Source organism: Chrysemys picta, chromosome 1, assembly GCF_011386835.1.
Source record: "Chrysemys picta bellii isolate R12L10 chromosome 1, ASM1138683v2, whole genome shotgun sequence".
Taxonomy (NCBI): Eukaryota; Metazoa; Chordata; order Testudines; family Emydidae; genus Chrysemys; species Chrysemys picta.
The window spans coordinates 212,949,340-213,054,328 of NC_088791.1; the positions used below are offsets into that span (position 1 = coordinate 212,949,340).

General features: G+C 44.9%; 1 protein-coding gene and 1 pseudogene across 3 annotated transcripts; both read right to left on the reverse strand.

The window, feature by feature from the left end:
• Positions 1 to 3,451: 3,451 nt before the first annotated feature.
• Positions 3,452 to 3,606, reverse strand: LOC112059835 (U1 spliceosomal RNA; annotated as a pseudogene).
• Positions 3,607 to 5,554: 1,948 nt separating this feature from the next.
• LOC101947155 (organic solute transporter subunit alpha-like) lies at positions 5,555 to 62,997 on the reverse strand. Of its 3 annotated transcripts, XM_065579399.1 has the most exons (10): positions 62,770 to 62,995; positions 60,239 to 60,317; positions 59,696 to 59,982; positions 39,404 to 39,555; positions 39,206 to 39,279; positions 20,601 to 20,759; positions 18,557 to 18,668; positions 17,638 to 17,784; positions 13,362 to 13,467; positions 5,555 to 9,118 (listed from the first exon to the last, which is right to left on the reverse strand). In XM_065579399.1, exons 3-10 carry the CDS (start codon positions 59,760 to 59,762, stop codon positions 8,931 to 8,933), a joined length of 1,005 nt encoding a protein of 334 aa, XP_065435471.1. In that variant the 5' UTR covers positions 59,763 to 59,982; positions 60,239 to 60,317; positions 62,770 to 62,995; the 3' UTR covers positions 5,555 to 8,930. The 3 variants fall into 3 exon arrangements, with proteins under 3 accessions (XP_065435471.1, XP_065435481.1, XP_065435477.1); XM_065579409.1 differs by lacking the exon at positions 59,696 to 59,982 and having other exon boundaries at positions 62,770 to 62,997; XM_065579405.1 differs by lacking the exons at positions 59,696 to 59,982; positions 62,770 to 62,995 and having other exon boundaries at positions 60,239 to 60,415.
• Positions 62,998 to 104,989: the final 41,992 nt, after the last annotated feature.

A 104,989-nucleotide genomic window follows, 5' to 3' on the forward strand; every position in this document is an offset into this window, starting at 1 on the left:
GAGTAGAGGAGGAGGAGGCAGCACCATGGCAGAGCAGGTCAGGAAGGGCATTCCTGGTAGAAGGGGATACATAGATTATGCTCAAAGATAAGAAGAGGAGAGGGAAATGAAATATTTTTGTGAGGCTAAGTTTAAAAACAACCACCTACTCTATCTAGGATGGGAAAGTAGACAGGACCCAATATAACAGATACATTAACAAGGGGCCCAATTCTGCCTTCATTCAGACAGGCAAAATTCCCATCAACTTTCAAGAGCACTGCATCACTGAAAGAAAATAATTTAGCCTTAAGTTGCCAATTTTAGTTTTGCTAGTATGGAGACCTGTTCAGTCAAAACTGGCCTGAGTGCACTAATTTATTTCTCATGGAGTACTAAGTTGGCATTAGATGATAGCTCAGTTCAGACCCAGTCCACTTCTTTGAAGTAAAAGAAAGTATAGAAATTCTCCAGACAGGGGACCTGAACTGTACCCAATTCTCCCATCAAGTCTACACATGATTGCAATGTGATCTGTAGCTGGTGAGGGTGGGCTCAGGAGGGTGGATGTTCCACATAAAGAAGAGAAAATGTTTACCTAGGTGTTACACACAAAAACCCAACCCACAAGACATGAAACCTTACTTATGACTCTTAGAATCTTACATTCAGCAAGCTGCCTGTAACCAACGCAACCAAATCAAATGTGCAAGATCCATATTATATGTAGCACACAGGTAGCAGCTGCTGATGGCATTGACAAAAGCACAGACACACAGTGACAGTGCAACAGATGAATGGATAATGGACTGCAGTCCAGAAGCCAAGCAGAAAAATAATCCATACGTAATGAGGTACCCTAAAGCAGATGTGCATGAGAAGAGAATTCACAGATGACGCAAATAGGAATGTGAACAGCTCCCACTGTTAACATCCTATCCAATGCCACTGCCCACACAGCATTAATGTTGCTGGGCAGCCATGCACATGTATGATTGGGAATAGCATTTTCATGGAGAGTGGAACTTTAGTCTCTGTTTACATTAATTTAGAAATACAGTAAAAAAAGACCAAGGCCCAAACCTATAACAGCTATCTGACCTATTCAGAACACATTGGTTAAATGAAACATTAATTCAATAGTGAAGTGCCCCCACACTGGTTACATACCCCTGAATGATGAACAGTACACATCCCTACACAGACGGCTTCCAATATAGGCCTAGTCTGTAGGACAGTAATGTGACCAGCATATAAATAATTGACTCTTTACTATCTTAGTCACTGATCCACCCCACGTCCTCCCAGGGATTAGTAACCCTACCTGGGCACCAATTTCTACTGAGGATCCAGTACATTCAGAGCGAATGAGGTGCAAGTTAAAGCTACCTTCAGCAGTTTTCAGTTGCCTTAAAAAAAAAAAATGCTGTTTCTCAAGGGGAACATAGTGAATGAAGACTTGGATGTTGCCCACCTGCTGCCATTATCTATGAACAGCCTACATACACCACTTCCTGAGCCCCCTTGCTCGCGACAAGAACATGATTAGTCCTCTCATGAGCTGAGCTAGCACCTTTTTGTCAAAAGCCTACACTGTACTACACAGGACAATGAACCCCCTGGAGTAGTGCAGATTTAGTAATCTAGAGATCAAATCCTGTTCTCTGCTAATCTCTTAAACCAGCCAATACTGCTACACAGACAGCAATCCAAAAGAAGAGTTACTATACATTTGTATATTCATATTTAGAAAGGTGATTCTGCAACAGGACATAAATTCCATAAGAATTGTCCTGTTGCAATCTAGAGGCTTCAAACCAAGGCCCTGGTCTAACAATAAAGTTCACCTAAACAGATCTTATTACAGGATTGGGCCAGTAATTCAAGGGGGGGGGGGGGGGTAGAAAAAACAGATTAGCAAGTGAGAGTGAGGAAATAGAGATATCTTCATTCAAAATTAGCAGCCTGTAGCAAACAAAGTCCAAGTCTGAGGCCCATGTTGCTTATCCACACTAATGCTAAGAGATACAAGTAAATACACTATCAAGTTCACTACATAATAAACATCAGCCATTATGCATTCTAGACCTCTAAAAGTATGGCAACAAACAAAGCTCTTGGGGAACATCGATCACACCCTCTCTCAGTCTAAAGAAACTAATCCTTTACCTATCCGCCTTCACATAGGTTTAGATGTTATACCATGTGGTAATTATTTCCAAATCGCAAGTGCAAACACTCACCCTGATTGGAAAATTAGCAGATTTCAAACTCAGGTAATTTGCCCCTAATGAGGAACTTGTTGAACTGAATTTAACAATTAGCTCATACCCTTTCCTGGCTGTATGTGACAGGGCTACCAAATGGCTCAGAAACTCACCTATTCAAAGATTTTCAGTGAAATATTATCCTACTTCTCTACATAGCCCTTAGACTGGTAGTTCAAGGATTGTGGTCCTTGAAGAGCTGGCTGATCACATGATCCTGGCTCTCCTCGTTTCCAGTTGCTAAACTGCATTAAAATATACTAAAAAAAAACCCCACATTACTTCCCTAATGTTACTTTTCTATATGAGTAGCTGCTGTAGTTGCCAGATGGGTGCCCTGCAATCAGGTATCAGAGAAGAGGAAGTCCATATGCAGTTGTGAATGACAGAACACAACAGTCAATGCAAGGGAAAATGTCCACAAGATAATCTCACCGTTAAGTTGTGATCTACACTAGAACTGGTTGAAAACCTTTGAAATCTCACCAGTTCTTTGTTTTTTTTTCCCCCAAAACTTTGTCAACATTTTGGGAAAGCTTTTTGCTGTTTTCAAACCAGCGTTTTACAGCGGTTAATATTTTACAGCAATTGGGAACGCCAATGAAAAAGTTTTCAATTAGCTCTGGCCACTCTAGGAAAATTCCTGTCCTAGAGTGGTGCAGCCCTGGCATACCAAGAGCTTTATCATTTATCACTGTAACTGGCATCAGAATATTCCCAGAGAACACGTCGCCAAGTTAAAAAAAGGACAACATGCAGCGGAGAAAGGGTAAAGAGAATCTTTTGCAACAAAAAAGGACACTTGAGAGATACACCTGTACATGGTGCCTCTTTGACTGCCTTTGTGCTAAAGCAGTAGGTATTTTAATAGAAGCTGAGATTCTCAGGAGTGAAGAATGCTATGTTTATGCAAGGAGACAGTAGAGCTTGTCTACCTATGAGGTTGCACTTTGACCTCTCAGAAACTGCATTAAGGTGTGCCTTAAAGAGAAAAGAGCACAGGAGTATCCTGCATATTTTCTCTTATGAATCAACTGTACAAAGGTCCACTCCTCACACCTATTCTACAGGCTGGAAAAATTGATCTAGGTGACCTCTCACCCAAAGATTATGCAGGCTGGAGATTTGAACATAGCAAACAGCAAATCATTTTATTGTTCTGCCTAGTAAAGGCTTAACTGCCAGTAAGATGATTTTTTTTCCCCCAGGGGAAAGCGCGAACACAGTCCCCCACTACCACAAATTATGCAGTCGAGTTTCCCGCATTTGGGGAAATCAGCACACCCGCAGTGCAATGGATGAACCTCACCCTGGGAAAACCATCTTTGTGATCATGGTATCTCCCCTGCCAGGTAAGTATGATAGGTTAATTCACTATCCTACTGCATTTAGGAGAGTGTGTTTCCTAGTAGACAGTGCACAGAAGCAGGAGCCAATAACTTCTGGCTTTGGTGCTGATTCCCCCCTGTAGCTTTGAGCAACTCACTTAACTTTTCTGCCTCAGTTTCCCCCTCTGTACAATAATGATAATAATACTCACCAAGTTCACAGAGGTGGTGGTGGTGGTAGGATTAGCTAGTTAACATTTTTAAAGGACTTTCAAAATATGCAATATAACGGTGCATATATTCCGCTTTTCACCCATCAGTCTTAAATTGCTTTATAAAAATGTGTGTATTTTACATTGGGGATGCAGAGACACAAGCAGATTAAACAACTTGCCTGGGGCCAGAAAGCAAATCAGTGGTAGGGTCAGGAAGAGAATCGGGGTCCAAAATAGTTAAGAGACTGTAAAAAAGAGTAAAGATGATAAATGGCAATGTATCAGTTTGGGGGAAAGAGAGCATAGGGATCTGTGGTCTTTATTTACCAGTCATGATCTGCTGGAGATGATAAACATCACAGTAATGATGTTTCCAAATGATATTCTTTGACTTAGTCTCCCTTTACATCACGCCACCTGCCCTCTCCACACTACCAATGACACCAGCCTCAGTACTCCTGTTGTGTCCTTCTCTCACAGACAGCCGCATCTCTGAGGCCTCTTCCATGCTACCCTTATGCTCAGCATGCCCTTCCATTCCCTGTTCCAGCACTGCCAATGCTTGTGAGTTCATTGCAATATTTGGTGGTTTTTCTAAAGCCCCAGCCCTTGGATTCATGGGATTACCAGGGAATCTCAGCTTTCATTTTTTAAAAAGTAAGTTTCCACGCCTTATAACTGTGGAGAAAAGCCTGAAAGCATGAACCCTAAAGGCTCAGAAGGCATTTTCAAAAATCTCATGATTTTAAAGTCATGACAGAACAAGAAGTAATAGTCTCAAGTTACAGCGGGGGAGGTTTAGGTTGGATATTAGGAAAAACTTTTTCACTAGGAGGGTGGTGAAGCACTGGAATGGGTTACCTAAGGAGGTGGTGGAATCTCCTTCCTTAGAGGTTTTTAAGGTCAGGCTTGACAAAGCCTTGGCTGGGATGATTTAGTTGGGGATTGGTCCTGCTTTGAGCAGGGGGTTGGACTAGATGACCTCCTGAGGTCCCTTCCAACCCTGATATTCTATGATTCTATGATTTTGGGGGCCCGACTTGTGGTGTTTGAAAATATGGGGTTGGCAATGGTGCTGGGCCCTAGAGCCTTGATCTTGCAGCAGCATCTGTGAAGGTGCAATTGTAGGGTCAGCGCCTGAGCTGCCCCCTCACCACATCCAAACCATTCTAAAAAGGCACTTCTGCCATCTCACCTACTAGCAGTGAGGGGGAAGAAAAGTAAACATAAAAAGCTCAACCCTTGAAGAGAATTGTCCACACATGGACACACCTTGCTATATAACCACACAAAAATTGTACTGTCACTCTTGTCCTTTTCAGTTTATTATTCTCCTCAGTCTCACTAGTTTTCCAAATGCTTACAACATTTTAACCTTTGATTGCAATTCCCCCGCACTTCTCTCTCCAGTTCTTTGTTTAATATGGATGGTGCTTTTTATCATCACAAAAGGCACGATAAAAATATCTTTTTCCTATCTTATATGACAATCTGAAGTAGGCTTGGCATCAAGGCTATGAAGTTAACCCCGAGGTATCTCATTTTATGGCAGCTGTTTGAAATTTGACTCATGGAACCTGAAGATCAGTCACTCTCTGGCCGAGAGAGCCTTGACTTTATAGTATTTGTAAACCTTTAATGTCACAAATACACACCATTGGAAACAAAATGTTCTTACTCTTTGAGAAGTGATTGTTACCAGAATGAGGAGAAAGCACCTCAGAATGCCAGAGGTCGAGCTAGGAGGAAAGACACATTACAAAAATAAAGTAAAAAACATTGTCATGTTTTATTTTTGGATAATTAAAATAAAACATTAAGAACAACAAAATTGATACATTCTACCACTTTCATGATCATTTTGGCTCTGATTCAGGAAAGCATTCCTATTCAGGAAAATAATTAAACACATGCTTAAAATTACGCAAGTCCTGTTCTGACCTAATTAGGGTTATACATAAGCATATGCATAAATGCTTTTCTGAATTGGGGCCTTGGGCCCAGATCCTCAACGGTATTTAGGTTCCTAACTTCAACTGATTTCAGTGGAAATCTGTCTTCTTAGCTGACAGCGCAAAAGTCCACTTAATCCACTTGCTAATCAATACCTAAACTGTAAATTTCATTGCTCAAATATGCAATGTAGTTGTAGTTGTGTCAGTCCTACCTTGAATGGTCCCTTAGAGTATATGCTAACTACTGATGCTCAAGAGTCTGTTCCACCTTGCATTTAGCTGTGACGCTGGAGTACCTTTCCCAAACCTAAAGAAGAGCTCCGTGTGGATCGAAAGCTTGTCTCTCTCACCAACAGAAGTTGGTCCAATAAAAGATATTAGCTTATCCACTTCGTCTTTCTATTGCTCAAATATGACACATGAATAATAGTAGAAGTATTAAAAATCTATTCTAAAAGCATAATAGCTAAAGAGACTCTCATGGTTAAACTAAGCTCACATTGATTTTAAAATATAAATCTATTTTAATGAGCATTTCAGATATGTGATTGTGACAAATGCTTGGTTGACAGTGATGGAAAATGAAGCCTTCTCTCCACAGAATAGGTTAATCAGAGGCAGTATCAGAAGAGGCTTCTTGCTTTGCCCAGATGACACACCTTTAACTGTGTGTGGGAAGATCCAAGTAATTCAGTCTCCATGCCTGTTCCCAACACTTGATTTGCGTTCTAAATCCCCATATATACTAGGAAATTGATCAGTTATTAGCAACAGGTCCCAGTGAAGCAATGTTGAAAGCCATTTAATTTAATGTATGGAACAAAACAATTTTCAACCTCATTAGAGAAAAAGCATGACTTTTGAAAATGATTTTGTCCCATTTGCACTAGCAATTAAACTGTTTCCAACCCCAATTCATGAGAAGACTTGTTGGCTCTAAATAATCTATTTTCCCCATGTGGGGTCCCATGAAGTCACAGCCAGCCATTACAAAACACTAGCAAATGCCATTTTATGTGGATAGGTATTAGATTACAACTATGGGAGTAACTATGCTAATTGCTGTGGTTAAGTATCTATGGCCTTGTCTACACTTGGAAAATACATCATGTTAGAAAACATGTTAAATAACAAGATATTAAACATGCTTTGGTACATAGCATGGACAAGTACAACCGTGTTTAAAAGGTGTAAGCTGGTCATGATTAACCTTAGAGGGAGAATCTAGAAGCTAAGTCATATCTGATATCATGTATTTAAAACAGACACATTTTCCTAATGTACATATGGCCAAAGCATCAATGCCCAGTGTGAACTAGAGAAGCCAGAACACACTCAACACACTCAACTCCTGACAGCTTACTAAACATTACATCGAAGTTATATCGAACCAAAATGGAGCAATTAGCCTCCTCCAAGAACACTGGATTTCCAGGGACCCCTTAAAATAGATGGAAATTCATTGAAATGAGGCTAACCAATGGGTGTCAATGATGGCAGTATTTGTACCAACAAGTCTAAAAACAGTCTAAGTCTTAGTGCTGTGTTTCTTAAACTGGGGGTCCCGACCCAAAAGGGGGTCACAAGACTATTGTGGTCGGTCATGAGGGTGGCATCTGAAGGCAAGGTGCCTTGCTCTGAAGTAAGCAGCAGTGCAGAAATAAGGGTGGCATGGTATGGGGGGGAGGGACATCAGAGCTTGAAATATTTTCAAAGGGGGGCCCAGCAAAACAAGTTTGAGAACCCCTGTCCCTAGTGGGCTTCAGGATGGCTCAGGATTGGGGGGCGAGAGGGGAGCAATTCTTTGAAAATGATTCCTTTTAATAAAAATACTTAGCCTTATAGAAAAAAATTGTATACATTATCTCAAAGCGCTTCACAAAGATAGTTAAGTATCATTATCCCCATTTTACAGATGGGGACACTAAGGCACAGCAGGTCAGTGGCAGAGCACAGAACATAACCCACCTCTCCTGCCTCCCAGTCCCATGCCTGATCCATTGGATCACACTGCCTCCCATGGGGAGGACTATTGGTAGCTATTATTAAATAGTCATGAATGGTTACTGTGTGCTTACTGGTATAAAACAGTGGTTCTCAACCAGGGACACGCTGACCCCTGAGGGTACACAGAGGTTTTGCAAGGGGTACATCAAATCATCCAGGTATTTGCCTAGTTTTACAACTGGCTACATAAAAAGCAATAGCAAGGTCAGTCCAAACTTAAATTTTATACAGACAAATGAGAAAGTAAGCAATTTTTCAGTAATAGTGTGCTGTGACACTTCTGTATTTGTATGTCTAGTATCGCAAGCAAATAATTTTAAGTGAGATGAAACTTGGGATATGCAAGACAAATCAGACTCCTGAAAGGGGTACAGTAGTCTGGAAAGATTGAAGTATCAGAGGGGTAGCCGTGTTAGTCTGAATCTGTAAAAAGCAACAGAGGGTCCTGTGGCACCTTTAAGACTAACAGACCCTCTGTTGCTTTTTTGGAAAGATTGAGGATCACTGGTATAAAAAAAAGACAGGAAAAAGTGACAGCCCTCACCCAAAGAGCTTATCATCTGTTGAGGTGGATATTGCATGCAGGATGTGGTGGGGTTTGAGAGGATATATTTACTGAGGTATGTTAGCTGTTTCGGGCTTGGTGAGAAGAGTGAGAGTTTTGAAGAGGGATTTGAATAAAGAGAGGGTGGGCACCTGAGGTGTTGGACCAGGGAGCGAGCTCCAAACACAGAGGTGGCTACATGAACTGAGGAAAAAACAAAAAAGAGAGTGAGTCTCCAGTGTTGCTGCATTGTATAAACACTGTAATGTGTGCAATACAGTATTATATCACTTCACATTTACACTGCAGGGTTCAAACAAGCTGATGGGACCCAAACTGTCTGACAACTGCATGAAATTATATGGACACTGAAATCTCTCACTCTGTGTATATCTCTCTGAAAATAAGGAGGTTTATCCTCCCACTTTTTGGACCTTTCTGTCCAGGTCACATGAATTTATACCAGAAGCTGTTCCTGTTTGAATATCTGCTGTTTGCAGTATAAGGATATAAAAGTTGCAATGGACGTCTCCTCAAGTAAAGCATATACATTAGTCAGGATCTTGCCATGGGCAAGCTGAGTTGGGCTACAAGTATTGTCCCAGCTCTCACAAGACAGCACATCCATCCATCTTCTAAACATTGTGGGTTCCATCTTCAATAACTTTGCCATTTAGATTGATCTTGGTGTTCTGTTTGTTGTCGCTAGTTTCCTGGTCAGTGCACCCTGGAAGTTCCAGATCATCATATCTTTTCCTATACACCACCCTTGAGATCAGTGTTATCAGAAACATTTCCATTATGAGAAGCTGTTGGTTCATATCTGGCAAAAAAAGAAATCATGTCAGAATTGGGGAAGAACAGTAGGTTTAACTCATCCCCATTTGCCCAAAGGGCATAGGCACTGACTTTTATTTTTCCCTGGGGGTGCTCCACCCCTATTCTGCCCCGAGGCCCTGCCCCCCCTTCACCCCTTCCCCTGAGACCCCACCCTTGCTCTGCCTCTTCCTGCCCCCGCTTCAACCCCTCCACTGGGGGTCCCTGCCCGCCTGCTGCTGTCTGCCCTCCCCTGAGAGCCTCCCCACAGCTGCCAAACAGCTGATCAGCAACGCCACCAAACAGCTGTGGCTGGTGGGTGCAGAGCACCCACTATTTTTTTCCCCAAGGATGCTTTAGCCCTGGAGCACTCATGGAGTCAGCACCTATGCAAGGGAAGCAGCTTCCTCCTAAGCCAGCAAGTGGCTGTTGTAGCCCAGGTGGGTACACTCCTGCAGAGGGTAGCCAGGACTTGCAGTCTAAGCTGCCAAAGATCCACAGAAGCTCTGTAGGCAAAAATTGCCTTGGGATGTGTTGAATCAGCACACCTCCTGGATGCCCAGGCCTCCCCGCTCCCTAGCAAGTGTTGGCTTGGAGAGGGTGGGGGGAAGGTTCCTTGTTTCTGGCTCCTTCCAAGGATGAGACTGGTGCTACTGCCTCCCATTTCTGGGTGGAGTTGCAGCTGGGAGCCTTGGTTCAGGGTTTACACTGCTGGGAGATGGGAGTGAAGAAGGTCTAAAGCCTGGTTTACACTTAGCTATGGAGCTCAGGGATGTGAAAAATCTACAGCCCCGAGCGCCCTAGCTATGCCAACTTAGCCCCTGAAGTAGATGCAGTCTTGTTATTGGAACAATTCTTCCATCGATCTAGCTATCACCATTGAGGCAGGTAGATGACCGACAGCAATAGAAAATCCTTTTCCATCATTGTAGGAAGCATCTACACCAGTGGACGCTATGGGGCACGCTGTGACATTTTGTACTCCAAAATACCACCTTGGTGCCCCCATATTCACCAGTGTTATATAATTGCAACAAATCTTGTACAAAATATGTCATGTAAGGTGTCAATGGAAAAGGTATGGTTTGCTGATTATGATTACCCTATTTGTATGCATGTATCATTTTCGTATCTGAAGTTATGAATATTGACTATGGGCTAGTATTTCAAATGTGGTTACTCCTAGGTAACACCCATAAAGTAGTTTACATCCAATCTAGCCAATACATTGTGAATGGACTATTCAAGCTAAGGGCCCATCAATAAACACAATGGGCCATGGGAAAAGCTTTCCCGATGGACTTCCCTGTGAACATTCTAGCCAGAATATGGGTAATGGCCCCTGCTATGACTCATCCACACATGCAAGGGCATATGACTATATCATGTGACACTGGACTCCATCTTGTGCCTGTACTTTACTGTACAAACTGTGCTGGGATTTTGCTTGGAACAAAGAATTTCCCTCCACATGGAAGAAGCTATACAAGGGGGAAGTGACATCATCACTGGGCCTCACTCCTCCTACAACAAACACATGGAAACACCTTAGGAACAAAGACTGAACTGGGGATGTGGTCCCAGTCTGAAGGGATTTCTAGCCTGTGTATGGAAGATTAGTGGACAGTTTGTACCATCAGGGTGAGACACTGATTGATTCAAATCCAGTCTAGTGTATAGAACTTAGCCTGCAATTTTGTTTTTTTTCCCCTTAGGTAACCAATTTTGATTTGTACGTTATCACTTACAAGCACTTCCAATCTCTCTTTCTGTAGTTAATAAATCTGTTTTATATTTTTTACCTAAAACAGTGCGTTGTTTGAAGTGCAAAAGGGAAATCCGCTCAGGAACAGGGGTTGGTACATTGTCCTCTCCACATTGATAGAGGGGTGGACTGGGAAATAAACTTACACTGGTCAGGCTTTTGACCAGAGCAAGATGGTACAGCTCTTGGGTCCTAGGCTGGGGAGCTAGTGGAGGGACTGGCTGGAGCCACTGTATTGTCAGTCCATGAGTGGCTAGGAGAAGCATTCATGTAACAGCAGATGGGGGTGTCTCTGTCTGTGAATGTCTGTGACAGTGCAGGATCTGGAGGGGTCTGCAGCTTGTCCCAGCATCACAGTGAGTGAGGAAGCCCAGGCTGATGATACAGAAGGCTCAGTGATACTCCAGTTCCAGGTTGCACCCTGGGAAAGTCCGTCACACTGGCCCCCCTAGGGGGGCACAGAGGAACGTTTAGAGGGGTGAGTGGCAGGCCCAAGCCAGCCCCTGTGGGGGGGCAGGGAGGGAGAGCCACCCAGTCCTGCTCCACCCCCAGGCCATCTCCAGTGCCAGCCGCAGCTCCACTCCACCCCATGCTCTAGCCCCAGCCCAGCTCTGCCATCATTCGTTCTCTGCCCTGAGGCCACATCCACCTCTAACCCAGCTCTTCCCCCCATCCCCAGTTCTGCCCCCAGCTCCACCTTCAGCCCCAGCTCCTTTGCTGAACCAATTGTGCAGTAATGGAGTGGGGAGGGGTGTGGACAGATTCCATTACCGGGGTGGGGTGGGAGATGGATGACAGGAAAAGTTTGGGCACCACTGGTCTACACTATGAGGCTGCAGCACCATAGCGGTGCTGCTGTAGCGCCCATAGTGTAGACATGGCCTAACACTCAACTGAGTGGTATTTGTCTGTACTATGGTAACTTTTGAACACCACATCTGATCAATTCCAAAATTTCAGGAATATTCTAGGCATCAAAGAGCAGAAAATGGTAAAAAAAACAAAAGGGGGAAAATGGGGGACACACCACGCCCCTGGCATCTGGTTAGCAGAGTCACAGCTTCAAGTGCCTCGGTAATTGTCTATAGATCAAAGAACCCGCTGATGGCAACCATTAACACTTTCCAGACTAACGATGCCCATCTCATCTCTTTCCAGCCTCCCAGCCGAGTTTAACATGCTGACAGCCTAAATGATTTATCTCCCCACAGAAAGAAAAGAAATGAGAATTGTGGGGGGAAGATGGGAGTGGGGGGGGCACGATGGCACACACAATACCTTGTAAAAAGAAGAACAGGAGTACTTGTGGCACCTTAGAGACTAACAAATTTATTAGAGCATAAGCTTTCGTGGACTACAGCCCACTTCTTCGGATGCATATAGAATGGAACATATATTGAGGAGATATATATACACACATACAGAGAGCATAAACAGGTGGGAGTTGTCTTACCAACTCTGAGAGGCCAATTAATTAAGACACAAACTAGACACAATCAACTCCGGTTTGAATAAGGACTGGGAATGGCTGAGCCATTACAAACATTGACTCTATCTCCCCTTGTAAGTACTCTCACACTTATTATCAAACTGTCTGTACTGGGCTAGCTTGATTATCACTTCAAAAGTTTTTTTTCTCTTAATTAATTGGCCTCTCAGAGTTGGTAAGACAACTCCCACCTGTTTATGCTCTCTGTATGTGTGTATATATATCTCCTCAATATATGTTCCATTCTATATGCATCCGAAGAAGTGGGCTGTAGTCCACGAAAGCTTATGCTCTAATAAATTTGTTAGTCTCTAAGGTGCCACAAGTACTCCTGTTCTTCTTTTTGCGGATACAGACTAACACGGCTGTTACTCTGAAACAATACCTTGTAGGCTCAGCTCCTTAATTCTCACTGTTTTGGAGTTCATATCTCTGTAAAGCGCTTTGTTGCTCATGAAAGCACTTTAGTAAATACATACTTTACCTCCCAATAGATTTGTGGGTGTCCAACTTCAGAAACCTTTGAAGGGGCCTAATTTTCAAAGTCTTGATGTTTAGTACTTTATGAGATCAGACGCTTTAACACATCTCAAGTTAGGCACTCAAAATCACTAGTCATTTTTCAAAACGTACAGTATTGCCAACCTCAAGCATTCAAAAATCAGAAGATGGGCCCCAAAAAAACATGAGAAAGTTTTTTTTTTTAATCTCATGATTTTTAATCCTGATATGTGTTGGATTTTTTTTTTCTTTGACATCTGGTTTCTGAGTCATTATCACTTATCTCTGTAACCAGGAGAGATAGAAAATTTTTTCTGGGAAAGTTGAAATGCTCATGTAACTGCAAGATGCCAGGAAACAGATATTTAAGGGAAATGCCAAAATGTCACAAGACACACATTAAAATCGAAAGCGTTGGCAACACTGATTTCCAGGCCTTTATACATTTAAAAAAAATAACCCTCCCCCACTCTACAGCCCTCCAAAAGAACCTACACGCTCCTCTTGCGAAAGAAGCCAGAGGTGGTGCACAGGGAATAATTCCTTGCAGAGCCAGGATATTGATGATGGCTCCCTGGAGTTGGCTCAGAATGAGGACAAACTGTGAAAAGAAACAAAGAAAAGGAGATTGATACTTCAGTACTACAGAAGGGCTGTATCTCAGCACAGTGATCTTGCTTTCATGAAGAATATAAAAATCCTCTTCCACCTTGTCTCTCTCCTCATCTCCTACCCTAAGCCTGCCTCCCCTGCAGAATAAATCTTTTGGTGAAGGCAATATGGCTCACAGCTTGAAAATTAAATCAAACTTCCTAGCTGTAAAAAAGGCTTGACCCCAGCTCTTCGGTCCAAAGATGCAATGGCTGTGAGGCTTCCATTTGGGGTAACAATCAATATTTACTGCTTCATATCAGAATAAAACATAAGAAAAATGGAGTCTTACCAGCCCTGTAATTATTAATTTGTACCCACCTGTAACAAGGGGGCAAGATTCTTCTGTTGCCCTACTCTGGTATGAGGTGTTGGAAAACACAGACGCAGACGCAGACACACACACACACAGAGAGAGAGAGAGCAGAGAGACGCTGACTGATTCCTGCTAACTCACTGTGGCAGGGGTGACTCTTAAACTGTCCCCTAGTTATAAGGGAAGTGGCTTTTGGTGCAGAAGAAACTAGATTCTAGGACAGAGATGTCTTTGCAGTGGAACCCTAGGAAAGCCAAGCTGGGGAAGAAAGGGCAGGGTGATGTGTGTGCATTGTTGTAGTTTGAGTAACCAGTAAAGCCAATACGTCGGGAAGGGAGTAAGTTTGGACTAAATTCTGTGGACCAGCTTTATAAAGTTGTATACGTGCATAAAGATGCAGATAGGTGCCCGGTGGGATTCACAGACATGCCTAAACAGATTAGGGCCCAGATTTTTAAAGGTATTTAGGCACTGCTGTGCTCAATGTTGCAAAATCTAATTGATTTAGGAGCCTAGCTCTCATTTTCAAAAGGGATTTAGACACACACAAGTCTAAATCCCATTGACAGTCAATGGACAACACATTTAAAATCTGGGCCTAGGTGCCTAACTCCCATTGAAGCTATTGTAGGCACCTGGCCTGCTTAGGTGCTTTTGAAAACCCCATTAGGTGCCTATCTGCATCTTTATGCACCTAAATACCCTTGTAAATCTGGCCTTTTGTGTATAAATTCTTCTTAAAGCAGGGTAGAAACACGGCCTGCTCTCTTGAACTTTTCTTGCCCTGTTCCTGACCTGAGAACTTTCCCCCTGTGCTAGTCAGCGTCTCACTCGGGAGTTTGTTCGGAGCCCATGTCTCTAGTTGGTGTGTGACCAGAGCATTTTTGAAATCGGTCAGGAAAACTGAGCTCTGCATACATTTAGTGCAGAGTGTTCGCTGTCTTAGCATGTTCCCAGCCCTGCCCACAAAGTAATCAGTAAACAGATGTAAAAATTAAGAAATTCTTTAAGGCCAGTGAGGACAGAATAGCATTCAACTACTTTCTCGGAAACTGATAAGTGTGGAGGAGGGAAAGAAAATCTGTGGTTCAATATAAGATTATAAAATCCATTGCACAGGTTAAAATGATCTGAACTCCCTCATGAATACATTTCCCATAAAAATTCAAAGACAAAAATGTTCTCATTCACCTCAATTATTATTGTCTTTACTAGTTTAGTGCTGATAGTGTACAGGACACAGAGAAAGACATAGTTCCTGTCCTAAGAATTTTATAATCTAAGGGCCTAAAGAACTTCATACGAGGTGTAATATTCACTTCTGTGAATAGTGCCTTGAGTTTAATGGGACTACTTGTGGTAGTAAGTCTAACTACTGAAAGTAAGTGTTGTAGGATCAGATGCGAAGGTCAGCTGTGATCATGCAGAACAGATTTCAGATCCAGATCATCAGGATGAATCACCCAATGAAGTAATTTTTAAAAACAAACAAATGCATGTGATCTCAGAATAGAGAGAGTGCTCTAGAGTGTGACACCTCTTAGTCTGTGCTGTTCTTAGCCATATATCTTGGTGGGCATCCAAAATATTTACGGGACACATATGGAGTATCAGTGACTCACTAGCTTGAAATCGTGCTTAATTCCATGTTGAAGTAAATGTACAGGCTGACTTCAATTAAATAGGGTTGGGAGAACTAGCCTAAAAACTATCATATATAGATCTATACCTGAGAGCAAGAGCCAGTAAAAACTACATGCTGCTTTTGTACTGTGTTAGATGGTGCAAATCCCCAAAACCAGAGTGAATTTAAAGCTGTACTGGTCCCAGATCCAAAAAAACTTTGCCATCTCCATCCTGCCAGACAAACAGCAATATCTGACATGTGTTGCTGGATGGCATCCAGCTGCTGCCTGCCTCCTACCTGTTCCTTCAGGGCATGTACTGACATGTACTGACTACTTGTGAGTGCCTCATGGACACAGGCTGCACCTCCTCATTGACAGCATGTGGCCAGAGAGACTACGCAGCCTGCTGTACACTGGCCTAAGCCTTCTCTATACTGAGTGTATACCCCTAGTGTAGACACTGTACCAGTGCGTAACCCCTTTGCGGTTTAGAGAGAATGGCCCTTTTAAATCTTTGTTCTGAGGGGAGGAAGTGTTGATTTTTCCAGGAAGAGGAAGTTCTGTTTTGAGGGGGTGGGCATGGAGAGAGGGGAAACGACAGGGTGCATGTGTGTCTGTAGCTCCAGATAGAAGGGCTGCAGCAAGTGGGCCCTCACACAGTGAAGCAGCCAAGAACCTGCCTGAAGCCTGGGAGGGACAGAGCAGCTGATCAGGGACACCCCAGGACAGGAGCCAGGAGGAGCACCATGCCAGGGTGGAATCTGAGAAACAGGAGCTGGACTGAGGATCACTGTTGCCCAGAGCTGTATGGGGCTGTGAGTACTGGGTCTTGTGACTTTGCATTGGGAATAAGGGGAGAGGCGGTAGCTAGCTAAGTGGGGAGGTTGCCGCTCTGTCTGGGTTTGCAGAGAGTGGCAGAAGAGGGCACTGGAAGGGTTTGTTGGGGAAAGTTTACTGGTGCCCAAGATGACCAGGAGCACCCAAGACTCACTGCCAGACTGGAACTCTGCCCGGGACTCCTGATCTCTGAGTGCAGACGTAGTGCTCAGTGTCTGCCCTTTCAGACTGTGGTACTGCTGGGCCTGTGGGGCCTCGTGGTAGATGTAACTCTGTTTTACCACTGCCCCATCTTCCCTTCTGTTGTTGTTCTCCATTCATCCCTCTGTAAATAAATATTTCCTCTCCTGTATTCATTGTACTATTCCGGTGTGCATGTGTTCACATCGGGGGGTGTGGAACAACGTACCCCTGGGGCGGAAGGGACTTTCCCTGCTGCGTTCCTGTGTGCGCCTTTTCTTAGCCAGAGCTGCCTACAGACCAGACTCCATTTTGGCCATGAGGGCACTAAAGTTACAACTTAGTTTGACTTGCACTAGGGCAACTTAGTGAGGTAAACTGCCCAGGTGTGAGTCATGGTTTACAGTTCTGGCCACTGCATTTACACTAAGGTTTTTCACTGATGACTAAAACGTAACACAAACAAGGCCTTACAGCACCACCTCCTAGGGATGCCCACCGATGGCAGGATACAAATAAGAGGATACTGCCTCAGTCCTTGAGGATGGAGGTATCTTTCACGGGTTTCTTTAATATTGAAAATGGATAGAACTAAATCTGGCCCATATCTGTCCCCACTCTATTATTCAGTGGTTTCCTACCAATGTTTTTATTATTGTCTTATTCTCATTTGTAGACTGGCCAAGAAAAATAACTAACATCACAGAAACAGCAGCATGTTGCAACAATTGAAACAAGAAGAACCCCCCACCCCAGTTCCAGAACCCTTCCCATCTTTTAAAGTACACACTAGAATTTTAACATTGTATTACAGGATACACCATCTACATGAGGCGTCCTTTATGCTGAGAAAAGAGAGCTCAGCTATGTGCTATTTTTTCCCCACAGCCCAAGGAAGAATGGATTATAAATATTTCTCAATTCTCCAGCATTATACAAACACCAGATGCAAGTTAATACAAGTTGAGCATGAACAAGAACAACGCTTCAAAGAGAAACTACATCTTTAACCAATCAAAGGGTGTGTCTTTGTACAGTAAGTTTTAAATTACAGTCTTTGAACTGAGAAGCAATAAGCCGTACCAAATTCTGCCCAGGACTTGGGTTATTCTATATCAATAGCAATGCAAATTCTGAACTGAAATGTGAAGATTCTTACCTCATAAAGTGCAAACTTAGGGATGATCTTCTTACAGTTAAGAAGAACTCGAACTTGTTGAAACATGATTCCAATTGGCCACAGAGCAATGATTGTAAGGACACCAACAAAGCAGTTAATCCATATTGCAGCTCCATTAGGGGTTAACTAAAAAGCAAGTTAAACAGGCATATGGATAAGACTCGGCAGCTGTGAAAACATGCAAAAAATAAAACGCTTGTTTCTATTTTTATGAAAGTTGAAATCAATAGCAGAGGCTCCTGGGATTTGCACTGGAAACTGCTCTGAGGACACTGCCAACAGAAGGGATAATATGGAATGCAGTTCTTGCTCACCAAGCAGCCAGTGGCTTGCAAAACTGGTAAGACCTGGGAAGGTGATAAAGAGCTAGATTCTTCCAGGACCTGAGCACCGTCCCCCTCCCATCAACACCAATGGGAATTGCGGTGCTCAGCATCTTGCAGGATCAAACCCAGAATGACCCACCAAAGGCTTCTTCTGAAAGACAAATTGTCTCCCCCAGCAGCCTCAATGATATTTTACAAAAACAACAAGGAGTCCGGTGGCACCTTAAAGTCTAACAGATTTATTTGGGCATAAGCTTTCGTGGGTAAAAAACCCACTTCTCCAGATGCATGGAGTGAAAATTACAGATGCAGGCATTATTATACTGACACATGATGTTGTGAGCGTTATCTTGTTGCATGACAACCGGCAGCCGTGCAAGGTGAATGTACAATGCTACTTTACACTGAGTTCGCACAAGTATAAATGACAGCACAATATGCAGCGGAATGGTGAATTGGGTCTACTGTTTATAGGATGTTGGTTGGTACATGAACCTGGCCTTTTAGATACTAATTGTCAAGCCAAAGTGTAAAAGCTTGGTGAGCAATGGCTGATTAGAATATTTACTTACATCATAAACGCTGTAGTTTCCATTGGTCCAAAGCACTATTGACAGAAACATTAGCACAGGTCGAAGGAAAGCAAGCTGAAAGGTCCCCAACTTCAGCAGAAACAGGGTTCGTCTGACAAGTCAAAAAACCACCACTGCTCAATACCTTGTTAATAAGCTTAACAACACTTCACTAGTTATTGTTTAATAGTAGAGGCCCCACATTTTCCATATGTACTGTACATGGCTGAAATCTGGCAAGGAACATCTTCTAGAACCTAAATAGCTTGTCTAGAATTCTCTACTTTTTCACAGCATATTGAAAGATGTAGACACGAACTTAGCAGAACAGGCACAACATAATGTTTTTTGCTCCATTGCTGGTTCTGCAGCAGCAGTTAAATAACTAATGGAGCTGTGCAAAAGGCGATATATTAGAGTCTACTGGGGAGCCAATGGCAAAATAGCTAGCACCTGAAATATGCCATTAGCTCCTCCACTGCAGCCATACTATCCCAACCTTCTGCTACAGTGGGCAAGTTGGTGCTTCACTACCAGCATTAAACTTAATGGCAAGTTACCATAGATCTTTAATCCTTGTCTAGAAAAACCATGTCAGATATGGTGGCTTCTTCCTGATTCCACCCTTCCTGATTAGCGAACCCCCAATCTTGTGGTAGTCCAGGAAAGCAGGGGGTTTGCAGGATCAGGAGAGAGGATCAGCATTTTCCGGAGTATTCCTCCATGAACACTGTTCAACAGCCATCCACTTTTCCTCCTAGGTGGGAGGAAATCATCCACCTTCGACCACTACACTTCCTAGCCCCAGCAGGACAGCTGGTGCACGCTTCCCTCTCTTCAGTGAGTCATAATCACAGACCCAAAAAACATCCTTCAGATTTTAATGCTGTTTTAAAAATACCATAAGGAAAGGGGGGGGGGGAGGGAAGGGGAAGACACTTGTCACTCAGATACATGAAAGCTGATATAGCTGAACTATCTAAGTGCACACTGGGCAAGGTCCAGCTCCTGCTCCCCTTTTCTTTGTCAACTTTATTATTCCTCATCTATTTCCCAGCTCTCGTTCTCTGGTTATTTCGGTCTTCGCTGTTGTGCCCTTGGCCCCTCAGACACTCTACCTAATGAAGGCTCAGCAGCCAGCCAGCTGCCATTTAATGTGTAATGTGATATATTAATGAACCTTGATTTATTATAATTGCTCAATTAATACAGCCATAATTACATCATTACAGTGGTAATTTTACTCCCGCAAATAATTATAGAACTATAAACGGTACAAACAAGTGTGAAATAGGCTGAGACAGGTCACCCGATTAGTGCATTTGCCCTTTCAAGCATTTGGAGAATTGTGTGACAACAGAGCAATTGTTGCTGATAGAAACCTGTTACTGTACCTTCCCCTGTTCCTGACCCTTATCACTCTTATCTGCACTAGCCTGTCCTATCTACCATCCTTATTTCTTATAAAAAAATTTAAAAAAGCTAAGTTCAACCAAACAAGAGACACCTGCAGGAGGGGCCAGAGGAGGATGAAATTTTCAAGAAGTCATCCTCTGTCCTGGAAGAAGCTTAGAGAGCTCAAGAGTAGGTAGAAGGCAAGGCCTCCCAACCCTAGGTACCGATGAGAAGGAGCCCAACACAGGTCTACAGAGGTAGGAGCCATCCTACGAAGACAGCCATCCTTCCATCCACTGGCAGCATGACTCCAGCAACAGCCTCATTTTCACTGAAAGGCTGAATGTCCGCCGGGTTGACCAAGAATGATGCTACAGAGACTGTCTGGTCCCCAACTCCAAGCCCTTCCACCCCAAAACAGTGGAGGATAGCCACATGGTGCAAGCTAAAAGAGTCAATTTTGATGTGGCCCCATAATGATAATACACCTTAAAATAGACAGCATGAGATACAGAGGTAATGCATACAAAATGTGCCGGGTGCAAGTTTTCTCTGGAGCGGGAAGACCCAGTATTGTATGTGTGGCTCTGATAAGTTGCTGGTTTCTGACACCAGTACTCTAGCTGGAGAGCTCTCAAGTGAAACTCACCTAGTGATGTGTACATAAGGGAGGCAAAGGCAACAGCAACAGCAGGGACCTGTGCTGATCTTGAAACGATCATTTTCAAATCTCCTGAGAAATAACTTTTGACCTCCACACTCTTTAATCATCATCAGCAAGAACTTGTGGATCACAATGGCAAAAAAACTACAAGAGAAAAAATATCAGGTTAAATATACACATAGTGCATGTGCTCTTTGTATACCAGCATAGACATGTATCCTTAACCATCCTACTACAGGAATTTGCAATGCTTGACATTTCCTAAAGTCTGTTAGTAATAGTAATATTTAGCGCTAACTGCATAGAAACATTACTTTATAAGGGTAGGCGAACAGCGGCGAACAGCAGAGGCTAACAGCAGGAGTTTGCCTGGGAGCTGTCCAAGAGGAGGTACGCTAAGTGCTGCATTAGGGGGGCTGTGTTGGTGAGTATCTGAGTGCCTGCTGCTGGGACAGTTGGTCAGTTTGACCGTGTGCTTGATTGCTTGCTTGTTTGTTTGAAAAGTGTGAATTGGGAGTGCTTTGTTCCAGGTGGGCCTTGAGTGGGCCTGACTGGTATATAAGGGCAGTCAGCAGCGAACCAGCTGAGCGGCTAACAGCAGAGGCTAACAGCAGGAGTTTGCCTGGGAGTTCGCGTGGGGAGAGTGCACTGAGGCTTTCATCTGCAGGTTTCTCAGAGTAGTTCCTGCAACAGTTGAGGAAGCTCCTAAGAGGACTGTGATATGGAAGGTGAGCGATCAGCTGTTGTAACCTGCACAGGTTGTGCCATGTTTGTCTTTCTTCCGCAGGACAGAAGTGACTTTGTCTGTACAAAGTGCAAGCTGGTCTCCATATTGGAGGAGAAGGTTCGAGGGCTGGAGAAACAAGTATCGACTCTGCGTTGCATAAGGGAAAATGAAGATTTCCTGGACAGACGTCAGGAGATGCTTCTACGGCCGCAATGTTCTGAAGATTCAGAGCAGGCGCAGCAGGGACAGAAGGATTGTGAGGAGCTTTGGCAGCATGTGACCTCCAGAAGAAGAAAGAGGAGCGTCCATGCACCAGCAATGGAGATACAGGTGAGCAATCGTTTCCATGTTCTCTCTACAGGTGCTAATGCGGAGAGCGGACTAGATGGCCCATCTGAGGGAAGGGAGCAGAAGGAGACTCCACCGATTGGAAGGCAAAAGATGCACTGTCCTAGGGATGCGGGTTCCACGACCACCACTCCCAAGAGGAGGAGGAGGGTGGTGGTGGTCGGGGACTCCCTCCTCAGGGGGACTGAGTCATCTATCTGCCGCCCTGACCGGGAAAACCGAGAGGTCTGCTGCTTGCCAGGAGCTAGGATACACGATGTGACGGAGAGACTGCCGAGACTCATCAAGCCCTCGGATCGCTACCCCTTCCTGCTTCTCCACGTGGGCACCAATGATACTGCCAAGAATGACCTTGAGCGGATCACTGCAGACTACGTGGCTCTGGGAAGAAGGATAAAGGAGTTTGAGGCGCAAGTGGTGTTCTCGTCCATCCTCCCTGTGCAAGGAAAAGGCCGGGGTAGAGACCGTCGAATCGTGGAAGTCAACGAATGGCTACGCAGGTGGTGTCGGAGAGAAGGCTTTGGATTCTTCGACCATGGGATGGTGTTCCAAGAAGAAGGAGTGCTAGGCAGAGACGGGCTCCACCTAACGAAGAGAGGGAAGAGCATCTTCGCCAGCAGGCTGGCTAACCTAGTGAGGAGGGCTTTAAACTAGGTTCACCGGGGGAAGGAGACCAAAGCCCTGAGGTAAGTGGGGAAATGGGATCCTGGGAGGAAGCACAAGCAGGAGAGCGCAACAGGGGAGGACTCCTGTCTCATGCTGAGAAAGAGGGACGATCACTGAGTTATCTTAAGTGCCTATACACAAATGCAAGAAGCCTGGGAAACAAGCAGGGAGAACTGGAAGTCCTGGCACAGTCAGGGAACTATGATGTGATTGGAATAACAGAGTCTTGGTGGGATAACTCACATGACTGGAGTACTGTCATGGATGGATATAAACTGTTCAGGAAGGACAGGCAGGGCAGAAAAGGTGGGGGAGTTGCGTTGTATGTAAGAGAGGAGTATGACTGCTCAGAGCTCCGGTATGATACTGCAGAAAAACCTGAGTGTCTCTGGATAAAGTTGAGAAGTGGGAGCAACAAGGGTGATGTCGTGGTTGGAGTCTGCTATAGACCACCAGACCAGGGGGATGAGGTGGACGAGGCTTTCTTCTGGCAACTAGCAGAAGTTGCTAGATTGCAGGCCCTGGTTCTCATGGGAGACTTTAATCACCCTGATATCTGCTGGGAGAGCAATACAGCGGTGCACAGGCAATCCAGGAAATTTTTGGAAAGCGTAGGGGACAATTTCCTGGTGCAAGTGCTGGAGGAACCAACTAGGGGCAAAGCTTTTCTTGACCTGCTGCTCACAAACAGGGAAGAACTAGTAGCGGAAGCAAAAGTGGATGGGAACCTGGGAGGCAGTGACCATGAGATGGTCGAGTTCAGGATCCTGACACAAGGAAGAAAGGAGAGCAGCAGAATATGGACCCTGGACTTCAGAAAAGCAGACTTTGACTCCCTCAGGGAACAGATGGGCAGGATCCCCTGGGAGAATAACATGAAGGGCAAAGGGGTCCAGGAGAGCTGGCTGTATTTTAAAGAATCCTTATTGAGGTTGCAGGAACAAACCATCCCGATGTGTAGAAAGAATAGTAAATATGGCAGGCGACCAGCTTGGCTAAACAGTGAAATCCTTGCTGATCTTAAACGCAAAAAAGAGGCTTATAAGAAGTGGAAGATTGGACAAATGACCAGGGAGGAGTATAAAAATATTGCTCAGGCGTGCAGGAGTGAAATCAGGAAGGCCAAATCACACTTGGAGTTGCAGTTAGCAAGAGATGTTAAGAGTAACAAGAAGGGTTTCTTCAGGTATGTTAGCAACAAGAAGAAAATCAAGGAAAGTGTGGGCCCCTTACTGAATGAGGGAGGCAACCTAGTGACCGAGGATGTGGAAAAAGCTAATGTACTCAATGATTTTTTTGCCTCTGTCTTCACGCACAAGGTCAGCTCCCAGATTGCTGCACTGGGCAGTACAGCATGGGGAGAAGGTGACCAGCCCTCTGTGGAGAAAGAAGTGGTTCGGGACTATTTAGAAAAACTGGACGTGCACAAGTCCATGGGGCCGGATGCGCTGCATCCGAGGGTGCTAAAGGAGTTGGCGGGTGAGATTGCAGAGCCATTAGCCATTATTTTTGAAAACTCATGGCGATCGGGGGAGGTCCCAGATGACTGGAAAAAGGCTAATGTAGTGCCCATCTTTAAAAAAGGGAAGAAGGAGGATCCGGGGAACTACAGGCCAGTCAGCCTCACCTCAGTCCCTGGAAAAATTATGGAGCAGGTCCTCAAGGAATCAATTATGAAACATTTAGAGGAAAGGAAAGTGATCAGGAACAGCCAGCATGGATTCACGAAGGGGAAGTCGTGCCTGACTAACCTAATTGCCTTCTATGATGAGATAACTGGCTCTGTGGATGAGGGGAAAGCAGTGGATGTGTTATTTCTTGACTTTAGCAAAGCTTTTGATACTGTCTCCCACAGTATTCTTGCCACCAAGTTAAAGAAGTATGGGCTGGATGAATGGACTGTAAGGTGGATAGAAAGCTGGCTAGATCGTCGGGCTCAACGGGTAGTGATCAATGGCTCCATGTCTAGTTGGCAGCCGGTTTCAAGTGGAGTGCCCCAAGGGTCGGTCCTGGGGCCGGTTTTGTTTAATATCTTTATTAATGATCTGGAGGATGGTGTGGACTGCACTCTCAGCAAGTTTGCAGATGACACTAAACTAGGAGGCGTGGTAGATACACTAGAGGGTAGGGATCGGATACAGAGGGACCTAGACAAATTAGAGGATTGGGCAGAAAAAAACCTGATGAGGTTCAACAAGGACAAGTGCAGAGTCCTGCACTTAGGACGGAAGAATCCCATGCACTGCTACAGACTAGGGACCGAATGGCTAGGTAGCAGTTCTGCTGAAAAGGACCTAGGGGTCACAGTGGACGAGAAGCTGGATATGAGTCAACAGTGTGCTCTTGTTGCCAAGAAGGCTAACGGCATTTTGGGCTGTATAAGTAGGGGCATTGCCAGCAGATCGAGGAACGTGATCGTTCCCCTTTATTCGACACTGGTGAGGCCTCATCTGGAATACTGTGTCCAGTTTTGGGCCCCACACTACAAGAAGGATGTGGAAAAATTGGAAAGAGTCCAGCGGAGGGCAACAAAAATGATTAGGGGTCTGGATCATATGACTTATGAGGAGAGGCTGAGAGAACTGGGATTGTTTAGTCTCCAGAAGAGAAGAATGAGGGGGGATTTGATAGCAGCCTTCAACTACCTGAAGGGGGGTTCCAAAGAGGATGGAGCTCGGCTGTTCTCAGTGGTGGCAGATGACAGAACAAGGAGCAATGGTCTCAAGTTGCGGTGGGGGAAGTCCAGGTTGGATATCAGGAAAAACTATTTCACTAGGAGGGTGGTGAAACACTGGAATGCGTTACCTAGGGAGGTGGTGGAGTCTCCTTCCTTGGAGGTTTTTAAGGCCCGGCTTGACAAAGCCCTGGCTGGGATGATTTAGCTGGGAATTGGTCCTGCTTTGAGCAGGGGGTTGGACTAGATGACCTCTTGAGGTCCCTTCCAACTGTGATATTCTATTATTCTATGATTCTAGGCTGAGTTAAGTATTAATTTCATTTTTCAGAGAAGGAAATCGAGACATAGAGCAACTAATTGATTTACCTAAGGCCACATAGCATGTAGGCGGGAGAGTCAGCATTAGAATGCAGGAGCTCCTGGCTCCCACCCTAGTGCTCTATCCATTAGACGATGCTGCCTCTGCTTTTTGTACTATTTCTCTACGGGTATGTCTACACTACGGGATTAATCCGAATTTATATAATTCAAATTTGGAAAACAGATTGTATAAAGTCGAATGTATGCAACCACACTAAGCACATTAATTCGGCGGTGTGCGTCCATGTACCGGGGCTAGCGTCGATTTCCGGAGCGTTGCACTGTGGGTAGCTATCCCATAGCTATCCCATAGTTCCCGCAGTCTCCTCCGCCCATTGGAATTCTGGGTTGAGATCCCAATGCCTGATGGGGCCAAAAACATTGTTGCGGGTGGTTCTGGGTATATCCTCCCCCCTCTCCAGGAAGCAACGGCAGACAACCTGTCATAACTATAAAGGGAAGGGTGTAACAGCTGTCCTGTGTACAGTACTATAAAATCCCTCCTGGCCAGAGACTCCAAAATCCTTTTCCCTGTAAAGGGTTAAGAAGCTCAGGTAACCTGGCTGGCCTCTGACCCAAAGGACCAATAAGGGGACAAGATACTTTCAAATCTTGGGGGGGGAAAGGCTTTTGTTTGTGCTCTTTGTTTGGGAGTTCGTTCGCTCTTGGGACGGAGAGGAACCAGACATCAATCCAGGTTCTCCACATCTTTCTAAACAAGTCTCTCCTATTTCAAACTTGTAAGTAAATAGCCAGGCAAGGCGTGTTAGTTTTCCTTTGTTTTCTCAACTTGTAAATGTACCTTTTACTAGAGTGTTTATCTCTGTTTGCTGTACTTTGAACCTAAGGCTAGAGGGGAGTCCTCTGAGCTCTTTAAGTTTGATTACCCTGTAAAGTTATTTTCCATACTGATTTTACAGAGATGATTTTTACCTTTTTCTTTAATTAAAAGCCTTCTTTTTTAAGAACCTGATTGATTTTTCCTTGTTTTTAGATCCAAGGGGGTTGGATCTGTATTCACCAGGAGTTGGTGGAAGGAAGGAGGGGGGATGGTTAATTTCTCCTTGTTTTAAGATCCAAGGGGTTTGGATCTGTATTCACCAGGGAATTGGTGAAAGGTTTCTCAAGGCTTCCCAGGGAAGGGAATTAGCTTTGGGAATGGTGGCAGTGGACCAGATCTAAGCTGGTAGTTAAGCTTAGAAGTCTTCATGCAGGCCCCCACATTTGTACCCTAAAGTTCAAAGTGGGGATACAGCCTTGACATGGTGGCATAGCGGTGGGATTCATTTTAAACCCAAAAACCAGTAAGATTTTTTTTTTCCTTCTAGCTGCTTGGAAAGCAGAGCTGAAGGTAGATGCATATCTTATCTCTCCTTGCCTGAAGGCAGAGGTGTTAAGTTTTTTTAACAAGATCCTTTGTTAAGAGAAGGGTTCCATTAATGAGCAAATGACTGGTAAAAGGAATTTACAAGCGGAATTGGTTTTTTTTCTTTTTACATCCTCGGGAGTAGCTAGTTAGAAAGTCTCTGTTAACTCAGCAGCACCCAGAGCGGAGTACATCCCAGTTTCAGTCAATTGCAGAGGGGGTGACCCAGCACAAGAAAACAGGAAAATGACTACCAAAGAAGTAGCTAAAAAAATAGAACTGACCAAACTAGAAGCAGAAGAAAATGAAAGAAAACATCAGAGACTGCTTCAATTAACAAAACTCGAGACAGAGCAGAGAGAAAGAGAAGAGAAAGCCAAAGAGGAGGCCCACAAGAGAGAGATGGAGCTGAAAGAAAAAGAGATGGAGGAGAGAGAAAAAGAAAGGAAGCATGAACTGGAAGTAGCAAAGGCTAGGCCGGATACAACAGCCAATCCTAACAACCCCTCTCCAGGTACCACTTCCCATCCCAGAAAATTCCCCACCTACAAGGCAGGCGATGATACTGAGGCCTTCTTAGAAAATTTTGAGAGGGCCTGCCTTGGATACAGCATCGCTGCAGACCAGTACATGGTAGAGCTGAGGCCGCAGCTCAGTGGACCCTTAGCAGAGGTGGCGGCTGAAATGCCTAAGGAACACATGAACAGTTATGAAATTTTTAAAAACAAGGCCAGACTCAGAATGGGGCTAACACCCGAGCATGCCCGTCGGTGGTTCAGAGCCCTAAAGTGGAAACCCGATGTGTCATTTACCCGGCATGCCTACCACATTGACAAAAATTGTGATGCCTGGGTGTCAGGAGCAAATGTTAAATCTCTGGAAGATCTGCTTTCCCTAGTAAAAATGGAGCAGTTTTTAGAGGGTGTTCCTGAGGAAATAGAAAGATACATCCTAGATAGGAAGCCCAAAACTGTAACCGAGGCGGGGGAGATTGGAGCCAAATGGGTGGAGGTGACAGAAAAGAAAAAAACTAGTAGCAGTTGGAGCGAATATCAGAAGGGGCACCCTGAAACCAAACCTTACCACCGGGGACAACCCAAGGCCCCACCCACATCCCAAGGGAAACCCCAGACGCCTTCTCACCCCACCACACCAGTCTCCACCAACCAACATTGCCCCGGTGATACCTTAGCAGGGCAATGTTTTAAATGTAATGAACTGGGATATATAAAGGCTCACTGCCCCAAGAACCCCAACCGATTACAGTTCATTACACCACAATCACACCAAAGATCCCCAGACCCAGATGCCTCTCTCATACCATCGGAGCAAAGGGAAACCTTGAGAGTGGGCGGAAAGACGGTTATCGCTTGGAGGGACACTGGGGCACAAGTGTCAACTATCCACCAATCCCTAGTGGACCCCAAACTCATCAACCCGGAGGCTCCAGTGACAATTCAACCCTTCGTGTCACAGTCGGTAACCTTGCCTACAGCCAAGTTGCATGTCCAGTACAAGGGCTGGTCAGGAATGTGGACTTTTGCAGTCTATGACAATTATCCCATCCCCATGCTGCAGGGGGAAGAGTTGGCCAACCATGTGAAGCTAGCCAAGAGGGTGGGAATAGTCACCCGCAGCCAGGCTAAGCAAGCTTTCACCCCCATCCCTGTTCCTGAGCCATCCACCAGGGCCCCGTCTGTGTTACCAGAGACCCAAACAAAGGTGGTGGAACCGGATCCCCTGCCAACGACTGCAACAGCCGTAGTGGATCCAATCCCAGAGACCCAGCCAAAGCCAGTCCCAGAACCGGAACTGGCAACGCAACCAACACCAGAACCATTGCCAGCACTGAGTCCAGCGCTTGCAAACCCATCTACAACTCCAATACAAGAGGGCACCAGAGAGCCTGAACTGGTGGAAGCAGCAGATAACCCTACCCAAGAGGCTCAGCCAGAGCCTGAAATACCACATAGTGCACCAGCGGACAGCGGTTCACAGTCAACGGAAACAGCCCCAGCACCTGCATCGCTTCCAGAGGGACCAAGCCCCAGTCCACAGTCCAAGGAGGAACTGATGTCTCCAGCATCAAGGGAACAGTTCCAGGCCGAGCAGGAAGCAGATGACAGCCTTCAGAAAGCTTGGGCGGCGGCACGGAGCACCCCTCCGCCTCTCAGCTCTTCTAACCGATTCCGGTTTGTTGTAGAACAAGGACTTTTATACAAGGAGACTCTTTCTGGTGGGCACCAGGAAGACTGGCATCCTCAAAGACAGTTGGTAGTTCCCACTAAGTATCGGGTAAAGCTCTTGAGCTTAGCCCATGATCATCCCAGTGGCCATTCTGGGGTGAACAGAACCAAAGACCGATTGGGGAAGGCCTTCCACTGGGAGGGAATGGGCAAGGACGTTGCTAATTATGTCCGGTCTTGTGAGGTGTGCCAACGAGTGGGAAAGCCCCAAGACCAGGTTAAAGCCCCTCTCCAGCCACTACCCATAACTGAAGTCCCATTTCAGCGCGTAGCTGTGGATATTCTGGGTCCTTTCCCAAAGAAGACACCCAGAGGAAAGCAGTACATACTGACTTTCATGGATTTTGCTACCCGATGGCCGGAAGCAGTACCCTTAAGCAACACCAGGGCTAAAAGTGTGTGCCAGGCAGTAGCAGACATTTTTGCCAGGGTAGGTTGGCCCTCCGACATCCTTACCGATTCGGGAACAAATTTCCTGGCAGGGACCATGAAAAACCTGTGGGAAGCTCATGGGGTGAATCACTTGGTTGCCACCCCTTACCACCATCAAACCAATGGCCTGGTGGAGAGGTTTAATGGAACTTTGGGGGCCATGATACGTAAATTCGTAAATGAACACTCCAAGGATTGGGACCTAGTGTTGCAGCAGTTGCTTTTTGCCTACAGGGCTGTACCACATCCCAGTTTAGGGTTTTCACCATTTGAACTTGTGTATGGCCGCGAGGTAAAGGGGCCATTACAGTTGGTGAAGCAGCAATGGGAGGGGTTTACGCCTTCTCCAGGAACTAACATTCTAGACTTTGTAAGCAACCTACAAAGCACTCTCCGACACTCTTTAGCCCTTGCTAAAGAAAACCTAAAGGATGCTCAGGAAGAGCAAAAGGCCTGGTATGATAAACATTCCAGAGGACGGTCCTTCAAAGTAGGAGACCAAGTCATGGTCTTAAAGGTGCTCCAGGCCCATAAAATGGAAGCGTCGTGGGAAGAACCATTCACGGTCCAGGAACGCCTAGGAGCTGTTAACTATCTCATAGCCTCCCCCACCTCCAACATAAAGCCTAAAGTATACCATGTTAATTCTCTTAAGCCCTTTTATTCCAGCGAATTAAACGTTTGCCAGTTTACAGCCCAGGAAACAGATGACGCGGAGTGGCCTGAAGGTGTCTACTACGAAGGAAAAAAGGATGGTGGCGTGGAAGAGGTGAACCTCTCCACGACCCTTGGACGTCTGCAGCGACAGCAGATCAAGGAGCTGTGCACAAGCTTTGCACCAATTTTCTCAGCCACTCCAGGACGGACCGAACGGGCATACCACTCCATTGACACAGGTAATGCTCACCCAGTTAGAACCCCACCCTACCGGGAGTCACCTCATGCCCAAACTGCTATACAAAGGGAGATCCAGGACATGCTACAGATGGGTATAATCCGCCCCTCTAATAGTGCATGGGCATCTCCAGTGGTTCTAGTTCCCAAACCAGATGGGGAAATACGCTTTTGCATGGACTACCGTAAGCTAAATGCTGTAACTCGTCCTGACAACTATCCAATGCCATGCACAGATGAGCTATTGGAGAAATTGGGACATGCCCAATTCATCTCTACTTTAGACTTAACCAAAGGGTACTGGCAAGTACCACTAGATGAACCCACTAAGGAAAGGTCAGCCTTCGTCACCCAGACAGGGGTGTATGAATTCAATGTACTCCCTTTCGGGTTGCGAAATGCACCCGCCACCTTCCAAAGACTTGTAGATGGTCTCCTAGCGGGATTGGGAGAATCTGCTGTTGCCTACCTCGATGATGTGGCCATTTTTTCTGATTCATGGGCAGAGCACCGAGAGCACCTGGAAAAAGTCTTCGAGCGCATCCAGCAGGCAGGACTAACTGTTAAGGCTAAAAAGTGTCAAATAGGCCAAAACAGAGTGACTTACCTGGGGCACCAGGTGGGTCGAGGAACTATAAATTCCCTACAGGCCAAAGTGGATGCTATCCAAAAGTGGCCGGTTCCAAAGTCTAAGAAACAGGTCCAATCCTTCTTAGGCTTGGCTGGATATTATAGGCGATTTGTACCCCACTACAGCCAAATCGCCGCCCCGCTGACAGACCTAACCAGAAAGAAACAGCCAAATGCAGTTCGGTGGACTGATGAGTGTCAAAGGGCCTTTAACCAGCTTAAGGCAACACTCATGTCTGACCCTGTGCTAAGGGCCCCAGACTTTGACAAACCGTTCCTAGTAACCACAGATGCGTCTGAGTGAGGCGTAGGAGCAGTTTTAATGCAGGAAAGACCGGATCAAAAATTCCATCCTGTCGTGTTTCTCAGCAAGAAACTGTCTGAGAGGGAAAGCCACTGGTCAATCAGCGAAAAGGAATGCTACGCCATTGTGTACGCGCTGGAAAAGCTACGCCCATATGTTTGGGGACAGCGTTTCCAACTACAAACAGACCATGCTGCGCTACAGTGGCTTCATACTGCTAAGGGAAATAACAAAAAACTTCTTCGGTGGAGTTTAGCTCTCCAAGATTTTGATTTTGAAATACAACACATTTCGGGAGCTTCTAACGAAGTGGCTGATGCACTCTCCCGGGAAAGTTTCCCAGAGTTAACTGGTTAAAAATTGTTTTTGGAAAGTGGAACATATTGTCAGTTTTTATATAATCAGTAGCATGTCTAAAGGTACATGTGTCTTATTAACTCTGTTTTCTCCTAGAGCTCCAGGAAGAAATCACAGCCAGTGTGGAACCGGATGTCCAACACTATCTGTGATTTGGGGGGCGTGTCATAACTATAAAGGGAAGGGTGTAACAGCTGTCCTGTATACAGTACTATAAAATCCCTCCTGGCCAGAGACTCCAAAATCCTTTTCCCTGTAAAGGGTTAAGAAGCTCAGGTAACCTGGCTGGCATCTGACCCAAAGGACCAATAAGGGGACAAGATACTTTCAAATCTTGGGGGGGGGAAAGGCTTTTGTTTGTGCTCTTTGTTTGGGAGTTCGTTCGCTCTTGGGACGGAGAGGAACCAGACATCAATCCAGGTTCTCCACATCTTTCTAAACAAGTCTCTCCTATTTCAAACTTGTAAGTAAATAGCCAGGCAAGGCGTGTTAGTTTTCCTTTGTTTTCTCAACTTGTAAATGTACCTTTTACTAGAGTGTTTATCTTTGTTTGCTGTACTTTGAACCTAAGTCTAGAGGGGAGTCCTCTGAGCTCTTTAAGTCTGATTACCCTGTAAAGTTATTTTCCATACTGATTTTACAGAGATGATTTTTACCTTTTTCTTTAATTAAAAGCCTTCTTTTTTAAGAACCTGATTGATTTTTTCCTTGTTTTAAGATCCAAGAGGTTTGGATCTGTATTCACCAGGAGTTGGTGGAAGGAAGGAGGGAGGATGGTTAATTTCTCCTTGTTTTCAGATCCAAGGGGTTTGGCTCTGTATTCATCAGGGAATTGGTGAAAGGTTTCTCAAGGCTTCCCAGGGAAGGGAATTAGCTTTGGGAATGGTGGCAGCGGACCAGATCTAAGCTGGTAGTTAAGCTTAGAAGTCTTCATGCAGGCCCCCACATTTGTACCCTAAAGTTCAAAGTGGGGATACAGCCTTGACACAACCGTTTCGCGCCTTTTTCCTGGGTAAACAGTGCAGATGCCATACCACGGCAAGCATGGAGCCCGCTCAGCTCAAGACAGCAGTCATGAACATTGTAAATACCTCGAGCCTTATCGTGCAGTTTATGCTGAACAAGAACCTGGAAAACCAGGCGGCGAGGAGCAGGCTACGGCAGTGTGGCGGCGAAAGTGATGAGGATATGGACATGGAATTCTATCAAACCGCGGGACCCGGTGCTTTGGAAATCATGCTGTTAATGGGGCAGGTTATAGCCGTGGAACGCCGATTCTGGGCCCGGGAAACAAGCACAGACTGGTGGGACCGCATAGTGTTGCAGGTGTGGGACGATTCCCAGTGGCTGCGAAACTTTCGCATGCGTAAGGGCACTTTCTTGGAACTTTGTGACTTGCTTTCCCCTGCCCTGAAGCGCCAGAATACCAAGATGAGAGCAGCCCTCACAGTTGAGAAGCGAGTGGCAATAGTCCTGTGGAAGCTTGCAACGCCAGACAGCTACCGGTCAGTCGGGAATCAATTTGGAGTGGGCAAATCTACTGTGGGGGGCTGCTGTGATGCAAGTAGCCAAAGCAATCACTGAGGTGCTGCTACGAAAGGTAGTGACTCTGGGAGATGTGCAGGTCATAGTGGATGGCTTTGCTGCAATGGGATTCCTAACTGTGGTGGCACGATAGATGGAACCCATATCCCTATCTTGGCACCGGAGCAGCAGGGTACCCAGTACATAAACCGCAAGGGGTACTTTTCAATGGTGCTGCAAGCACTTGTGGATCACAAGGGACATTTCACCAACATCAACGTGGGCTGGGCGGGAAGGGTTCATGATGCTCACGTCTTCAGGAACACTACTCTGTTTAAAGGACTGCAGCAAGGGACTTACTTCCCGGACCAGAAAATAACCGTTGGGGATGTTGAAATGCCAATAGTTATTCTTGGGGACCCAGCCTACCCCTTAATGCCATGGCTCATGAAGCCATACACAGGCAGCCTGGACAGGTGTCAGGAGCTGTTTAACTACAGGCTGAGCAAGTGCAGAATGGTGGTAGAATGTGCATTTGGCCGTTTAAAAGGTCGCTGGCGATCGCTCCTGACTCGCTCTGACCTCAGCCAAAGAAATCTCCCCATTGTTATTTCTGCTTGCTGTGTGCTCCACAATCTCTGTGAAAGTAAGGGGGAGACCTTTATGGCAGGGTGAGAGGCTGAGGCAAATCGCCTGGCTACTGATTACGTGCAGCCAGACACCAGGGCAATTAGAAGAGCACACCAGGAAGCGCTGTGCATCAGAGAAGCTTTGAAAACCAGTTTCATGACTGGCCAGGCTACAGTGTGAAATTTCTGTTTGTTTCTCCTTCATGAAAACCCGCCCCCTTTATTGACTCATTCATTCTCTGTAAGGAACCCACCCTCCCCATTCCCCCAGCTTTCTTTCAAAGGAAATAAAGTCACTATCGTTTAAAAATCATGTATTCTTTATTAAGTGATTATAAACATAGGGAGAGAACCAACAAGGTAATCTGGGTGAGGTTTGGGAGGAGGATAGGAGGGAAGTAAAAGGCCACTGAACAAATTCAATATAATAACATCCTTTTGGTTGGGCTGTCCACTGGGGTGGAGTGGGAGGGTGCACGGAGCCTCCCTCCCCGCGTTCTTACACGTCTGTGTGAGGAGGATATGGAACATGGTGAGGGGGGAGGGAGGTTATACAGCGGCTGCAGCGGCACTCTGTCATCCTGCTGCCATTCCTGAAGCTCCACCGGACGCCGGAGCATGTCCGTTTGCTCACGCAGCAGCCCCAGCGTTGCAGCCTGCCACCTCTCATCTCGAGCGTCCCTCATGACCTCACGTTCACTGGCATCTTTCCTAAATTTAGATACAGCGTCCTTCCACTCATTCAAATGAGCTCTTTCATTGTGGGTGCATTCCATTATTTCCGTGAACATGTCGTCTCGCGTCCTCTTTCTACGCCGCCTTATCTGAGATAGCCTTCAGGACGGAGGAGGGAGGCTTGAAAAATTTGCAGCTGCTGGAGGGAGGGTTGAAAAAAAGGAGAGAAGTTTTTAAAATGATACATTTTACAGAACAATGCTTATACTCTTTCATGGTGAAAAACACTATTCACATTACATAGCACACGTGATTTCAGTACAAGGCCGCATTTTCCATCTTAATATTGAGTGCCTGTGGCTTTGCTGCTAGAGATCACAGACGCAGGTCCGGGCAACAGAATTCAGCTTGCATGCGGCCATGGTAAGCCATTGTCTTTCGGCTTCTGCGCCCTCCTTTCCCACATACCAAGCAAAGCCCGTTGACTGCTGCGGTTTTCCTGTTAATCTTCAGCAGCAGAAAACAAACTAACCCCCCCCCCATCCAATTCTCTGGGATGATCGCTTTATCCCTCCCCCCACCGCGTGGCAGGTATCAGGGAAGATCCCTGCAGAAACCAAACTAACCCCCCCGCTCCCCCTCCCGCCGTGAATTCTCTGGGATGATCGCTGTACCCCTCCCCCCACCACGTGGCTGGTAACAGGGAAGATCCCTGCCAGCCAAACGCGAAAAGCTCAGGGCCAATTCCCCCCCCCCTGCGCTTGGCTAACTGCAGGAAAGGATTTCTTTTCAGCCACAGGCAAACAGCCCAGTAGGAACGGCCACCTCTGTCCCCTTAATTAAGTTCCCGTATTTCAACCAGGTTACCATGAGCGATATCACTCTCCTGCGGATTACACAGCAAGATAAAGAGCGGATGTTGCTTGAATGCGAGCAAACACCGGGACCATACGCTGCCAGGCTTTGTCAGGCAATGATACCAGATTACTTGCTGCAAGCATGGCGCGGTCAAGTGTCCTACCATGGAGAACAGAGTAAGGCTGCACTGCCCAGAAACCTTGTGGCAAGGCTTTTGGAGTACCTCCAGGAGAGCTTCATGGAGATGTCCCTGGAGGATTTCCACTCCATCCCCAGACACGTTAACAGATTTTTCCAGTAGCTGTACTGGCCACGAATGCATCCCAAGTCCTCAGGGCAAAGTAATCATTAAAAAACGCTTGCTTTTAAAACAAGTTTTATATTTTAAAAGGTAAACTCACCTGAGATCCCTTCCATGGGGTCATGGTCTTGGATACTAGCTTGGGAGGGTTGGGAGGGTACTTCAGTCAGGCTGAGAAAAATATCCTGGCTGTTGGGGAGAACGGAGTGCTGGGTGCTCTCTGCAAGCTCGTCCTCCTCCTCCTCTTCCCCATCCGCAGAATCCTCAGGTGTAGCTGATGAGACTATCCCCGACCCGGAATCCACGGTCACAGGTGGGGTAGTGGTGGCGGCCCCCCCTAGAACTGCATGCAGCTCGTCTCTGACCCGGAGCGACCGTTTGCCTCCTTTGTTTTTTGATAGGCTTGTCTGAGCTCCTTGACTTTCACGCGGCACTGATCTGAGTCCCTATTGTGGCCTCTCTCCATCATGCCCTTGGAGATTTTTTCAAAAGTTTTGGCATTTCGTCTTTTCGAACGAAGTTCTGCTAGCACTGAATCCTCTCCCCATATAGCGATCAGATCCAGTACCTCCCGTATGGTCCATGCTGGTGCTCTTTTTCGATTATCGGCCTGCATGGTTACCTGTGCTGATGAGCTGAGCTATCTGTGGTCACCTGTGCTCTCCACACTGGGCAAACAGGAAATGAAATTCAAATTTTCCTGGGGCTTTTCCTGTCTACCTGGCCAGTGAATGCAAGTTCAGATTGCTGTCCAGAGCGGTCACAATGGTGCACTCTGGACAGCTCCCGGAGGCCAATACCATCGAATTGCGGCCACACTAACCCTAATTCGAAATGACAAAATCGATTTTGGCGCTACTCCGCTCGTCGGGGTGGAGTACAGAAATCGATTTTAAGAGCCCTTTATTTCGAAATAAATGGCTCCGTTGTGTGGACGGGTGCAGGGTTAATTCGATTTAACGCTGCTAAATCCGAATTAAAGTCATAGTGTAGACCACGCCTACTTGTTGGCTGAGCTCTCACCAGTGCCGTCATCCTTGGTACTCACACAGTCAGAACCTTGTAGGCAAATCACATTCAGCCTTCACAGTTTTCATTTTAAATATATAGCCTATGATTGGCCTATGATTTGATGGGCAGGGATGGTGTCTCTAGCCTCTGTTGCCAGAAGCTGGGAATGGGCGACAGGGAATGGATCACTTGATGATTACCTGTTCTGTTCATTCCCTCTGGGGCACCTGGCACTGGCCACTGTCGGGAGACAGGATACTGGGCTAGATGGACCTTTGGTCTGACCCAGTGTCACGGAGTGTGGGGGAGTCAGGGCCTTGCACCCCCCACTTCCTGCGATTCACTGTGACTCTCAGCCAGCCAGTAAAACAGAAGGTTTATTAGATGACAGGAACACAGTCCAAAACGGAGCTTGTAGGTACAGACAACAGGACCACCTCAGTCAGGTCCATCTTGGGGGGCAGGGAGCCTAGACCCCGGCCCTGGGTCTCCCTCCTTTTCCCCAGCCAGCTCCAAACTGAAACCCCCTCCAGCCTCTCCCCTGTCTCTTTCCCAGGCCAGGAGGCCACCTGATCTCTTTGTTCCCCAACACCTTCAGTTGGCACTTGCAAGGGAGGGGCCAGGCCAACAGTTGCCAGGAGACAGGGTGTCGGCCATTCTCTGTGCAGAGAACATCACCAGGGCCAGCTCCAGGCACCAGCGGCAAAAATGCTGGAGCCGGCCCTGAGCATCACACTGGTCTTCTTAGGCCTGGCTACACTTGCAGATGTACAGCGCTGTGAGTTAAACCTGACTTCGTGCAGCTGAGTAGGGAAAGCGCTGCAGTCTGTCCACACTGACAGCTGCCCAGCGCACTGTCGTGGCCACATTTGCGGCAATTGCAGCGCTATTGGGAGCAGTGCATTATGGGCAGCTATCCCACGGAGCACCTTTTCCCATTCTGGCGCCGTGGGTTGTGGGAAGGGGGCGTGGGTGTGGGGGATTCTGGGTCCTGTCCCAATGCCCCGTGATGCATCACTTCGCATCCCAGAAATCCCATTGTTTCCGTTCACCTTTGGCACCATCTTTCAACGGTTTCTGTGCAGCGCGATCTGTCTGCGGGAAATGGAGCCCAAACTGCTGAGGCATATGCTGACTTATCTCGCCAGCACGTCACGTTTGGTTGTCGAACTATTCCTTAAGATCCAAGGTGACAGTGAGGGTGAGGAGGTCCGACGATGCTATCGAGCCGTGTAATGCGTACGACACGAAATTGCTTGTGGCATTCACGGACATGCTAAGCACCATGGAACGCCACTTTTGGGTTCGGGAAACAAGCACCGAGTGGTGGGATCACATCGTCATGGAAGTCTGGGATGGAAGTCTGGGATGACGAGCAGTGGCTGCAGAACTTTCGGATGAGAAAAGCCACTTTCATGGGACTGTGTGAGGAGCTTGCCCCCACCCTGCGGTGCAAGGACACGAGATTGAGAGCTGCCCTGCCAGTGGAGAAGCGGGTGGCTATTGCAATCTGGAAGCTGGCAACTGCAGGCCTTAGGGCGGCAAAAAAGCCAGAGCCGGCCCTGACCAAGGCCTTAGGCTCTGCAACAATCACACACTCTTATCCCATGCAAAGGGGAAACTGAGGCACCCACACAGTATTCGGAAAAAACATTAAGAATATTCCCACTTCGTCACACCCAGTTATCGCCATTCTATGATTTTGTTTTCTTTTTATACATATTTTTAGCATCACGCATACTTCTACAGTTAGACAAAGTTGGGAATCTAATAATATGGCAGAGATTTGCATGGTTTTATCTCAGACACAGATTAAGCCAGTGAGAATTTGCATTTTCCATCCAAATAAAAGCAACTTAACTAATTAGCATTGCTCCATGTTGTTTTATTCCATCTCAGACTCTTAGTTAATGCAGCCAGAAGTCACGAGGAGTTAAAGGGGAGATTTGCAAAACGATTTATGTGATTTAGGAGCACAATTCCCATTGACTTGCCAATGGAACTGTGCTCCTAAATCACTTAGACAGCTTTGAAAATCCCACACTGTAGCCTTCAACCTTTCAACCTCTGCCTTAAAATTAGAGGGTTGCACCATTACCTCTAGGAAGCAGAGACCACAATTCTTCATCCCCCCCTTTACATGTCAGAGCTGTCAAACCTTCACACAAAGATTTTATCAGGACATGTATGGAACATTTTCTCATTGATATACTCATTGAAGATTCACTTGTCATCATTAATAAAAGGCCTATACAGTGCATCATTAATGAAAGCACAGTGAAAAATCATAGAGTCTCATTCTACATGGCATTGAGAGAGATACAGGAACGACTCTATTATTTCAACGCTGCTGCCAATCAAAGGGATCAATTATTTTCTTTCATTCTGCAGTTCCCACACTAAGGGGGCTGTAGTACTGGGAATTCATTTTTTTTATTTTTTCCCTCCCTGATAAAACAACTGCCAAGAGATTTCATGTCAAACTAAAAATCCATTATTAAATTTACAAAATGACTATGTTTACCTAGTGCTAGAGGCGGTTTAAAGGCAGGAAATTCAGGGTTCAGAGAAACAAGAATACATACACTGCTGCAGTGAAATCTGTAAACATTGTTGAGCGAGGAATCCACATCCCAGTGCATGATGTAGTAGCTATCACCTAGACAGAAAGACAGGAGGGTGTCAGAGGGGCAGAGATAAGAGAGGTTTGTGCATTAACTACAGCATCTTTAGAGAAAGGGTCTTTTCGATATTCAATTGAATTTCTTTCTCCCCCCTCTTACCGGAGCTGCTGCATTTATCCAAATCAAAATTGTCCTTTTAGAGGAGGGGGTTTTCTTGTAGATATAGAACACTTCCTCTACAAACACCAGGTCGGCTATTAGTGTCATTAGAGTCAAGATGGCAAAGAGAAATATACCTGTTAGATCAAGGCCTGCAAAAAAGAAAAAAAAGACACATTTTATTTTAGGAGTGTAACATGTTCAATGCAAGAAAGTGCCTCAGAAAGAAGTTTTAGGTCCCACTCCTGCAAAGGCTTTCTTAACTTGATGCACTGACATTGACTTCAATGGGATGCCTCGCAGTACATCAGGTTAAGCTCATGAGCAAGTCTTTGCAGGATCTGGACCTCAGGCTCCATATTCATCTTAGTGCATACATATGTAACTCCAGCAGCAAAGTGTAGTGTTTAGGGCCCCATAGAGTACAGCCTGTCCTTCTCTCCCCCCACACCCTCCACCAGGGGAAGGTTTAAAAAAAAATCTCAGGCAGCCCTTAGTTGAAATCAGCTGTTCCTAACTGACCTCAGGTAACTCCCTCTCAGCTGATCCTAACTGAACTCTGGTAACCCCTTCTCAGCTGAACCTGATTGATCTGTAGTCACCCAGACCCAGTTTGAAAGGGAGGAGGGCCTTTTAACCTTCCGGGACTGCTTTTTACCCACCCCCTCTCCTCCCGCAGCCGTTTGTCCTGAGTTTATCACAGTAGAAAGAACGTATCTCTGTTTTTGTGTGACATCCTGCAAAAATCCCCTTCAGATTCCTGAACACGGACTTTGACATGCCTGCAATAGAGACATTCCTTGAGCATTAATCCATGCTGGTTCTCATGCAGGAAGGATCAGAAATGCATGTTGGGACGAGGTTCTAGGACAAGTACTCTTGTATGAATCTAAATAAATAACACCAAATATTCTGGGAGATGTACTCACTCCAGCTGGACCATAAGCAAAGCCGCATTTATTCAATATTAGTTCCTTACCTTAACAATGAGTTTAAGGGGCTATTCCTGCATGCCTTGGGCATTCAAAATCCCCGTGGGTCTGTGTGGGAGTTTTATCTGCACAAGGAATGCGTTAATCATAGATTCCCAGGGGCCTGGGATACAACTGCCTGTTTCTGGCCAGGTTAAATTATCATCAGGGGCGGCTTCAGGCACCAGCGCAGCAAGCATGTGCCTGGGGCGGCAAGCCGCGGAGGGCAGCCTGCCGGTCACTGTGAGGGCAGCAGACAGGCAGTCTTTGGTGGCATGCCTGCGGGAGGTCCACCAGTCCCGCGGCTTCGGCGGCAATTCGGCAGCGGGTACGCCAAAGGTGCGGGACCGGCAGATCACCTGCAGAAACGCCACCGAATCCGCATGACCGCCCGCAGGCGTGCCGCTGAAGGCCGCCTGACTGCCGTGCTTGGGGCGGCAAAAAACATAGAGCCGTCCCTGATTATCATTGTGCTTCTCCTCCTTGGCACTGGGTATTGACATTAATATTTACCTCTGGCTCAGTGTAAGGCCGGTCTACACTACTTGGTTAGGTCGACAAAAGGCACTTTACGTCAACCTAGTTGTGCATGTGTCTACACTTATTTGGTCTCCCACTGCTATGCTGAGATAGTAACACCACCTCCCTGAGCAGCATAGAGTCACAGTGAATGTATTTAGGTCAATACAGGGTAAGTATAGATACTGCATTACTTATGTCGACCCTCCAGCAGCTGTCCCACAATAACCCACAGTGGCAGTTCCACTGCTTAGGGGTCACGGAGCCCAAAAGCCCTCCCCTCCCTTTAAAACCCCACCATTTTTGAAATTCCTTTTCCTGATTGTCCAGCTTGATGAGCACACCTAGCAGCTCTCCATTGCTGTGTGCAACTGCCCAGCTGACCTCGCTGGCTGCCCGCTCCAGATGCGCCCCTGCCTGCAATAGACAGGAGATATTGCATCTGTTGATCTGTGGGAAAAGAGGCTGTGAAGGCACAGATCCAATCCAGCCATAGAAACATCGACATATACGAGCAGATTGCTGGGGTGATGCAGGAGAAGGGCTACACTGGGGACCAGCAGCAGGGCCACGTGAAAGCCAACAAGCTGTGGCCAGTATACAAAAAGACCAGAGAGGCCAGCGAGCTGGTGCCAAACCTCAGACCTGCTGCTTTTACGAAGAGCTGCATGCTATCCTCGGCAGAGACCCCACTACCACATCCCACAGCACTGTGGATACCTCCAAGAAGCCCAAATCATAAGCCCCTTCCATGAACAGCAACGAGGAGGAGGAGCTGGTGGAAGAGGACAAGGAGGAGTATGGGGGACAGGTGACGGGGGAGCCAGCTGCGCAGTGAGCCAGGATCCATTTTTAACTCCACTGCAATATAGCCAGTCCCACCAGTAGAGCAAGGGCAAGCGTGATGCAGGGGAAGGAACCTCGGGTAACTGTGTAGATAAGTTTTCAATGACAGGGACGGACCCCCAGAGTAGCAGGACACATCTTTTGACTTTTCATCAATTTACTTGTGCTAGAAGAGGCAGTGGTACAAGTCTGCTTTCCAGTCCTCTTTACAGTTAGGCAGGGGTGAAGTGGGGGGGAGGATGGCATGCAGAGCAGTTTGTTTATGGACAAACAGGGATGTCCCTTAAATCCTCCTGAGAGGTCTTGATGAAACTTTCATGGAGTTACTCTGCAATCCTCTGCCCATGGTTTTTAGGGAGGGCTGCTTTATTTCTTATCCACGGTAGGACACTCCCACACCACTCAGCCATAACTTCAGCAGGCCCCATTGCAGTACGCAGGCTAGCAGCGTACGGGCCTGGGCGGCTTTGGGACACCAGCAGCAGTCTTTGAGACCTTCAGGAGTAAAATCACCACCGCCTGTGGAAAACGGTGCCAGTATTCTATACTTGCCCTATACTACTAGAATCATACAGCTGAGCAATTCCTTTCTCATTTCCCCTCCCCCCAGGGGGCCGTACTCAGTACTCACCATGGCTGGTGCTGTGACTGATGCCGTGCACAAGCAATCCCAAGCAGAAGTGAGAAGGTCATGTTTAAAACTTGTGGGGAGCAAGGGGAGAGTGTTCAGCATCTTCAGTTTCTCATTCTGCAGTGAATATGCTGACACTAGTACCTCTGTGTGTGTTATCTTCTGCTGCTGCCACTGCAGCCTTCAGGGTCCCCCCCACACACACACACACCTGCTGAACGCCTGAGCCAGATAAGGAGGAAAGAGAAGGGGACTTGGGAGGACGTGTTCCAAGGCATCTTGCAAGCCAGTGCTGGATCAGACTGTGAGCACAGGGCCTGGAGGATGAACACCGCAGGCAGCCTGGAGAAGGTAAGAGCAGAGAGGAGAGAGGCCCAGGAGTCTCAGCAGGAAAAGCTGAGGGAGCTGCACCAGGACATAATGGGGCTTCTCAGGAAGCAAACACAGATGCTGCTGGCTCCCTAAATCTATATCAATATTCCATGTGGCATCTGGGGTTTCTGCACTATCCCTACCACTCCACATTAAAGGCAATCACAGCTTCCCCTAAACTGACCTGTGAAAGCCACGGTTGGTGTATGTGTAGCTGAAATGGACATGAATGTTCTTTCCTCTTCATAAGCTCTGCTCTCTTAATTTATTAAACTTTATTACGTTTTTAATGTATTGGTTTTAAAATTGCACAGGTTATTTTGCACTGATTTTATTACAGAATAAAATTACAGTATTTGGAACTCATTCAGCTTTATTGGGTCAAAACATATACCAATGAGTGCTCAGCAGTTCTGAGAGTAACCATGTCACATAACTCATAGGATCATTCACAAACAAAATTAAGAGGTGCATTGACTATGTTACATTCCTGCATGTCCAGCGATCACCAAATGATTCCTACTAGGCCACAAAAGAGGAGGGCCAGGGAGAGCCACTACAACACCACACACTTCTCTGGCTCACTGTTAAAATGGTCTTTCAGAGCTGCCCAGAGCTATATAGCTCCGTGTTGAGCTCTTCTAATAGTCCTTGTATCTGGCTGTTCAAATTCAGCAGACAGCTGCTTCACCTCCGCCCTCCACTCCAGCGGAAACTTTTCCCCCCTTTGCTTCACAGATATTATGCAGGACACAGCAGGCAGCTATAAACCATTGGGGTATTTTTCTCACTGAGCTCCATTCTGGTGAATAAACAATGCCAGCAGCCCTTCAAATGACCAAAAGCACATTCAACTGTCATTCTGCACCTGCTGAGCCTATAGTTGAATTGTTGCTTGGTGCTGGCAAGGTGGTTTCATGAGCCAGGGATATGCTGCCTCCCCCGGGATCACTACTGGCATTTCAGCGTTCCCAATGCTAATCCGCCAGTCAGGAAAGAAAGTCCCTGCTTGTAGCTTTCTGAACATCCTGTGTTCTTAAAGATGTGAGTGTTATGCACCTTCCCTGACTACCTAATATTGATGTTGGTGATGCATCCCCAGTGATCCAACAATGATGTGTAACTATAGAAAAGTAGCCCTTTCTGGTGATGTACTCAGTGGCAAGGTGGTCTGTGCCAAAATAGGGATGTGTGTGCCGTCTATCACTCCTCTGCAGTTTGGGAACCCCACTGCTGCAAATCCATCCACTATGTCCTGCACATTGTCCAGAATCACAGTCCTGCATAGCAGGAGGTGATAAATAGCCCTGCATGCTTGCATGACAGTGGTCCCCGCTGTGGATTTCCCACCTCCAAACTGATTTACCATTGACCAGCAGCAATCCAGAGTTGCAAATTTGCCTAGTGCGATCGCCACTCACTTCTCCACTCTCAGTGCACCTCTCATTTTGGTGTCCCTGCACAGGAGGGCTGGGGCAAGCTCGGCACACAGATCCAGGAATGTGGCTTTGAGAATCTGAAAGTTCTGCCGCCAATGCTCATCATCCCACACCTGCATTACGATGCAATCCCACCACTCCGTGCTTGTTTCTCAGGCCCAGAATTGGTGCTCCTCCATGTGCAGCTGCTCCATGAATGCCAGCCACAACCTTGAAATGGCTCTTCCTATGTTCCACAGCACTCTGTCCTCCAAGAAATTGTTATGTTGCCCACTCATTCAGTTCTTCTTGCAGCTCTGCAAATGCTCCAGGATCGTGTGCTCTGTGCTTGCAATGCTCATAACAACAATGCAGAGTTGTGCAGGCTCCATGCTTCTGTCAGAGATGGCAGATAGCAAGGAGGGCTGTGCGGGTTTGTGGGATTTTGAAAAAAAGGCACAAAAATTATGGGATACAGATAACATTGTGGGATGGAGATAGTTGCACACTCAGAAGTTGACCCCATATTCCCAGTCACCCTACACAACTCGTTTCAGTCCCATCGTGCATTGCCAAAACTTCCAAAAACACAGTGCGCTGGACAGGGTCAAGTTGCACAATGGGATACCTAACCATGGTGCACTGCACTCTGCATCGACTCAAGCACTTCTGGTGAGTACGTGCACTGCTGACACAAGGTGCCACGTATGCATGTGCACAAGCAAAGTACTAACTCCGGCAACTGTATGCCAACGTCACTTGAGTCGACATATGTAGCCCTGGCCTAAGAGATATACTCTCTCAAAGAAAGGTGCGGCCTGAGATAGATGAAAAAATTCAATGACACCACATCCCATTCAAATAGGAACCCATTCATCTATCAAGGCTCACTGGTACTGCTTTGCTCTAGGCTATAGATGGTTTGAGAAGGTGTTAAATGGTGTTTACACAAGTGCTAAGGGGACTTCCCTGCCATTTTAAGATAACTCAGCTGAAAAAAAGTGCCTTTACTTTCTTGTGTAGACAAGGCTGTAGACGTAAGTGGAAATACTTTGAATCTACCCTAATGTGACAGGGAGCAAAATTTAGGATTTGGGTCAAAGAAGCTAGGTGAGGTTTATCAGGATTGCTTCACTTTCTCTCTCAGTAGTTGTCCCCCTTCCATTCCATGATCCAAACACCATCCTGGCTGCAAACAGTAAGGAGTGACCATGCTGTCATCTCGCCCTTCCCCCTCCCCAGGGGCGAGAGGCAGTAAAGCCAGCATCATGGCAACTAGTTTCATCAAGGCCAGGAAACCATTGTCAGGCCTTCAACGAAGGCTGATTGGTTAGCAGCACTTGGCAAAGGACTGATTCTCTCACTCTGCCTCTTTACTACTGAAGGGAGTGAGATGTGCTGGACAGCACCGTGTCTCATTGTATTAATTTCTGGTCAGTATATTCAAAAGCTGCAAAGATTTTTTCTTTAAGCCTAGGACATTATTAGATTGGGACACCAGGGGCTTGAGTTTTTTCTCATGTGACACCTGTAACTCAGTTGGAACAGCATTGAAGTCAGTCGAATGACACCAGTGCATTATTTAGTGCAACTGGAAAACAGCTAACACTCCCCATAACAGTTAGCAAAGTCTCACTTCCCTTTACACAGGACCCACTCCGGATGGGTGCTAAGCATCCACAATTCCCCACAGGTGTTAAAGGGAGCTGCAGCTCTCCTCAGAAGTTTGCTGACTGACTATCTGTGGTTTCTCCATTGGTAGGTAACGGGTAGCCTTGTTTTCTGGTCTGTAAGGCGGCAGCAAAACTGTTTGCCATGGATAGGAAGCACTCAGTAATTAGTTTACAGGGTTTGAATGTTTTTGCACCAAACACCAATTTGTGAAACTCCTGCTTTTGCTGGTTTTACAGCATATGAGATAATCTGACCTTTCGGCAGGGAACGTTCATCTTGATTCAATAAAACAAAAACTGTCTTTCCTGCCCCATAACTCCTTGTGTGTCAAAATATAACAATGGACAAAGGCTTTACTAAGCTTCAGAAACTGGAAGTTATGTACATTTCTAGCCATTGGGAGGCCCCTGAGTCTCAGACTTGGTTGATCCAAGCCAGACCCATTAAACTAGTCAGTTATGTTCCCCTGCTGCACAGCAATTTACTTAGAAGGTTGCCTGAGTGCATCTGCCATTGCAGTCTTCTGAATCCCTGGCTCAGAATTTCACACTCTATTTGATCTCATTAGGCAATTTTCCTGACATTCAGCCTGAGTTTTCCTCTTCCCATTAAACACCATAAACAATTCCACTTCCTCCTTGGCCTTTAGCAGAGCAGTGTGAAATGCCTGTTCCTAACCTGAATTCAGTCTGATCTCACTTATTGTTCTTTATTTGTACTGCAAATATTTTGTGCTTGAAAGTCCCAGTCACTGATCCCTTAGGCACTGTGTACACGTATGAAAAAGAAAGAACCATTGGAACAAACCTGATCTGGTTTTCATCAAAATTTTATTTTTAAACATTGGACTCATCAAGCAGCATTTATAGCTTACCAGAGCATCTTATCTGTGTAGCCTTTGTCTCCCCAATCCCCCTAGTATCATCACTGAACACATTTTGTGTAAGATTAGAGGTAAGATCCTTCGGGCAAGGGCCTTGCTTTTTATTTGTTCTATACAGCCTAATGCACAGTTTTGCCACTGCATAAATGATTAATAAATGTAGGTACATTTAAAAAAAAACCATCATCCTTTGCTTTCAAACACAGTCGTTGCCACAGTCTACAAAGGCGGGATTCCCAGTTGTCCTGGAGTTTGACAAAAATATCAGTGAGCAGGCCCACAGTCATATGCGGCGTACAGTCTGGTTTATGCAGGACAGAACTAAAACATAATTCCATCTTTCATTCACCATTCTGTTTCATGCAGTTGTCTGCATCATTGTAAGTTTGCAGAACAACCACTGGGAACAGGTCAAGCAGCAGCCTAGAAAGGGTTAAGGGATCCCTTTTTATCAAATGGCTGTGCAGGGTGTGTAAGGAAGCTGAAGACAGGAACACAGGTAAGTCCTGGCTGTGGATTGTGTCCAGTATTTTCTGTTGAGTTGTTTATCCTTTGTTATACATGATAAACCATGATCTGATGAAAGGACCTTACTTAACAAGGACTTGGCCAGGGCATTTGCTTCCCTTTCCTGGCTGGTGAAACAGCATAGCAGCCTACAGTTACTCACTGTGTACATGACTAGGAGATTAAGTGTAAGTAATGAATAAGTGAGGGAATCCACAGACAACAGCTGTAAACAATACCATGAAATCCAGATGCTGTGCTTTTACAGGAAATATTTCAGCTGTCTTGTGTTCCAGAAGAGACAGGAAATGCTATGCCAGACCAAAGTGGTGGCCCATCTAACTTCTGCTCCTCTCTCTCTGACAGTGGCTAGTACTACATGCTTCAGGAGCAGAAACTACACACTAGACAACTGTGGAATAAACTGCCCAAAGAGGAAGTTTCCTTCTAACCCCATCAGTTAGTCTTATGTCCTGACATACGAGGGTTCCCATTCCGTGTTAAAGCAAACATTTCAGTCCTGTGGATGTTCTCATTATCTACATAAATATCTCTGCTTTTTCTAAACCCTAAGAATCTTGTGTCTGAGCGCTTCATAATGGGTACAGCAAAATGTTGTGCAATGGGCAGTAGGAAAAGATTATTTACTTTCTCAATTCATTGCTGACTGTTGTAACGGCTTCTACAGTTTTCAGTTTTAAATCCTTACTCCAAACACACTGATGATTCCAATCTGGAACTGGTCACCATTGCAACATCCGGGCAGAGGTCATCTGTGTTGTGAAGAGCCATGCACTGACTTGTACGTTCTTAAGGTTGCTGGGTAATTTAGCTGAGAGTGTGTCCACACCTGAAATGCTACAGTGGCAGAGCTGCTGTAGTGCTTCCCTGTAGACGTTACCTATGCCGACGGGAGGAGTTCTCCTGTCAGCACAGGTAATCCACCTGCCCCAGAGCTGGTAGTTAATTCCATGGAAGAATTCTTCCATCAACCTAGCGCTGTCTACACTGGGACTTAACTTGGCTTAACTATGTTGTTCTGGAGTGTGGATTTTTAATACCCCTGAGGGATGTAGCTGGGTCAATATCATTTTTTAGCATAGACCAACCCTGAGTCTGCAGACCCTCAGACCCTGCGATCCTCCAGTAGGAAGAAATAAGGCATGTTTTCTTTTGCCAGCCCTAACATCCTGGCTCACTGCCTTCACACACTCTAGAACTACCCTCTTTCTAATGCTGTGCCAGTTCAGTGGTAGGGGATAATCCGATGCTGGACTATGTATAACCACACTGACATGATTTAAGATGTGCTCACTATTGGGTTATGTTGTATGTTGAAAAAAATAATAAGAAAATGCAATTTGTCAAGATGGCGGCCTTTATTCACCAAACTGCTCAGCTTAGCACTCCTCTATCATTGACTAGCAGTCAAATTTTATTAGCAGCAAGGGCCTTTTGTTAACACTCTTAGGGAATGGCTACATGTGACTTAGGAGGTGTGGTTCCCAGCTCGCGCAGACAAGCCCACGCTAGCTTTGCTCAAGCTAGCACCTAAAACTAGCAGTGTGTCTGCAGCAGGCTGGGCTAGCCAGCTAGGGACGTACCCAGGGGCTGGGCAGGATTGCACTAGTTTAAGTGGCCACCCATGTCATCCTGGACACACTGCTTCTTTTAGGTGCTAGCTTGAGCATGACTACATTTACATGAGCTGGGAATCACACCTCCTAGCTTAAATGTAGACGTACCCTGAAAACCCTCACGCTTGACTCCCACATCCCTCCAAGTCACACGTTCAATGTCACTTTCGTGTCATTTTTGTCTTATCTTTTTACAAGAATAACATAAATAGCAGAATGTGAGTGAGAGCGGCTTTCCCCTCCAGCTCTAGTTCCCTCAGGCCAGGTGGACTGAGCCTCACTCAGTCCCCCACTACAGCCAGCACACAAAGCACCCACTTCCCCTTGCCCTGTATCAAGGCTGCCCCTCTCCTAGCCTATGTTTAGGATACTATCTTGACAGCTGAGCCTTGACCACAGAAGACAGGCCCTCCAAGACAATGATGCGAATAAGAGTACTAGACAAGAGATGAAGATTGAGAGCCCTTCTAGTAAAAGGTACATGACATGTCATACAATACCCAGGGTGCAGGAACATCACCTCCAGATTCCTGAGTGGGATTTGGACAACAAAGATATGAAATACATGCACCCCTTCCCTGGATCCACCTCAGGTTTTATAGTGACCCCAGTGCACTGTGGGACAGGAGTTAGTGTTGCCAATCCCAAGCATGCAAAACTCAGGAGTCAGGAAACAAAAACTCATGAGACTGACTTAAAAATCATGGAATTTTCAAAAATAATAAATGGAGGGTTGGTTTTATTTGCTTTCTAGTTTTGAAGACTTTAGGATGCATGCGTTTACACTTTCCTCTACCACTATCATGCTAGAAACTTCCTTTTTTTTTAATGAAAGGTGAGAGTCTCACAGTCACATGATTCCAGAGACGGGGCAATACGAGAAATGCCAAATATCACAAGACTCATGATACAACCTCAAGAGTTGGAAATAGTGTCTGTACTCCCTTGCCCAAGTTAGCTTTGATCTAGCTAGCTCAAGTGACAATAGCAGTGAAGCCATGGAAGCATGGCTGGTGGCTACTGTAGTATGAACCCAGGGTGCTGGGTGGGCAGGACTAGCTTGTGCTGCTGCCTGGGTTGCTGTGGCTTCAATGCTATTGCGCTGACATGGTCTAAATCCCATTATTTTGTACTCACTATCAAAACTCAGGCTTTGTGTACATAGTAAGTTGCACTGGTCAAAATGAACTCAATTCAAAACCACTTTGGTTAAACTGCTGCAAGATACTTGTTTGGAGCCTCTTAACCCATTTGAAAACTGGCTTGTATCAATTAAATCAATTCCTTTCTGACTTAAGCTAAAGCACCACAAACCAGGTTAAATTGTCTTTAAGTGTTTGTCTTTATGCTGGCTCCCAGCCTGGTTGCTAGGCAACCCAGCAAGCTCAGTTGGACCCAATGAGCTCCCTCCATACGGTTTAATTTTGATTGGGCAGAGGAGCATTGCCAAGTCCGCTGTAATTTTTTTTTAGAGCCGCAGGCTGCAGGTTTTGGGGGTTTTATTTGGAGGTTGCTTTTTTGTAATAGTGGACTTCCATGCCACTCATACTTCTGCGCTGCTCCTGACGGCGGTGCTGCCTTCAGAGCTGGGCACCCGGCCAGCAGCCGCCGCTCTCTGGCCGCCAAGCCTGTGCTTACTTTGTGCTGGGGCTGAACCCCGCAGGGGCGCTGGAATGGGGGGACCACGGGGCCATGGACCCATCACTTTTTTCCTGCCTTAAGGGGGTAGGAGGCAGAGAGGAGCAAGTGGCAGGTTGGGGAGCCTCAGGAGGAGAGGCAGAGTGGGCATGGGGCCTCGGGAGAAGAGGTGGGGCGGGGTGGGACCTCGGGGAAGAGGCGGGACCACCATTCAGGTGCTGGTGGCCCCCACACACTTCTCGGGAGCTTCCAGTACTCCTGAGTCCTGGCAACTCTTTCATTTAAGCACTGCCCCCACACTCCTCCCTCTGAAATGGGCTGCGCTAGTTTTGGGCTTGTTCTGAAAGGCAGTGCCACTTTTTTCCCCCTTGTGTTGCCAAGTCTCACATCAGTGGCTGTTCGGTGCATACAGCGGTGCTTAACTTGCTCTCACTTCTGCTTAAAGCCTACTCCTGCTCCAACCTCAGCCTGTACCTGTTCCATTCTGGTTTCTGACTCCTGGCTCTGACTTTTGGCTACATCCCTTGGCTTACCCATTGGCTTCTGACCTTTGGTTTGACCCCTGGATCTATACTCGATTACTGGAACTGCTAGTACAACCACAGGCAAGATCCTGCTCTATCCACTGGGCAGCTTATAGTGTGTCCACACAGGGCTTTGCACCTCTTTACATCAAATAATTGTACAATACACTTTTAGTGGAAGCCAGTGCCAATGTATGTGTATACAAGGCCATACTACTTGATGTAAGGAGCTCTCAGTAACATGGGACACAAGGAGTATGTTTACACTGCCAAAAACAAAAACCCTGCAGCAGCACATCAACTTTGTCAACTGACTCAGGCTGGTGGGGCTTGTGCTATGGTGGGGCTAAGAATAGCTGTAAAGCCATTCCTACTCAGGCTGGAGGTAGGGCTCTGAACCCCTGCGGTGGGGGGGTGCAATGGTTCTCAGAGCTTCAGCTCCAGCCCAAGCAGGAGTGTCTACAATGCTACTTTTAGCCCTGTAGTACAAGCCCTGGGAGCCTGAGTCTGTTGACACAGACTCTGAGACTTGCTGCAGTAGGGCTTTTGGGAGGGGAGCGGGGGGTTGGTTTTTTGCAGAGTAGACATACTCCAAGGTCAGGGTTGATGTCCCACCATGCTCCATTCTGACACTTATTAAGAGATAAGGAACTCACTTCTCCTCTCCCATTGTAAAATCCATGGGGGTGGGAGGGCTCTCCAAAAATGTCATGAAGTTGGAGAGATGCAGATACATGTACCACTCAGGGGAGAGGTCTGTGACCACACAGCCCTTGTCTTCACTAGAAACAAAGGGATATTTTGAACATATGTAAAACAAATCTAGTGTAGAATATCAAGGTTGGAAGGGACCCTCAGGAGGTCATCTAGTCCAACCCCCAGACAGATTTTTCCCACAGATCCCTAAATGACTCCTTCAAGGATTGAACTCATAACCGTAGGTTTAATAGGCCAATGCTCAAACCACTGAGCTATCCCTCCCCAACAGGGTAAATTGACAGGGTAAATTGTACTTTTAACATATGTTAAAATCCTGCTCTAGACTAGGCAGATTAACAAGTTAGCTAACGTTTTAAAAACACTTTTTTCCTAGAGAAGGCATGGCCTTAGGGGACAGGAAGGAAGTGGCATGACAATACACACCCCCAAGGACTTACAGGGAGAGTTTAGCACAACCCCATGGGACTTTCCCTCCACGTGCCTCTCTATTCTCAGTCCCCTAGCTGCACAGGAGGAGTTGTGCAACATTAGGAGACTCCGTGTGGCTACACATTTCCCTATTGTCAATATTCCCTATTGATTAAAAATAAAAAGGAGTTAATGCTGCTTCCAGCAGACTTTCTGATCAGCAGAGCTGCTCCCCAACTCTGATTCCTTCCCACCCCCCAGTCCAGGAAGCCCTGATTGCATTGAGTTTACATGGAAGAGCATACGTAGGCACAGCAAGGAAGAAGCTGCTGCATCATCCTCTTGATGGTTGCTGCACAGATTCTGTGTGACTGTTTACTCCGCTCTTCTTGGGAGGAAGGAAAGGGCATCTGGACCCAGAAACATAGCACCTCTGCCCAGCTCCCCCATCCCAGTCACAGATACACCAAAATAAGGAATACTCCTCTTCTTATAAATGGTCTATAAACTGCAGGTGACAAAGCATTAACTCTTTTTTCAGGCATTTTTCTGGGTGTCCCAGTCATTGCTGAATCTATTCTCCCCCTCCCCATTCTATTAAATAGAAAGTTAATGTTGCCTCAATTTAGCAGTGGATTTTTCCCACTATCTTGGACAGCCTGGAAATCATCATGCAACAATGCCAGCTGAGAGATGATTCATTGTATTGGAGTCCCCTCCTGAACTTCCTGAGTAAATTTACAAGTGACAGACAACTCATTAAGGGAATCATTAAGAAAGGGATAGATAATAAGACAGAAAATATCATATTGCCTCTATATAAATACATGGTATGCCCACATCTTGAATACTCATGCAGATGTGGTCACCATATCTCAAAACAGATATATTGGAATTGGAAAAGGTTCCAGAAAGGGCAACAAAAATGATTAGGGGTACGGAATGACTGTCATATCAGGAGAGATTAATAAAACTGGGACCTTTCAGCTTGGAAAAGAGATGACTAAGGCGGGATATGATAGAGGCTATAAAATCATAACTAATGTGGAGAAAGTAAATAAGGAAGTGTTATTTACTCCTTCTCATAACACAAGAACTAGGGATCACCAAATGAAATTAATAGGCAGCAGGTTTAAAACAAACAAAAGTATTTTTTAATACAATGCACGGTCAACCTGTGGAACTCCTTGCCAGAGAATGTTATGAAGTGCAAGACTATAACAGGGTTAAAAAAATAACTAAATAAATTGTTGGAGGATAGGTCCATCAGTAATGGCTATTGTAATGGCATGGAGGATAGGTTCATCAGTCAGCTGGGGACTGACTGGCTAAGCAGCAGTTCTGCAGAAAAGGACGTGGGGATTATAGTGGATGAGAAGCTGGATATGAGTCAGCAGTGTGCCCTTGTTGCCAAGAAGGTTAATGGCATATTGGGTTGCATTAGTAGGAGCATTGCCAGCAGATCAAGGGAAGTGGTTATTCCCCTCTATTTGGCACTGATGAGGCCATATCTGGAGTATTGCGTCCAGTTTTGAGCCTCCCATTACAGAAAAGATGTGGACAAATTCGAGAGAGTCCAGCGGAGGGCAACGAAAATGATCAGGGGGCTGGGGCACATGACTTACGAGGTGAGGCTGAAGGAACTGGGATTATTTAGTCTGCAGAAGAAAAGAGTGAGGGGGGATTTAATAGCAGCCTTCAACTACCTGAAGGGGGGTTCCAAAGAGGATGGAGCTCGGCTGTTCTCAGTGGTGGCAGATGACAGAACAAGGAGCAATGGTCTCAAGCAGTGATTTCCCTACACCCCCCTGAATTTCCCCAACACCCCTCCCCCCCCAGTTTTGTGAACTAGTTACATGCTTTCAAACCTGGTGGCTGAACTTTGCGACTTTGTCCTCACCCACAACTATTTCACATTTGGGGACAATATATACCTTCAAGTCAGCGGCACTGCTTTGGGTACCCGCATGGCCCCATAGTATGCCAACATTTGTATGGCTGACTTAGAACAACGCTTCCTTAGCTCTCATCCTCTAACGCCCCTACTCTACTTGTGCTACATTGATGACATCTTCATCATCTGGACCCATGGAAAAGAAGCCCTTGAGTAATTCCACCATGATTTCAACAATTTCCATCCCACCATCAACCTCAGCCTAGACCAATCCACACAAGCGGTCCATTTCCTTGACACTACTGTGATAATAAGCAATGGTCACATAAACACCACCCTATACCGGAAACCTACTGACCGCTATACTTACCTATATGCCTCCAGCTTCCATTCAGGACACACCACACGATCCATGGTCTACAGCCAAGCTCTAAGATACAACCGCATTTGCTCAAATCCCTCAGACAGAGACAAACACCTACAAGATCTCTATCAAGCATTCTTAAAACTACAATACCCATCTGCTGAAGTGAAAAAACAGATTGACAGAGCCAGAAGAGTACCCAGAAGTCACCTATTCCAGGACAAAGAAAGTAACAGAACGCCACTAGCCTAGCCCCCAACTAAAACCTCTCCAGCACATCATCAAGGATCTACAACCTATCCTGAAAGATGATCCCTCACTCTCCCAGATCTTGGGAGACAGGCCTGTCCTTGCTTACAGACAGCCCCCCAACCTGAAGCAAATACTCACAAGCAACCACACACCACAGAACAAAAACACTAACCCAGGAACCTATCCTTGCAACAAAGCCCAATGCCAACTCTGTCCACATATCTATTCAAGTGACACCATAATAGGACCCAATCACATCATCCATGCCATCCGGGGCTCGTTCACCTGCACATCTACCAACGTGATATATGCTATCATGTGCCAGCAATGCCCCTCTGCTATGTACATTGGCCAAACCGGACAGTCTCTACACAAAAGAATAAATGGACACCAATCTGACATCAGGAATCATAACATTCAAAAACCAGTAGGAGAACACTTCAACCTCTCTCGCCATTCAGTAACAGATTTAAAGGTGGCAATTTTGCAACAGAAAAGCTTCAAAAACAGACTCCAACTAGAAACTGCTGAACTTGAATTAATATGCAAACTAGATACAATCAGCTTAGACTTAAATAGAGACTGGGAATGGTTGAGCCATTACACACATTGAATCTATTTCCCTATGTTAAATATCCTCACACCTTCTTGTCAAACTGTCTTAAATGGGCTATCTTGATTATCACTACAAACGTTTTTTTTCTCCTGCTGACAATAACGCATCTTAATTAATTAGCCTCTTAGAGTTGGTTGGGCAACTCCCACCTTTTCATGTTTTCTGTAGGTATATATATCTCCTCACTATATGTTCCATTCTATGCATCCGATGAAGTGGGCCCACGAAAGCTTATGCTCAAATACATTTGTTAGTTTCTAAGGTGCCACAAGTACTCCTGTTCTTTTTGCGGATACAGACTAACACATCTGCTACTCTGAAACATGCCAATTTAGTGACTGTTTGGAAATTTGAATTGAAATTGAAACATTAATACACACTTTAAAAGCATATACAGTGTATGATAAAATGTGTATCTGAAAGTATAATAGATTTGAAAAGTATGAACATAGACTAGCTTCCTTATACAGCTGCTGTTTTTTATGACAATGTCAGTGCATTCATTTTGGTGATGTTGGCCAACCTAACAATTTCAAATGATGATTTGTAAGCAAAGTCTAAATGAACTCTCCCTGACACCTAATCAGGACCAGATTGTATTTACATTCACACCTAATCTACCTAGATATCCAGCAAACAGAGCTGTGTTGCCAAAGTGATAGATTTTGGCTGGGGTTGGGTTACAAATCACTTGAATGCGGGGTGGGGTGTGTGTGTGTGGGGGGGTAATGAAATGTTGTTGTTCTTATTTTAGAGTAGCAGCCGTGTTAGTCTGTATCCGCAAAAAAGAACAGGAGTACTTGTGGCACCTTAGAGACTAACAAATTTATTAGAGCATAAGCTTTCGTGGACTACAGCCCACTTCTTCGGATGCGCATCCGAAGAAGTGGGCTGTAGTCCACGAAAGCTTATGCTCTAATAAATTTGTTAGTCTCTAAGGTGCCACAAGTACTCCTGTTCTTTTTTGTTGTTCTTATTGTATGAGTAAAGGGCAGTAGAACTGTACTTAGCCTGTGCTGATTGAGGGCATCAAGAGAGAGGGTGGGGACCTGTCCCTCTCCACTGTTTAAAGACAGAGCTGATTAGGCTCCATAGATAGTCTTTTGTTCTGTTAAGTGACTACTGCAGCTGAAATCACTGATAATCAGGTCTAAGTGCTTAGTCCTGCTGTGGAGACAGTGTTCCTGTGGGTACAGTGTTTTTGTGTAAAAGACAGCCCAGACTGCACTAGCAGTGAGGTTCCCCCACTGAGAGCTCAGCTGAAATCACTAAGAGCTGGGTGGAACCTCAAGAGACCAACTAGCAGAGGTCACAGTGACAGGTGGCAGCAGAAGGTGACTGCTCAGGACCATTGGCAACAGAGTGGTGGAGTGAACGGTGGCACAACGAACAGCCGTGGCCAGAGCGAACAGTGAGCAGCTGGAGGAATGAGCAAGGTGTCTTCTTGCCCCCCACCTGGGAGGTGTACTCACGTGAAAGCATCTCTGAACTCTGAGTCTCCACTGACCAAGGACAACCCCGGTGAGTGGGGTGCAGTGGAGGGAAAAGTGAGGGGCACGTTAAAGAAACATTTGTTTGTTGGACTATCTTTTAGTGACTTTGCTGCAGAATGCTAGATTTGTGACTGGGAATGGAAACTTATATAAATATAAGTCTTGCATCTGAAGAAGTGAGGTTCTTACCCACGAAAGCTTATGCTCCCAATACTTCTGTTAGTCTCAAAGGTGCCACAGGACCCTCTGTTGCCTTATATAAATATGTTTCCCAGTAGGCCAAGATTTTTTAAATGCATTATTTGCCAAGGTTGTTATCTCACATTGTTGCTATCTTGAGAGGTCATTATGTTGGGAAGTTTCTGTACTAAACATTTTTATTATTATAATTAATTTTTACATAAGAATGATCATACTGGGTCAGACCAATGGTCCATATAGCCCAGTATCCTGTCTTCCAACAGTGGTCAAGGCCAGGTGCTTCAGAGGGAATGAACAGAACAGGTAATCATCAAGTGATCCATCCCCTGTTGCCCATTCCCAGCTTCTGGCAAACAGGCTTGGGACACTCAGAGCATGGTGTTGCATCCCTCCCCATTCTGGCTAATAGCCACTGATGGACCTATTCTCCAGGAATTTATCTAGTTCTTTTTTTAATCCTGTTATAGTTTTGGTCTTCACAGCATCCCTTGGCAAAGAGTTCCACGGGTTGACTTTATGTTGTGTGAAGAAGTACTTCCTTTTTTTTTTTTTTAAACCTGCTGCCTATTAATTTCATTGGGTGACTGCTAGTTCTTGTGTTATGTGAAGGATTAAATAACATTTCCTTATTCACTTTCTTCACACCAGTCAAGATTTTATAGACCTCTATCATATCCCCCCTTAGTCGTCTCTTTTCTAAGCTGAAAATTCCCAGTCATTTTATTTTTTCCTCCTGTTTTCATACCCCTAATCATTTTAGTTGCCCATCTCTGTACCTTTTCCATTTCCAATATATCTTTTTTGGGATGGGGTGACCAGATCTGCACACTGTATTCAAGGTGTACACGTACCATGGATTTATACAGAAGCAATATGATATTTTCTGTCTTATTATCTATCCCTTTCTTAAAAAAAGCAAAGGTTTCAGAATAGCAGCCGTGTTAGTCTGTATCCCCAAAAAGAACAGGAGTACTTGTAGCAGCTTAGAGACTAACAAATTTATTTGAGCATAAGCTTTCGTGGGCTACATCCGAAGAAGTGGGCTGTAGCCCATGAAAGCTTATGCTCAAATAAATTTGTTAGTCTCTAAGGTGCCACACGTACTCCTGTTCTTTTTAAAAAAGCAAACAGAATGTTGGGAATCATTGACTGCCGCTGCACATTGAGTGGATGTTTTCAGGGCACTATCCACAATGACTCCAAGATCTCTTCCTTGAGTGTTAACAGCTAATTCAGACTCCTTCATTTTGTATGTATAGTTGAGATTGTTTTCCAATGTGCATTACTTTGCATTTATCAACATTGAATTTCATCCACCATTTTTGTTGCCCAGTCACTCAGTTTTGTGAGATCCCTTTGTAACTCTTTGCAGTCTGCCTGGGACTTAACTATCTTGAATAGTTTTGTATCATCTGCAAATTTTGCCACCTCACTGTTTACTCATTTTTCCAGATCATTTATGAGTATGTTGAACAGTAATGGTTCCAGTATCAACCCCTCAGGGATACCACTATTTATCTCTCTCCATTCTGAAAACTGATAATTTATTCCTATCCTTTGTTTCCCATCTTTTAACCACTTACTGATCCATGAGAGGACTTCCCTCTTATCCCATGATGGCTTACTTTCCAAAAGTCAATTTAAATTAAATAATTTTTTTTAATTATATTTTTTTAGAAATCTAGACCTGTTATGTGTTTTGGTGTAACTTGCATTATCCTTATGTTAAATTTGCATTATCCTAACAAAACATGTACTTTATTCATATCTCTTTTATATATCTCATCGGTCCTGACACACACACCCCCACCCGGGTAAATTTGGACACCACCCCGAATTTCAATTCCTGGGGAAACCACTGGTCTCAAGTTGCAGTGGGGGAGGCCTAGGTTGGATATTAGGAAACACTATTTCACTAGAAGGGTGGTGAAGCACTGGAATGGGTTGCCTAGGGAGGTGGTGGAATCTCCATCATTAGAGGTTTTTAAGGCCCGGATTGACAAAGCCCTGACTGGGATGATATAGTTGGTGTTGGTCCTGCTTTGAGCAGGGGGTTGGACTAGATGACCTCCTGAGGTCCCTTCCAACCCTAATCTTCTATGATTCTATGGTGTCCCTAGCCTCTGTTTGCCAGAAGCTGGGAATGAGTGACAGGGAATGGATCACTTGATGATTATCTGTTCTGTTCATTCCCTGTGGGACACCTGGCATTGGCCACTGTCAGAAGACAGGATACTGGGCTAGATGGATCTTTGGTTTGATCCAGTATGGCTGTTCTTATGTAACTCACCATAGTATAAGCACTTGGTCTGGTAATAAATCTCCGCAGGATCGGGCCCTTAATGTTTTACTTGTATAGCATCAAAATTACAATACAGCACAGATTATACTTAGCATGGCCATTACATTTCTGTTACTCTGGGGAACTACTTTGTACTAAAAAAATTACCTCCAAATATTAATAATTATCACACACTTTAATAGTGGGTCCATTTTTTAGCGTTTTTAGTTACTGGAATCTCTTTCAAACACTAACCCAGCTTCCTCATGTTACAGATCACTAAAATAAAACGGGAAACTAGATGCACATAGTCTGGAACGAGAAAACAGGGCTTTCAGTCCAGACACGTTTTCAACTAAGAAATCTTCCTGGAAAATCCCCTTTCCCCCTCCCTGCGCGCGCACACACACACACACAATTTTTAAAGCAGCAGCAAAACTTACTTCCGATAATTTTGTGAGAGAACGGAGCCTCATTTGCAATGCAGACGGGATCGGTCCCATTCTCCATTTCTTTAGCTTCTGGTAAGCCTTGTCTCCTCGTGCTGTCCCTGAGGCGTTGCTTCCTTTTCAGTGTTGGCTGAGTTACAAAGCACTGCTACTTCTTCTGCGCTTTTCCAGTAAGGCGCCGAGACTTGTTGCCAAATGTAAATTTCCTCCCAACCACCTTTCGATTGGGTAAATGTTTGACAGTCCGAATCCCAGCTCTTTCTCTCTCGGTTCAAACACTGCTGCAGAATGTGAAAGATCCCCCAAGGAAACCACAGGGTGACTGGGTGGCAGTGCCCACACACAATTTACACTCTTGCCTTGTGCATTAGCAACATCCCTCCCGTCGGCAGGGAGGTTCCACACTTGTGTCCCTGTCCCCTCTACTGTTGTGTTATTTATTTGCTAGGTGCTGTTAAAGACATACGGTAAAGATGTCCCTGCTCCACAAGACACATAAAGACAGAGCTCCCTAAGGCGTACAGCGTTAATACTTACAGTACAAGTTCCAAGCTTCAGAATTTCGCCCTCTTCTTCACACACACCCCAGCACCAGGCAGCACCTCCCACACACCACCTGAAATGTCAGCGATAGTCACGTTTGCAAGGCTTTGAGAGAAACAGTTTAAACCTATGAGCAAGAGGCATAGGTACTGCACTTCGCATTTACCTCTCTGTGTAAAGTTAGGGGCGGGGGAGACCAATGGATACATTTCGGACCAAATCATGGTCCTATTAAAGTGGAAAACTACCATAGACTTCACCCCTAAAGGAACCAAAAATGGGGAGGAGAAGCAAGTGAAAATTAAACTTTTTACCTCATGTTTAAAAACGATTTAACAGGAGAGCTGGATTTTACTCAGCTGTTAAACAAACAACCACACCATTTTGATCCAGTTTTGCAAGTTCTTGCCATATAAACCAAAACTACTTTTTGCATGAAAAGGGAAGAGGAGAGAGAGAGTTACATTACAATGAAGGGGAGAGAGTTCAAGAGAGAGAGTTACATTACAATGAAGGCAGATTTATAAACTTCAAAAAAAAACACAAAATAGCAGAATTTTTCAATTTGATCTCTGTAGCAGGTAGAGTTGGTTGGGAATTTTTGTTGGAAATATTTTCCAAAGGAAAACTCATTTTGCACAAAATTGACATTTTCCACAGGAGAATGTCAATTATGCTGCCATTTTGATTTTCTATTTGGAAAACAAAATGGAAATATTTCCTTTTGGATTGGTTTCACCTGATTCTGAATATTTGGGATTGTTGAAAGCCAGGGCTCTTTGTTTGGAGCCAGTTCAACATTAAACTGCATTTCCCTAATAGTGACACATTGCTTTATGGAAGCTGTAGTTTGGGCTCATGTTTTCTCCTATGGGCTGAGCTCCCTGGCAAGACTACATTTCTCATGATGCAATACAGTCCACTGAGCATGATACATCATACAAGTCCCATAACTACAGGTGCACGATGGAAGATCAGTGGTGTAGTGGTAAAAAAGAAAATGGGTAAACTAGCCTAAAGGAAACTCCATATTCCCTAAATGAGAAGTGGGTCTACTCTATTTACCCAAGTTTACCATCAACTACACTACTGTGGGAGATGTAGTCTGGCCAAGGAATCTGGCCCATAGGGGATAATCTGAGGTACAACACCCCCAAGGCAATGCATCACAACAGGGAAACATAGTTTAAGGCTGAAATTGACTCAAAAATGAAGCATTTATGGTCTGTTCAACAAACCAAAATGAAACAACCTTGGGCTCTCCCTTCCCCCCCCCCCCTAACCCACACCCCCTGCTGCCCCAGCTCTGGGCTCTCACCCCCCACCTGCACCCCCCCTGCTGCCCCAGCCCTGGGCTCTCCCCCCCCACCTGCACCCTCCTTCCGCCGCAGCCCTGGGTCACTGGTAACTAGCTCCCAGGGCAGGTCACTCAGCAGGAATTTTAGATGTGCACAGAACACAGACAGGATTGCCTCCCATATGGTTACAGAACTGCAGTAAAGTTGAACAATTTTCAGCTTGTGTGATTGGAGGATATCTGGATGCATATTATAAGACTGTCCTACATAAATGAGGAAAAGTTGAGGTGCCTTTATTATTCTTTTGTTCCACTCTTTCTTTCTATGGGGAATTTGCCAATGCAATATCACTGTCTTCCTTTTAAACAAACAAAAAAGCAATGGCTGTTGAAAATAGCAATTCCAGTCCTAATGACCACTGGGAAACATTTCTTGCTCAATTTTATCCTACTTTTTCTATAGCAAGTTACAGTGGATCAGTATATTTGATTTGGGAGAAATGAAGTAACAGCTGCCCAAACTGAGCTTGAGCACTCCTGAATTTTGAGGTGTTCAAATCTGGAAGGCAGGTGCTGGGGGGAGGGAGGGCTGTGGCTCTGCAGGGGAGCACGACAGCATGTATGCAGCAGCGTGTCTGGCGCTGCGCGAAGCCAGACACGCTGGTCTGAATAGCACAGTAAGGGGGTTGGGGGGTTGGAGAAGGTGTAGGGGGTTCCATAGGGGCAGTCAAGGGACAGGGAGCAGGGGGGGGTTGGATGGGGCGAAGATTCAGGGGGGGCAGGCAGGGAGAAGGGTGGGGGGTTAGATGGGTTGGGGGTTCGGAGGGGGGCAGTCAGGGGACAGGCAGCAGTTGGATAGGCATGGGAGTCCCAGGGGTTTGTCAGGGGACAGGTAGGGGGTGGGGTTCTAGGGGGGAAGTTGGGGGGGTCTCAGGAGGGGGCAGTTAGGGACAAGGAGAAAGGAGGCTTAGATAGGGGGTGGGGTCCCGGGAGGGGGCAATCAGGGGACAAGGACCAGTGGGGCTTAGATAGGGGGTGGAATCCTGGGGGGCAGTTGAGGCAGGGGTCCCGGGAGGGGGTGGTCAGGGGATAGGGAACGGGGGGTTGGATGGGTTGGGGTTTCTGTGGGGGGCAGTCGGAGGGAGTGGATGGTGGCAGGGTGGGGCTACCCTCCCTCCCCATGAAGTGTCCTATTTTTTGAAAGTTAAAATATGGTATCCCTACTCACAGTGCAGCTCTCCATTCATAGCAGGCTGCAGCATGAGGTCTCAGCTTCCTCACTCCCTCCCCCTCTTTCCTGTTGGTAGTGGCCAAGGGAATGCTGGGAAATGTAGTTCTTTCCCTGCTCCAGGGCTGGCTCTATAGGCAGGGAGCTAACCAAGGAACTACAGCTCCCAGGGCCCCCTGTTGGTTCTTAGCTCCCATGCTGGATCCCTGCCGCCCCTGCAAATGGGCTGCCCCAAGCACATGCTTGCTTTGCTGGTGTCTAGAGCCGCCCCTGGGTCTAACCCCCTTGCCAATGATGAGTGGCCATTACAGACTGCAGGTTGCCCCAGAGAAAGGGGGCTAGATGATGACTGGCAGTAGCCACTGAGGCAAGGTGGGCATGGGGGAAGGGGTTCCCTTGGGCGGGGAGACCCAGAGTGGGGGTGCACTGCTGGGGGGCAGCACCCCAAGATAAGGGTCACCGCAGGCCGGGAGGGATGCAGGGCCTGAAGTATGGTGGTGGAGACCAGGAAGCAAGTACCGGTAGGGAGACTCCGGCCAGCAGAAGGTGCTCTGAGGCTGGAAAGAGCTAATTCCCAGACTGACCAGCAGGAGGCACCACGGCAGTGAGTGCCTGCCATGCTACATGCACTCAAAAACAAAACAGTGTAAAACTTTAGAGCCTACAAGTCCACTCAGTCCTACTTCTTATTCTGCCAATCACTAAGACAAATGAGTTTGTTTACATTGACAGGAGATACTGCTGCCTGCTTCTTATTTACAATGCCACCTGAAAGTGAGAACAGGCGTTCACATGGCACTTTTGTAGCCTGTGTTGCAAGGTATTTATATGCCAGATATGCTAAACATTCGTGTGCCGCTTTATGCTTCAGCCACCATTCCAGATGACATGCTTCTATGCTGATGATGCTCGTTAAAAAAATAATGTGTCAATTAAATTTGTGACTGTACTCCTTGGGGGGGGGGGGAGAATTGTATGTCTCCTGCTCTGTTTTACTTGCATTCTGCATATATATTTCATGTTATAGCAATCTCAGATAATGACCCAGCACATGTTGTCCAATTTAAGAACACTTTCACTGCAGATTTGACAAAATGCAAAGAAGGTACCAGTGTGAGATTTCTAAAGACAGCTACAGCACTCGACCCAAGGTTTAAGAATCTGAAGTGCCTTCCAAAATCTGAGAGGGACGAGGTGTGGAGCATGCTTTCAGAAGTCTTAAAAGAGCAACACAGAACCCGAATCACCAAAAAAGATGCTGGTGGCATCCGACTCAGATAATGAAAATGAACATGCGTCGGTCCGCACTGCTTTAGACCGTTTTCAAGCAGAGCCTATCATCAGCATGGAACCATGTCTTTTGGAATGGTGGTTGAAGCATGAAGGAACATATGAATCTTTAGCGCATCTGGCACATAAATATCTTGCAACGCCAGCTACAAAAGTACCATGCAAATGCCTGTTCTCACTTTCAGGTGACATTGTAAACAAGAAACGGCCAGTATTATCTCCTGCAAATTGTAACCAACCTTGTTTGTCTGAGTGATTGGCTGACCAAGAAGTAGGACTGAGTGGACTTGTAGGCTCAAAAGATTTACATTGTTTTATTTTTGAATGCAGGGTTTTTTTTACATAATTCTACATTTGTAAGTTCAACTTTCATGATAAAAAGATTGCACTACAGTACTTTTATTTTTTACAGTGCAAATATTTGTAATAAAAATAAATATAAAATGAGCACTGTACACTTTGTATTCTGTGTTGTAATTAAAATTAATATATTTGAAAATGTAGTAAACATCCAAAAATATTTAAAATAAATGGTATTCTATTGTTGTTTAACAGCACAATTAATCATGCAATTATTTTTTTCCTTAAATTTAGATTCATTATTCTGACAAATGCTGAAGCTCTTGTACAGGCAAAACTTCCATCAGGCACCTGCTAGTGTAACCCACACACCTGCTGGGTATGGTGCTCTGTCCCATTGAGTGGCACCGAGACCAGTTAGTGCGAGATTAATGTGTTTGCTCTACAGCCTTAGCTACCAACCCGTTGGCTTTTAGCTCATGCAGCAGAGGCTTATGCACTAAGCTCCAGAGGCCCCAGGTTCAATCCCACCCGCCACTGACTGGTGTCTGTTGGTGTTACACTAGCACCATTTATTATTACCTTTAAAACTATTTCACTTTTGAACAAAAAAAACAGCATTTTCACTTTATTCTTTTCACAATTATCATTGGATAGAAATTTGCAGAAGCCACCGAGTTCAGATAAGCCCCCTATTGACAAACATGCAGCCACAGGTACAAAACAAACCAATGGCCTTTCTGAAGATATAGGCCCAACTTTTCTTCTTGAGCAAGATCTGATCAAAGCAGAGGGGAAAGGGAATTGCCAAGGAACTGGTTAGAGTTTCCTGAGTCTCCACCCCCAGCAGGGCCAGCTCTAGGCACCAGCAAAACAAGCTGGTGCTTGGGGCGGCACATTTTTAGGGGCGGCATTCTGGCGCGGGCCATGCTGCCCCTAAAAATGTGCCCTGGCCACCCTAACTCACCTCCACTGCTGCCACTCGCGCGCCGCTGCTCGCCCTCCCTCCCAGGCTCTCAAACCTGGGAGGTAGGGGGAGATCCCGAGCAGCTGCGACGCGCGAAACAGCTGATTCGCGCACCGCGGCCACTCGGGATCTCCCCCTCCCTCCCGGGTTTGAGAGCCTGGGAGGGAGGGGGAGACCCTGAGTGGCCGCGGCCCACGCGCTGCTTCTCCCTCTCCCTCCCTCCCTCCCTCCTTGAGAGCCTGGGGGGAGGAGGCAGGGCTGGGGATTTGGGGAAGGGGCGGGGTTGAGGCGGGGCCGGGGGTGGGGTAAGAAAAAAACGTGGGGGGGCGGCCGAAGTTGTTTTCGCTTAGGGCGGCAAAAATCCTAGAGCTGACCCTGACCCCCAATCCATGTTAGAGCAGCCTGAGGACTGCTCTAACCTACACCAGCTGGCAACATTCCCCAAGCAACCATCTCTCACCTGAAGATAGCTGAGGTGCAGTACACTCTAGCCATAGCCCCTCCCTGACCCAGACACAGCCTCTATGCTGGAGTTGTGGCTTTAAACCCACTAGAGACTCCCTCATACTAGGGAAATCCCTAGAAAGAGGGGATCCGAGCAGTTTTCACTCCCTTTGTGCCACCTGTGTAGCAGAAAATAACATTTCATAGTCAGTTAAAAAGGACAACCTCAATCATGTTGATGGATTTGGTTTTTTTAAAAAATATATCAGAGCTGATGGTCATTCAATGAAATTAAATGACAAAGACATTTAAAAGAAAGAAAAGAAAATATTTATTCACACAGTGCAGAGCCTGTCCAGTAATTTATTCATTGTCACAGGAGATCTTGGAGTTAAATATTTAGCTTGAATTTTAAAACTGGCTGGGTAGTTTTATAACTGATAATAAAATTTATTGTTCCGCATCCTTAAGTGGCGTAATAAAATCTTATGCTTCAAACAATACACAGATTGCTGCAAAGGTCAAGGAGAACATTTTTCTCTAGTATTCAGTGTCATGCAATTGGCCAAGGGCATTATTGGTTTGTTTGTTTTGTTGCCTCCTTTCAAATATCCTATCAACCACCATCAGAGGCAGGAAACCACACTGGAAGGATCAATATTCTCGTGCACTATGGAAAATCCTTTGTTTGTAATTAGCTTTTTACCCTACCATACAATTCAATGTACTAATGCATAACGGCCTTCAAACAAATTATCTCAAAATGCTGTACAGTGAGGGAGGCTAGAGAAATGTTGTGCAAAATTGGACGAACCAACTTGAATGCAAGCAGAAAGAGAAGTGATGACTAGAGATGGCGCAGGGGACAAGAAAGAGAGCTGAAATATCAAAGCAAGAATTAATCCTATGTGTTTGTACAGAGGGCTGCTCCACTTTCACAGGGCGAATCTCTCCCTAGCTAGCTGCCTCAGAGACACTTTCCCTGGACTCAAAGGGGGCTACCCATAGTCAAGACTCATGCATTGGAACAGTTATCTTGGATGAGGTGAGGTGCTGGAGGAAGATTCAGAGAGGAAACATATCCTTCCTACCAAACAGCCAACATCATGCAGGAAATCCACAAAAACATTAACATAGCCTGAGGCAGAGTCATTTCCTTTGTGGCACCCTCTCGGCACTGTACATAAGAACATAAGAATGGCCCTACTGGGTCAGACCAAAGGTTCATCTAGCCCCGTAGCCTGTCTTCTGACAGTGGCCAATGCCAGGTGTCCCAGAGGGAATGAACAGAACAGGTAATCATCAAGTGATCCATCCCCTGTCGCTCATTCCCAACTTCTGGCAAACAGAGGCTAGGGACATCATTCCTGCCCATCCTGGCTAATAGCTATTGATGGATCTATCCTCCATGAATGTATCTAGCTCTTTTTTGAATCCTGTTATGGTCTTGGCCGTCACAACATCCTCTGGCAAGGAGTTCCACAGGTTGACTGTGTGAAGAACAACTTCATTTTGTTTGTTTTAAACCTGCTGCCTATTAATTTCATTTGGTGACCCCTAGTTCTTGTGTTATGAGAAGTAGTAATCAAGACTTCCTTATCTACTTTCTCTACACCAGTCATGATTGTATAGACTTCAATCATATCTCCCCTTAGCCGTCTCTTTTCCAAGCTGAAAAGTCCCAGTCTTATTAATCTCTCCTCATACGGAAGCCGTTCCATACCCATAATCATTTTTGTTGCCCTTTTCTGAACCTTTTCCAACTCCAATATATCTTTTTTGAGATGGGGTGACCACATCCGCACACAGAATTCCAGATGTGGGCATACCATGGATTTATATAGCGGCAACATGATATTTTCTGTCCTATTATAATAGATAATTATCTATCCCTTTCTTAATTATTCCCAGCATTATGTGCACTTTTTTGGCTGCTGCTGCGCATTGAGTGGATGTTTTCAGAGAACTATCCACAATGACTCCAAGATCTCTTTTTTGAGTGGTAACAGCTGTGACAGACCCAGAGCAGTGGGGTACAGGAGTCTGGTAGAGGGCAAATATACTGGTCACTGGATGAGTAGTTTTCTGTTCCCTGAGTGACCAGAGAAGGGGCTGCACTAGAGTAATCAGGAACCTGCTAGAACCAGTTAAGGCAGGCAGGCTAATTAGGACACCTGGAGCCAATTAAGAAGAAGCTGCTAGAATCAATTAAGGCAGGCTAATCAAGGCACCTGGGTTTTAAAAGGAGCTCACTTCAGTTTGTGGTGCAAGTGTGAGGAGCTGGGAGCAACAGGTGCAAGGTGCTGAGAGTGAGAGGGTGTGCGTCCGGAGGACTGAGGAGCACAAGCATTATCAGACACCAGGAGGAAGGTCCTGTGGTGAGAATAAGGAAGGTGTTTGGAGGAGGCCATGGGGAAGTAGCCCAGGGAGTTGTAGCTGTCATGCAGCTGTTACAGGAGGTACTATAGACAGCTGCAGTCCACAGGACCCTGGGCTGGAACCCGGAGTAGAGGGCGGGCCTGGGTTCCCCCCCAAACCTCCCAATTGACCTGGACTGTGGGTTCTTCCAGAGGGGAAGGTCTCTGGGCTGTTCCCCAACCCACATGGTGAATCTCTGCGGCAAGAAAATCCACCAATAAACGCAGGACCCACCAAGATAGAGGAGGAACTTTGTCACACAGCTAATTTAGACCCCATCATTTTATATGTGTAGTTGGGATTATGCCTTCCAGTGTGCTTTACTTTGCATTTATCAACATTAAATTTCATCTGCCATTTTGTTGCCCAGTCACCCAGTTTTGAGAGATCCTTTTGTAGCTCTTCGTAGTCTGCCTGGGTCTTAACTATCTTTAGTAATTTTGTATCATCTGTAAATTTTGCCACCTCACTGTTTACCCCTTTTTCCAGATCACTTATGAATATGTTGAATAGGACTGGTCCCAGAACAGACCCCTGGGGGACACCACTATTTACCTCTCTCCATTCTGAAAACTGTAGAACCTGCAGCCTCTCCTTGAGGAAGTATTTCAGGAGCAGTGGCTTGGTAGAGGGAAGAGGTAAGGTCCCTGGAATCTGTGCACCCAAGGCCTCTCCAGAGATAGCTCTAGCCCCTGCAGCTTCATGGGATTTCCTGTTCCATGGAGGACAGAATGAATTGGACAACTTGACCCAGGATCCAAAGTGCCACCAATTAAGGTATGCACACAGAAAAGAACCACAATCAATGTGGCCTAGACGCTGAACTACTGACAAGACTGATATGTCAGGCAAGACACTTGGATGAGAAGATGCACCTGGGAGCAAGACAGTAGAGCCCACAAGTCAGTGATTACTGTTATTGATGATCAATACTGTTCTCAATAGAAAGGTACGTATGGTGCTGATGAACCAAAACAATTCTCTTTCACTGAATCGTCACTATTATTGTTCACACCATTTTTCAGTAACTCATCACCATTTAAATGTAATGGAAGGACTTGGCCCCTTTTGTATTTGGTGGGAATTTTGTGACATCAAGGGGCAGGAGGCAGGTGTATCTTAGCTGTATTTATAGACTTCCCAAAGTTTCAGACATCAAAGAAATCCTAGCCATCTCAGTCTCTCTTTTCTAGAGAAAAGATGCCAGCACACCCTGAAGTCGTAATTGCCCAGCTGGGGGGAAAATAACCACTAAAACATCCTGCTTTCCCTCCCAGGCTACATCAGCAGGCCCAGCAGACCTTTTTACTGAAGTTGTGTCATCAGGAAATTTTAAGACAATCACATGTGTTCAAACATGACTGAAAGTGCAATTGTGTGTTTGCTGACATGGAAAGCTGGCCTTGGGCTTTTGAAAGCCCTTTCTAAGAAGAGTCAATAAGGGACCATCTGTTCCCAGGATGTGTGCCAACATCCTGCATTCACTGAACATATGGATGAAAAATCCCACTTATGTGAATTCCTTGCTTGAATTAGACAAGAACATTGTTTCTTGTTTGATTTCATTCAGATTCAAATAATGGTGCCCAGTGGAGGAGTTGGAGTACACATGTATATTTTATATTATTTTTATCATATTTAAAAAGAAAGTTTTTAACAGTTACTGGGACAACCCACATGGGTGGAAGTTTTATGGTTGGTTGTGTCCGTGTTAGCACATGAAGCTGATTCCAATACCCATGTGGAACAGACAAAAAAAATATTACAGCATATGGCAAATGTATTGCATTAGAGCCTTTCCTGCCTCATTAAGATGTACAAATGTGATTGGCCCATGCATAAGAATTAGCAAATTAGCTATCCTGAGATATTGTCACTTGTCCAGTGCTTAATTTGTAATGAAAGAGGTGCTGGGGCTCAAGCAATTTTTTTACATTCATAACTGATGCAGCAAGCCTAGAGGGGCCGGGGCTATGAACTGCCAGCCTAGAGGTGCCGGGGCTATGAACTGCCAGCCTAGAGGTGCCGGGGCTATGAACTGCCAGCCCAGAGGTGCCAGGGCTCAGCCCTGGCAAGTCCTGGCACAAAGTAAGTATTGAGAAAATCCTGACCTGAGGGGGAGATGATCAGGCAGCAGGAGCTTGAGGAGCTAGTGCTGGCTTGAAGCAGCAGCTTTAGGGAGCAAGTTTGGCTCCTGCAGAGACACTGAACTGTGACCTAGCTCTGAGACAGAGGGCTGAAAACCCCCTCCAACTAAGGGGAGAGAGATACTGAATGGGGGTTGAGAGCTGGAAGGCCGGCATGTACTTGAGGACAGAATAAATTGGACCCCAAGTGGGGAATGTTTTAATTTCCTCTGCACTATGTTGAGTGTGTTTGAGGAGCCCTGAAGAAGGAGGAAAACAGAAGCAGGGGGCCATAGAGTGACCTCTGGCCACAAGAGGGTAGACGGGAGGCAGAAACCACATTATAGGAAGCATGTTCAACTGAAGATCTAGATTTCAGGAAATTATCAATGACCTTACAAACTAAGGCCATCTCTACACTACAGACTTATGTTGACTAAAGTTATGTTGGATACAGCCACCACAGCTAGTACGTAGGTAGTGCATATGCAGACCTGGTGGCCTGTGTTGAGAGTGCACGTACTCACCAGAAGTGCTTGTACCAACACAGAGCGTGGTGCACCATGGCTAGGCGTGCAACTCGCCAACATCTGTCTTTTGGGAAGTTTTGGCAATGCATGATGGGGCCAAAACAAGTCGTGCAGAGTGACTGGGAACATAGGGTCAATTTCCCAGCATGCAACTGTCTCCAACTCCATCCCATAATGTTATCTGTATCACATAATTTTCACACCTTTTTTTCAAAATCCCACCCGTACTGCGGCTACAGAGAGGGAAGATGCCTGGGCGCTAGCAGTCAGAGCCTACGCCTTCCACATACCTCGTTCCTTCTCCAAGTCAGGAATTGTACTCCCAGGTGGAACTGCCCCTGGTATACAGGGGTCTGCCCCTTTCTTTTGGAGCCATTCTAACAACACCCCAGGCAGCGGTGCCGCTCCCCAAGTGGGGGGGGTCTATTCTTGCTCGGGCTGCTTCGCCTTTTTCTTCCCCTCGCCCCACAGTGGGATACTTAGCAGTGGCATCCTTTTCTTCCTGCAGTGGGTCACTAGCCTACCACCTTCTACACAGGCTCGAACCGGACCCGCTCAAGAAGCTATTAGAGGGCACCAGGGGATTTACATCTAATTCTCTTCCTTGCACTACACCAGCACTCAACAGTGGCGTCCTTTTCTCCCTGCAGTGGATTGCTAGCCTACCACATTTTCACTCAGGCTCGAGCCGGACCCACTCAAGAGACCACTGGGGGGCACGAGGGGACCCCTACTCTTGAGTCAAATCCTCCACTAAGCTGCCCGCATTCTCCACCATTAATGTTACCCAAAATTGGGCCAGCTAGTAAGCTTAGGGAGGACTAATGACCCACCAGAGTTTGGCAGAAAGCAGCACGTTTATTGTACTGATAGCTAAGCTCAAAAGAAGTGGGGGGTCACACTCACACTCGCATACTCATGCTCCCAAGACAGGCACAGCACTGGAGATGTTAGGATCCTTGAAGGTAAGTGTCCCATAGCACAGTGATGGACGGTGTGATGAAGGTAAGTCTTCCCAAGGCACGATGGAATGGAATGCAGAGAACCACTGGCCAGGTAGTCCGGGCGAAGGGCCTTCACGGGAGGTACAAGCTTGTGAGTGCACTCCTGAGCACATGGCCCTTTCCCCTTTTAAGGACCTGCTCCTCATGGCCTGCGACTAGAGATCACTTGGCCGCATCTGGTTGGTCACACTCCACCTCAGGCAGTGTCCATGCAATGTCCATGCATTTGGTGTGTGATACCTGTGTGCTGCCCCGGCTCTGCAGATCGCCGGCACACCAGACCCCGAGAGAACCTCCAATGACCACAGACTCCGATAAGGTACAAAGGCACCCGGCCAGGTTTATTGTCAAACTAAGCACAATAATAGTTCCCCGCAGACTCTACAGGATATACTACGAATATGTGCCCTTTGACAATGGACCGGCTCAGTCAGTGGCAGGACTCTCCACTGCCCCCTAGGTCAGACAAAAACGTCCACTCAGGGATGCATTCTTATACCCAGGTACAAACAGGTTACACATCATTGAACACACTGAGGTACAGCCCCTCTATGCATTAGGATGTTGCCTTTCTCCTGGTACAGGTTGGTTCAACCAAATAAGTCTATTCATCATGCTGTCTATCCATCATATTGTCCTTTTATACTGTTTTTAGGCTGGGTCTGCCTGTTCCTTGATACCTGTGTGGGATGTGTTCGTATCTGGCTGTTCTGGTGCCGTCCTGGCACACGTTCTTTTAGCAGCCTTCCTCTTGCCAACTTCTGTGAGCAGGGCTTGCCTCTGGCTCACAGCCTAACTTTGCTTTATGTTAGCAACATCTTGACCATTACTTCAGTTCAGGCCTCAGGCCTCATACCGGGCCTCTGATACCAAAGGTTTATGTCTCAGGGCCTCAAGTTACTACACCCCATAGGGTTACCATATTTCAAGTTCCCAAATAGGAGGGCACTGCTGTGGGGAGAGGAACGGGGGATCTTTTGGGTACAGTTGGGGGTTCTGAAGGGGTGTATGTACTGGGAGGGGATATTTGGGCTGTTGGAGGGGGTAGTTGGAGGGTGTTGGAGGTGTGTGCGAACTGGGAGGGAATATTTGGGGGGTGCTGGAGAGGTCTGCGTGTACTGGAAGAGGATATTTGGGTGGTGGTGGAAGGGGCTGCATAGGCTCCCCCCAACCCAGATACTGCGCCCATTTTCCCCCAGAGCCCAGTCATGGGGCCAGACACCCACACACAGTCCCCTGAGCCCAGCCATGGGACGACCCCCGGCCCTGGTGACTGCACCTCCAACCCCGCAAAGCCCAGCCACAGGCTCCGCTCCATACAGCTTCTTTACTGTCTTGCTGGGCAGAGATGACCCGTACCTGCTGATAGTGGGGTGGGGCGGAGCAGAATTTAAAGGTTTGGCCATCCCTGGAACAGCTCAAGGCATGCTCCCCCCGGCAACCTGCCCCTTACCCTCAGTTTCCCCTCCCAGAAACCAGTGGTCCACAGGGTGCAGCTCATTAATATATTAATTCTGTGCAAATTCTGCATTGAACGGTGACACAGAATTCCCCCAGGAGTAACAACGTGTACTTTACCACAGTGACTGAAGAAAAACATCACTTCCTCTGACCTACCATAAGTTGCTGATCATGGATTACTGACCTTACTGCCAATTTTGGATCTGAATTTTATAAATGTCCCTGCCAGCTCCTCTAGTCCAGTGTGAAATGCTGTGGATTTCCTTAGTGTCATAGTATCATTTCCAATTGCTCAAGAATTACTTTTAAAGGATCAGTCAAGACAATCATTTACTCAAACACTGGTTAATATGTGACTCAGTCTTGTGAAAGTTGTTTGGTTTGATTTGGCTCGTTTATTCTTCAACCTTATATTGAGATTTGACTGTTTTTTGGTTTTTTTAGTGTGTGTGGGGGGCAACTAAAAGAATGCCCCAGTATTTAACAAATTGATTTGCCATTTTGTGAGTGAGAAAGTCAAAACAATCTTCAGCTCTGGATTTAATTGCAGCTTTTGCTCTCTCCATAACCAAGATCACCTGATGTGTGATCTAACATGACAGAAAACAACGAGCTAGGGAACCCCCTTAGCCCCTCCCTGCAAATCCCCATAGAGTTTAAAAAATATAATGGGGAAGAAACATGTAATGTAATTTGTAAGGCTAGGGCAGAGACTGTAGTCTTTAAATGTAAACTATAACCATGCCTGTTAAATGGTTAAAACAGCACACCACAAAATTGGCAGGGCAAGTAATGGTAACAAAGAAAGAGTTAAATGAATCAAAAGAAGCTACACAGCCCTGGAATGCTCCCACCCCCCTTGCAGGGTGGCAAGCAGCCCAGAGACAACCAGCACAGGAACAGAATAAACCATTGGAAACAGCTGCAAGGAACTTACGAAAAATACATGTGCAGTCCCCTGTTATAAATATTGGTGATAAATATTGGGGGAGGGATAGCTCAGTGGTTTGAGCATTGGCCTGCTAAACCCAGGGTTGTGAGTTCAGTCCTTGAGGGGGCCAGTTAGGGATCTGGGGCAAAAATCTGTCTGGGGATTGGGCCTGCTTTGAGCAGGAGGTTAGACTAGATGACCTCATGAGGTCTCTTCCAACCCGGATATTCTATTCTATGAAACAGCAGGCTTCAGGTAGCTACCCTATGCCTAAAGAATGGGTCCCGAAGTGGGAAAAGATGGCCCTAGTAAAATTAAAAGATGAAACGGGGTCCACTGCAGTCCAACCACTAACTTATGATAAAAGCCAGGTTCCGGTTAAACCTAGACTGGTGCCTGTCAGAATGGGACAAGTAAGTGCACAGATGGAAAAAGTAGCACACAATACTTTCACTGAATTTGTAAATCACATGAAGGAAAAAAAATGAAACAGAACACATTAGAAGACAGGAGCTGTGACTTGATTGCAGGGGAGTGAATAAAAAAGAATTTCAAAGTAAAAAACCAAAATTAAGCAGATTAACACCTAGAATTGATGCATTAACACATGGAGTTGCCCAAAAACAGTTAACTACAGTAAAAAAAGGCACTCGTGCCATCCATTTGGCGTGCAGACAAAAGCAACAGACACAGAGGGAACAAATTCAGATTTTACAAGAGCAGGTAACTACCACCATTCTCCTCTCAAAGCCAGGATAAAAACTAGGGGCGCAGTTCCCAACTGTGCAGGTTCCCAACTGCTTTGACCCCCGCAACCACATTCTGCGCTCATATCTAAAAATATAACCTTCTTTCTCAAATATTTTTACATATCGGTTAAGTTTTTTCCTTTATATGCTTTCTCAGTTTGCTAAACTCGCGACTGCTGCCTATACTTTCAAATACCTTAATACAGTTAATCTCTCTTGGCTCAGGTCTCGCTACCTTCCTAGGTTGCTCTTCACCCCTCCCCCCCTTATCCCCCACCTCTCCTCACTTTGGCTCTCTCTTTGTTTAAAAGTTATAGTTTTTACAGAAACCTCCAAAAGATAAAGCAATTGAAAACAGAACAAAACAAGAAACAAAAAGAAAACAAGGTAAAAACTTTACTTTAAATAAATCCAGTAAATTAATTATTTTAACCCTTCAGGAATGCAACAGCTGGAATTATTCCTAACTTTCTTGAAGATAGATGCACACTCTGCTTCTAATCCTAACCACTCACTAATATTTGAAACATGGGCTTTTCTTATTTCCATATAGCAGAGTTTTAAAAGAATGTTAATTATAAAGTAATGCAAAATTCCTTGTTACCAAATTAATACAAGGAATTTGGCAAATATTAATATATTTTTATCAATTTTTGTTAAGTTTTAAATAAGGTAATAATTGTTTATTCAAATGTTTAACCCTTTTTAATGTTTTGTTTTTGTTTGCCTTATTTTGTATAGTTTTGAATAGAATTCTGGCGCCATTTCTTTTTAATTGTAAGTTTGTCCTGTATGTCATGTGTGTTGTCCTGTGTTGTATGTTGTGTGTGTCACGTGACTATTTTTTATTATTTTTATTTTGTTGCAACAAAAGTCAATTTTATACCCTTTTAAAAACATATGTATATGTGGTACCACACTATTTTAAGATTATGGTTGGGGTATAACCATCATATTATTATTAATACCATTTTTTTCAAAGTTCAACAAGGTCTCAGTTATAAAATATATGTACATATATTTCTGCCTCAACAAATAATAAGATTGCAAACAAAAATAATTCTCTTTTAGTAATCACAGTTTTGTTTTTTAAGTTTTTGTTTTTATTTGTTATTCAAAGAAAAAATTTAAGGGAAAACCTCAACATTAAGGAAAGATAATATTAACAAAATGTCAATTTCTTATTTGGGTTTTTATAAACTTGTTTGGGTTTTTTTTTTAAAACTTGTTTGCACTTCTAAATATAGTTATAAGAATGTGATAGCAAAAATGTTTAAAATTAACAATTTATGCATAAAGCTAACCAAACAATTTCAACAGGTTTCCACCTTTGGCTCCCACACATAACAAAGCATCATGAAAGTTTAATACCTTCAAAGTATTTGCATGGACATGTATTTAAAATTTATTTTGGTTTAATTTTATAGTTGGTTTAATTTTATACACTTTTATTTTGTTATGTTATGTTAATTGGAAGCAGTGGTTGTTAAAGTTTGTGCTTCTAAACAGTTAACAAGAGTGAAGTTGGTATCACAAGCAAAGTAACTCTAAAAAGCTTGTTAAAATCATGTTACTAACTCTTTTTCTGAAACAAAGTGTTCAGCAAGGGAAAGCAATACACCTTCTCATGGAAGATTGTGAGCATCTATTTTAGCCGTTAAGCATTACATTCAGTATAAAATATTAGTAATGCACCTCAAGTGAAAATGAATGTCTGTACAACAATTGCAAAAGTATAGTTTGTGTATAAAAGACTTGGTCCCTATTACATTGTAAACACTAAATTAATCTGTGTATTAAATTTGGGTTACTAAAAACAAGAGAAATGTAAAAACAAACAAAAACTTTATTATATTAACTAACTTAAGAACAAAGACACCAGAAGATATCTGTATACAGTGAAGCAACCCCCAAGCATCAAGAAAAGAAAAATGAATTATTGCATAAATAAGAGACTGGTCAAATACACCTCTATCTACCATCTATGGACAATTAATGTAACAATCAGCTAAAAACCACTAGCTGGACCAGGATAAACTGTCATTTAATTTCAACTTCGTTACTGTGTAAAAACAACTGTATTAGTGCTGTACTATTGCTGTATTGTATTATTGCTGTACAACATTTGCAATGTGCATAACCTTGCTAAACTGTTTAACTAACACACAGGTAAAAATCAACAAATGAATGGCAGCAAACAACATGAAGGCAAGGAAAAAACAAATGGGTAAAGAAATTAAGTTACACGGTAACTACAGTTGGGTAAACAAATTCCGTGTTAGTACCTGTCATAATGTGGGTTACTGACACTGCATCCTAACTAAGACACGTGTTATTCAAAACAATCTTCCTCAGTATCTGGATACCAATACTACAGCCTGACACAGCAATATTTGATACATAACTTACTGAATGGACAGTAAACAATCTGGAAAACACCATTCATAAAAACAGCTGGATCTATGTCAACTACTAGTGTATGACGGGGCAATGCAATCCATGGAAGAGAGAAGCTAGACATTCCTGTTTCCTGCCCAGCAAAGCTTACCAGAGGGTGACAAACAGCAGTAACGGTGACCCATAACATGAATGCACAGTACTGGGTAGTAAATAATTACCATATATTTATATTTAAAGGCCTCAGTGGTAGTGTCAGTAATCCAAATTTCTGTTTTACTTCTCATATACATAGCACTGTGGGACACATTATTACAATCCCTATCCCAGTATTTCAAAACCCTCAGCCTACTACTAATAATGATACAGATGGTAACTGTAATTGCCCTAATAAAAGTGGGTTGCTGTCTGCAGTACCACAAGGGCCAAACTATAACACCAGATTGGAAAAACATAGTTATGCTTGGACATAAGGTGGTGTCATATGTACACATATATACTATACATATATACCCATATACACTACAAATATATATGCCGTATCCATATTATTCATATATATTAATTATCTGGGAGTGCCTCTAAGACTCAATCATAGTACTACATTCCTCAGTCATGGTCCCAGGCCTAACATTCCCAGGCCCACCATAAGGGACTTGAAAGAATTGGATAATAAAATCTGTCTACCAGTTGTACAAGGGAATGTGCAGACTAAGGAAAAGATGGGGCATGAGTATATGGATGGTGAAATGAGGTGACCACATAACAGTATTTAGCCCACTGGGTTATCTTCAGTCCATGTATTATGCTTTTCTGGGACGACAGGTAAACATCCTCCCCATAAAAAGACAAAAAGTGGGGGAATGTAGTAAGATGAGGCCCTGAGACATAAACCCTTGGTATCAGAGGCCCGGTATGAGACCTGAGGCCTGAACTGAAGTAATGGTCAAGATGTTGCTAACATAAAGCAAAGTTAGGCTGTGAGCCAGAGGCAAGCCCTGCTCACAGAAGTTGGCAAGAGGAAGGCTGCTAAAAGAACGTGTGCCAGGATGGCACCAGAACAGCCAGGTACGAACACATCCCACACAGGTATCAAGGAACAGGCAGACCCAGCCTAAAGACAGTATAAAAGGACAATATGATGGATAGACAGCATGATGAATAGATTTATTTGGTCGAACCAACTTGTACCAGGGGTCGGCAACATTTGGCATGTGGCTCGTCAAGGTAAGCATCCTGGCGGGCTGGGCCACTTTATTTACCTGCTGACGCGGCAGGTTCGGACGATCGTGGCCCCCACTGGCCGCGGTTCGCCGTCTCGGGCCAATGGGGACGGCAGGAAGCGGTGACCAGCACATCCCTTGCCCGCGTCACTTCCCGCCACCCCCATTTGCCCGGGACGGTGAACTGCGGGCAGTGGGAGCTGCAATCAGCCGAATCTGCTGTGTCAGCAGGTAAATAAACTGGCCCGGCCCGCCAGGGTGCTTACCCTGGCGAGCCGCATGACAAAGGTTGCCGACCCCTGCCCTAATGCATAGAGGGGCTGTACCTCAGTGCGTTCAATGATGTGTAACCTGTTTGTACCTGGGTATAAGAATGCATCCCTGAGTGGACGTTTTTGTCTGGCCTAGGGAGCAGTGGAGAGTCCTGCCACTGACTGAGCCGGTCCATTGTCAAGGGGCACATATTCATAGTATGTCCTGTAGATAGAGTCTGCGGGGAACTATTACCGTGTTTCATTTGACAATAAACCTGGCCGGGTGCCTTTGTAGCTTATCGAAGTCTGTGGTCATTGGGGGTTCTCTCAGGGTCTGCTGTGCCAGCGATCTGCAGAGCCGGGGCAGCACACAGAGGGAACACACGCATGCAGCCGACTGTTATCAACATTGAACAGAGCAGAGCACCAAACCGGTAGCATCTGACGACACGGGTGCAGGGCAGAAAAACGAGAATAGACTAAAAGAATAGACCGGAGGGTCAGAGTTTTCCCTCAAGATGTGACCAGCTGGCACATGTGGCACACTCAAACTGAGGTGGCTGACAAAAGCATAACAGAGAAAAAGGAACTGGGTTGTCACCGGGGGTTCTTTAACTCCTGGGGGAATCTTTTTTGTTGTCTGTATTGTTACAGATATACTTGTTGACACATATTTTCAAATAAATTACCAAAATAATTGAAACTGGTGTGATTATATTGTGTTATTTTGACAAATAAAATATGCAGAATTTAAAAATATTATGTGCAGATTTATTTATTTTTGGAACAGAATTTCCCCAGGAGTAACACATACTTGGATTGCAGTGCCTTTCACAGCGAGGAGACTTTTTTCAGTGGAGCAGGGGGGATGAGCAGTAGGACAAATATGTCTGGAGGGAATATGGAGTGTGTTCTAATTTTTTTAAATGTTCTTTCCCAGAGATTCCTCTCCAGCTGCTGACTAACTGTTCATATCTGCTCCTCCCTCCCTGCCCTGCACTTTCAAGACCCTGCATTACAGCCACTCTCTTCCTGGCTAAGGACAAAATCAAACTCTCTTCCAAAGCCCTTAGCATTGCTCCTTAATTGGCTGAAACAGTTGTTGTCAAGCACACTCTGATTAGGGGCTAAGTCTGCTGCCTCCTCAGCACTCAGCACCCTTGAAAGGTAACTCATTAAATGAATGTTCTATCTTCCCAAGGATTTCAGCAAGACAGGTATGGCTTTTCAGCTCCCGCTGCCCCCCGCCCAGGGGGAGGGGGAGAGAGAACACACCTGAGTGCAACTTCTAATACAATTTAAGGAGGAAAAAACAGATAAACCAAGCATGTAGCTACCACATCTAGAACGACGATCCTCTCAAGGACAGCCAGACCAAACATTAGGTATTTGACACATCAGTATGGAGCAGAAGAGTCACATATACTTATGTATAATAGGACTTGTCAACACTGGTGTTTTAGCCCCTAGTGTAACTACATCAGCAAAAGAACTTCAGTAGCTAAAAACCCCTGCATTGACAAAGTCTTAGATACATACACACAAAACCAAAGCCACATCCCTCAGAGTCTGCCTGCCAACTCCACGCAAAGTTGATTTTGGTGGATTTAATGTGCCTGTAGCCACAGGCTGTGAACTTCTGAGAGTCCTTATCAAACCCACTTTGTCCATTGTACAAGCAAGATGTAGCCATCACACAGGATGGAAGGTGGTCGGTGGGCTGGAGCGGAGTCCAGGTTGTTTGGGGGAGTTTAACTGTGTGTTTCCTTTTTTTGACTACCACCCCGGCAAAGTGAAATTAACTGACTTCCTAGGCAACATTTGGAAAAGATATAATCGTCTTAAGGATTTTTCCCCCTGAAGTGACCAATAGATAACAAATAAAGACAATTCCCACTTATAAAACATTATTCGAGTTTGATTTATTCATCTCCAAGCCTGAAACTGTCTTTAAGTGCATGAGAAATTTAACTATTTTGGCAACATATTTAAAACCCACAGACAATGTATGAGTTTGAAGTGAACAGTGGATTTTTGAGTTAGCTCAAATACAATTCATTTATAAATCTATGGCTTGCAATTCATACACAATCTGAACCAACAGGAACAGCAGCAAGCGATCTAGCAGAAAAAGGCAAAAAAAGAACTAATGACTGGAAGTTAAAGCCAGACAAATTCAAATTAGTAACAGGGCGTGAGTTCCTAACAGTGAGGATGATTAATTACTGGAACAAACTACCAAGGGAAAGGGTGGATTCTCCAACTCAAAGGGTACGTCTACACTTACCTCCGGGTCCGGCGGCAGGCAATCGATGTTCCGGGATCGATCCCGGAAGTGCTCGCCGTCGACGCCGGTACTCCAGCTCGGCGAGAGGAGTACGCGGCATCGACGGGGGAGCCTCCCTGCCGCGTCTGGTCCGCGGTAAGTTCGGACTAAGGTACTTAGAATTCAGCTACGTTATTAACGTAGCTGAATTTGCGTACCTTAGTCCGAAGTGGGGGGTTAGTGTGGACCAGGCCAAAGTCTTCTAATCAAGACTGGATGCCTTTCTAGAAGTTTAGTCAAACAAGTTGTTGGACTCACTACAAGGGTAACAGGCTAGATGAAATTCTATGGTCTGTGTTCTACAGGAGGGCAGACTAGAGATGATCTAAAGGACAGGGGATGTATCAGTCAACTGCCCAGCTCTGTTATTTCCTCTGAAGCATCTGGCACTGGCCACTGTCAGAAGACAGGATACTGGGCTAGATGGCCCATTGGTCTGACCTAGTGTGGTCATTTTTATGTCCCCCCGGCCTTAAAAATTTTTTTATGAAAAGTCACAAAATGCTGTATTGAATATAATGGGGAAGATTTGTGTAGCTCTACCCACAACTCTCATTGTCCTCAGTGCAAATTGTGTACACACATCAGAGAGTATGCTTTATAGACTCATAGACTTTAAGGTCAGAAGGGACCATTATGATCATCTAGTCTGACCTCCCGCGTGATGCAGGCCACAAAAGTTGACCCAACCCCTTTCCCTTGACTCTGTTGTTGAAGTCCCCAAATCCTGTGGTTTAGAGACTTCAAGTAGCAGAGAATCCTCCAGCTAGTGACCCCTGCCCCATGCTGCAGAGGAAGGCGATTGGCTGGGTTTGGTGGCACTTCTGCCAGTCCGAGGGGAAAAAAAACAGAGACTAAGACCAGGGTAAAATGTTTTAAACATTGTCTGCACTTGACAGCTGTGTGTCATTCACAGCTCTTGGAGCCAAAGGTTCTGTGTGGGGACAGCGGATTCCAGTAGCAGGCTCCAAAGCTGATCAAGCAGCTGGCCAAGGCTCTGAGCAGCACTGTTAAAATGCCTTATGAATGAGTCCCCGAGCAGCTAAGGTGAGTTACAGAGCCCTCTGTGAAGTTCTGATTTAAGCGGGGCCATTTGACTAGGTTCCTGGCTAATAACCTTCCTTAGTGCTTGACAGAGGTGGCTGGTGTTCTCATCCTCACTGAAGAAGTCAGGAAACAGAGGCTCAGCGAGGTGAAATGACTTGCCCAAGAACACACAGTAAATCAGTGGTAGAGCTAGGACCTAATCCCAGATCTTCTGTCTCGGTGATCTGGTGCCCATCTAGCTGCTCAGGGGGATTGCTTTGCTTGGTTTTGGGTAGGCCCTCCTTCAGCGCTCATGGGGCTGTTGGTCAGACTTGCACACACACCCTTTTTATTTCTGAACAGACACTACAGTGTCAGGAAAAACAACAAGGAGTCTGGTGGCACCTTAAAGACTAACAGATTTATTTGGGCATAAGCTTTCGTGGGTTAAAACCCCACTTCTTCAGATGCATAGCGTGAAAGGAACATTGGGGGAGGGGGAACACCATGTAAGGGTTAAACTTGGGCAACAAAGCCAATGACTAAATTTAAATTGCTCAGGACACAGCAAAGCCTTTGATAAGAGAATAACTTTCTAAGCAAGCCCATTCGCAGCCCAGCTCCTCATGCAAAAGCTAATCACATAGTGTGACTGCCATGGAAAGTCCCAAAGGAAGGCATTAGGCTCCAGCTGTTACTGACAAAGGGCATATGGGAGCTGCTTCCCTGTTAGAAAAAGCCTAAACAGCTGGATTTCCAAAGGAAGCTGTTATTCCACATCAGGATTTTAAACCTCAGAGAAGCAGCCTAGGCTGTTTTGCAGAGCTAATGAAGGATCCATGCTCCAGATGACTCGGATCATCCTGTACTTTTAAAAAACAATACATGGCCAGGGTGGGGAGGAGGAGGAAATTAGTTATTACTGTGTTCTCAGTATTACACAGTCAAGCTGTGTGCCTTTAAGTATTTGCTGTAAAATTATAGAAGTAAGCAATTTTACAGCTAGTCAAAGCAGCAAGAACAGACAATACTACAATAGACATGTTAGGATGCAGGCAATGGTAATAAAATAGGAAAAGACATACACGAATATGGAGAGGAGGGGACTAGCAGGAGGGGAAAAGCAGAGGGGTTAGGTGGAATAGCGGTTTGGCATTCTTTGAGCCATCTCACTATTTGGATCTGTGAAGGGGTCCCATTCACCACAGGTGTACCGCCTCATGGTTGGGTCTGGGAATTAGCTTTTGCTCCATATGGTGCCCCGTTCCATCAGTTGCTCATACTGATGCCCTGTCTCTCTCTCAGTGGCTCGGGGCGTACCCTCATCATGATCTAGCCCTCTAGGCCTATGTGGGGTGGAAACCTTATCATAATATCCATATGCATCTAGAAATGGGGTCCCAATTTCTTCAAATTCATATACAGTAATTGCTCTCTAAAGTGATAAATTGTTCTTTCTTTGGCTGCTAACTGAAGCATGCAGTAGTTGGAAACACAGAAGCTGTAAGTCATTTATCGTCTTATACTTTTCATTGTCTTTTTTATGAAAATCAATAAAAATAATTTAAGAAATAAAGTAATTTGTTATTAGATGAATTGTCAGTCAGTAAACTTTCTGTTGGGAAAGAAGCTCTCGGTTATAGAGTCCAGTCCTGTGTCTCTACTGTATCTGCAAGTATTAGGAGATGAAGGATGCTCTTGTGGTTACAGTGCAGGCCTAAGTGTCAGAATATTTATGTTGTGTTCCTGGTTCTGCCAAATGACTTCCTACCTAACCTTGCACAAGTCATGTAATTTCGTTGTGCCTCAGTTTCCAATAATACTTGCCTACACTGCAGAGGTATTGCAAGGTTCAAAACATCAATGTTTGCAAAGCTTTGCAAATAGAATGTGCTATTAATGAATGAATGTTTCTTTGTGGCAAGAAGTAGACATGAATTTTCCATAGCTATTCAAATGAACTTGTATCCCTCACAGACTAATATATGTTTTCCCCAAGAAATGTGTTGGACATACAGCTTACAGGAAATAGTTTTTTTAGATTTGGTTCCCAGGTGGGGAAAGTTGGCTTTATAATTTATTCTGAAGTATACTACTTGAAACGTTATTTACACCATCTCCAAGAGACAATGCCCAGTATGTGATCCTGGGTTGATGCTGGTTAAGGAATGGGCTCAGATCAGATCACTTCTTGCACACTTAGATGCCAGACCCTGTAGCTACAAATCAGTCTAGACGGTGTGAAAGGCAAGAAGAGATGCAAAAATTCATTACCTAATAACTAAAAGATTAGACTAATACCAACTCTTTGAAAAATAAATAGAGCTAGTGCATCAAGTACAGCTTCTACATTTACAGGTTTCATTTTCCTCTGGTCTCCCCCACAAAGATATAACTGGCAATTCATTTCTGGTGGTTTCAGTAAATATGCCACAAAGATGCCACCTTCTCTCCTAATGTAGCTCTGTCTAGGGAAGTCTTTCTCAACCTTTTTAATACCAGGGACCAGCTTGCTGCCTTCCTAAACTGTCAGGGATCTCCCAGGGACCGGCACCGGTCCATGGACTGGTTGTTGAGAAACACTGCCTAGGGAACCCTGACATTATACTGTTAGCAGCATTAGTACTCAGAGTCCCTTAACATTGAAGATTATGCATTGATTAAATTAGAGAAGACCTGCCAAAAATGACAGGCATTTGAAGTGGAATAAATGGAACTGCTATTGTCTCCTACATGAATATCTGGGCTGGCCTTTAAATTCTGTTTTACTTTAAAGCATTTTAGTTCCGCAGTTCACATATGTTAATTTTGTTGATTTTAGTTAAAAATTTTAATTCAACATTCTCTTTCAATACACACACCCCAATCATTTGTGGGACTGAAACACGCAGTCTTGTGAACAGCTGCTTGGTGAAGATGGTTTAGAAAGACTGTTGTATGCCGGATCCTTAATGAGCCAGCACCAAAACTAAACAGGGCTTTATAGACCTTGGCTTGTAGCTAAACTGTTTTAACTTAGGGTACACCGGGTCCGGTGGTAAGCAATCGATCTTCTGGGATTGATTTATCGTGTCTTGTCTAGACGCAATAAATCGATCCCGGATCAATCCCGGAAGTGCTTGCCGTCGACGCCGGTACTCCTGCTCTGCGAGAGGAGTACGCGCAGTCGACGGGGGAGCCTGCCTGCCAAGTCTGGACCCGCGGTAAGTTCAAACTATGGTACTTCGACTTCAGCTACGTTATTCACGTAGCTGAAGTTGCCTATCTTAGTTCGAAGTGGGGGGTTAGTGTGGACCAGCCCTAAGACCTGGTTTCTTGAACAAGGAACTGATGACTACTTACTTGGGGATGCTGGCACCTTCCCTTCCACAAGGAAGTAATCAGTTTCCAACACCAGGCCAGAGGACTCAGCCACCCCTTACTAGGTTTTACTAGCCATAAACATCAGTTGTCCAATGTGCAGAATGCAGCCACACTAGCACTTCCCAAATAGGGTGACCAGACAGCAAGTGTGAAAAATTGGGATGGGGGTAATAGGAGCCTATATAAGAAAAAGACCCAAAAATCGGGACTATCCCTATAAAATCGGGACATCTGGTCATCCTATTCCCAAACTTCCACAATTTAAATAGACTGCCAAATAGCTGATTTTCATATTTGACATACTTTGAAAGTTACATGTTCTGGGCGTGGGCCTGCACTTTGAACAAAGGTTGGGCTCACTATTTTGAGAAAGAGTAACCCTCCCATGGTAATAAATCCTAGCCCTACTCTGCATTCTGGATATAATGTTCAGATATTTTAATGGGAGTATATGGGTAGGGTTCAAATTACGTGCAAGCTACAAACTAGGGAGAGCATTTCTACTGCCGATGCATGTGATGCATTTTACACTAATCACTAACCCCAAATCTGGGGCTGATTTCTAGTTACAGCTCCCTGAGTAACAAGCTAGAAAGGTTCCTTTTGTCTCAGGTAGCATGTGCAGCAGTGCACTCATTGATTACAGGGATACACCTACTAAACCCCATCAAAACCACAAAGCAATCTGAAATGATGGCGTGGTGGGGGATAAAGCAGGGAAATACGCTCTGTGGTGCTCCCTCTGCAGTGTCTGGACATTGTGCGGGCAGAATAGCGAGCTGAAGTGAGCCTTGCTTGAACTCAAGAAAGGAGGTAAGTGGTGTTTGTTTGACTCTGGTTATAAAAGATGGCTGATGATGATCACGCTGCTGCTGCCCAAGGTTTAGTGGAAAGATATTTTTCCAAGCCACATTTATGAGAGACAAGGTGGGTGAGATAATATCTTTTATTGGACCAACTTCTGTTGGTGAGAGAGACATGCTTTCAAGCTTCGCAGAACTCTTCTTCAGGTCAGTTGTGCAAGCTCAAAAGTCTCTCTCACCAACGGAAGTTGGTCCAATAAAAAGTACTACCTCACCCACCCTATCTAGTATTGTGAGACCAACATGGCTACAGGAAAACTACAAATCACATTTATGTCTTTCCAAGCTTACTCCTTTTTCACACTACTGGTGTTGTAGCAATGGAAAGGAGGTGTGAGCTCATTCAATTCCACAGGATTTTTGCCTGAGTAAGATCTGCAGGAACAGGCTCTCAGGGAGAAAGTACATCCAGGATGTGGAGTTTACTTTCAGCATCTGCAAAGCCAGTCTGAGCCCTGCTCAGGAGTACAGTTCCTCCGTCCTTTCACTGAAACGCTGCTTAACCCTGGAACTGGATATGATTAAACTTCTGTGTTTCTTTTAGTCTCGCTTTCAGGACAAATTTGTCCAGTTCAAGATCTCCTCCTGGGCAGCAGGGAATTGATAGATTCATAGGTTCCAAGGTCAGAAGATTCCATTATGATCATCTATCAGACCTCTTGTATTACACAGGCCACAGAGCTTCCCCAAAAATAATTCCTAGTGCAGATCTTTTAGAAAAACATCCACTCTTCATTTAAAAATGGTCAATGATGGAGAATCCACCATGACCCTTGGTAAATTGTTCCAAAGGTTCCTTACTGTCACTGTTAAAAACGTATGCCTTACTTCCAGCAATCTGATTTTGTCCAGCTTCACCTTCCAGCCACTGGACTGTGTTATACTTTTCAATGCTAGATTGAAGAGGCCACTATTAAATATTTGTTTCCCATGTAGGTACTTACAGACTGTGATCTAATCACCCTTTAATCTTCACTTTAAGGTAAATAGGTTAAGCTCCTTGAGTCTATCCCTAAGGCATGTTTTCTAATCCTTTAATTATTCTTGTGGCTCATCTTTGAATCCTCTCCAATTTATCAACATCAGTTCTGGTGTTCACAATTCAGGAAGGAACACAATATTCTAGCAATGATCTCACCGGTGCCAAATACAGAGATAAAATCACTTCTCTACTCCTATAGAAGATTCCCCTGTTTATATATCCAAGGATCACATTCACCCTTTTGGCCACAACAGGACATTGAAAGAAGAACAGGAGTACTTGTGGCATCTTAGAGACTAACAAATTTATTAGAGCATAAGCTTTTGTGGGCTACAGCCCACTTCTTTGGATGCATAAAACATAAAGCAAAAAAAACATCACATTGGAAGCTCATGTTCAGCTGATTATCCACCACAACCCCCAACTCTTTTTCAGAGTCACTGCTTCCCAGGATAGGGTCCCCCATTGTGTAAGTATGGCCTACATTCATTATACTTTTCAGCTGCTATAAAATGTACTGTTGGCAGCTTTGATTTTCATGAACCATTTTCAAAACAGCTGTTAGGCATTCCTCCTACATCTCATCATCTAATTTCAGTGAAATTTATAGCAGCAGATCTTTATCTGTTGCTACTAGAATTCCTGAGAAAAGAAATGCTTTAAAAAAAAACCCCACAACAGATGTATTGTGTGCTAGTGACATTTTAACGGTTCCATTTCTTTTCCCAAGAAAGTTTGCAGCTCAGATGCAGCAAGGAAGGGCCTGCTTTTTACGCACATCATTCATATTCCCAATGTCGTGGCTCCCTAATCCTTTATTTTATTAAAATCTTTTCATTCTATGGGATCAACCATTGTTTTCATGTTTAACTTGCGCCTGATGAGATACAGCTCAGACCCAAGCATGCTGTTTGTCTGTTAGTTCCCATGGTAGCATCTATTAGCTCTCAACTACTCAAACACCTTATTTTTCATTTACCTCCACTAGCCACTTATATTATCTCCTCCTGCCACCAATTTCCTCTCTCCTTGCATTTGACAAGCCATCTGGCAGCTTCACATAGCTGTACACACCAATCTCGCAGCTCTTCCAGCATGCCTCACTTCTTCTTGATGGTTGGATAATATGCTATACATCTAGCCTTCAGAAATGTAGACCCAAGGGAATAATTTAGAGACAATCATTTACTGAATGGTATTTACTTCTTTTTTCTGTCCTCAAATTGTCCGCAAGCAGTTTACAGTTTTCTCATATTTACTTAATGGCATTTAATTCTCACTTTGCAGATTGTGAGCAATTAGTTGAACGGATGCAAATTTTTAATCACATGGTATTTTTATTGGACATACAGGTCACATGGTATGTTTTGGTTTCCTGACAGGATGAGTGCAGTTCTCATAGCCAGATTTCCTATGCAAATACTCTCACAAATTCTAAAGTTACTTTCCACAAATATTATTCAATATTTGCTTTGACGTTACTGTTGCTAAAAATATTCCTGTCCATAAAACCCATTGCATAGAATAATTACAGTAAACCGTATTACCAGCTCTCACGATCTTATCGGAAGTCTTGTGATACTTGACGTTTTTCTTAAAGCCCCAGTTCCTGAAGTAATGAGATTCAAAAATCAGAGGGCAAATAAAAAGAACCCAATTTTTAAAAAATCATTTGGTTGCAGGTGCTGAGTCATGATTTTTGAACACTTGGGGCTGGCAATACTGAGAAAAAATGCCATAGAAGCACATTTTTTTAAAGAGTTGGAATATTTTTGCTTTAAATATTCAACCTGTTCTTTTTTTAAAATTGTATAATGCATCCCCTGTTTAAAAACTTGGGGTTATATTGTCCCAAAACACAACATTGGGCCTTATTAACATTATTATTAATTTATTACAGCCTCAGCCTGTATTAACTTGCTCTGATTTCCCCTCCAAGTCTGGGACGGATTGAATCCAAAACAGGGATGTTTTGATGCAGCTATTTGCATGCTGCCTGCAGTTCAAATTGGATAAGGCATTCTATATCCAGGTTTTTTTTCACTCCAGAAGTGGCTGCATTTCAGTGCAGAATAAAATTATTTCTATATACAAAGGTCACAGAGCAATTTGGGATCCTGTGAGATGAAAGATTCTATTATAGTCTGTGATTCTGTAAAGAAGTCAATGGGATGCTCTACTGACACGTTTGAAGTTAGACACATGCTTAGGCACCTTGCTGAACTGGGGCCATAGTGAGCACAGGTAGCATCTGCTAAGGTTAAGGTGGCATTCCAATACCTGTTCTCCTCTCTCCCCCCTGCAGTTCTCCCCCATACAACAAAAACAATTGTATTGTATTGTATTGTATTAGAGAAATAATACATGATCACATAGTTGAAGACTATCATACCACATACAGTGTAATATACAAGGAGACAAAAATAATTTTGCATGTTAAACCATAAAATTGGAATATCTTGACGTTTGAGTGCTTAACTGTCATGGTGGATAACCAGCTGAACATGAGCTGTGGCCACAAGGGCTAATACGATCCTGAGATGCACAAACATGGGAATCTCCAGTAGGAGAGAGACCTCTGTATTTAGCACTGGTGAGACCACTGCTGGAATACTGGCTCCAGTTCTGGGGTCCACAGTTCAAGAAGGATAAATTGGAGAGGGTTCAGCAAAGAGCCACAAGAATGATTAAAGGATTAGAGAACCAGGGCTGGCTCTAGCATTTTTGCCGCACGAAGCAGAAAAAAAAAAAAAAAGCCGTGATCGCACGCGGCGGCAGCTCTACCGCCACTTCATTCTACGGGCAATTCAGTGGCAGGTCCTTCGCTCCGAGAGGGACTGACAGCCCTGCCGCCGAACAGCCGGACATGCCGCCCCCCCTCTTCATTGGCCGCCCCAGGCACCTGCTTGCTAGGCTGATGCCTGGAGCCGGCCCTGTAGAGAACATGCCTTGCAGTGATTGAACTCCTTGAGTCTATCTATTTATCTTAATGAAGAGAGGATTAAGGGGTGACTAGATCACAGTCTATAAGGAACAAATATTTAATAATATTTAATACTTATTTTTCAGCCTACCAGAGAAAGGTAGACACAATCCAATGGTTAGAAAGTGAAGCTATACAAATTCAGATTGGAAATAAGGCCTAATTAACAGTGAGAGTAATCAACCATTGGAACAACTTACCAAGAGTCATGGTGGATTCTCTATCACTGACCATTTTTCAATCAAGATTCTAAATGATCTTTTAGGAATTATTTGAGGGAAGTTCTGTGGCCTGTGCTATACAGACGGTCAGATTAGATGATCACAATGGTCCCTTTTGGCCTTGGAAGCTATGAATCTATGGACCTTGACAGTGCCTCAGTATAGTTTTTTGCATGCCTGTGTATCCATGTATATCGTATATACACAATCATTCAAATAGCCATCTATATGCCTACAGGCACATGTGCATATAAATATAACTATATTCAGATATATACTAATCAATAAGAATAAAAATACAGAACAATAGAAATGTAGGGCTTGAAGGGACCTTCAGAAGTCATCAAGTCCAGCCCCCTGCACTGTGGGAGGACCAAGAAAACCTAGACAATCCCTGACATGTTTATCCAACCTGTTTTTAAAAACGTCCAGTGATGTGGAATCCACAACTTCCCTTGGAAGCCTATTCCAAAGCTTAACTACCTTTATAGTTAGAACATTTTTCCTAATATCTACCCAAATCTCCCTTGCAGCAGATTATGCCCAATTATTTCTTGTCCTATCTTCAGTGGAGGTGGAGAACAATTGATCGCCATCCTCTTTTTAGCAGCCATTAACATATTTGAAGATTGTTATCAGGCCCCCCCTTCAGTCTTCTTTTCTCAAGACTTAACTTACCTAGTTTTTTAACCTTTCCTCATGGGTCAGGTCTTCTAAACCTTTTATCATTTTTGTTGCTCTACTCTGGCCTCTTTCCAATTTGTCCACATCTTTCCTATGGCGTGCACTCAGAACTGCACTCAGTACTCCAGCTGAAGCTTCACCAGTGCCAAGTAGAGCAGGACAATTACCTGTTAATACACTCCAGAATATTAGCCTTTTTTGCAGCTGTATCACATTGTTGACCCATATTCAGTTTTGATCCATTATAATGTAAGCAGAGTCAGGATGAGCTCTACCCTGACATCTGGTGGTGAATTATGGCGAGTGTGGAAAAGAACTCCAGGGGCTGATCTTGTTTGCATAGGCACACCCACTCGCCTGGCATGAAACCACAGCAACTCAAAGTGGTTACTTTGGCTGGTGTGGGATCCCCAGTTTCTCTGTTATTGGGGCAGGAAGAATAAAGTTTTGTTAACCTGATTCTGTGAATCAAGGCCAGTGGAACTGTTGTATGACAGAAGGACTGAGTGAGTCATTCACCATTACCTAAGTAGCATTTGCTTGTCAAGGGGCATGGGTTACAAAACCCAGTGAATTGAGAGAGGATGGGGACAGGTATTTGTACCTGATGGTATAGCCCCCTCCCTGAGGGGGTTGAAACACCAATTGCACTACTTCCTCTCTCCACTGTTGAATGTCAGAGCTAACTTTGATTCCCTTAGGAGTCTAGTTACAGACTGCTGAGCTGAGTTCACTTTGGGCCAATAGTGCACCAGCACTGGGGCTCCCCTACTACTAGCTGAAATCACTAAAGAGCTGAAATCACTAAGAGCTGAAGCTATTTAAGAGCTGAGGTTGTGTTAACTAGTGGGGGAGCCTAAAGCTATATTGCTAAGCTAGCTTAGCTTAGCAGGGGTGAGCGGAGCGGAGTGGCTCACAGGTCGGTGAGCGGAGCGGCTGGAGGAGCAGCTAGCAGAGCAGAGCCTTGTGGGAGCGGCCCAAGGGACGGCTGGAGTGGAGCGGAGTGGCTCACAGGTCGCGGAGCGGAGCAGCGCGGCTCACAGGTCGGTGAGCGGAGCGGCTCACCGGTCGGTGAGCGGAGCGGAGCAGCTGCCAGAGCAGTTCGTGGGACGGCAGGAGTGGGACTGCGGGTGGAGTGGAGCAGTTCGTGATGAAGGCTGCGGTGGAACCCCACGGAGAAGCAGCCGGTTGGCCTCGGATCACGTAAGGTGCCCCTTAACACCCTGCTCACACACACCCCTTTGAACTCTGGGGCTGCACTGATCATGGACAGAGACTTTGGGGGGTTGTTGGACTTTTGGGACTTTTGTGATTCTTGGGTTGCTGGACCCAAGAGACTTTGGGATTGGTGGACTTTTGGGACTTTGGTGATTCTTGGGTCGCTGGTTTCAAGAACCAACGGGAGAGGACACGGCCCAATTTGCTGGGGTGGGTCTTCGCTCATGGTTTGGTCTAAGAACTCTAGTTGTGGTGTTTTTCCAATTTAATGTTGATGTTGTTTACCTCATGTTATTAAACATTTTCTGTTACACTCAGACTCCGTGCTTGCGAGAGGGGAAGTATTGCCTCTTAGAGGTGCCCAGGGGGTGGTATGTAATTGTCCCAGGTCACTGGGTGGGGGCTCGAGCCGGTTTTGCATTGTGTTATTGAAACGGAACCCCTAGATACAGAACCCGGCCCTTGTTGCTGCCAACTTAGATGGGCAGAAGGGTTACAATAACCCCAGATCCTTTTCAGCAGTACTACCACCTTGCCAGTTGTTCCCTATTTTGTAGTTGTGCATTTGATTTTTTTCCTTCCTAAGGGAAGTACGTTGCACTTGTCTGTTATTGAATTTCATCTTGTTGGATTCAAACCAATTCTCCAATTTGTCAACGTGATTTTGAATTCTAATAGTGTCCTCCAAAGTGCTAGCAACCCCTCCCATCTTGGTGTCATCTGCAAATTTTATAATCATTCTCTCCACTCCGCTATGCAAGTCAGTAATAAAAATATTGAATAAAACCAGACCCAGGACTCACCCCTGTGGGACACCACTAGACACACCCTCCCAGTTTGACAGTGAACCATTGATACCTACTCTTTCAGTAGGTTGTGCATCCACCTTATAGCAGCCATCTTGATCACATTTCCCTAGTTTGCTTATGAGAATGTCCTGTGGGACTCTGCCAAAAGCCTTACTAAAATCAAGATATAAGAACATACGAACGGCCACATTGATTCAGACCAATGGTCCATCTAGCCCAATATCCTGTCTTCTGACAGTGGCTGGAGCCAGATGCTTCACAGGAAATGAACAGAACAGGGCAATTACTGAATGATCTATCCTCTGTCATCCAATGCCAGCTTCTGGCTGTCAAGGTTTAGGAACACCCAGAACATGCAGTTGTATCCCTGGTCATCTTGACTAATAGTCATTGATGGAGCTATCCTTTATGAACTGACATAATTCTGTTTTGAACACAGTTATACTTTTGGCCTTCACAGCACCCCTGGCAATGAGTTTCACAGGTTGATTATGCGCTGTGTGAAGAAGTACTTCCTTATGTTTCTTTTAAACCTGGTGACTATTAATTTCATTGGGTAACCCCTGGTTCTTGTGTTATGTGAAGGGGTAAATAATACTTCCTTATTCACTTTGTCTATACCATTCATGATTTTATAGCCCTCTATTATATCCCCTTTTTGTCATCTCTTTTCCAAGCTGAACAGTCCCCATCTTTTTAATCTCTCCTCATGTGGAAGCTGTTCCATATCCCTCATCATTTTTGCTTCCCTTCGCTGTACTTTTCCAATTCTAATTTATCTTTTTGAGATGGGACAACCAGAACAGCACGCAGTATTCAAGGTGTAGGCAGACCATGGATTTATATAGTGGCATTGCTGATATTTACTGTCTTATTATCTATCCCTTGCGTAATGGTACCTAACATTCTGTTAGCTTTTTTGACTGCCACGGCACATTGAGCAGATGTTGTTAGAGAACTATACACAATGACTCCAAGATCTCTTTCTTAAGTAGTAACAGCTAATTTTATATGTATGGTTGGGATTATGTTTTCCAGTGTGCATTTCTTTGCATCTATCAACATTGAATTTCATCTGCCATTTTGTGCGATCCCTTTGTAACTTCTCACAGTCAGCTTTGGACTTAACTACCTTCACTAATTTTGTATCATCTGCAAACTTTGCCACCTCACTGTTTACCCCTTTTTCCAAATCATTTATGAGTATGTGGAACAGCACTGGTCCTAGTCCAGATCCTTGGGGGACCCTGCTTTTTAACCTCTCTCCATTGTGGCCACTGTGACTGACCATTTATTTTTACTCTTTGTTTCCTGTCTTTAAACCAGTTACTGAGCCATGAGAGGACCTTCCCTCTTATCCCATGACTTCACTTGCTTTGGTGAAGGACCTTGTCAAAAGCTTTCTGAAAGTCCAAGTATGCTAAATGCATTGGATCACCCTGTCCACATGTTTGTTAATCTCTTCAAAAAATTCTATTACATTTCTGAAACATGATTTCCCTTTACAAAAAACATGTAGACTCTTTCTCAACAAGTCATGTTCATCTATGTGTCTGGTAATTCCTTTCTTTACTATAGTTTCAACCAATTTGCCTGCTACTGAAGTTAGTCTTATGTTCCTGTAATTGCCAGAATTGCCTCTGGAGCCATTTTTAAAAAATCGTTCTCATATTAGCTGTCCTCCAGTCATCTGATAAAGGGGTTGATTTAAGTGATAGGTTACACACAAAACTTAGTAGTTCTGCATTTTCATATTTGAGTTTCTTCAGAACTCTTGGGTGAATAAGTCCTGGTTACTTATTACTGTTTAATTTATCCTTTTGTTCCAAAACCTTCTCTACTGACACCTCAATCTGGGACAGTTCCTCAGATTTGTTACCTGAAAAGAATGGCTCAGGTGTTGGACTCTCCCTCACATCCTCTGGAATGAAGACCAATGCAAAGAATTAATTTAGTTTCTCCTCAACGGCTTTGTCTTCCTTGAGTGCTCATTTAGCACCTTAATGTCCAGTGGCCTCACTGACTGTTTGGTAGGCTTCCTGCTTCTTATATACTTAAAAATAATATTATGCTGTTAGTTTGTGTCTCTTTTGCTAGTTGCTCTTCAAATCCTTTTTGGCCTGACTACTTATACTTTTACACTTGACATGCCAGAGTTTATGCTCCTTTCTATTTTCCTCAGCAGGATTTGACTTCCAGTTTTTAACGTATGCCTTTTTACCTCCAACCACCTCTTTTATTCTATTGTTTAGCCATGGTGGCATTTTTTGGTCCTCTTATTTTTTTATTTTTTATTTGGGGTATACCTTTAATTTGAGCCTCTATTATGTTGGTGATTTTTAAAAGTTTCCATGCAGCTTGCAGGCATTTCGCTCTTGTGACTTCCTTTTAATTTCCGTTTAACTAGCTTTTTCATTTTTGTGCAGTTCTCCTTGTTGAACTTAAATGCTTTGTGGTGGGCTTCATCCCACACAAGGATGTTAAATTCAATTACATTATGCATAGGGGCCCACTCTGTGGGTGTTAGCTGAGCACCCACCAGCAGCCCCTCTATCTGCTTCCCCCCCCCCCAACCCACTAGAGGGCCCCGTGGATCAGTGCCTCCCGCCTACCGCAAACAGCTGTTTTGCGACATGCAGGAGGCTGGGAGGGAGGACGCAGCGTGCTTGGGGGAGGGGGCGGGACCTTGGGGGAAGGGGTGGATTTGGGAACCCCTTTGTTCCCTTGTAGCCCACTTGGCCATGCACTTAGTCCTCTTTTGTCTTATTTGTTCCCAGATTACTGGGGAGGTGTGTTTGCTATTTTCCCCTTTCTGGAAAACCAACCAAACAGAAAATGTTCATAATTCTGTAAAGAAAATGAATTTCGATCCTCATCCCTTGCATATTATTCTTGTAAGGGTGAGATATGAATCAATCTCCATTGCTGCATTTGTTCATAGCAGTAAAGTGATAAAATGTGGAGTGCTCTGAGATTAGAAATGTAATTGTGTAGACATAAAAATCCCATCCATAACCATCATATAGATACTTATCTCAAGATGACTATCTGTGTCCTTCAGAGCAATAACTGTAACAACTGTGAATGTAACAGAGGGAGCTTAAATATTATGACTCATTTCTCTCTAGCAAGTCTAATACACTGCAGAGAAAGCATATTGGACATGACATAAGGGACTCTCAAGATATACTGGCAAAACTTAAAGGCCATTAAAATAAAATACCCACCATTACTGCTGTTCAGATATTCTTCAAATTCTAATTTAAGGCATAAACACCAAAGATTGCAATTGTGTGATTCTCTCTGCTATGTAGTATCTATCTAAGAAAAATGTCTATATTTTCCACACTATTTGTGCTAGAGGAGTAAGGGAAATAAACCAGGCTGATAAAACATGTTATTTTTATTGTCATGGATAATATTAATATTTTGTATACCATTGAAGCTGTTAAATGTATTCTTTACACATAAACACATGTGAAATTTCTTCCCTGATTGTACCAGAAGAACTTAAAATACACTTACCCCAAAAGGCAAAACACAGTAAGTTTGTTAGAGCAGGGGAGTGGGAGTTAGGAATCCTGGATTCTGTTTTCCATTTTGCCACTGGTTTGGTGTGTGACCTTGGAATTGTTGCTTAATCTTTGTGCTGCCACCTATAAAATAATACTCATTGTAAAGCACTTTATGATCCTTAGATCAAAAGTACTTAATACATTAACATTATTGTTATTAAAATACATAGTATGTACCATATGTGGCATATTTCTAAAATTTAAAAGGCAATAGATATAACTACAGATACAAAATGAAAAATATATCAAATAAATTGTTATTACGAACTGTTCTGGGTACAGGGGAGAATACAATTAAGAAGAGTTCTGTAGGCATACGGAAAATATATTTTTACAGGTACATCTTGAGATAATGAATTTTCACTATTTACGTTTGTACTGAAGAAAAGGGGGCTTTCAAAGACTGCTAGATTCCCTTGGCACGTTCCCTGCTTGAAGTCTGTTACAGGGATAATTGAAACTGTCACACAGTATGGAAAAAAAAAAAGACCCAAATCAGGTATTATTCTTCAGTCGAAAGCTATACTGTAGTTTAAATTAGCGAGGTGCTGCTGAACCCTTATTTAAAATGTGGTTGCACTGACATCCCAAGAAAAGAGTTCCTTTGTTTAATTGCACTGTCAGTGCAGCACGCTTTCAGCTAAAACCATTTGGAGTTAGACCTTTTAATAGAAAGTGACAATTTAAATTGCCACAATAGCAGCATACGTGGTGCTTAAAGTCACTACTAAACTGTCATTGCAGTTGGCTCCAGCCCAGTTTGTTAAAGCTAAAGAAAAGGTGGAGGGAGTGAAAAGGAAATTAAGTGATGAATCATTATTAATTCATTTGGTATTCGCCGTAATAACATTAGCTGTGATGAACTCGGCTGGCTGTACGATGGATGCAACATGTAATTCCGTTCTAGCTTTGCACTTGTGAACATTCATTGCTAGTGAACTGGGAGCATTGACGTGCACTTGTTTTTCCATAGATTGATATTCTGCTGTCATCTTTCGCTTCCATAGCCCATGGAGTGGGCAGATTTTACCCAGTGTGCTTACCTGAGCTCAGTTAAATACCATCTATGATACTTCTAACCTTCCCCCTGAATTATGAATGATATTTCTAAGTTGCTCATCTCTTGGAATTTGGTTGAGGGGGTTTTGCCCAAGGTTCTATCACTGCATCATACCTCACTACTTACTCTGGATGCATTTTATGTTCCTTGTGTTCATTCACTTCTTTCTGAGCACTAGTATAACTAGGGCATCTAGGGGATGACACTGCCACGTTTCTTACGAGCTGAGCCATCTGCTAACAAGGTCATATAAAAGTTTCAAGGTTAACTTGCAATCATCTCTTCCTAAATAGACCAGGTACTATGAGACATTTGTGTAAGGTAACTGTCATTGTACTATGATCTGTGCAGCTGTTCAAATATTAATAAAAATAATACATGGTGCCCCAAATTTACACAGCACATTACACATTTTGAGCCAAAAAACACATTTGCCTCATGCAAGTAGTCCCATTGGCTTTAATAAGACTATTCATGGGAGCGAGGTGAGCGGAATTTGGCTCATAGTGCAAGACATATGGGACAAAATTCTCATCTGCACCCAGTAAGTGCGGGGCACAACAAAGAGAGGGGATACAAAAGAGCCTTTCATGCCCTCAGATCCTAGAGCCAGTTCTGTGCCAGTCTGGGACGTGGAGTTCTTTAGAGCAGCCTGACAGGCTGTTCTGGCAGCTGAAGATTGCTCCATCCTTCTCTCCCCTTTGGAGGCAGGTAGCATAGAGCCACTGTCACTGGAGAATAAGGTAGCCTAGAGACAGCTATCCTGCTGAGGAAGAGGCAGAGCTCAGAGAACACTGAATGGGGCTTCTACCCCACGGGGATTTCCTGAAAACCATGGGATTGCAGCCAGCACTACTCACAGATTCCCCAGTTCACTAAGTGGCCCTCACTAACCAAACAGTAACTGCTCCTACCTGAGGGAAGATGGAGTCAGAAACTTTCAAGTATAAACTTGCAGAATATCTTTTGTCCAAAGGGAGCTGTGAGTCTTAAGTCTCACAGTTCAGGGCAACTGCACCTGGATTCCCCCTTAGTGGCTCAGCCAGGGCACTCCACTCTGAGACTTCCAGCTCCCCAGCCATTGCCTTTCTTAGGTGGAGACCTGTCTCTCTCTTCCTTCTGAGCAGGGTATCTCTAGGCTGAACAGTTCCTTGCCTTCACTGTGTTATTTCAAGAAAAAGACAGTCTACCTCAGGGGTCGGCAACGTTCGGCATGCGGCTCGCCAGGGTAAGCACCCTAGCGGGCTGGGCCGGTTTATTTACCTGCTGATGCGGCAGGTTTGGCCAATCGCAACCCCCACTGGCCGCGGTTTGCTGTCCCAGGCCAATTGAGGCGGCGGGAAGCCACGGCCAGCACATCCCTCGCCCGTGCCGCTTCCCGCCACCCCCATCGGCCTGGGACAGCGAGCCGCGGCCAGTGGGGGCCGCGATCGGCTGAACCTGCCGCGTCAGCAGATAAATAAATTGGCCCGGCCCACTAGGGTGCTTACCCTGGCGAGCCGCATGCCGAACGTTGCCGACCCTTGGTCTACCTCAACAGACCGTCTTGTTTTCTTTTCAAAGACTAATCACAGTGTAACTGCCCACACTTAAGTTACCACCTAATTATTCTAAGCAGGAATTTTATTCTTAAAGCACTATAGAGAAACTATTAAACCATTAAAGGAACCTACACGCATGCTAATAAGCTCACCAGACATCACCCCCTCCAACATGAGCACTGGCAGCTGCAGTCCTTCAAAACCACACCAAGGGCTTTCCCTGTGATTCATCACTGTCTTTGCTCGGAATGAGAACAACCCATGACTCTGGGAGTCTCTCGCTTATCCAGTTGGGATGTTTGAAAAGCCTGTGAATAGATAATCAGCCAATGGGCCTCTCCTCAAAGTGCAGTATCAAAGGGATGGATTCCAGGTAGATCGTTTGCATTTCCCTCATCCCCCAAATATTTCCTAGGAAATCCACACTTCTCCCATGTATTGCCTCCAAAGTCCATTGAAGTTCTTAATATCCTCCAGAGATTGATTAATCACGTTCTTCCTCCTAAAGAAGTTCCAGACCATCCCACAACAGTATATAAGCATTTGCATGTTCAATACAATGGACTCCCAAAATACTTATTTAATTCAATAAGGTTTAACTTAATTCCATCAGATTTCTCCAGGAAAATTGTTATATTTGTCACACTAAGAAGCACCTCTGAAAAACAGGGCCTTAGGTGGCTTATGTTGGACTTCCAGAAACTGAAGGACACACAATTGTCAACACTTCTTTTATTCTGGTTTTTTAACTTTTTCCATACCATGTACCTTTGAGTGTGTGTGGGGTAAACTTTTCTATTAAGATCCAAATGATCTCCCATGCCAGATCCCTGACAATGACAAAGGTGTTCAGTAAAACCAGGCCTAACATTGATCCCTCAGCACAGTTTCCACACACCCCCACCCACTTCAATACCTTTTCATATATCGCAGAGGTGGCCAACCTGAGCCTGAGAAGGAGCCAGAATTTACCAATGTACATTGCCAAAGAGCCACAGTAATACGTCAGCAGCCCCCCATCAGCTCCCCCAACCCGCTCCCAGCACCTCCCACCCGCTGGCAGTCCCATTGATCAGCACCTCCCCCTCCCTCCCAACCAGCTGTTTTGTGGCATGCAGAAGGCTCTGGGAGGGGAGGGGGAAGAAGCGAGGGCATGGCAGGCTCAGGGGAGGGGGCGGGAAGGGGTGGAGCGGGGACAGGGCCTGTGGCAGAGCCAGGGGTTGAGTAGGGTTACCATATTTTAATTTAAAAAAAGGAGGACACTCCACAGGGCCCCGGCCCCGCCCCAACTCCACCCCGCCCCCGCCCCTTCCCCAAAGTCCCCACCCCAACTCTGCCCCCTCCCCTGAACACTCTGCCCCCTGCTCCTCCCCCTCCCCTGCTTCCCGCGAATCAAATGTTCGCGGGAAGCCTGAAACAGGGAGGCAGCAGGTAAGCTGGGACTGGGGCTGGGGCGTGGGCGTGAGGAGGCGCAGCCCAGTCCGGCCCCCCCGGCCGAGCGGCTCCCTCCGGCGGCCAGCCGGCTCCGACCAAGAGGCTCTGGCCCCGGCATCTCCCGCCCAGCTTGGCGCGGGCCCTGGGGCGCCAGCCCTGGTTCCGGCCGAGTGGCTCCGGCCCGCCCTGGCCCCGGCGGCTCCGACCTAGCTCGGCTCGGGCCCCGGTTCCGGCCGAGCGGCTCCGGCCCGGCACCGGCCCTGGCCGAGCACCGGCAGCTCCGGCCCGGCACCAGCCCTGGCCGAACACCGGCAGCTCCGGCCCGGCACCAGCCCTGGCCAAACACCGCCGGCCCCAGCGGCCCGGGCACCGCCGGCACCAGCGGCTCGGGCACCCCCGGCCCTGGTTCCAGCTGAGCACCGCCGGCACCAGTGGCTCGGGCACCCCCAGCCCCGGTCCCAGCGGCTCTGGCCCAGCTCGTCTCGGGCCCCGGTTCCGACCAAGCGGCTCCGGGGCAGCACCGGCCGGCGGCCAAGCACCGCCGGCCCCAGCAGCTCCAGCCCGGCCCCAAGCCCCACGACCCCTCCCTCCCTATTTTCCCAGACATGTCTGGCTTTTGGGGATTTCCTCCCAGATGGGGATTTGAGGACCAAAAAGCCGGACATGTCCGGGAAAATCCGGACGTATGGTAACCCTAGGGTTGAGCAGTGAGCACCCTCAGCACATTGGAAAGTTGGCGCCTGTAGCTCCAGCCCCGGAGTCGGTGCCTATATAAGGAGCTGCATATTAACTTCTGAAGAGCCGCATGTGGCTCCGGAGTCACAGGTTGGCCACCCCTGATATATCACCAGGCTTGGCTTGTGCTTCAATCCGACAGCTTAAATCGACCCGATGGGCTTCAGATCCGCACCCCTCTGAATGAACTTTTCATGACATGATGACAATATTCTATTGTTATATCCTATGAGACGCCCACAATTTGTGAGAAGACACATATAGCCTGAAGTCCCACTTTCAGAGACCAATCTTCCATCCAATTAAACACATCATGATGTGATTATTATTCCTCTTTTCTGAGTGTTGAATTTAAATACCAATTTAATAATTCTTTGGATTTCTATACAATACCTCTAAACCAAGGATCTCAAAACATTTCACAAATAATCCTCTCCTGCTCTACCTCTACAAGATAGGTAAGTATTATCTAGGGCTGTTGATTAATCGCAGTTAACGCACACAATTAACTCAAAAACATTCATTGTGATTAATTGCACTGTTAAACAAAAGAATAACAATTAAAAGTTATTAAATATTTTTGGATGTTTTTCTACATTTTCAAATATATTGATTTCTATTAAAAACACAGAATACAAAGTGTAAGTGCTCACATTATATTATTTTTATTACAAATATTTGCACTGTAAAAATGATAAACAAAATACATTGTATTTTTCAATTTAACTCATACAGGTACTGTAATGCAAACTTTTTATTGTGAAAGTGTAACTTACAAATGGAGATTTTTTTTGTTACATAACTGCACTCAAAACCAAAACAACGTAAAACTTTAGAGCCTACAACTCCACTCAGTCCTACTTCTTGTTCAGCCAATCGCTAAGACAAACAAGTTTATTTACATTTATGGGAGATAATGCTGCCCACTTCTTATTTACAATGTCTCCTGAAAGTGAAATCAGGCATTCATATGGCACTTTTGTAGCTCGTGTTGCAAGGTATTTATATGCCAGATATGCTAAACATTCATATGCCCCTTCATGCTTTGGCCACTATTCCAGAGGACACGCATCCACGCTCATGATGCTCATTAAAAAAAAAAATGCATTAATTAAATTTGTGACTGAACTCCTTGGGAGGAGAATTGTATATCCCCTGCTCTGTTTTACCTGCATTCTGCCATATATTTCATGTTATAGCAGTCTCGCATGATGACCCAGCACATGTTCGTTTTAAGCACACTTTCACAGCAGATTTGACAAAATGCAAAGAAGATACTGATGTGAGATTTCTAAAAATAGCTACAGCACTTGACCCAAGGTTTAAGAATCTGAAGTGCCAATTTCCAAAATCTGAGAGGGACGAGGTGTGGAGATGCTTTTAGAAGTCTTAAAAGAGCAACATTCAGATATGGAAACTACAGAACCTGAACCACCAGGTTCTGCTGGTGGCATCTGACTCAGATGATGAAAATGAACATGCATTGGTCCGCTCTGCTTTGGATTGTTATCAAGCAGAACCCATCATCAGCATGGACGCATGTCTTCTGGAATGATGGCTGACGCATGAAGGGACATATGCATTTTTAGCACATCTGGCACATACACTTCTTCTGACGCTGGCAACAACGCCATGCAAACACCTTACTTTCAGGTAACACTGTAAACAAGAAGCGGGCAGCATCATCTCCTGCAAATTGCAACCAAACTTGTTTGTCTGAGCGACTGGCTGAAGTAGGACTGAGTGGACTTGTAGGCTCTAAAGTTTTACATTGGTTTATTTTTGAATGCAGTTATTTTTTGTACATAATTCTAAATTTGTAAGTTCAACTTTCATGATAAAGAGATTGCACTACAGTACTTAGATTAGGTGAATTGAAAAATACTATTTCTTTTGTTTTTACAGTGCAAATATTTGTAATCAAAAATAAATATAAAGTGAGCACTGTACATTTCGTATTCTGTGTTGTAATTGAAATCAATATATTTGAAAATCTAGGAAACATCCACAAATATTTAAATAAATGGTATTTTATTATTAACAGCGTGATTTATTTTTTGAATTGCGTGATTAATCACAATCTATTTTATTAATCACGATTAATTTATCATTTGACAGCCCTAGTATCATTTTTTACAGAGATGGGGAAACTGAGATACAGGGCACTTAGATGATTTATCCAAGGCCACACAGCAAGTTTGTGGCAGACACAAGATTAGAGGTCTCCTGAGTCACAGTTCAATATACCAATCACTACACCATGTCCACTGACAAGAAAGAGAGAAAGACGAAATTTAAAAGCATTTGTTGGGAAGTAAAAAATATTTGAAATTAGCCTTCTGGCAATTTCTGCCTCTCTATGAAGTACACCATAAAAAATAAGTACCCTTGAGCAAACAGGGTATCAAATATCAGGTCCATTGGATCCTCTAAATAAAGAGAGATTAAATCATCCGCTTCCTGTATTTTTGGCTGGGCCAGTTGGTAAACTAATGCCATCCACCTATTAAGAAACAAAACTACTATATAGCTGTTTGCGTGTGGTTTTATACTGTATTGCCACCTAGTGGAAAAGACTTTCAGATTTCTACAATCTATCAGATTAAATTAAGGATCCTTACTTGGTCTTTCATCCTCCACTTACTTAATAAAATAATTATTGTTTACACATACTTGAGCACATTAATTTATTTTAAGAAACAATCCACATGAACCTGTCTGAGATCAAAATTTCATAATTCAGCTTTTGGCAAAACTGCACAAGCCATGCATAAGATTTTGGCTAATGGAGTTTAAGATTCTTTGTTTTTAAAGAGAGTACTTCCTCTGAAACAAGAGTTTACTGACAACATTTTGATACATTTCTGAGGAGAAAAAATATTTAACATTAAGCACAAGCTCCTCTTCTACAGAAAGAAGTAAATTTAGGATTTATTGCTGCTGACTCTGTTAATACTAACTCCAATTACTGGACTGTGAGCTGGTTTGATTTCATAAATGAAAAAGGATCAGGCCTGATCAGGAGTTAGATACGCGATTTTCCTCAGCCCTGGGATCAGGGGACTGGCTACTAGAAATTGTGCTACTTTATGGCACTCTTCTCATTGCATCAGGACTTAATCAACTTTCTGACCCCCAGCATAGTGTCGTAGGGCTCTGTACTGCAAGGGTCCTTCTGGGTAAACTGAAATAATTTTATATTCTAGGAGTGCAATCCACTCAGGTGCTTAGGTGCCTAACTTCCATTTTTGGGCACCACTGCGATCCACAAAACTCCCACTCCGCTGCTCCTAATGCTGTTGGCTC

Bases quoted from the DNA above. Each gene is read 5' to 3' on its own strand.
- LOC101947155 (XM_065579399.1), bottom strand. From the start codon at position 59,762: ATGGAGAATGGGACCGATCCCGTCTGCATTGCAAATGAGGCTCCGTTC. The intron at 18,669-20,600 runs GTGAGTTTCACT...TTGACTTGTCAG, and splicing joins CCTTATGTACACATCACTAG to ACGAACCCTGTTTCTGCTGA. The intron at 17,785-18,556 runs GTAAGTAAATAT...CTTGCTTTTTAG, and splicing joins GAAACTACAGCGTTTATGAT to TTAACCCCTAATGGAGCTGC.